Raw genomic sequence first — 144,179 nt, 5'->3', positions numbered from 1 at the left:
GTACACAATTCAAATTTTATGCAGTAGGTTACTTGTAAATTAAGTATCGGAATAACTGTGACGAATATCGGAAAACTAGACACCTCATTATCAAGCTGTGATGTGAAACTGTAAGATACGCAAACATCAATTTTTTGTGCCTTTTACTTTCCTCACAATCGATAGAGAAGTAATATACAGCGAAAAAAACACGCAAAACCGGAAGAGATACTTTTCAATTTTTTAAAGTAAAAGGAGAATCTGTATCGAAAAACTAACTCTGGGAGCCGATGTAACTTTGTTGCATTAACATACAGTATTTTTTACAGCAAGAAAATCGGAATTCTTATTTTTCTTATGTACGTATTTGAATCCGCCGCCGCCGACCAGAGCTTGGAAACAGCGACGACTTCTGTCTTGTTGCGGCCGTGTCGCCGTCTGCCAGGGTGGGAAAAGAAGAGGGGGCAGCGTCGCAGTCACAGCCAACTGTCGCGTCTTGCACAACGTAACTTAACCCGGTTGTAGCTGTGGCAAATGCGGAAAAGCGGGCCAAATATATGTAAAAGTTACATATATATTCCTTGCATTTTCTGCAGTTTACGTATAATATTGTTCATAATATGTATCAAAATATTCTTTGAATGCTTATTCATTAACTATATTTTCTGATTTTACGTTGTTCTAAAAGGTTTTATTGCGAGAAGTGCAATAAATATGGTACCTTCAAATATAACTCAAACGGAAATATTAGGCAATGCCATATGTTCATTTGTCAACGCAACAATTATTCTGCACTCAAACTTTACGAGTTCCACAACTAACGAAATTATAACCCTTCAACTAACCTAGGCTTCAGACAACATCATAGAGAAGTCCATAGATTTTTGGGGGGAGGGTTGCACCAGAACGTAAATTTCTATTCTGAATCCCAGACACAGAAACAGTTTATGAAGTATTATGGGATTTAATTTCACAAATCATAAATTCACACTTCCTATTAACACCAAATAAAATTAGGGGGTTAATATGTTGACATGAGAGTGTAAAACTCAAGGAAAATGAGGCGGCTTCTGTAAGATGTCAATCAATCACTTTTACACAATAATCTTACTCGCATGGATAAAAAGTTCTCTCATATAAGATTCCACATCAAATCTTAATAGAATCCCATGCTTTTGATTACCACCTCCATCACCATTGTCAGGGGCCAAGTCTGTCATAAAATTAATGAGGTTCACACTTATGCCCAGTGGACGCAATGCAGTTGGCTAAATTACATCATGGAAAAATCAAATGCTAAAGCAACACCCTCTGCGTCCATAGGTCACATTTTTGCAAGCTGTCCAGCATAGCTCACAGTGCCATCGCTTGTAATAGGTGGTGAACTATGTGAAGTTTTTCTCTGTAATTTTTCTTTCTGAAGTGCATGCTCCCATGCATTGCTTAATTATACTAATTAATCTGCAATTGTGTGAGAATATTGTGTTATATTCATATATACTGCCTCATGTGCAACATGTGGTCTGATTTTGTATTAGAAAATAGCAAATAAATAAACTGATAACTACATAGCCAGTGTGTGTAGGAGGATGCTCTGAACAGCCGGTGTGGATGTGGGAGAGGAAAGATGAGGACTTTTATTAAGAATAGGAGTTGACAGGTGTGTTCATTGGCCGAGTTGATGTGTAGGTGAAGGATTAGGTGGGCGAGGGCTATGGATTGTTCAGTTTGGAACTGGCATAGGGACTGATGAAAAGAAGGAATTTCTCACTTCCAGCCTTGCCTCTCAATCCTCCTTGAAAAATCTTAATCCTACTCCCAACATCACCACTGCTGAAGCCCAGGCTATCCGTGATCTGAAGGCTGACCGATCCATCATCATTCTCCCGGGGGACAAGGGTTCCAAGACCGTGGTACTTGATCGTCGGGAGTATGTGGCTGAGGGACTGCGTCAGCTTTCAGACAACACTACATACAAAGTTTGGCAAGATAATCCCATTCCTGATGTCCAGGCGGAGCTTCAAGGAATCCTCAGAACCTTGGGCCCCCTACAAAACCTTTCACCTGACTCCATCAATCTCCTGACCCCACCCACACCCCGCAGCCCTACCTTCTACTTACTTCCTAAAATACACAAACCCAATCATCCCGGCCGCCCCATTGTAGCTGGTTACCAAGCCCCCACAGAACGTATCTCTGCCTACCTAGATCAACACCTTCAACCCATTACATGCAGTCTCCCATCCTTCATCAAAGACCCAACCACTTTCTCGAACGACTGGAATCCTTACCCAATCTGTTACCCCCAGAAACCATCCTTGTAACCATTGATGCAACTTCCTTATACACAAATATACCGCACGTCCAGGGCCTCGCTGCGATGGAGCACTTCATTTCACGCCGATCACCTGCCAGCCTACCTAAAACCCCTTTCCTCATTACCTTGGCCAGCTTCATCCTGACTCACAACTTCTTCACTTTCGAAGGCCAGACATACCAACAATTAAAGGGAACAGCCATGGGTACCAGGATGACCTCCTCATACACCAACCTATTTATGGGTCGCTTAGAGGAAGCCTTCTTGGTTACCCAGGCCTGCAAACCCAAAGTTTGGTACAGATTTATTGATGACATCTTCATGATCTGGACTCACAGTGAAGAAGAACTCCAGAATTTCCTCTCCAACCTCAACTCCTTTGGTTCCATCAGATTCACCTGGGCCTACTCCAAATCCCATGCCACTTTCCTTGACGTTGACCTCCATCTGTCCAATGACCAGCTTCACACGTCCGTCCACATCAAACCCACCAACAAGCAACAGTACCTCCATTATGACAGCTGCCACCCATTCCATATCAAACAGTCCCTTTCCTGCAGCCTAGGTCTTTGTGGCAAACGAATCTGCTCCAGTCCTGAATCCCTGAACCATTACATCAACAACCTGAAAACAGCTTTCGCATTCCGCAACTACCCTCCCGACCTGGTACAGAAGTTAATAACCAGAGCCACTTCCTCATCCCCTCAAACCCAGAACCTCCCACAGAAGAACCCCAAAAGTGCCCCACTTGTGACAGGATACTTTCTGGGAGTGCATCAGACTCTGAATGTGGCTCTCCAGCAGGGACACGACTTCCTCAAATCCTGCCCTGAAATGAGATCCATCCTTCGTGAAATCCTCCCCATTCCACCAAGAGTGTCTTTCCGCCGTCCACCTAATCTTCGTAACCTCTTAGTTCATCCCTATGAAATCCCCAAACCACCTTTCCTACCCCCTGGCTCCTACCCTTGTAACCGGCCACGGTGTAAAACCTGTCCCATGCACCCTCCCACCACCACCTACTCCAGTCCTGTAATCTGGAAGGTGTACACGATCAAAGGCAGAGCCACGTGTGAAAGCACCTACGTGATTTACCAAGTAACCTGCCTACACTGTGAAGCTTTCTATGTGGGAATGACCAGTAACAAACTGTCCATCCGCACGAATGAACACAGGCAGACAGTGTTTGTTGGTAATGAGGATCACCCTGTGGCTAAACATGCCTTGGTGCACGGCCAGCACATCTTGCCACAGTGTTACACCGTCCAGGTTATCTGGATACTTCCCACTAACACCAACCTACCAGAACTCCGGAGATGGGAACTTGCTCTTCAATATATCCTCTCTTCCCATTACCCACCAGGCCTCAACCTCCGCTAATTTCAAGTTGCCGCAGCTCATACCTCACCTGTCATTCAACAACATCTTTGCCTCTGTACTTCCGCCTCGACTGACATCTCTGCCCAAACTCTTTGCCTTTACATATGTCTGCTTGTGTCTGTATATGTGCGGATGGATATGTGTGTGCGTGTGCGAGTGTATACCTGTCCTTTTCTCCCCCTAAGGTAAGTCTTTCCGCTCCCGGGATTGGAATGACTCCTTATCCTCTCCCTTAAAACCTGTTATCATTTCGTCTTTCCCTCTCCTTCCCTCTTTCCTGATGAAGCAAACTTAGGTTGCAAAAGCTCGAATTGTGTGTGTGTGTGTGTGTGTGTGTGTGTGTCTATCAACATACGAACACTTTCATTTGGTAAGTTACATCATCTTTATATATATACACACACATCAAAACAAGTGATACATCATCCTTATATATATATACACACACACATCAAAACAAGTGTAGAAGGAAAAATGCCTTCAGCTGATTCCAATATCACAGGGCAGACTAGTATCACAAAGACCATCATACTACACCTAATGACTGCCAGCACCAGTCATTATAAGATGATATCCAAATTTACCTATTAGTGTTGACATTGACAGCTATCAAAACATATAGAGGGTATTTTCTGGAGTGTAGTTCCACAATCAAACAAAGGTATTCCTCTTTTCTGCTCTTATTTTGTACACCTCCATGCTCCAACCCTCCTTCCACCGATCCTTTAATCCGTGTTCTGCTTACATCTTCTCTTGATCATGAATGCTCCAACCCCCCCCCCCCATGACCTGTCTCAACGTTGACCCTTTGCCTCTAGTGATGCAAATGTATTACCGACCGCCACTCACCCTATGGTCAGGTACACTAGATACACTAGAAGGTGCCTCAACAGCAGAGCCTATGGTGAAACAAATGATACCTGAGCTGTTCCAAGCAATGCACCAGTTTTTCCGCCACCACTACACCTGAATGCAGCAGCCTGAAGACAGCTGGCCATAGTTAAAAGCACCTTCAGCCGATCATGAACTGCAGCCAGCTCCTCTTGTGTCCAGCACACACCCTATCCATCCTACCATTTGTAACTTAAGAATTAAACTATGAAAACAAGCAACAAAAGCTAAATATGTGACTTACTACTGTTTGACAGAGGCTGATGGCTTCTCCCCACTCGAATAACATTACATTGAATATATTGTGTGTTCTTACCTAAGTGGTGGAATAATTTAATAACCTGTTTATGCACTTTAAAGAAATTTCACCTTCAACTTATTATATGTATGTGCAACACCTAATAGACTTACAGTAAGCCTCTATTCCCTATTTTAAGTATATTGCTGGATGTCATTTACATAAGCTGAGATTAATTTGGAAGCCTCTCACCATATCCCCCTCGTCCCTTCCCTTCCCTCCGTCTTTTGCCCATACCACCTGTATCAATACTGTACTTTTGTTCCAATGTGATCTTTGCACTCTCAATTGTGATTATTAGTTTTCCTAAAGGAATAAAAAATCATTTAGCACTTCTACAACCAAGTCAATTAGTGGTCAAGGATAGACTGTAGCCATTCATCGAGTTGATCACTTATTTTCATTTCTTTACGAGAATATAACATTCTGTCAATCTATAGCAACAGGAAACAGTTCGTTAGAGAAATAACAGCTAATTATGTGATGGCAGAATACTGTGAGTTGCGAGCTCCGAAGTTATGAAAAGTTATGATGGATAACACTTGGCATGATACTCTGAAGTAACGTTTTTTCTCTGGTATGTTAACTTATTTGCCTATGAATCTAAGTATGCTTAATGTGTAATACATATTTTGTGATGTTTCTGGACAGATATTCTGATGATGGGCACTGTCTGAAATGCAGTACTAATTAGTCGTCAAAAGTGACAAACATATACTGTTGTTTTCTTAACATTTTCTGGTGATTTACCCTTAATTTAATCCTTGCACACTATTTCCTTTTGCATTTATTTTAAAAAATAAAAGTAACTTCCTATACATATATAATGGTACACTGTACATGGAAATTCAATCTTTATTTTTTGTTTCATGGTCCTGCTAGTGTATCAGCTTGTATTTATTTTATTTATTTTTAACTGAATTATTATAAATTTTTTTTCTGTTTTCCGTGTGTTCACTTAAATTATGAATAATTTAAAAGTACATAAAACATGAACCATACATCCTGCTGAAATACTAAGAAGCACTTCCAGAATTTCTGTAGAATGAGTTAACACCATTATTCCGATCACTTTACAGAATACTAACGAAACAATCATTTTAACTCTTTCACTTTACAATTTATTACTGTATTTGGTGGGATGAATTTGTGTAAGATACATTACTTCTTGAAAAGCTGCTGGCAACCAAAACATTTTTATTGAAAATGTATGTACAATATTATGCAAGTGTTTATTTAAGCAAATAGTAATATTATTTAAATAAACTGAAAGTTAGTTGTTTCTGTGCGCTGAAAGATTTTGAAATATATTCCAATTAATTCACACAATTAACTTCCTTTATGCAATTTTCAAGTGCATCTTTACTTGAGTGATACGTACTCATTACTTTCACTTGCCATTTTTTTTCCATCACCTCAGTTAACTACCTTCATTTCATTCTTTTACAAATGTGTGCCAAGTCATCAGGCGTAGCCTATCTATCCCATAACCAGTGTGGTGGGGTCATACGGATGCCAGGGAATTTTGTTTATATTTAGGTTGAATGCTTGTAAAATTGTAGTGCTGTAGGTCTGCATACTTTGCACTCTGAACTGTAAAACCAAGTGGTTGTGTTTAGAGCAGGTAAGTTTGGAGCCAGACTGACCCCACCATACTGCTTGTGGGATTTCTCTAACGAACTGTTTCCTGTTGCTATAGATTGACACAATGTTATATTCCCGTAAAGAAATGAAAATAAGTGATCAACTTGATGAATGGCTACAGTCTATCCTTGACTAAGTACAGCGACACACACTGATTAACCAGAGCATTTTGACCACCTGCCTAATAGCCGGTATGTCTATTTCAGCACGGATAACAGTGATGATGCGTTTTTGCACGGAACCAACGAAGCCTTAATAGGTCGCTGGATGGAGTTGGCAAGACATCTGCACACCCAAGTCACCTAGTTCTTGTAAATTCTGGGGAGTGAGCTCTGATGCCACATTCAAGTTTAATCACATGCCAGTCTGTGTGATGGGCAAAATCTAGTATGTCTGTATGATCACCCTGTGTGAACGAGTTCTTAAATGCGAAATTTAGGACTACTGCCTTCCTTTTGCCCTCTTCTACACGAAGTAACCAGTTACAATGCCGAGTCTGGCCTTTATCCGGATTATATAGCAGCCATGACAGTAATTCAGAGTTAGGTGAAGAAGAAGAAAATGAAAACGAGGTAGAAAATGAAGAGGTGTTGGAAGAGGTCATAATTTTGATCTAGCACTTATCAGGCATTGGTCCTGCATAGGTCTCCAAAATTCTTGTTCTGAATGCAGCATCTGGTCATTCCATGTAATGGGTAATATTTTCAGAGAAATTCTTAGGGCAATGAATGATTTTTTCTTCTTTTTGTGAGTCCATCAGAGGTGGGATATAGGACTGCAGCTGGCTTCAAATTCTTGTGAAAAACCTTGTACCAAACAGCTGTTTTTCTTTTTATAAATCCTTTACTATATGCAACTAGTTTCGGCATCCCATTAATCTTAAGGCTATACATAAACCACCAGATAAATATATAAGCATAGTTGGTCTGCATTGTGCAGGTGCCACCAGTTTTTTTACTAGATTCCACCGACGTCTTCTGACTGACGTTGACACCTCAGTCATAAGACAACTAGTTATATTTCTACAATTATATGCATGGTATCCATTCTTTCAGACATCCAAAAGAACAATCACCGTGCATACAATTGTATCTATACATAGCCTAGCTTGGCACTGGGGAACTTTCTTCTGTTCAGATGCGCTCCTACACTCAGAGCCATTTGCAGGAATATCTCACGGATATGACGAGCGAGGTGGACTGCTGTAATGAGGGTACTACTGCAGTAGTAGTGACATATGGAATTTTGGATCGGATGGGAGGCTTGATGAGGTAATCCACATAGTCGTTATGGGCACTGTGTCTGAGTAGTGAAGTAGTCAGTGCAACTGCCTTGGGAGCAGGAGACACGGGTTCAAATCCTGATCCAGTAAAAAATTTTCTTGTGTCACCATTGATATAGGTCAACGCAGCGAGAAAGCATTTAATAAAATTATTATAAAAAAAACTGCTGGGACCTGCATAATGCAGACCAACTATGTAGACATGTTTATCTGGTGGTTTGCATACAGCCTTAAGATGGCTGCCATTGGGTCACCTAAACTACATGCATGTAATAATGGACTGATCGTAAAAAAAACAGCTGTTTGATACGAGGTTTTTCACAAGAAAAAATTATGAAAAACCAGACTATTTCTCCAACAGAAAATACCTGATTGGTGATATATGTCATGCAATTTAAGGCATCTTGAGATTATTATCCTATTCAGCTTTCTTAAAGTAAAAATGTATTTAAAATGATGCCTACACAAGTTTATCTTATTGTCCATCTTTTCTAAAACTATTGCAAGCTTTATAATAAAATTTATATGAAAAGTTTACTTATCCTGTAACTACAGCTAATTGATGCATAACATAGTGCTATTGTGATGGGTTTACTCACATGTTAATTCAACCAACAGGTTTGGTTCTTAAGGTTTCAAGAAAATATAACATTTCCATATATTATGCACATTTCAATGTAAACATTTAAATTATGGTGAGGAGTATATGATTTTTAACATGCTTCACAAGTTTGATATCAATTGCTTTAACCAAAGAAAAGTAAGTTGAACCTCTTACACAGCCCACTTTTGATTATTATCCCTGAAATGTCACAAAGATGCCAGCAGCCATGGCAGATGACTCTGCTGTGGCTGGTGTTGGCCTCACAGCACTTACCATGTTAAGTAATTAGCAGACATTAACTGAATTATTGGGCAAAAACATTCCATTAGAATTTTGGGTGCACTTTTTAAACAAGACTTCTAGATGCATATACTTCATGCTCGAGGTCTCGAAAAGCTAGTAACACATCAACTGCAGTATTGTCACTGAAAGCCACACACCTAATGCCATATGCCTGGCGACAAAACATCCATCACCAAGCATGTCGTAACCAACATGTTAAATATAGAAAATTAGAACAACAAAGGGAACTGAATAAACAATTTTCAGCTTGTCGAAGCAAATTTTGCTTTTTGACTTCATTCAGTTGTCAACTGGAAAACATTTGTACTGGGGGATTCTGGTGAATACCCATACTTTACCTGTGAAAAATAGCAAAACCATTTGAAATGACTATGTACATTAATGTTATAGTTTAGTAGATATTTCAGTTACATTTTGTTAACTATATGTAATAGGATAAATGAGTCAAAAGAAACACACAAACAGTGACATTTTCGGAAATACGGAAGCCTCTGATCCCACCAGTCTGCTTTGACCCATGACGTCACAAATATGGCGGAAACGACCATAAACCACGATTCCAATATGGCGCATAGAAAGTCGGTACGTACACATTATGAAGACGAAAATACATCGAAAAACGAACACACACACTTTCCACAAAAAGCCTAATGGCACTAACGGGACAAGCGCGGGAAATTGGGTGTTTTTGGGTGGGGACAAACTAAATATAAACAAATTTAGATATCCACCCCCATACAAACCACACAAAACGAAGAAAAAACCGACATCACAAAACTCCCCAAATACCACTAAACACAATATCATCTGGAATCGGACACTTCCCTTGACCTATATAGCTCAACAGCGGCTCCCAATCTCATTAGGATCAGACACTTCCCTTCGCCTATATAGCTCAAAAACATTTCCCGATACCAATATCAACATACACAGCCACACATTGGGATCGAACACTTCCCTTGACCTGCGCACTGTTAATTTTATCCGTCATACCCATCCCCAAACAAAAACAACAACCGATTAATTTTACTAAATTACCATATGATGTACAGCGAACAACACTAAATTAACCTTCACACGAAATCGTTAACTCACCGAAACGAATTCCACTACAAACACTGAGCCCATTACACCACACAAACGAAAACCCTGAACATACCACCAGAGAGCACAACAAAACAACACGACGACATCTACAAGTACGCCACACTCACAAACCAAACTCCGCACAGTCATGACGTCACACACGACAACAGGGGTGAGACCCGACACGTGGGATCGGACGCTTCTGTCGCCCGACATTTTTTTTTTTTTTATTAAGAACACTCGGATTTCCACATCACCCTGAGGTACCGAGTATGATGCGTTACTCATTTTTTTACATGGCGAGTTTCCCCAATAGGCCTATAAACCATGATACACAAACATGCACACACAATTGTAGGACAGTTAATTTAATTCTTAGAGTATGTGTGATCAAAGCCAACATGTACACTCAACACTTCACTGTCAGTAGACTTGGCCACTGTTTCTATGTTTCGATACAGTGTATCGATACGTGGAACTGTTTCAGTGTTTCGGAACGGCTACGGTTCACTGTTTCGAAACAGTGGTGTTTCATTCCACCCCAGTCTCGGATAACTGGACCAGATTCGGTCTCGAGCCAGACACAGAAACTGTTTCAGTCCACCAGTGCTTGGAACGGACTAATTGTATCGAAACAGTGATGTTTCATTCCCCTCTTTGTCGGACGAGATTCGGGCTCGGCACAGGTACTGAAACACATTTAACACACCACTTCATGAAATACTTTCAAGAGTGTCAAAATCTTTTTGACAAGCAATAGCATGAAGCTTAAGATATCCGAAAATAAAGCTTCGTTTCTAGCTGACTGTCATATTCCGAAATGGCGTAACATGTGCTTTATAAACACTAACCAAGCAATAAAACAACGCATACTATTCACATTCAAAATAATAAATATGTGAAAATCATTCAGTTAAATTACACTTTTTGATAACATACGCTTCTCTGCTCATGTACAGTAATCATATTAAGAAACGTAAGTAAGCCTACAACATTTTGAATAAAAAAGGCGTAGAGTGACAGTTATTAGACATATACATAAATTTGATGTAGGTATAATTGCAAGCAATCTGTTTGACATATCACTGATAGTGTAATGGTGAACGGGAAGGACTAGGAAGCATGGTGAATTTATAGTAACGGTTCGAAACATCTTGAAAGACTAAATTTTTTTCTGTTATATTTTGTTATTTATTCGAATTATTTGGCGTTATTTGTGAGTCTATAGTCACTGTGCCTATTATCCTCAATGATTCCCTTTGTGTGCCTGGAAATCAGCAGGATGGGTATATTACCCATACTAACGGAATGTGGGAATCCCAGTAGTTTGCTCCCACCTCCAGTTCCGTTCGTGGTGGCCTTTCTGTCTTCAGCTATGGCTGTCCTCAGCCAATTGAAAAGTATGGAAGTCACACGACACGAAAGCAGCGCATTTGCTGCAGAAATACGAAACTGCCAAGACGCCTAAGTGATAATTTCATACTTTCTGCGATATGATTAGCGCTCTCGCAATTCATTTGTGTTTATGTGGACATACTTATACAGTAGACAGTTAAGATGATAAAATGTGTAGGTTTATTAGATTACAAAACACAAACTGTTTCACTGTTTCGAAACAGCGTATCGAAACATTACATTGTACTGTTTCATTTGTTTCGAAACAGTTCAAATGGTTCAAAATGGTTCAAATGGCTCTGAGCACTATGGGACTCAACTGCTGAGGTCATTAGTCCCCTAGAACTGAGAACTAGTTAAACCTAACTAACCTAAGGACATCACAAACATCCATGCCCGAGGCAGGATTCGAACCTGCGACCGTAGCGGTCTTGCGGTTCCAGACTGCAGCGCCTTTAACCGCACGGCCACTTCGGCCGGCTGTTTCGAAACAGTTACGTGTTTCATTTTGCCCATCTCTAACTGTCAGGTTGCACCAAAGCACTTGCAACATTTGACTTTTCAGCCAGGGTTGGTTTACCAAAGACACTTTTTGGACTGAAGTTCTGTTTCTTAGATGTTCTTTGAATTGGCATCTTCTCATTGCTGGCACAGTGTTGAGCGAGAGTTAACAAGTGACAGCAATTTCTTTCCACTGCTTCAAAATTTGCTCCCTATCTCACGGTATGTCTAAATTGTTCCTTTTGCAAAGAGAAATCTGTTACACATGAAACTGGATTCCAATCTGGGTTCCATGCCTTGAGCGAACGAAAAAAAAAAGTTTCTACACAATTTATGGACAGTAAAAATAAAGTTTATTAATTACCCATTGTGAATTACAACGATTGTGACTTTAATGTCTTCTAAGACTAAGCCGTTAATACAAATAATCCTTTCATGTGAACTGAAAGAAACTTTGCAGTACAACATTGCACCAGATTACTGAATGCACAAAGAATGAAATTCTATAATTTTACCAGAAACATTCCTTCTATTGAATAATAAAAACTAATTATTATGCGGTGTTTCTTACCGTCCATTGACTGGAATACAATCTTTATATCCGCAGTTCGAACCATGTGCTTTTTCTCCACATGTGCTCTCAAATTACCCAATGTATTGAAGGAATAGCTGCAGTCGACTTGTAGACACTTAATCTTACCTTCTGTATTTGGCTCTACATCACGCATTTTCCAGATGTGCGCTTATAAAGTTTTTCGAAGCTGAAATGCTTTATCGCACACAAAACACGTGTTGGAATCTGCCATTATAGACATGGGCCTAGAACACACAACAGTGAAGTACTATAACGAGTTACCCACACAAAGTATCGACGGACAAATGTCCTCGTTTAAAGAACAGCGCGTTTCAGAAAGCAGCAACGATCTGGATTGGCTGGTATGGGAGACGACGTCATGGCACCACGTGGCCAATCAACAAATCCAATTCCTCGACGTCCCCTAGACGCAAGTCTCGATAAGCGCCAGTGGTGCCATTTCTCGAGCTTTGCACGGACTTTTCAAACGCCCCTCGTATTTCATTAAGACCACTGATGTTATTTTATTTCAATAAAGCGAAACACATTTGGCAACAAAAACACACATTTCGTTGGACTTGCAAGGCAGATTTAAAATACCTTCACTGATTTCACAAATACATCTACATCTACATCTACATTTATACTCCGCAAGCCACCCAACGGCTCCTCGGGAGGTATAAGTAGGGGGAAGCAATATATTCGATACCTCATCCAGAAACGCACCCTCTGGAAACCTGGCGAGCAAGCTACACCGCGATGCAGAGCGCCTCTCTTGCAGAATCTGCCACTTGAGTGTATTAAACATCTCCGTAACGCTATCACGGTTACCAAATAACCCTGTGACGAAACGCAACGCTCTTCTTTGGATCTTCTCTATCTCCTCCGTCAACCCGATCTGGTACGGATCCCACACTGATGAGCAATACTCAAGTATAGGTCGAACGAGTGTTTTGTAAGCCACCTCCTTTGTTGATGGACTACATTTTCTAAGCACTCTCCCAATGATCTCAACCTGGTACCCGCCTTACCAACAATTAATTTTATATGATCATTCCACTTCAAATCGTTCCGCACGCATACTCCCAGATATTTTACAGAAGTAACTGCTACCAGTGTTTGTTCCGCTATCATATAATCATACAATAAAGGATCCTTCTTTCTGTGTATTCGCAATACATTACATTTGTCTATGTTAAGGGACAGTTGCCACTCCCTGCACCAAGTGCCTATCCGCTGCAGATCTTCCTGCATTTCGCTACAATTTTCTAATGCTGCAACTTCTCTGTATACTACAGCATCATCCGCGAAAGCCGCATGGAACTTCCGACACTATCTACTAGGTCATTTATATATATTGTGAAAAGCAATGGTCCCATTACACTCCCCTGTGGCACGCCAGAGGTTACTTTAACGTCTGTAGACGTCTCTCCATTGATAACAACATGCTGTGTTCTGTTTGCTAAAAACTCTTCAATCCAGCCACACAGCTGGTCTGATATTCCGCAGGCTCTTACTTCGTTTATCAGGCGACAGTGCGGAACTGTATCGAACGCCTTCCGGAAGTCAAGAAAAATAGCATCTACCTGGGAGCCGGTATCTAATATTTTCTGGGTCTCGTGAACAAATAAAGCGAGTTGGGTCTCACACGATCGCTGTTTATGGAATCCATGTTGATTCCTACAGAGTAGATTCTGGGTTTCCAAAAACGACATGATACTCGAGCAAAAAATATGTTCTAAAATTTTACATCAGATCGACGTCAGAGATATAGGTCTATAGTTTTGCGCATCTGCTCGACGACCCTTCTTGAAGACTGGGACTACCTGTGCTCTTTTCCAATCATTTGGAACCCTCCGTTCCTCTAGACACTTTGTTCTTATTAATGGACCTACTTTATTTTGTGGTGCGAGCTTAAATTTTTCCTTAATGAAAGTTTCTTCTTCCTCCAGTTTGGGTAACGGATGGTTAACTGTAGCTTTCGTTGCTTGCAACAATGCAGGAAGAGCCGGTTTGGAATCCTTTGAAACTCGGGAAATCTTAGCTTACCGTACTATACCTGTTTCTGAAATGATTATTGCTAGTGAGGGTTCCTACCTTTTACCTCACGGGAATTTGTCTTTGTCTTGTCGTAGACGTATGAAGATAAATTCTGATTCTAGCGATCACTTATGGGTGAAGGCGAGTGGTCCTTCTTCTTTGGAAGATTGTCGCATTGTGGGTGATGGTACTTTATATAATCATTGAAAGCAGTTCTCAACAAACGGCCCTTTTAAGGGCCACAAATACTACACATTGATCTTGCCAAAAGCCGAGAAGCGATTCTTCTTGGTGTTTTAGCTCTCTGGGGCACTCTGGGATGCTCTCTGGGGCACTCTGTGATGCTCTCTGGGCTGCTCAATAGATGTCGAGCACAGTTTCTGATTGGTTGTCTTGTTTTTGGCGCGCGATTCAAATTGCGTTGGAGCAATTTTTCTCCGTCTATTATTTTACTTGTCTGTTTGTTGCTGGAAAATTCACTTCCGGTTGCGCAACCTCGCTGATAAGGACTTCCTGTACAGCGTTAGCAGTCATTTCTTAAAATAGACATTACGTAATCCTGTTTTCTGCAGCAACAAGGGACCCCAGAAAGAAGTAAGACTCTTGAAAGAAGTGTATAAAGTGGGGAACAGTTGTGTAAACCAACACTATAGGTGACCGCCAATAAAATGTTAGTTCTATTATGTTCGTTATTGTCGATTATTACCCACTGTGTTACGTCTATTATTTTACAGGTATTACGTTATTTTCCTTCCCAGAAATCAGAAATATATAAGTACATAGTGTACACACAATCAGCGACTGCATCAATTTTCTTTTTCTTATCGTCAATACTAATATACAAACTACTTTCAAAGTGCCAAAATGTAGGTACTAGAATAAATAAAACATCTATTACACGCCGCACTGTGCAACGTACTTGCGGTGAGACAGTCACAATTCCTGAATTATCTGGTCCCATGGAAGGGAGAATGCCCATAACTTTCTCACCCACCTAAATTGCTTACATCCTAAAATCAAGTTAATTATGGAGACCAAGGTAAATGGAAGACTACTATTGGTGGAATTTATGGTCAAGAGAAGAGCAGATAGCACACACCACAACAGTGTTTATTGGAAGGAAACACACACTGCCCTGTATAGTGGAATGGGATGCTCAAAGAGCTCTTATACATATGCACGCCATATCAAATATAGAGGGTCTCCCTGTGGGAAATGGAACACCTCAGAGCAGTATTCTAGGGGGAAAATGTCGCTGATAATGGCAGATTACATGTATTCGTTGCCCCACCCCACGGATCAACTTGTAGAGGTGAACGAAATTTCAAAGAAGCAGCCACGGCCTTTACACTGCATACCTGTGTGATAGTGGAAAAACTTACGACTTTCTCAAGAAGTACTAGCTAAAAACTCTGTCCTGTCTGTCCCAAAAACCACGAACATTACTGAAGATTGTCAAGGACAACCTCGGTTTGCGGAACGCTGGGGTATACCAGATCCTGTGCCAATGTGGCAGGATGTGTATTGAACAAACAGTGCATACTATTGAAGACTAGTGCTGAGAACACCAGCAGACTTTTCAACTAATGTATTCTAACAGGAGCACTGTTTATCTGAGCTTCATGCAATGGAGCACAAACATCAGGATTTGGATCATCAACAGACTTATCAACTGGACCTTTGGCTATAGTCTCATCAAGGGTTTGGTTTCCTTAAGGTTTCTGATATAGAGAAGGCGATTTACACGAACAGTGAGAATGTACTTACTTTATTAGATGACAAATTAGATGCTACTGGTATTTTCTGTGACATATCAAAAGCCTTTGGCTGTGTGAATCACAGCATTCTCTTAAGTAAATTAGAATGTTTTTGTGTCACTGGCAGTGCTGCAAAATGGTTCAAGTTTTGACTAACATGTGGTCTTCCTTAAGGTTCTACCTTGGATCTGTAGCGTTTTTTCGTGTACGTTAATGACCTCTTGTTTGTTACACTGGCAGATGCTAACCTTGTTTTATTTGCAGATGATACAAAGATTGAAATAAACAGCAAGGCAAGTTCAGATTTAGAAATGGCTGGTAATCAAATTTTCACTGACATTAATAATTGGTTTAAAGCTAATTCACCGTAATTTAACTTTGAAAAGATCCACTGTATGCAGTTCAGAGCCTGTAAGAGATTTCCTTCCAGCATGTGTATAACATATGAAGACACAGACAGAAGAGCTTGCCAGCGTTAAATTTCTGGGACTACAACTCGATAATAAATTCAGTTGGGAAGGGCATACCACAGAATTTCTGAACCACCTAAACAACTGTGCATCTGCAATGTGAATGAGGTCATATTCAAGAAATATAAATATGTAAAAAATGGCATATTTTGCTTACTTTCAGTCTATTACAACACAAGGGATCATATACTGTGGTAACTCATCAAACTGAACAAAAGTTTTTAGAGTGCAAAAGCGTTTAGTAAGACTCATTTGTGGAGTAAATTGAACATAATATAGAAACCTGTTCAAGGAACAAGGTATTCTAATCATTGCTTCTCAGTACATTTATTCCTCAATTAAATTTGTTGCAAGTAATATGTCTCTATTTCCAACCAGTAGCTCAATACTTAGCATTAATACTAGGAATAAGAACAATCTATATAAAGACCTAAAATCACCTTACTCCAAAAAGGGCCCAATATTCAGGAACATGTATTTTCAATAAACTGCCAGCAACCATTAAAAACTTGGCTTCAGATAAAGCACAATTTAAACGGTTTGAAAGACTTTCTGGTAGGTATTTCCTTCTGATCTATAGATGAATATGTTAACAGGGATTGTTAGACCAGCTTAAGTAAAGATGTCTGTTAAATTTCAGTTTTGACAGCACTTGATCACAACAGTCAAGATTAGGTATTCTGTGTATGATAAATTTACAGATATGTGGCGGCATTGCGTGTGCAAATGACTAGTGTTCCTGCGAAAAACGAAAATGACGACGGTAATAGTGAAGTGTGTACAAATTATAGGACGGAAATCGTGAAATTAAATGAGTTTATTTCTAGCCTTCAGTTAATCATTAGTGCACTTATTAGTGATATGTAAATACTACGTATTCTGGTGTAACCACAAGCGCAGGAGCGAAGATGAAGAACACAAGATAAGAAAAGGCGGTAAAATAACGTCGGCCAATGGTGCGCTGATTTGGACCACACCATGATAGGAACGGCCTATACAAGAGGAGAATATAAGCGCCACTCCTGCCAGCCTTGGCCGCTCAGTATTTACGAGGATTAGGACAGTAGTCGCTCAGTTGTAGACCGGCGCTCGGAGAACAGTTACTAGCGATCCATATCCATTGCTTATTTGGACTTTGTCTCTAGCTAAGAACATTACTGTTTGCATGTCGCTCATCGCTTGCGACACTTGTTCTAAATACAAATTAAGTATTGTCAATCTTCAATATTTTTAATAAAAACTACTGTGATTTTGCTTTAATTGTTGTATAGCATTCCGAGAATGCAGCATACTTTAGGCACACTGTACGAGACGAGTGGGCGGAACCCCACACTACGAAAAGAAATGAGTGAGCCTTTACACAAACAAAGGTCCCCCTTCTTTTCTGCTTAAAAAATCTAACGAATGGAGTAAAATATAATACAAAAACAAAATTTTTAACACAAAAAAGCCGTCAGAAGGTGAAAACATAAAACAATTGGTGGTTAAAATCAAATTTCAAGGTCTTTTCGTGGGTGAAGAGACTGAACCAATGCCGGTAAGTGGAAATGAACACTCAAATCAATCATTTCGATAGAATGGTGAAACAATGTTGAAAATCAGCAGTAGCAGTGAGAAGCTGTACATACAATCCATTGCACGTAATAATGAAACGAATGTGGAAGAAACTGGTATCAAAAACGTACATCAGAAATATGACAGTAGTAGGTATATATTTTTAACGGCCGTCCACGGCTGAAACGTGACAAAGACTTTTCAAAGAACACAGGAGACGTTGTGCTGCATTACTGTGTAGTAGTGATGGGCTAAACTGCGATTTTCCGATATCAGTGATTTCTGTGAATGCTACTTTTCAGTATCTGTTATTCTTAACTGCGATTTGTCGCAGTTAAGAGTCGCAGTTAAGGAACATAGGTCGTGTATCCCTCCGCCACTGCTATTTCTGCTACTTCGGCGATCTCTGCTACTTCTGCGATTTCTGCTACTTCTGTGACTTCTGCGATTTCTGCTACTTATGCGATTTCTGTGACTTCTGCTACTTCTGCGATTTCTGTGACTCCTGCGATTTCTGCGACTTACTACTGTATGAAAAAGTTACATCTGTCAACACGGAAAATTGCATCGCAACAAACCTGTCATTGGCAAGTATGTTTTACGTTTTTTCTTCCGTTGGCTTTAATTTTGTATTAAAGAAACAACTGTGAAAATATTAATAGTGTAATTAATTGTAAGTAGCCGTACAGTACCGTAATAGTTCGTCTTTAGAAAATGAATTCTAACATATTGTTATGTTCACAGGCACCTGAACTACCATTTCAGTCACTCAGTAAAGTGATAACTCAAAATATCATTGTCAACAGATCTGAAGAAATTGCCACTGCGTCTTTAGACCGTTTTCGTCAGACGAGAGGTTAGTTTCTAAGCGTTTCGATGGACTTAATTACTTCAGTGAGATCGTTCTTGCAAATGTGATATTCATTATAGCAAATATTAGCAATCTACTCTGTCAATTATATTTCTAGTAATTAATGACAGCAAAAATTGTTTAATAATCCTTGTGTTTTTGCAGACACCGTTCTGACTCTGATTACTGGTTGCTGTACGTATCTATCCATATCAAGGCTGTTGGGAGAGACTCGTGAAGATTCAAGACAGCTCTTAGAGGATTTGCAGTTTAAAAGTGAAACAATTGTGAAATAAGTGTGTGAATGATTAAGCTGTGTTTTATTGAAGTTGTTGTGCGATTTTAAAGGAATAATAAATGTCAAATACAGTGAGTGAATAATAAAAATCTCATTTTCCACATGTTAAGCCGTCCTATACCCATAATTTTCCGCCACTTACTTATTGGTAAACACTTGTTGGAGAGCGACATGCCGCCCCCCCCCCCCCCCCCCCCCGCCCCCTTTCTCCCCAATCTTGGTGTGACACTGACCTGTAACATATCCCGAAGTCTACAATATGCATTTTGAGGCTGTTGATATGAAAGTGAGAAGTACAGATTTGCCAGTTAAATCAGGAATAGCTTAAGTGCATTACTTGAAAGTAACACAGGAAAAGCTTACTTATGTAGGTGGTAGTAGTGTCGGCAAAAAGTTCTTGTGTGTGAAGTTGCCATGTAGAACACCAGGTGTAAAACTTTTCTCCCGAGTCTTGAACTGTGTCGGAACAAAAGTGAGGCATTCATATGACTGTTTTCATTTCTCTACACTTATACAGATGTCTGAGTTCTGCTGTGTTAACATTGCAAAGTCCTGTAGGCATGTGGAGTATTAACCAAAACTGTCATATTGGAAGCAGAATCAAACACATTTGTTATGTTACTTGATATTTTCAGGAGAAAATGGCAATGTTGCTTCTTATTAATATAATACATTCAGAGTCACAGCAGTATTTGACCAACCATAACTGATGCTGAATGTGCATGTCGTCATATAATATGAAAGGCTTATTTCAATAGTGGTACAAGTCCATTACCTCCACTTTTCTGTCTATAATGCTTCTAAAATTAGTGATCCAAACAAACATAAATAAAGGTTCATCTCTAGCAAGAAGCCATATGCTTGAATATTTCTGGTATCTCAACTGCAGATTTTTCAGCGCTCATTTAACTTTACGACTCTATATCTCAAAATTAACAAAAATGGACTTGTACCACTATTGAAATAAGCCCTTCATATGCACACACAGCACATCGATCTCGTGAGGCACAAGGCTCTCATAACGAAGTACGTACGTCGGTCAACAGATGACACTAGGAAAAGTATGTTAACTGCGCTTTTCAGTTGCTACTTGCGACTCTTAGTTGCGATTTGTCACAGAAATCGCAGTTTGTCTCGGTAGCGAATAGCGTAGTATGAACTTTGCTCAACAGATGGCAGTGCTAACTGCGCTTTTTAGTTGCTACTTGCGACTTGTCACGGAAATCGCAGTTAGACTCCATAGCGTACCGCAGAGATGGACGTAGTACGAACTTTGGCCTACAGATGGCACTGTTAACCGCGCTTTTTAGTTGCTACTTGCGACTCTTAGTTGCGACTTGTCACGGAAATCGCAGTTAGACTCCATAGCGTACCGCAGAGATGGACGTAGTACGAACTTCGGCCAACAGATGCCACTGTTAACCGCGCTTTTTAGTTGCTACTTGCGACTCTTAGTTGCGACTTGTCACTGAAATCGCAGAAAGCAGTGCTAAATTCGACCAATAGATGGCTCACGTCTTTGAATGTGAAATACTACTTGCGACTGCTAACTGTGACTAAAATCGCAGTTAGACTCTGTAAAGTTGCTACTGTGATATCTGTGACTTCTCAGTCACTGCGATTTCTAACAGATACGCGATTTCCTGCCCACCACTACTGTGTAGCCAGAAGCAACAACGATAAATATTATTGGTGTCAAACAGCATGAGTAAATGTTAACAAAACAAAGATTGTTGTGTGTATAGCAGGTGCAAAGGATGTTTCAAAAACGAAGCAGATAACTGCCTAGCAGAAATAAAGAAGTTTCTAGAATGTAACAATAATAATAATAATAATACAGTCATTGCAACATTACCACACAGATTTGACTAAATAAATAACTCGTGTGTGAACAAAGAAATACGAAAACTAACATTCATATAAAACAGATGTGTTCTTTGTTTGGAAATTGCAGCCTCATCAATATAAGAAAATAGGGCAGGTGCCTGCATACCACGCACGTACTCCAGCCGAATTACGAAGGGAAGAACTTTATATGTAAAATGTCATATTTGTTGTCACCGTTTTTATTCTATAAATGAATACTTAGAACAGTAATCTTGCTATTTATGTTAATTGAAAACATTGAGCAATGGAGTGAAGTAAACTTAAAGTGAAGTAAACTTAACCAATCTTTGCAATATAACACATTATGATAACGTACTATATGTTAATATTTGTAAACAATGTTAACTGATTTTTCCGACATCTGTAACACACTGTGTACCATCAGATCACATGGAATAAATAAATAATTCAATAAATAAACGATAAATGAAATCATTGCAAGCAGAGAGAAGGGAAACAGCGTAATTCCATGGTGTGGGACCGACGTCAACATTGGTAGAAACAGCACAAGAAGCAGCAACAGAATCTAATAAACCAAACAGAACACCTCCTTCGCGGACACCTTCCTATGCAAAAGTGGTTTCTGTGCAGAAATCTGGTGAGAAAAGAGGCACCATCAAGGGGAGCAACAGAAAGCATGCTGCAAAAGAAACCAGGAAGGACAGCAAAAGCGAAGTTTCCTACAATTACTGTAACAACAGTAATGACTCCAACAGCACCATCACCAACAAAGGTTCCAACAACAGCAATGCCACCCAGAGCGTCTCCCACAGTAAGTGCTAGCTGAAAGCCTCGGCGTGGCCTACAACAAAGGAGGATTTTTGCTACATCCCCTAAAAAAAGATCAGACTTAACAACTTCAGTTCAAGTTCAGACATTGATTTATTAGCCTAATCCATTTTCATCCACAGTTGCACAATGTGCAACAGATATTTGGATTTTTATGTTAATGTTAACAATTTTATATTTTTATTGTACCTTTGTACGTTATAGCACACATTAATATATCAATTAATGATGAATACTTAAATAAACGTTGTTACACTATATACAGGGAGATAATATGTGAATGTTCTGTATGAGACTACACCGGGTTAACATAGAAACATTTATTTTTGTAGATATCCATTTAATGTGTAAAAGCAGTGATCAGCCAAGTACAACTTCAATTTAGATTTGAAGTGACCAATGTTCTGTACAAGTTTAATAGTATCTGGTAAGGCATTGTATAGTTTGATACTACGATGGATATGACTATTTGAAATAACTTTGAGCATGTACATCCAATTTTTGTCTTGTATCATAGCTGTGTATTGTGTGATTTTAAGTGATGAGTGGTCTTTTTGTGTGCAAATTCGGTTCTAAATAAGAACATTATATTTTTAAGAATGTATACAGGGTGTTACAAAAAGGTACGCCCAAACTTTCAGGAAACATTCCTCACACACAAATAAAGAAAAGATGTTATGTGGACATGTGTCCAGAAACGCTTAATTTCCATGTTAGAGCTGATTTTAGTTTTGTCAGTATGTACTGTACTTCCTCGATTCACCGCCATGATTTCATACGGGATACTCTACCTGTGCTGCTAGAACATGTGCCTTTACAAGGACGACACAACATGTGGTTCATGCACAATGGAGCTCCTGCACATTTCAGTCGAAGTGTTCGTATGCTTCTCAACAACAGATTCGGTGACTGATGGATTGGTAGAGGTGGACCAATTCCATGGCCTCCACGCTCTCCTGACCTCAACCCTCTTGACTTTCATTAATGGGGGCATTTGAAAGCTCTTGTCTACGCAACCCCGGTACCAAATGTAGAGACTCTTCGTGCTCGTATTGTGGACGGCTATGACACAATACGCCATTCTCCAGGGCTGCATCAGGGATTCCATGCGACGGAGGGTGGATACATGTATCCTCGCTAACGAAGGACATTTTGATCATTTCCTGTAACAAAGTGTTTGAAGTCACGCTGGTATGTTCTGTTGCTGTGTGTTTCCATTCCACGATTAATGTGATTTGAAGAGAAGTAATAAAATGAGCTCTAACGTGGAAAGTAAGCATTTCCGGACACATGTCCACATAACATATTTTCTTTCTTTGTGTGTGAGGAATGTTTCCTGAATGTTTGGCCGTACCTTTTCGTAACACCCTGTATACAAGGAAGAGGCAGGATCATCCTTTTTTGAAACAATGGTCTACGTGATTTGTGATTATCTACCCTTCCATTATTCTTATACATTAGTGTTATAAATAAATCCAAACATCAGTTCGAATTAATGAAACAGTTCCAGAATTTTCTCATAGAAATGCTTTGATTGGTGTGAAACATAACTCAGTCCCAAAAATCCATAATGTACAGGGATTTAAGAGTAAGCTGAATGAGCTAGAACTTTTAACGAATGCCCAAATATGGTGTATGACTGAACACTACCTGAAGTCTCTCGAAATAGAATCAATTGCATTACCACAATTCAAATTAGTGCATCATTTCTCAAGGAAAGTCTTTACAGGTCGAGGAAACTGCATATTTGTAAAAGACAGTGTTGCAGCTTCACCACTGGACATATGGAACTGGTGGTGGTGGTTAGTGTTTAACGTCCCGTCGACAACGAGGTCATTAGAGACGGAGCGCAAGCTCGGGTTAGGGAAGGATTGGGAAGGAAATCGGCCATGCCCTTTGAAAGGAACCATCCCGGCATTTGCCTGAAACGATTTAGGGAAATCACGGAAAACCTAAATCATGATGGCTGGAGACGGGATTGAACCGTCGTCCTCCCGAATGCGAGTCCAGTGTGCTAACCACTGCACCACCTCGCTCGGTCATATGGAACTCTCACTCTATAGAGAAGGACATTGAATTGTCAGGTGTTGAAATCAAAGATATCAGCATGTGTGTAATATCAGTTTATAGCTCTCCTTAGGGCAGCTTGTGCCCCTTTTATAGGAATTTGACACAAGTATTAGAGAAAGTGTTAAAAAGGAAACCTTTAACAATCATAATCTATGGTGACTTCAATACCAGTTTCCTTACAGAAGGTGGTGATCAGTGTAATTTTATCATTTCATGGACTGTTACAACCTTGATATGAAGTATACATCCCCACCTAGGGTAAGCAACCAAAGTGTAAGTGCTGTTGACCAAGTAGTTAGTGCATGGATTGTTCCATTAGGTCTGTAAAGCTAGGATTTTCTGACCATAATGCACTGATTATACAGCCAATCTTTCTGGGAAGTAAACCTCAGTCCAGAAAAATTACAATACCAAGCAGAGATCTTTGTCAAAGCAATGTCCGTAATTTTTTGTACCATATGCAGAGAGAAAAGGGAGACTGTGTATGACTCTCAAACAGTAGATGAAAAATCTGAAACCTTTTTAAACATTTTCTGTTACTATTTCAATTGACATTTACCTTTAAAAACAAAAATATATGTAACAATAGAGTCTCCTCCAACTGTAAAATAACAGGTATTATAACCTCAGCAAAGAGGAAGAGAGAGCTTCTCTCCTTCAGTAAGATTAAGCTTGGCAAAAATGAACAATTTAGGAAGTATTTCACTGCATACAAAAGAACAGTTAGAAATGTGGTGAATGCTGAAAAAATGACACCCTTCTAAAGTCTTCATATAATAAAAGCAAATGCATGTGACAAATAATTAATGCAAAAACAGATAAGATATAGTAACATTAAACTTAAAGTAAATGCAATGCAAGAGGAAGTAGCTCAGGAACTTAACCCATACTTTGTTGAAACTGTAGAAAAACTAACAGAACATCTAAAAAGTAATTGCCCCCTCAACCAGTCCTTAATACCTTCACCAACACAATGTTTTTATCACCAAAATTGGGAACAGATATAGAAAAGTTAATTCATAGTAAAATAAAGAAAAAAAGACCATCAGCAGGAGAAGACATGATCCCTTGCTCCCTTCTCCACCATTGCAGCAAACTTACTAGTAAGCCACTGTCTTGTGTAATAAATGCTTCATTTTCAGATGCAGTATTCCTAGGAAAACTTAAAATAGCAAAAGCCATATCCATACATAAAAAGGGATCTAAAGAAGATCCTAGCAACTACCATCCAGTTGCAGTGCTGTCTTTATTTAGCAAAATATTTGAATATGCAATGGCTGCCAGACTGAAATCATTATTAGAAAAAATAAAATTCTTTGTTCTGTTCAGCATGGTTTCCAAGAAAATAAAACCACTACTGATGAAATACTACTCTACATCTTATTAAGAAATACCCAGCTTTAGAACCTCACAAAGGCTTTTGACATGGTAAATCACAACATACTTTTGCAAAAGGTGGGTTCTTATGGGATAAGGGGAACTACCCATGGCTGGCTCAGCAGCTATATCAAAGACCAAGCACAGTACATCGATATAAATAAAGTCAATTAATCAGGGATCCCAAATGGGGTGCACTCATCTGCGCCAAGTCATAAAACATGGTGTGACACAGGGCTCTGCCCCAGGTCCCGCATTATTTATACTTTATATAAATGACCTCTCTCCCACCCTACCCACTAGCACAAAAAAGACATAATGAGTAACTTTCCACACCATTCAGAACAGAACTCCCCGTATTACAACAGTAACACTAAGTGGTAGCAATGTCGAATTTGTCAATGAATCAAGCCCGCATCTCGTGGTCGTGCGGTAGCGTTCTCGCTTCCCACGCCCGGGTTCCCGGGTTCGATTCCCGGCGGGGTCCGGGATTTTCTCTGCCTCGTGATGGCTGGGTGTTGTGTGCTGTCCTTAGGTTAGTTAGGTTTAAGTAGTTCTAAGTTCTAGGGGACTTATGACCACAGCAGTTGAGTCCCATAGTGCTCAGAGCCATTTTTTTGTCAATGAATCAAAATTCTTAGAGACTTCATCACTGATACATTCACATGGAAAAACCACTTTGACATGATTAGTTCCACACTAAGCAAAGTTTGTTTTATGCTGCACTCAGTGAGGGACGAGCTAAATGCCAGCAAATTGACATGCATGTATTATTCTGTTCTACATTCAGTACTATGTTATGGAATTATTTTTTGGGGTCATAGTGCTGAATCGAGGAAATTATTTATACCGCAAAAAAAGTAATTAGAATAATCCTGTACAAAAAGTAAAGAGAAACATGTAAACCACTCTTTAAAAAATTAAACATACTGCCTCCCTCTATCAAATATATATTTGAACTTATCCAATTTAGTTAACCAAATATCAATAGATCACATGGGCAACTGGACAGTCACCATCAAAAAAAATTTTAAGACTAGCTCACCATTCTACTAAACTGTATAGCAGTAGTGTTAAATACTTTCCTAAAAATCTCCCAATAAACCAAAGTCAACCACTTGCCTTCCCTACCACTCTCCTAACGTGCTCGTTCCATTTCCTATTGCTGTGCAACATCACACCTGGATATTTAATCGATGTATCTCTTCAACCAGCACAACACTAAAACTGCTATTCAAACATTACTGGATTGCTTTTCCTACTTATCTGCATTACCTTCATTTCACACTTAGAACAAGCTGCCAATCATTGCACCTACTAGAAATTTTGTCTAAGTCATCTAGTATTCTCCAACAGTCAGTCAATGACAACAACCTCCCTAACATCCCAGCACCATTAGCAAACAATTGCAGATTGCTGCTCAGCTTGTCCACCAAATCATTTATTTATACAGAGAATAAGAGCAGTCCTATCACACTTCCCTGGGGCACTCCTGACAATACCCTTGTCTCTGAAGAACATTCACCATCAAGGACAACATATTGGGTTATATTACTGAAGAAGTCTTTGGGACACTCTCATATCTGGGAACCTGTTCCACATGATTGTGCTTTTGTTCACAGTCTGCAGTCAGGCACCATGTCAAATGCTTTCCAGAATCTGGGAATATAGAATCTGCCTGTTCACAGGATGTCAAGTGAGAAAAGCAAACTGTGAGTTTTGCACAAGTGCTGCTTTCTATATCCATGCAGATTTATTGACAAAATCTTCCTCATCTCAAGGATATTTCTTGTATTCAAACTGAGAATATATTCAATAATTCTGCAGTAAACTGATTTTTATCTTGTGGGTCCCTTGTGTTAATCTTACAAACTGGAATCGCCTGCATTTTTCAAATCCCTTGGGACTTCGCACTGGGTGAAGAGATTCACAATAAATGCAAGCTAAGGGCCCAGTGCTGCAGAGTACTCTCTGTAAAACCAAACTGGGTTTTCATCTGGACCTGACAACTTCTTTGTTTGCAACTCTTCCATACGCTTCTTCTACTGCAGGAAAGCCTATCACTACTCCCTCCACACGGGAGCCTGTGCAATGGTCGAATGACGGTATACTGGCAATGAACATGTGCCATAACAAATTCAACCACAGTTAAGTTTTCAAATTATATAGTATTAGCGAGAGAAAAATTTGAAATTCAAACTGTTTCAGAGTTAAGTTTCAGTATACTGTTGAATTTATTGGATAACACCAGCTAACTGTTCCTAACAGAGTCACATACATTCATTTTAGAAATCAAAATTCTGTGTTTTTTTGTGGTTAAATCTACTTTCAGTTACATGAGATTGTTAGCTCTCTCAATGGAGGGGTATACAACTAAAAGAAAGCGAAAACTACAGCCATTATTTTTCCCAAGGGCATACAGCTTTACCATATGGTTAACAATGATGGCATCCTCTTGCGTAAAGTATTATGGAGGTAAAATAGTCCTCACTCCAATCCCCAGTGATCAAAAGCATATGTGAAGTTTTCTCAGGAGAAAATTGATATGCATCATTCAGGTTCCAGTTATGTACCGGGTGATCAAAAAGCCAGCATAAATTTGAAAACTTAATAAACCACAGAATAATGTAGATAGAGAGGTAAAAATTGATACACATGCTTGGAATGACATGGGGTTTTATTAGAACAAAAAAACACCCCCCATATTGCTAGACACGTGAAAGATCTCTTGTGTGCGTCGTTTGGTGATGATCGTGTGTTCAGCCGCCGCTTTCGTCATGCTTGGCCTCCTAGGTCCTCAGAACTCAGTCCGTGCGATTATTGGCTTTGGGGTTACCTGAAGTTGCAAGTGTATCGTGATCGACTGACATCTCTAGGGATGCTGAAAGACAACATCCGACGCCAATGCCTCACCATAACTCCGGACATGCTTTACAGTGCTGTTCACAACATTATTCCTCGACTACAGCTATTGTTGAGGAATGGTGGTGGACATATTGAGCATTTCCTGTAAAGAACATCATCTTTGCTTAGTCTTACTTTGTTATGCTAATTATTGCTATTCTGATCAGATGAAGCGGCATCTGTCGAACATTTTTTAAACTTCTGTATTTTTTTGGTTCTAATAAAACCCCATGTCATTCCAAGCATGTGTGTGAATTTGTACCTCTCTATCTACATTATTCCATGATTTATTCAGTTTTCAAATTTATACTGACTTTTTGATCACCCGGTACTTTCTTTAAAGCCCCCTGAAATTGGCACTCAGCCATGCGCCACTGTAGAACACAGTAATACAGGCACTGGTCATCCACATATAGTGTGGTGGTGACCGTGGGTCCCACAGCAGTCACAATACTAATGATTGCACTGCCAGAGTTGCATTGGGAACCGATTCCTGAGGGACCTCAGTTTCCTGAAGATATTTGTTGCTGTAGGTCAGACCTATCAAGACTCAGAATCATTGGAAGGATAGGAAATTATGTATAAAAATGGGTAAAATAGCCCCTGTAAGTCCCATTAACACAGTATAGGCAGGATGTGATGCTGCAAGGCAGCTGGTAGTGTAGGTATATCTTGTGCAGGTCGAAGAACACAGCGATTAGGTGTTGAAAATGCAGAAAAGCAATGCATACTGTGGAGGGGAAAACCCAAAAGTCACTATAAAACTTCATATGTGCTTTCTAGCTCCCAGGCACCAAGACAGTGGCACTTGACCATTCTTTCAAATAACAGCGCCAGCCCATTCATTAGAGAAGTTGGCTGATAACTAGTCAGAATTTTAGGGCCTTTTCCCAGTTTCAGGAGATGAATGATAATATCCTTCCACCACTGGGAGGGGAAACTCACCTTCCCACCAAATATTATTGGAAATCCAAGGATCTGTTTTATGCTGAGTTTGCTAAGGTGTTTAAGCATTTGATTACAGATTTTGTCAGGTCCAGGGGATGTCTCTAGATAGTTGCAAAAGTATTGTGAAACTACTATTCATTAAATGGAACACTGTATGATTCAAAACGTGAAAGAAAGGATGTGGACTTCCACTGTGCCAGGCATTTCTTAGTAAAAAAATTAGGATGGTAGTTACAGCACGTGGACACTTCGTCAAAGTGTGCTGCAAAACACTCAGCAATGAATATGAGATCTCTATACATTTCGCCAGAGGGAGATAGCAGGAACTACTGTGGATGCTGGGTGGTTACAAATGAGGTGGAGTTTAGTCCATACTTGAGACGATGAGGTGGCCAGTCTGGAAGTGATTTTTATGGATTTTCCCCACATCCTGCTTGGTGAATACCAGGCTGATACTCAAATCCTACCTCAGTTATACAGTTCACAAACATTTAGCAAACTTTTGCTCACTTTCACATAAATAACACTGCTCAAGACAGTAGAGGTATGCAAATTCTATCCTGAGGGAAAGGTGGGGGAGTAACGGGGTGGTAGCAGGATGTGCATCCAGGTAGTCCAAGAGCTCAGTGAAAGAAATTTTTATTCCATACTGTCAATAAATTGAAGAATGTAATTTCGAGGAGTTGATTCTGATTAATAGAAAAATAATTTTAAATGAAATCTATAATAGTTCATTGAAAGGTACTGATACTCAGATAATATACCTGGTGGTGATGTGAATTTCCACCCTATTCAAATAAAAATAGAAAAACTCTCCAGCATTAGTGTCAATCAGTGTACTTAAAAGTTGTTAGAAGACAAGCTAGGCAGCAGTTAAAAGAAACAGCTTGTGGAGAGTTAATGAATTATAATCTGACATCAAAACTTTTACTCTTTTTCAGTGAGTGATAAAATTTATTTATCCCCCCCCCCCCCCCCCAAAATCTCATTACTACATTTATTGTATTATCACTTTCTCTACACACTGCTTGCTTTGGAATAGGTAATGATTGCTTTTTCTTATTTCTTCAGTCTTTTACTTGAATTCGCTGATTTAACTGCAAATATATTGTAAGCATGGTTCTGTAATGTAAGCACAAAATTACTAAACATCTGTGTAGTGAGGAGAATTACTACTTTCCAAAGATGGCACACAATCAGGAAATCATTTAAAATTATCGAGTTCCCTGTACACAAGGCATTTTAAATCAACAAAAATGGTTACCTTTACTTTTCTAACTAGAACATTTCAAAATGACATCATCATTTCACCAACTGAAAATTGGATATTTTTATTTTCTTCCTGACATCACAAATGTTAAGGCATTCACTGGTCAGGTAGCAGAACCAGTAAACTGAACTGAATTTGAAGATGTTTTCCTCAGAGGTAGGCACGATTCGTGGATAGTGTCTCTTGCAGGTTATCAAATAAGATATCTGAATACAGTGTGCCCCAAATCTTTATGGCCAAATTATAGGGACAGTAAAAACGACGCTAAATGGAATATTTTAAGGTGCAATCAACAGATGGAAACTAATATTTTGGGTGGTCAAAAGCCTTTAATAAACAAAACATGTGAGTCATGTGTTTATAAACTGTGTACGTTTTGTAGCGAATTGCTGCCTGTCACACTGAAATTGGTGGTGGTACTTTGAAAAATTATGCAGAGTCAACTGCACTGTGTCTACTGCCGCATTTACTGCTGTTTGCAGTTCATGACTTGTTGACAAAATTGAAGCATTATTCACTGTAGGAACTAATATACATATTTAATGTATGACACAGCAGGATACAGTGCTCAGAAAGCTGAACAAACATACAGAATAAAGCTTCACAATAGGTGCTATAGTAATTGAGAGAAACTTATGAGAAACTGGACAATTTGCTTTCTATGAAAGTTGGCTAAGGTTCCTGACAAAGAATTATTCACACAGTGTAACAGTTTTGATTTTGTAGCATAAGAATCAACAGTACATGCTATTTCCTCTTTTAATGCAAGGTTTGAAGAATATTATGTGGACAGTACTAGTGGAAGAGCAACTGTACCCCTGTTTGTAACAATATGTGCGCACAATGGGGCCAAATTATTTTGAATCCAGAATTGTGTTGTGTCACTGAATTATACTGTACAGAAATGTCATGTTGAACTTCTTGTGGTTTGTATTCTCACAGATGGGGCCCCAAATGAGATGTATTATAATTACCACAACAGCTATCCCTGGCGTACAAAAACTCCTAACACTACACTCACCTCAGATCACCAGCAATTATTCCCTATCAACTTGTGTGCTGTAATGATACAAGATCAACTAGTAATACTTTATTTGATGCCCCCTGTTCAGTGGGGTACGTTGCCCAGAGTGTTCATTACAGGTGTACAGCAGTTAGTGGAGACTGTATTTCTTCATGTCCACAGGACGCTGTAGTTTCCAAACAATGGTTTTCCATCTCGCTTCAATATTAAAAGTGATTACAGGTAAGGAAATTTACTAATACTATAAGTTAAAGTAGTTTAAAGTGTAGTTAATAATCTTGAGTGTGTGTAAGATAATTAAAAGTAATTGTGCAACATGGCAAAAAATGTGAGTCAAACACAAGTGTATATGATACATCATATAATCTATGATATTCATTTATTCTTTGCCTTTCATTAGTACTGTGTTGTTCATATTCAGCTGCTGGGACTCAAAAATGTAAAGTTGCAGTCATGGTGTTTACTGTTGTGCATAAAGAAAATCTGTTTAAGTCCGCAACATTTTTGGTGACCCAACACAACACCAGACATTAGCTGATGCCTTGTACTGTACCGCATCATGCATTAAATATGGAACATCTGCGTCAACCACACTACGCATCTTCCATGTATTTCACCACCATAACTTCGTGAACCAAGACCTGTTGCCAACTGCTGACCTGCCTGCAAGTACAGTTATCAACTGCATCATGGCTAAGCCACTGCCATTCTGGCAACAAAACAAAGTTTCATTGTATGCAAAACTGGAGCATCAGTTTGTGTTTGCTCAATGATGACGAAACACCACACAGCTACACTGTACTGCATTAAATCAGCACATTCTAATACCACCGAGCACCAATCATTGCGCAAACATCAAGAACGCCTTGATCAGCAACCTATTGCAGTCTGAGACAAAGTAGCAGGAGAGGTTACTCCATACTGAGGAACTAAGCGATCACTCTCTTCTGCAGCTACTGCGCAGCCTGTTGACTCTAGTAATGTCATTAACGAGGACATCTTGATGAATATCTGGTTGTCACACCTTCCACCCGATGTGCACAAGATATTGGCAATATGCATTGGCAATCTCGATGCACTTGCAGAAGCTACAGATCACATTGCAGAAATGTACCCATCCACGTATATCGAAGTGTTTGTCCACAGCCTCGAGCAAATAATACTCTTGCTGCATTGCAAAGCAGACATTACCAAATTTACTGTACAAGTCACTGCCTGGCAGACAGCATTACAGTCACCAGTCACATCACCACCACTCACCAAGGAAGTGCAATCACTCATCTTCCACTGCAAGTTTATTGGTACTGTCACAGATGGTCCAGTTCATAGGTGCAGAAATGCATTCCCACATGTGAGATGGGAAATGAATCCAGAAGTCAGTAATGATGACAGCTTGCTCCCCAGATGGCAGCCATAGTCTGTTCGTCATGGAACATTATACAAAGCTTCAATTCTTAGTGGACTCTGGTGTTGATGTCTCAGAATATCCATCTACCTGGCTAACCCACCACAACAGCAATGGCTGCTTCCTTTTCACCACTAACATTCCACCCTTCTGATGTATGGTTGTGTCACACTGATAGTGAATCTAGGCCTCCATCACAAGTTCAAGCTGACATTTACCAAAGTGAAGACTTCCATTGCAGAATACTCTGTTAGTGCAAGCAGTTCTGCATGAGCCTTTTGCTTGAATGATTGATGCAACTATCACTGGAATTGGTACCTTACTGCACCAATGATTAGACAAACACCGTCAACCCATGGCATTTTTTAGCCACAAGTTATTGCCATCACAACACACCTGGGCAACCTACAATTATGAATTGTATGTAGCAAATGCCACTATGAAGAAATTCCAGCACATTTGTTTGTGACGTATGCTTTCTGTGTAAGTAACAAAAAAGTGCCACCACACCAACTGTGCCACATTCATTACATAGGATAGCTCTATACTTGCATTATCCACATTGAGGGAGAACTGAATGTTACAGCAGATGCTCTCTCTCTCTCTAGAATACAATTAATCACAGACACAATATATTTTGCAGCATTTGCTTTGGCACAGGTATCCGACACCGATCTGCAGCTCCATCCCATCCAAGTACCGTCGTTGAGCACACTGTTATACTGTGATATAGCTACAGCAAAACATGAGTGTTTGTGACTGGTGACTTTTGTCAACAGCTTACCATACGGCAGCAACTAAGTGAGAACAACACAAGCAATGACAATTAAAAGTATCCCTTCAGTATCATGACTAACAATGGTGGACGAAATTGCTATAATTCATACTCCTGGGTCCTCTGTGTGTGTGTGTGTGTGTGTGTGTGTGTCAAGGAAGACAAAAGCCACAACTGCACTCTTCTATGGCCAACCAATCCGGCTGCCCAGCGAGTTCCTTAGCAACATGCCGATCAACCTCATCAAGGCATCAGACATCGTCCACAAGCTGTGTTTTCAAAAAGGCAGCTATGTCCCGTTGCCTCAAGGGATCAACATGTGCCCGTCCCTTCATTTTTAATGACCTGTGGAAGTTTAATGAAGTCTCTGAATGACACAATGCAGTAGGCAAGTCACTCTAGCCACCATAAGATAGGCGGTATCCAGTTATCAAGGAACATAAGATTTTTAAGGTTGATGATATGGGAACAGCAAACACCCATCTCTGTTGACCGACTCAGACCCACATAGAGCACCTCATACATTGGCACAAACACATCACCAGATAGAATTTCCTCACACTGGACTGACTCATCTGCCATCTGGCACAGACCAACCACAACGGGCATCGGATGCACACACTGGTGACTCAACAACAGCTTGCACAGTGCCTGTTGTTACACCATCCCGACACCATGCCCATTTTAACAAAAGATGCTGTTAGCACTAAGGGGGGATTGGTGAAGTGATCATGCAAAATAATGACAAATGTGAGCCCAGCAGAAAGTCTGTACTCTGCATCATACAATCCTGACATACATATATTCTTTGCTTTTCATTAGTATTCTTTTGTTGTTCATATCTGGTTGCTTGGAAAAATGTCAAGTCACTGTTAGGGTGTTTAATTTTGCAAATAAAGTAAATTTATTTAAACCCACAACATACTAAATAAAGTTCTTTGTTACCTTTTCTTGTTAAGAGCATCAGCCTTGCAAAGATATGACAACAGTATCTTCATACCAGCAGCTGACCCAGTCATCGCAACATCTTACATGAAGGCCAGCAATCCCAAGATCCTGTTGGTCAGTGTTGCAGCATTTTGACTTTATTGCATTAATGAAAGGCTAATATATGCTCATGTTGTATGTTATGTTCAAGTGATTCACTACCCTTTGAATCTTAATTGAGACCAGACACATTGAATTGATTTGAAATTAGTAAATGATGTTGCATTAAGAATATTTGCATATGAATGGCTTTACATCATATTTGAAGATTTATACTGATTTTCATTGAAGAAACAAATTACTAATATTAACCACATTACAGACTGGAGGTAGTGGTACTGAAGTTATCACTGTAATTATTTACTTTCCTTGTATTTGTGTGTTGTACGCTAAATAACTGTAACTAGAAAAAAAATTAATGTGGGAAAGACAGTATTAACGAAATTTATGGTAAATAAAATTTTATTTGAAAGAAATGCAAGAACGACAAAATAAAGGGTGTACATAAATTCCGGGAACACTTTAAATTATTTATTGCACAAGAACTAAACTTTGTACAGATGTCACACATATTGCATTTTGAAGAGAAACGCTGAAAGTTTTTTTTACAAACATTCAATATGCGAACCATGAGTGATGTGGCAGACATCAATACGATAATCGAATTCTTGCCATACCCGTCCCAGCATGGCATCGTCGACTGTGGCAGTCACTTCCCGTATTCTCTCCTCGAGCTGTTACGTCACATGGTAGAGGCGGTACATACACCAGATCTTTAACATGTCTCCACAGAAAAAAAGTCACAAGGAGTGAGATCTGGTGATGGGGAGGTCATTTCATGAAACAGCTATCCCCTTCTGTAGCAAGGCCGATCCGTCAATGCGGCAGCTCTGTGTTCAGGTACCCACGAGCTTCACAATGAAAATGGGGTGAAGCCCCATCCTGCTGAAAGATGAACGGAGAGTCCTACTGCATTTGAGGGATCAGTCATTGTTGCAACATGTCCAAGTAGGAATATCCAGTGACAGTGCTCTCGGCGAGGAAGAATGGCCCGTACAGTTTTCGACGTGACAAAGCACAAAAAACATTTACCTTTGGGGAATCATGCTCAAATTCAATGTATTCATGTGCATGCTTTGTACCCCAGATTCGACAATTATGCCTGTTCACTTTCCCATTAGTGCCGCTAAAAATTAAGCGATCAACAATGCCATCCCCATCCTCATTCTGTTGTTGCAACTGCGAACAAAACTCAAAATGCTTGTCTTTGTCGTCGCCATCAAGCTTCTGCACTATCTCCAATTCGAATGGTTTCATAGACAGTTTCTGTTGCACGACTTTCCACCCTGTCATTGGAGGGGATGCACGACGCACCTATTTCTCTGGACTCCTTATGAACCTCTTCGTATGTGCTCCACATTCACTTGACTCACATTGGGATGTCTGCTTCTCTGTGCAGGGCACAAGCAACCCGTCTTAACGAATTTGTTGTGCCAGTGGTAAATGGCCTTCCTTGTTGGTGGCTTATTACCATTCTTGGTTCTGAAATTCTGTTGAACAGCTGTAGCACACTTGTTTTTGTCGAACTCCAACACACACAAAGCTTGCTCTGCACCTGATGATTGATTGAATAATTGAGAGAGTATGGGACCAAATGGTGAGCTCATCAGTCTTGCAATTCCAAAGTGGGTTACATAAGAAAGAGGGTCTGCTAAAAGTGGATGGATTCAGTCAGAGGAGTCAAATTATAAAAGAATGGACATTAAACACACACAGTAAAAGCATGAAAGGTTAGACCAAATCTAAAAACCGGAAAAAGGGGGGGGGGGGGGGCGTCATGGGATCAGAGACCATGAAGACTGCAAAAGGAGTCCCAACCACAACCAACCCACCCCTGCTCCAAGACTAAAGGAGAACCTTATTTCTGGAAACAAAAACCACTTTCACGGAGGAAACCAAGGACCAAGTCAACCATCCATGGATCGTCTGCTAACACTAAATTTAAGGAAGCAGGAATACTATATTTAGCATGAAGGGTCGAAAGAAGAGGACATGCCACCAATATGTGAGATATTGTAAGTCTGGCACCACAACCACATTGTGGGGGAAGGTCATTACATAAGAGGAAACAATGGGTGAGCCAGGTATGGCCAATGCATACACAGCATAAAACAGTGGACTCCTTCCCAGAGGGGCAGAAAGAAGTGCCCCAAACCTGCAGTAGACTCCTTGATTGTGCGGAGTTTATTACTGTGAGCAGTAGTGCTCCAGATGGCATTCCACTGTTGGGCAAAGAGAGATTTGATGTAGATCAGCATATCCACAGCTGGAATCTTGAAAGGAAAAGGGGGTAAGTATTTGCTTCTCTAGCCAAATGGTTGGCCAATTCATTTCCTGGGATTCCCACATGACTTGGGACTTAGAGGAAGATGAGTGAACAGGTGGTACGCTCAAGAGCAGAGTGAAGGTCATGGATGGCAGAGACCAAGGGGTGATCGATAGCCTGCAGGCTGCTCATGAAGTCGGAACAAATTAAAACACTATGGAGGGGGGTCTGAGAAACAAAAAGGAGGGCCCTGTGAATGGCTAGAAACTCTGCTGTAAGTACACTACGTGATCCTGGCAACAAATGGTGGTCAAAGCTGGTACGAGACGTGAAAGCATGTCTCACCTCATCAGTAGTCTTCGAACCATCAGTGTAAAAGATGGTGGCACCCTGGAACTCAGCAACAAAGACACGTACAAGATGCCGGTAAACAATAGGAGCAACAGAGACCTTAGGACCCTGGAAGAGATTGGTCCTAATCCGTGGTCTAGGTGCTGTCCAACAGGGGGTATGGGAGGAAAGATACGGGGTGCAGTCCAGTGAGTGCAGATGGAGATCCTGGCAGAGGGTAGTGAGACGCATGCCAACCAGCAATCCCACCTGTGGGCATATGTTAGGAGGGAGACATCCCTCATTGGCGAAGAGCACAGGGTACACAATGGTCAGGGAATTGGCGAATGGCGACTGCGTAAGAAACAAGATGTGTAGAGGGGGGAATTCCTGCTTCTGTGAGGAGACTATCAACCGGTCTAGTGCGAAAGGCACCAATAGACAGAAGTACCCCACAATGATTGACAGGGTCAAGGAGTTTCAAAGAGGAAAGAGCTGCTGAGCCATAAACCTGATTACCAAAACTGAGTCTGGACAAGACCAGAGCACGGTAAAGATGGAGACGAGTGGAACGGTCTGCACCCCAAGATGTGTGGGCCAGGAGGCAGAGAGCATTAAGCTTCCGCATGTATGTAGTCTTTAGGTGACGATGTCAGCTTATTATTGAAAATAATGCCCAAGAAACAGGACTTTGCTACTACATCAAGGAACTAGTTGCCTACATAAAGTTCTGTATCAGGGTGTACCGTGGCGAGATGACAAAAATGCGTAACCCGCATTTTGGAGGGGGAAAACTGGAAGCCATGGGCGGTGGTCCATGCAGAGGCCCGTTGCATGACGCCTTGGAGCTGGCGCTCAGCAGACGTCATCGAACGGGAGCTGCACCAGTTGCAAAAAGCATCAACGTACAATGCCGGGGTAACCAGAGGCCCAACAGAGGTCACAAGCCCATTTATGGCAATGAGGAAGAGTGTGACACTTAGCACAGAACCCTGTGAGATACCATTCTCCTGAATCTGAGGGATGCTGAGTGAAGTGTCAACTCGAACCCGGAAGAGCTGGTAAGATAAAAACTCGCAGATAAAAATCTGAAGGGGACCATGGAAGCCCCAATCATGGAGGATAACTAAAATGTGATGGCCCCAAGCCATGTCATATGCCTTATGTAGGTCAATGAAACCTGCGACAAGGTGCCGGCGGTGTGTAAAAGTCTGTCGGATGGTGGATTCCAATTGGAGTAAATGGTCAGTTGGAGATCGCCCTGTCCGGAAGCCACACTGATCCGGTGACAAAAGGCCCTGAGATTTGAGTACCCAACCTAATCTGGAGTTGAAACATCCTTTCGAGCAGTTTACAAAGCACATTCGTAAGGCTAATGGGGCAGTAGCTGTCTAGTGCCCTTTTTTTTTTTTTTTTTTGTTTTTCAGGCTTAAGGACAAGGATAACTATACCGTCTCGTCATTGTAAAGGAAAAGCACCCATGAGGCAGATGTGATTGAAGACCCTGAGAAGCTGTTGCCTCTGGGAATGTCCAAGTGTTGAATCATCTGATTGTGATTGAAGTCAGGCCCTGTGGCTGTGTCTCGTGAAGAGCTAAGAGCCTGCACCAATTCCCATTCAGCGAAAGGTGCATTATAGGGCTCAATGTGGTGCGGGATGAAATGAAGGGGCGGTCTGTTCAACTCTGGCATTTCTACTGGAGAAAGGTAGGAGGGTAGGATGCAGATGACGATGTCATCACAAAGTGTGTCGCAAGGTGTTCCGCAAGGACCAATGGATCAGTGCACAGAGCTCCTTAGAGGTTCAGACCCTGGACATTTAGCTGTTGCTGGTGGCCCAGAACGCTACGGAGCTTTGACCAAACCTGTGAGAAAGAGGCATGCATTCCCAGGGAGAAAGCATAGCACTCCCAGCATTCCTTTTTACTCCGCTTCATAAGGTAATGCGCCTTAGCTCAGAGATGCTTAAAAGTGAAGAGGTTGGTCTGGGAGGGGTGTCACTTAAAACGCTGCAGCGCACGTTGGCAGTCCTGGACAGCGACTGCAACGTCCTTGGTCCACCACGGCAACGGCCGATGACGAGGGCGCCCTGTGGATAGGGGGACAGCAGTGCTAGCACCATGCAGAAGAGTGACAGAGATGTCTTGCACAACTACATCAATGTAATTCGAGGAGGAGGTGTCAAAGCGGACAGCAGACATGGATAAAGGCCAACTGGCTCTGTGGAACGCCCAATGTGGGGGCCTGTTTGTCTGGTGGCGGCAGGGGAACGCAAGTGTCATTGGAAAGTGTTCACTGTCACAAAGGTCATCATAGGATGGCCAACGTAGGGAAGCCACAAGGGCAGGGGAGGAGATCATGAGATCGATAGCAGAGAAGGTGCCATCAGCGGCACTGAGGCGAGTAGGGGAACCATCATTAAGGAGAGACAAATCGAAGTCCGTGATAAGTTGATTGATTAAGATACCCCCACCCGTTGAAATGACACTCCCCCACAGTGGATGGTGGGCACTGAAACCTCGAGGAGAAGCGGGGGCGGGAGTTGCTGTATTAAGGTAGATAGTGCAACGTAAGCAAGTGGCCAACCTGGACGGAGGTAAACATTGCAAAGGGTGATTGCCAGAGTCGTTTGCGCTAACTGCTATCACTTCCAAGGTGGTACATAGGGGGAACCAATCACTAAGGACATCGGAGCAAACCAAAGTGCAGACCTCACCAGATGCTATCCCAGGGCCAGGACGGATCCGATAGAATGCCCGATAACAACGGAAAGTTGGAGAGTGGTCATCACGGAAAGGAGTTTGTTGGAGAACAAGACAGATTGCAGAATAAGAGGAGACAAGACATTGCAGTTCCAGTAGGTGACGATAGTATCCGATGCAGTTCTACTGGATGATCATGTGGTGTGAGTCCAAGGTAGGCATGGAGGAGACAAGGAGGATGTCAGGTCACTTTGTCAGTAGCTGTCACTGACAAGGATGGAGTGACATCCATAAATAAGATGTCAGACTCAGGTTGCGAGAGGGGAGTTGGCACCTCCGGTGGCGCCTTGTCGTGAGATTTATGTTTCTTCCTCTTCTCTTTCTGAGGTGGAGGAGGGCATGACATGGGCAGTACAGGCGTCTAAGATCAGGGACCGAAAGAGAGCGGGCGTCCTTGAGGTGCACAGATGGTGCGCCTCATGGTGGTGAGAGTCTTCTGGCCTGAGAGACGCCGGGGAGTCGGTTCCTAGGAGGAAGCCCGATGCCTGGCAGATGCCGAAGAAGGAGGGGGGGAGCAACTCCCTGACAGGAGTCTATCACCAAATTACCAAACCATGCTGTGGCGGTATAGATGGAGGGGGGGGGGGGGAGGGAGGGAGAGAGGGAGAGAGAGAGAGAGAGAGAGAGAGAGAGAGAGAGAGAGAGAGAGAGAGGGGGGGGGGGGGGGGGAAGAAAGCCTTTCAGGGTTTCTTTTCAAAATGACAAATATGATGTCTGTACAATATTTGGTCTTCTTTTGTGTAAAATTATGCCAACACTTATATTTCAATACTTGTGACATGATAAATAAATACATGTATGCTTGGTTCTTGTGCAATAAATAATTGGAAGTGTTCCTGAACTTTATGTACACCCTGCATCTAAATTATTTTAATAATAAATTATCACAGCGTAAAAGTAGACTGTTGGCTCCACATATACGATAGAGAAACAAATCATTATTCCGTATTTTGATCATAAAGTCGGGGCAGGACCAGCAACTTTGATAAATTCTTTATCATTTCATTAAACAGTTTCAAACTATCAAGTTCATTTTCAAGCCAGGCCTACTGAAGCTACACTAACAGTGCTTGGTTAGGCAGCAGCTCACACACAGGTAATATACACAATAAGCAGTCAAATGGAAGCCAGACCAATTTCACAATATAGGCATATTCATGAAGTGCAATTCAACTAGATTGTGACAGAATTACAATAAATAATTCTTCAGTATTATTAAGATTTACAACAAACTTGCAAAACAATCTATGAAGTTGTTATTCAAGCCAAATATTAAAACACGTTGCTATTGAGAATATAAGTTGAAAAAATATTATAGCTTGGATTCTGAAGGAAGTTAATACTCTGAGTATGGTCATAGCAAAATAAAAATACATCTTCAGAGAACAAGATGATGTGCTGCTTCTGACAATGTAATACCCCTGGATTGAAAAAGACAGTTACATTAAGGGGGTCCACCTGAGCTCAGCGACAGAGGGTCCTGAGATATATTTTATGCTGTGCATTTCCTTTGGACATACTTCAGAGCAGAGTTTGTCCACCCATGTCAAAGTGAGTAGCTGGAGATTATGACAAACCCCAGCCAGATGCAACACAACTTGATAGCAGCAGCCCTGGTTGCAGCTGTTGTCTGGTCCTGGTTCTATGCCACATTTTCTGACACAGAGTAAATCATAAATGTTACCAGGAAGATGAGTACTTAAGTTTTAAGTTTAAAAAACATGCCTAAAACTTTTGTGCAATCCATAAAAGACAATAAAAATTTACAAAAATCCTTAGGAGACAATAATAAAATTTTACATCAAAAAGTGGACAGTGTGTTCATACTGACACAGTAATAAGAATTTGCAACTGAACAATCCGAATGTGCGGTCCACCAATATGAATTCATCTTTAGAGCTTCATATTTTTTGGAACAGTGACAAAGCCTAAATGAAATGAAATGTCGTGTGACGAGGGCCTCCCGTCAGGTAGACCGTTCGCCTGGTGCAAGTCTTTCGATTTGACGCCACTTCGGCGACTTGCGCGTTGATGGGGATGAAATGATGATGATTAGGACAACACAACACCCAGTCCCTGAGTGGAGAAAATCTCCGACCCAGCCGGGAATCGAACCCGGGTCCTTTGGATTGACAGTCTATCGCGGTGACCAGTCAGCTACCGGGGGCGGACAAAGCCTAAATGAAAAGGTACATACAGACAACTAGAAAGCAGGTAGGAACTCTTAAGATTCATATGCATGATGAAATTCCTAAGAGTAATTACATAATTCAAAAAGAGATATGACCAAAATGAACTAGAAAACCAGGAATTTATGAAATCAATTTAAAAAAAAAAGTACTGTCATATGCAATCTGAACAACAGCAAAATTAATAATCAAAATATTTAATGGTGTACTTTTGGGTGTACAAACAAGTTGTGGATTCCATTATAAGAACATTTTGTCAAGTGACCTAATCACCTTCGTCATGCACAGAAAGCTGAATTTACTTGCTGCCTGCACTTCAACCACATTGTATTAGTGTTGCTCTGTTATTTACAGTACAGATGACTATCAACACCAACTTCACTTTGATGCTCAACTATTTCTCAGAACCCACACTATTATTCTGTGAAATGCACATATTTTCAGTATTTTCCAGCTGTGGAGGATGAGAGGGCAGATAGGATCTTAGTAACTGAATGCTGGATCCAAGCATTGTTTTAAGCTGAATTTCTGTCACGGTTTACTATGTTTTACCGATATCTTTATTTTGACAGATACTTTAATTACACTATTGCAAATACTTTGTATTTGCACCACATTACTGCTCTCATCACATTTTATTTCATGATTATATTCCAAGTCGGGCTTAATAATAGTTAATTTGTTTGGTTGTTTCAACACTGTGTGTTGATGTTTCTTGCGTATCTACTAAACTGTCGCAATAGTCTGCCCCCACACGACATGCCACATTTTGTGTGTAGTGCAGTACACATCCAGCTTTCAAAAACCTAGATCAACAGACATTACAAAGAAGACATTATACCTTTTTTTAATGAGAGCAAAATAACCAGGATAGTGTCTTTCTGTATGAATCACCTGGTATTTCAGGTGACACGGCCTACATAAAGCAGATAAGTGATTCACTACTTCCTTTTATCTGGCTCTGTCTCAAGATTATCTTCATTAGTTGTCGATTCTGACTAAAAGATCCGCTCAATTTATTAGCCCAAATACTCCCATTCCTTCATAACATTCTCCATAAGTGTAATTCTTCTGTCACATCTCAGTTTGATTGTCCCTTGGCAAGCTTAATCTCTGAATCTCACTCTGTGGATTTTCCGAAGGGCGTTCCAAGAAATCAGTGAATGAAAACCTATTAGGGATTGAAAAGGAACTAGTTGTTAGGGTCCCAGTTGTCTTTGTTATTGTTAGAAAAACAATGGATATTTGTGAGACAAAAAAATTTTTATGCACTGTCAGGTGTTCAGTGAATCTGGCTAATGTCACCTTCAATGGTTATCATGAGCTTAAGTTGTTGCTACAGGTTGTGTCAAAATTCTAAATACCCATTTCTGATTGTTAATTCCAAATCGCAAGTATCTAGTTCGCTGTCAACTGCGACCCACGTAATCTTGTCTCTAAGGATTTGGGACTCCCAATACTGAATTCAACCAAACACACAATTTTCAAAACAATTTTGGTGTGCCTACTTCTTCTCCTCTTTTTTTACTCTTCATGCTTCTCCCACAGCTACCTAATTTATTATATACAATATGCTATGTTAGTATTAGAAGTCACACCTGGTATTAATGTACAGAGAACATTGCTGCATACAAAACGAAATTCAGCTCCTATGATGGATTTCAGTATCATGAGAACAATATGTACCAACTATAGTTAAGTCTGCAAACTGATGAAAGATAGGGCAAGTCTCCACTCCATCTACTGAACTATGTCAGAAGGAGCAACTAAAGTCTTTCTTTAACATTATACCAACTTTTCCCCAGAGTTTCTTATGAATCACAAAGGAATGCAGCACACACTCGCATGGAGAATGTTTCTTTTGCAATAAATATATGTTAATATTATACAGAATACAGAAGTTATTAACTAACACAAAAACACACACACACACACACACACACACAAACAAACAAACAAACAAAAAGAATCTAAGGATACCACAGCACGCTGCACTGTACTGTACCACTAAAAGGAAAATTGTTTTTCAGTCACCCTGAATGGCAGTTTTAACATTCCTCTGGAAAAGACCCTCTTCTCCACCACAAATGTTGCTTGCCCTTAAATTCAGAGACAGACTGTATACACATAAATAGGTAATGCAATCTGTACTATTTATATCCAAGTGTCATCTACTACATCACAATGTTTTAATACCAAAAAAATAACTCTTTTAAACAGTAACAAAATGGTTGTCTTTTATTTAACATTTACATGGGAAAATTTTCATTTTTTAACATATGTTAATGGCATCAAACAATAATACTCATTCACACAACAGTCATAATAATTACACAGATTTAACAAATTATGCTCTTCACAAAGGAAATATTTCACGGAAGGAAAAAGGATAAAATTGATCACAGTCTCTTTCACAACAATATTGAATGAATGAATTCGTGAATTAAACTGTCTTCTTAACCAATTTTTCATTTGTCACAATACGGTAGCCCATTGCTGCAAGAAGTCAAGAAAATAATGACACAAAACAATTATCAAATTCTTGAAAATAATAACAGCTGATACTACTTACAGGGGAATGTCTTACACAATATTATCTGTGTTGTTACTTCCATCAAGTTAACTAAGGGTGGTTCACCACTATATGTTAGCAAACATCAATCATGGTGCAAAATATGAGAAAGGGAAAAATACAAAACAAAAAATGAAATATGATTAAGAAAACTTATAGTTACTAAGCACTGCTCATCATAATCAGATCTATAACTTGGGCACCATGAGAAGAGTTATGCACTGTTATTAGAGCTGTAAGAAATGTTGCTAGACCAGAGATTCCCAAAATTTTCCTCTGACTGGACACTTTGAGAATCCTAGTACTTTGATGGAACATCCAGTTCTCCCCCCTCCCCCCCCAAAATGTTGGGAAAAATGTCATATTATTAATAGTTTTCCCATGGTACACTGTTTGGGAAACCCTGTGCTAGACTAAGATGTATTTTTTGCACGGTTATAGTCTAATAATAAAACATTGCTCTTCTCATGGGAGTCTCAGTAACCAACTACACATTTATGTTATAAAAATGAACAGTCCTTTTGAAGACAAACAACATGGTGATAAGAAAACAATGAACAGCTTACCAAAGTGTAAAACAGAATTGCACAAACACCACAAAAACCTGTGACCACTTTTTATCAAAATCCTGAACTACATATAATCATCTGTAAGACAACACTGGCAGTACAGAAAAGATGTTTGGGATGCACAGTATATTATAAAAAATGTGAAAATTTGATTATAAAACTCTCATGCTCCATTAAGTTCTTTCACAATACAGATGGACTACGTTTTGCATAGTGAGAGAGTCTGCCTCACTCCTGCAGCTTACACAACGGATTTTCAGATATTGCAACTACTGATGTATGGGGTATGAAGACACTAAAAGTAACACTGTATATAAAGCTATTTATACAATATAATGCAAAAAGTTTGAAAGCTTTTTTCTTTGGTATGAGGATCCATAATAACAAGCAACCTGCCACATGGCAATATTTCTGGGGAGGGGAGGGAGTGAGGAAAAGAGTAATCTGGGAGCACAAACATCAAAAACCAAGTGTTACAACAGACTACAAACATTTATGGTGATTTATCATCAGGCTGATTTGACGAATGAGGTTCATTTTAGCCAGCCTTTAATACTGTAGAATCAGTAAGAAACATTGGATTTGGCAGCTAATGACTAAGTCCATATCATGTCACAATCATTGCAGATTAAGAATAAACTTTATCGGACAAGGAAAGTTTTATTGAAACAACTCAGTATTCACCTGAAAGCAATTAGTAAACAAACACAACTTAAAACAAAATATCCTGACAGTAAGTAAAATACTTCTATCACCAACATAAAGAGAAGCTTGTACACAAACTTGCTTACAACTTTTACAAATATCAAAGGATATATGAGAAATCATTAACATTTCCAGAATCTACAACATAAAGCAATCATGCTTCTGAAATGTAATTAAAAAACATTTCTATTAAGTTTTAAGTTTCCACCCGTGAATACTCTCTCCTTTTTATACAAACTCCTCCCTCTTAAACAAGACAATCAATACATTTCAGAGAAGAAAAAAGGAGAATGAACAAAAATTTTAAACTTACATGATTATAAATAGCCACTTACAGACACTTAAAAGATTATTTAACTTCAGTGATAGCCTGATGGCAACATCATTTTGCCAAATTTCCATTGTTACAATGGTGAACGAAACGAATCAAAATTATATTTTGGAAATTATTTAAAACGTCATTCTAAATTGTCAAAATATTCATAACTTTTTTTTTACCAGTCAAGGCATGTGTTATTTATAAAGAAATCATCAAACATTTAATAAACTCAAATCCATTTCATTAAACATGAACATTTAAGGTGTTACCAGAAAATTGTTACATTTATTAAAACACAAGAGTATAAATTCCATACAGTTCATTTTTCAAATTTAAGTGGCCTAGTAAAATGTAGCAACTGAAAAGATATAATATCAAATAACAATCTTTCCATAAGTTATTTTTGTTAACTGCAGGTAGCTCTCAATTTTGTAGCTGTCATGAAACACATTTAGAAGCATTACTGTCCATGAAGAGCATGTGATTAACACAGTTTCTAAACTTAAGCATTCACTGACTTCTCAGTAACTGATCGGATGACTTATAATAAGCATTACCCGAACCATAGGAACTATGTTTGACCATAAAATCTTTCCTGTTATACATCTGTGCTACTAATTCACAAAAACTCCTTGAAAATATGTTCATGTTTCAGGCTCTTCTGAAAGTAAGATTCATCAACTGTTTATGTTAGTAAGTGTATCTGACATCTAGTACACAATACTAAACCACTCAAGAAGTATTTAGATGTAGTCACTGTAATTCCAGAGAGACGCAGAAAAGTGTATTCTGTGAGTGGATGATGGTAATTTCTTTTGAAGTGCAAACTTGGCTTATTCGGGACCTAATACATTTGCCACTTATTGCATATATGCCCATTTTCATATTATGCACCAGCTAAAATTTATCTCTGTTCTGTTTTACCATAAATTATTGTTGTAATTAAACAGCTCAAAGTGTTTGGTAAGCCACAATTTTTGAATTGTCACTATCACTGCATATAAATATAGCAAACACTAAACACAGTTTTTTTCCCCAGTCATTTATGCTACAATGGTCTCTCCACTGAAGAACAAACCAGAGAAAAGCACAGCATCTAGCACATTTCTGCTGAAATTATTCTCTGCTAAAAGATTTCAAGATCAAAACTTTGATATATAATTGTCATTCAAATAAGTAAAATTAAGTAAAATTAATTAAACATAAAAACTAAATACCTCTGATACGGCAAAATCAGATATAGCAAACACGTCAATGAGTGTCTGTAATGTTCAATATCTCAACACTATTTACATTAAATAAATAAATATTTACAAACACAAACAAATAAATTAAAAGCACAACATTATCAAAATAAAGGATACACTAACTTACGAAGCAAACAAAGTTCCGACCAAAAGCATTTCATATACAATTTATTGTGTTAAACCCTCCATGGAAAAAGTGTACTGTCCACGACATCAACTAAAGGAAAATGTGATTTACTAGTAGTTGAATGTTACAATTATCCTCATTTTTTTGTCATACTTTTCTGAAAATGGAACCTTAATTCTGAATATCAGAGTTGAGATTCCATTTTGGTGTGCCATCAGTCAGAACAAAGTACACAAATAAAAATCTCTGCACTAAAAACTGCACCAGCTTCTCTAGTTCTTGCCTGCTGTGAATGACATATTATCCTGGGTACATCAGTTTATAAGCAATTCAAATACTATTTCAAGACACACAGCTGCTTACTTCTTAAAAGTCCAGTCATAATCGGAAGCGAAGCAAAGCAAAGCTTAAACCAAGCATGCACAGTATTTACTATGATCTGTAAGCTCAGATAAAATACTTTTAAATAAGTAACAAAGTACAATACATAAAATAACAAATCAATTCTACAAATGTTACTACAGCCTTCTATCAGCTATAAAAGCCACACTGCATATATTAAGAGCTACCTAAGTTAAATGTGGTCTACATTTATTCATAAAGTAAAAACAAAATAAAAAAGAAAAACGTAAGTAGCTAAACTCATTACAGGGGAATCTCAAAATTGACATCTAGTTTCGCCGATCTCGCAAGGCTGACAATGTTGGACAGTTTCACAGCAAGTCTTGCAGCTTCCTCTAAATTATCACAAGCCAAGATCTTCAATCCCGATGCTGCTATCAGAACTTTTGCATCATCTACATTTGTACCCTGAAAAAATTATGCAGCATAAAATACCGATACTGGAATACTAACAAATATAAGAACATATTATTAAGTTAACTGCTACCATTTATGGACTCAGCCAAAATTATCTTCAATGGTTAGAGTACTTTTACTCTTGCAGTGATACTAACAACTTAATCAGAACATTGCTACACAGCAAACAAATGTTAAGAAGGCTGTGATGAAAATATTGATATTATTAACTGGATTGATATTGATATTATTAACTGGATGCTATGGTAACATGCATGCTAGTTTTTTAAAATTTCTTGACAAAGCCAAGACACCACACAGATGTATGCATTATTGCACTCCAAACTGGCTTTTATCTTCTCGAGTTGAAAGTGTTCCTGCTATTTTGTTTACAAAATACACTTTGTCTTGTAATAGGGAAACAGTTTCTTGTTATGTTCCCAGAGGATTCCACCTGCTGAGTATCTCTCTCCAATAGAGATTTAGAGCTGCAAAGAGCAAGTCCACTGTAGTTCACATGCAAGTATGTACAAAAATAAGTATGATTTGCAGCGCGTTGGCAGAGTTAAAGATAAATGATAGTTTATATGCAGATGATCAAAAACAGAAGAAAATATGACCGATAAGTGAGGTGTGTGCTGTATTCAGTTGTCTGTCAAGCTAGTACACTCATGTTTATAAATTAAGGATAATGCTGATACATGGCGAAACAAGTGGAACAATGCTCTGGTGGGCGGTTTGCGGGTTTAAATCACCTCGGGGTATGACCATGCAGTGCATTTCACCTGCGGTCGTCACACGGTGGCTCTGGCAGCAGTCCACATACACAGATGTGTGTCGGTGCATGTCAGAGTACGGTGTAGTAAGTAAATGTGCAGACGTTTTCAAACATGCTAATGGTGACTGTTTGTTGAAACTGGCCCAGAGAACACACATGGATAACATTATTAGGTGTAGAATACTAGGGCAACTGGAGGCTGGTCAAACATAGCAGGTCATAGCACGGGCACTCTGTTGTTGTTGTTGTTGTTGTTGTTGTTGTGGTCTTCAGTCCTGAGACTGGTTTGATGCAGCTCTCCATGCACGGGCACTCTGAGTACCACAATCTCAAGATTATGGCAACGATTCCAGCGCAACATGTCCAGGCGCTACAGAATGGGACGTCCACAGTGTACAACACCACAAGAAGACCGATATCTCACCATCAGTGCCCACAGACAGCCACGGAGTACTACAGGTAGCCTTGCTTGGGACCTTACCACAGCCTCTGGAACAGTTGTCTCCAGACACACAATCTACAGATGATTGAACAGACATGGTTTATTCGCCCGGAGACCTGCATGGTGCATTCCTCTGACTCCTGGTCACAGGAGAGCGCATAAGGCCTGGTGTCAGGAACACAGTACATCGTCATTGGAACAGTAGTCCCAGGTTATGTTTACGGACGAGTCCAGGTATAGTCTGAACAGTGATTCTCACCGGGTTTTCATCTGGCATGAACCAGGAACCCAGTACTAACCCCTTAATGTCCTTGAAAGGGAACTGTATGGAGGTCGTGATTTGATGGTGTGGGGTGGGATTATGACTGGTGCATGTACACCCCTGCATGTCTGACAGAGGAACTGAAACAGGTCAGGTGTACTGGGACATCATTTTGCACCAGTATGTCCACCTTTCCAGGGGTACAGCGAGTCCCACCTTCCTACTGACTGATGATAATGCACGGCCCCACCGAGCTGCCATTGTGGAGGAGTACCTTGAAACAGAAGTTATCAGGCGAATGGAGTGGCCTGCCTGTTCTCCAGACCTAAACCCCATCGAGCACATCTGGGATGCTCTCGGTCAACATATTGCTGCATGTCTTCAAACCCCTAGGACACTTCAGGAGCTCAGACAGGCACTGGTGCAAGAATGGGAGGCTATACCCCAGCAGCTGCTCAATCACCTGATCCAGAGTATGCCAACCCGTTGTGCAGCCTACGTACATGTGCTTGGTGATCATATGCCATATTGATGTCGGGGCACATGCGCAGAAAACAGTGGCTTGTTGTAGCATATGTGTTTCGGGACAGTTTTCTCAACTTATCACCAATACTGTGGACTTGCAGCTCTGTGTCATGTGTGTTCCCTACGTGCCTTTGCTATTGGCGCCAGTAATGTGTAGTGCCACGTTGTGTGGCACCACGTTCTGCAATTATCCTTAATTTATGAGCATGAGTGTAGTTTAGTGCCACATCGTATATTGTGAGCAATGCTCACCACAGTGTATCTGTTTTTGTCTTCCAACTAGTGACACAAGTAAACCTTCTCTATGCAGATGATGGTACAGACCTTTAGTCAGTATTTGCAGTACCTAATAATCCTACTACTTCTAACGGAAGTGTGATAATCAAGAGTAAGATCAGTCACACATGCCAATGTTCCAGGAACAAATGGGCATATTCTCAAATTTCCCCAATGGCAGAGAGCAGTTTGTTATTTTACTCATTTCTTTGATGACTGTACAATCCAAGACATTAAAAGTGAAAGTCACTGGTACACTTTTAATACAACTGCATTAACTAAATATTAAGACACTCTATAATGAGCTCCGTCAAGTAAGTGGTCTGCAGAGAAGTTTCAAAAAATTGACTTTTTCAGTTTTTCTTTCATGTGTATGTCCTCCAACTGTGAAAACTGTGTTTATTTATCAAGAGGTCTGTTTTTAGAAGCAAGGTTTTTGTGTGAATTTTTGAGTCAGACCGATTTTGTGCCACATTGTCCATGTTACATTTTGATGAAACTGTTACATCTGAACGACTGTTACAAATGTTGTCAAAAGGAAAAGCATGACCTGATTCATAAAATGCAGCCATTACCTGATTTCAATGCCAACAAATGTCAAAGCAGTTTTCATTGAGAGATTAACATTACAACATATAAGGAATGTGTCTTATGTGGTAGGGTTTGGTTTAGTGTGTGTATGAGAAACAAATTTAATGAATATTACAGCAAGTGTTATCCTATCGGCAATTCAGCAACAAGAAGCATGCTAAAATGTGGAGTGTACACAGTTCTGCAGGGGATGTTGAAATATAGTGTTCAGTACCTTGTACAGAAAAATTTTGCAAAGCGTTTTATTTATGTAAGTACTAACTTCAACCCAACTCTTTTGGACATGTTGAGGCATTTAAGCTACATGTGAAGTGGGAACAGTAACGAGAAAACAAGAAAGGTTTGCAGTTTCCGTTCAAGAAATGTATCTCTGGTAGATTACACTGTTGACAAGAAACTGGCTGAAAAGGGAGAAGGTTTTTTTTCTACAACAAGCTTCTTCATCCATACAAATTGACAAGACATTTCTACATCACTCTCCAGAGAGAGTTCCACCTACTGTAAACAATATCAACACAACCTGCTTTTGCAAAGTTTCTTCAGACAGAGGGGGAAAAATAAATGGTAAGTCCATCAAGAGGGAGAACAGATGATGGTGAAAGGACTGCAATGTTGATCTCCGGTACACAGATTGTTCTGAGGTTAACTATATCAAAATTAATTACAATCAAATCATAGAAAACATTCTAAATTTCATGTGCCTTCTTTTCATCATTCCCTTACTGTTTCTGTGAATGCAGACAAGTAACTATACAACTCAACTGCTAGGGCACTTAAAATTCTTTTCTTTACCATTTTCATGTTCTTTTATGCTATTATGGTAAATATTTGAACCGTATCTACTTATATGAAGGTATATTCTTTTAATGCATTATTTTTCCCTTTTCAATGGTGCAATTTCTACATTTTGCAATGCCATTTAACAGCAACCCATAATTAAAGGAGTCCAGAGGCAAGTACTTAGTGTAAATAGGGCAGTGTTAATCAAAAAAGATTACTAAAAAACGCAAAGCAGAGCTTTCTCTATTCCATTTATTGAAGCAGTTTTTCTGTTACTGACAGTTAACTTCTCTTGTGGTTTCATTTACAATGATTTTAACAAACAGTTACAGAGCTCTTGGAATAATTAAAAATTCCTGATGTAACAATATCAGAGAATACTAACAGCAAGTTAATTTTGTATTCCATTTTAAAATTAATCACTGATCAAATAATAATAAATTTTCACAATTCATCATGTGGCAATAGCCATCCAAGTACAAAAGGCGATTATCACTGCCTTTCTTCCTGCAAATAAGTGCCACTATGGGAACACTGAGCTACTCAGTGATTTGTCACTCAATATGAAACTTCGTGGCAGATCAAAACTGCATGCTGGACCAGAACTCAATCCTGGGACCTTTGTGTTTCGCAGGCAAGTGCTCCTCCAACTGAGCTACCTGAGGATGACTCATGACCTGTCCTCACAGCTTTACTTCCACCAGTACCTCTATCCTATCTTCCAAACTTCACAAGGTTTTCACTCTGTAGCAGAGTGTGCACTGACATGAAACTTCCTGGCAGATTAAAACTGTGTGCCAAATCGAGACTTGGGCAAGTGGTCTACGGGCTGAGCTACCCAAGCATGACTCACGCCCCGTCCTTGCAGGAGAGCTTCTGTGAAGTTTGGAAGCTAGGAGACAAGGTACTGGCAGAACTAAAGCTGTGAGGACGGGGCGTGAGTTGTGCTTGGGTAGCTCAGATGGTAGAGCACTTGCCCGCGAAAGGCAAAGGTCCCCGAGTTCAAGTCTCAATCCGGCACACAGTTTTAATCTGCCAGGAAGTTTCTCTTGTGCTATTTGTGGGACTAGCACTTCCGGAAGAAAGGATGTTGTTGGGACATGGCTTAGCCATAACGTGGAATATGTTTCCAGAATGATGCACTTGCTTGTGAAAGGCAAAATCCAGGGTTCAAGTTACAGTCTGGGACACAGTTTTAAACAGCCAGGACATTTCATATTGGCACTCACTCCTCTGCAGAGTGAAAATTCATTCTGTATTTGACGCATACTTCCAAAACACTTTAACAATAATGGTAACACATGCCTGCATGGATGTTCATTCAAGATTTTAAAACTTAACTCTTCAGAAATCAAAATCACATTCCATTAAACTCTACGTCTAACAATATTAATGTGTGCGTATCTTGTAGATATTAATTTTGAATTAACAAATGTTCATTAAAATTCACTTTCATATTAAAAAGTTTGTGTCATTGCTTTTGCTTCTTAGGTGCTTACTGGCAAATTTATTTTGTCTTAAAAGTGTAATACCCAGTATCTTAAACAAAATGTTGAAGATCAGCAATTTGTCTAAAGTTAACACTGCTAATGTTGAATTGACTATTACAACTGTTGGAGAGTGATATAAAAGAAACCACAAAGGAATTACCCAAACAGGACAGAAATTGGTACATGTGATGTATATGTAAAAAAATATTTTTTTTTTACAATTTCTGAAAAACTGGACAATTTATTTAAGAGAAAGAGCTTCACAGACTAAACAAGTTAGTAAAGCACTGGTCCACCTAACACCCTTATGTAACTGTTATTCGGTTTAACACTGATAAGTTTTGTTGGATGTACTACTGAGGGATATTGTGTTAAATTCTGTCAAACTGACACATTAGATCGTCAAAATCGTGAGTTGGTTGGAGGGCCCTGCTCATAATGCTCCAAACATTCTCATTTGGGGAGAAATCTGACAACCTTGTCGGCCAAGGCAGTGTTTGGCAAGCATGAAGACTACCAGTAGGTACTCTCCTCATGTGGGTGTGGGCATTACTTTGCTGAAATGTAAGTCCACCATAGCTTGCCATAAAGGGCTACAAAATGGGTTAGAATATCATCAAAATACTGCTTGCTGTAAGAGGTCATGCTATGAAAAGAAATCCAAGACCATCTATCACTCCTGGTTGTCAGGCGGTATGGCGGGCAACAATCAGGTTGGTATCCTACCGCTTTCCGGAGTGCTGCTGTTGCATGTGATCTGCACCCTAGAAGATGTTGCTGTCTGTATTTCACTGTTGCTCTAGCATAGCACTATGGAACATTGTAGGGGGAACAGTGACCGAGCTTGGCTGGAAGAGAGAACTACGATGATTTTGTGTGTGTGTGTGTGTGTGTGTGTTTGTTTGGGGGGGGGGGGGGTGAGCAAGCAGCAAATTTCATCATGCCGCCAACCCTGGGAATCTGCCCTGTGTACTTTGCCTTTTTATGAACATCTAACAAATTTCAACTACAGTTTGCCTGCAGCCATTTGTACTCAGAATCAAACTGACTTTAAAATTGGACAAATACTCAACAATGTCACACTTTTCTGCAGGAGATGGTGAAAGTCTGAATTGGAGCTAGTGACGTACTTGTGTGTTTTTTGCAGCGAAGTCGTCAATTCTTATTGTGAGGTTCGATAGGAAAAATAGGGGTGTGTGTCAGCTGCTGGTTCTACATGGCCAATGACAGAGTGGCAGGCAGACAATAAGTTTGGAAGCAAGAGACATAACAACATTCTCATGTCAGTATAGAAACAAAATCCGCTATTTAATCAGAAGGTGGGGGGGGTTTGTGTTCCCAGGTCCCACCGTAACCACAACCTCACAAATCACAACATATTCAAATGAAACAGCAAAAAATTGTAACAATGAAGATATAAGTTTCACAGCCTCCACGTTAGGATGATGATGATGATGATGATGATGATGATGATGATTATAAACAGTGATACCACAGTTAACAGGCTAACCTAACAAAGAAAGGTAAAGAAGATAAAAATTAATGTAAACATTTTCTTTTTGTTTATTTCTCCTTGTATTATCAAAATACAGACAATCAATAAATGGCATAAGTTTAGAATACGTGTAAATTTAGTTTTTTAGACACATCCCTTATGTCAATAAAAGTGTAATTTGATTACTCAGAATATGTTAAAACAATAAATTTTACTCGAGGGACTTAAAAAAAAAAGTTGTCTTATACTTGAGTAAACACGCTATTAAATGTAAGAGTGTTCAAATGCATCATTATCTCTCTCCTCATGATAATCAAGGCAATGGAAAGTCCTTGATGGAATATACATAATGAAGCACTAACAGTAAAAACTCACTTGAATAATCAGCAGGCACAACAAGACAGAGAATGTTGCTAGCTTTTGGATGAATCCTCTCACCGAGGTATAGTGGGCGCTAGCATGCAGATGACACAGGTTGAGAAGCAGCCACTGGCATTACACATTTTGTGCTGAGGAGAGTGTTCTGACAACATTGTTCACCACAGTTTGGCAGTGGCCGCACATTTAGATGGACAGGAGGTTTTAGATCATGCACACACAAAATGCTGTGCAAAGTTAAAGCACTGTTGGTATATCATATGTCTGCTTTCACTAGGTGGCCATGCCTGTAATAAGGTAACTCTGTGATGGGACTGGAGGATGTGTTGGACAGGTGCATGGGGAAGTTCTTATACCCAGGTCTCCCACAAAGCTAAGATCCACTGGCAAAAGTTTGGAAGTAAATGTGGTGTAAGGATGTACTTGGGTGTTTCATAGCTTTGGTTGGGCAATAGAATACCCCTTAGGGAAGAGTGAGAAGATTGTGGGTAAAATGTTGCTCATAATCTGACATGAAAATACACTATGTGATCAAAAGTATCTGAACACCCCCAAAAACTTAGGTTTTTCATATTAGATGCATTGTGTTGCCACCTACTGCCAGGTACTCCATATCAACGACCTTAGTAGTCATTAGACATCTTGAGAGAGCAGAATGGGGCTGTCTGTGGAACTTCAAACGTGGTCAGATGATTGGGTGTCACTTACGTCATACATCTGTATGTGAGATTTCCACACTTGTAAACATTCCAAGGCCCACTGTTTTTTATGTGATAGTGAATCAGAAACATGAAGGGACGCGTACAGCGCAAAAGCGTACAGGCCAACCTCGTCTGTTGACTGACAAGGACCGCTGACAGTTGAAGAGGGTATAATGTGTAATAGGCAGACATCTACCCAGACTATCACACAAGAATTCCAAACTGCATCAGGATCCACTGCAAGTACTATGACAGACAGGTGGAAGGTGAGAAAACTTCGACTTCCTGGTTGAGCGGCTGCTTATGAGCCACACATCATGCCGGTAAATGCCAAATGACGCCTCAGTTCGTGTAAGGAGCACAAACATTGGACGATTGAAAAGTGGAAAAACGTTGTGTGGAATGATGAATCACGGTACACAATGTGGCGATGTAATGGTAGGGTGTGGGTATGGCGAATGCCCAGTGAATTTCATCTGTCAGCGCATGTAGTGCCAACAGTAAAATACAGGGGCAGTGATGTTATATTGTGGTCATGTTTTTCATGGAGGGGGCTTGCATCCCTTGCTGTTTTGCGTGGCACTGTCACAGCACAGGCCTACACTGATGTTTTAAACACCTTCTTGCTTCCCACTGTTGAAGAGCAATTTGGGGACGACGACTGTATCTTTCAGCACAATCGAGCACCTGTCCATAATGCACAGCCTGTGGCAGAGTGGTTACATGACAATAACATTTATGTAATGGACTGGCCTGCACAGAGTCCTGGCTTGAATCTTATAGAACATCTTTGGGATGTTTTGGAACGCTTTCATGCCAGCCCTCACCGACTGACACTGACACCTCTCCTCAGTGCAGCACTCCATGAAGAATGGGCTGCCATTCCCCAAGAAACCTTCCAGCACCTGATTGAACGTATGCCTGTGAGAGTGGAAGCTGTTATCAAGGCTAAGGGTGGGCCAACACCATACTGAATTCCAGCATTACCAATGGAGGGCGCCACAGACTTTTAAGTCATTTTCAGCCAGGTGATGACGACGATCGGTTTGTGGGACACTCAATTGTGTGGTCTCCAGCACCCGTACAGAGTCCAGCACCCGTACAGAGTCCAGCACCCGTACAGAGTCCAGCACCCGTACAGAGTCCAGCACCCGTACAGAGTCCAGCACCCGTACAGAGTCCAGCACCCGTACAGAGTCCAGCACCCGTACAGAGTCCAGCACCCGTACAGAGTCCCAATTCTTTACACAGTCCAATTCTTTACACAGTCCAATTCTTTACACAGTCCAATTCTTTACACAGTCCAATTCTTTACACAGTCCAATTCTTTACACAGTCCAATTCTTTACACAGTCCAATTCTTTACACAGTCCAATTCTTTACACAGTCCAATTCTTTACACAGTCCAATTCTTTACACAGTCCAATTCTTTACACAGTCCAATTCTTTACACAGTCCAATTCTTTACACAGTCCAATTCTTTACACAGTCCAATAGAGCCACTGTCACGAATGATGATCATGATGATGAAATGATAAGGACAATACAAACACCAAGTCCCTGGGCAGAGATAATCCCCAACCCAGCCGAGTTCAGCAAGGTGTCTGGATACTTTTGATCACATACTGTAGCAGTTAATAACCAGGTGAAGAATATGGTCAAGTTGCTCCAATCTGGGTTGATACTGGTTGTTAAGAGGGTGCTCCTCTGTAAGTGGTTCATGGGTGTGATCAGACAATTAGGGATGTGTGCATATGGCATGGGAAATTGTTTGCAGATTATATATATAGTGAAGGAAATTTCTCTTGTTGCTTAATAGAGGAAAACGAAGAAGAAGAAGAAGAAGAAGAAGAAGAAGAAGAAGAAAAAAAAAACACTGATGATACTGTAACTTCAGTGAAATGTGTCTGGATAAAAGAAGACAAAATTCTGTACACTCAAGGTGGATCCCATATGGAAACAAATTTACTGTAAGGAAATAGTTTGTCAGGCTTATAAGGAATGAGAATGTGGTTCTGGAGTCAGCAGGACACTGGGAGAGGTAATATTTGTTAGTGGCAAATCCACAAACCTGGAGAATTTGGTATACAGAGAACTGGCATGAACAGTGATAAGTCAGGATTCAGGTGGTAGCAGGGTGGAGACGAGAGACTGAAAACAAATTATCTATGTATATAATTTGGCTGCAGTGAATGGGTGGCAGGTGTCTGTCAAAAAGAGCTGAAATTCTTTGTGGGAGTCAAAATGGGTAGCCATGACTGTGGTGGATGCAAAATCATCAGGAAGGAGGGAACTGGAAGCCCTTGATCTTAACGAGGGGAGTGATTGGGGATAGGATATGTACTGGTGGGCAGTGGTACTCCAAGGCAGGAGCAGGATGTCAGACAGTTGATGAAATTTTGTGGGGTGTGCATGGAGTGCTCTTCCAAATGATGGAGGGCAAGTGTTTTTCAATTTGGGAAATAGGGTATAGGTAGTTGGCAATATCATGCAGAGGGGTGGTGGTGGAGGAGGAATGGAGATTTGTTTCTCTAGTGTTAAGTTACTGAGGGACATGAATTGGTGGAATGCTGACAATTTAAAGTTCATTGTGAAAGGAATGTTGACATCAACAGATGAGGAATTATTATGGTTCAGGCCTTGGGGGTGGATAGTAGGAGAGGAATTCAATGGGTTAGGCAGGGTTTAAGGAACAAACAGGATGTGGGACTGGGATTCAACCAGGGATAGAAGAATGATATTCTAGACTGGTAAGACAGATGGAGTAGGGACCCATTTCGGATGATATATCAATACAGGGGGAGAAAGTGGAATGTAAATTACATTGGGGAGAGATAAGTATTGGTATACATTGTAGTGAAATACTGGAGGTAAAACAAGGTGGTAAATGCTGGAGGGAGCAGTAATATTAAGGGAAAGAAAACGTAAGGAAAGATGCAGATGTATAATAAGGGAAATGATGTGCAACACGATGAATGGACATCACCAGGATACAATAGAAAGAAGCCATTTTGGTAAATAAATGAGGCAACAAAAAGTTGGTGGTGCAATATAAATGGAGGAAGATGTAAAAGTAACAATTCATCATACAGTTGAAGTGTTGAGCCATAGATAGCCCATAAACAAGTCTGAAAATGTAGCTCTACATTTTCAACACATCTGTTTTCTGAGCTGGAAACCCCCCCCCCCCCACACACACACAACCCCCCCCCCCCAATTATAACACTACATATACATCGACTAAATGCTTCCCTATATATAGAAACTTAATGATCCTGGACACTCCACTGAAGCTGATTCTTGCATTCCCACAGAAAGCTCTTGGTTCTTGTTGACCAATACCTTCAAGCCCATGGCCTAGCTTTGCATATCAAAGACTTGAACACCACTTCTTTCACTGCCTCACAACCATCATCATCACATTACTGCATAGAAAAACTTACACCTCACATGCTACATCTTTTTGCACAGTTATTTTTCCTTTAGAGGTGAAGATACTCAACACAAACCCATGGTTTGGCCATAGACACACTCATATGACCCATCCACGTCAACTTGCTTGTGGGCCATCTACAAGAAACCATTCTAACCATACAAAATGCCCAACTTTTTTCAGTTTAAGTTCACTGATCATATCTTCATGATATGGAAGCAGCCAAGATACCATATCCTCATTTCTCCAGAACATAAAAGCTTGCTCTCTCATCCACTTCAGCTTGTTCTCCTCAGCCTCTTTTATGCAAACCTGTCCATGTCATGTTCACCAATGATCCACAGTACTTGCATTTGAATAGCTGCCATCCTCTTTGCCCTCTGAAGTCTCTCCCACAGTCTGGCCATCCCATGGGCAATGCACATGCAGCAATGAACAATCGTTTGCCTAGTATGCTGAAGGTTTTACTACGGCCTCCTCAGACAGGAATTACACCCCCCCCCCCCCCTTCCAAACAAACACACACACACACACACACACACACACACACACACACACACACACACAGAAAGCGAAAGACAGAGAGAGAGAGAGAGAGAGAGAGAGAGAGAGAGAGAGAGAGAGAGAGTTAGTTGCAATTCACTCTCCCTTTCTTAGCATTTCTTTGTTAACTTTTATCTCTATTAGTCTCTCACATTTTGTAACTTTTTTTTCCCCTTCTTTGCTCTCTTGTTTCAGTGTAACCTTGACAAATAGTGTGTGTAGATCAGCTTGTTCCATACCTGTAGCCTGCAGATGATAGGAAGTCGAAGATTAAGCTCTTTAGCAGCAGCTATAATACCTTCTGCTATGACATCGCACCTCATTATTCCACCAAAGATGTTGACCAAGATGGCATGAACCTAGAATTAAAATTTTAATCCATCACATCTCACACAATTTTGCACTAACAGAATACATAAAAAGTCAAAAGATCTATCATACTTCTCGAGTTAAAGAAAGAGGAGGGGGGGGGGGGGCGGCATCTTCTTACCAATCGCTGAGACAATTATTGGGTCAATGATGACAAGTGGGAATCAAATTACAATTGTTTGATCTCAAGTTTTCATAAATTTAAATCATTGCAATTTCAAGGGAAAGAGAAATATAGGAAACTGCAAGGAACTGCAAATCCACACAATAGACAGGCGATAAACCATGTACAGGAAAGAAACCTCAAGTAGCACTATTTAAAACTTTTTGAAGCTAGAGATGAAATAAGCATTTAAATTTTTGTCACACCTGCAGTTTACTTGAACTTTGTCAATATCAAGGCTTTAAAGGTGGAACACATGCTCAGTTTGAAGATAACTGGGTTAAATAAAAGAAACCAACTAGAGAGTTACCAGGAGAGAGACATGAAACCAAAGATAACATTAAAACATCTTTGCTAGGTATGGATATGAAACCTATTCTTCCAATAAACAATACTCTTTTACAGTTTGGTTAGAACAGGCATCGCCTGTAGGGGAACAACAATCTTAAGCACATAGTTTCCTTTTCTTGCCAGTTTCAATAGTTGGGTGCAAGAATGATCAGAACTGTGGGAAATAACAATATGTTACAGCAACATCAATTGAAATAAAAGCACAGATTCAATTTACAACACAGTAAGTCACACTTTTGGTGGCCACTGGACACATGTTACATATGTACAACACCAACATCCAATATAAAATGGAGCAAGTTGGCTGTGTGACAGTTAGCATAACCTCTATGGTCAAGTACATTCAAAGATAAACCAGGAAGACATCATTCCTTATTGGATGAGCATAAGAGCCCTAATAAACATACACATTGGTGGGAAGCTACCTCACAGATTGTTGCAATGAAAAACAACCATTTCAGCATAGAAAGGTGGGGAACAAGCAGTACTTTTACGAACATTAACACATCTGAAATACCCAACCAGTTATTTAATAAACCAATGAGGAAGAAAGATGTTTATGATACTGTCAGTGCCATTATGACTGTTCTTAGTACTTGCACTCTTGCTTAAATATGAATAATTTGGTGCATTTTTATACCCATAATATGGAAGTCAACAGATACATTGCAACTAGATGACGCACAAACACAGTACCATACAATGTTGTCACTTGAGGTCATTCCAGTTTATACAGTCACGAGTACACTACAATACTCTTCCATCAAAACAGTCATTGTGTAAGTTATTTAAAATCATTTTACAGTATGTTCAAATTTAGAACCTAGGCACAATCATTACCAAATATATGTGTAGCTACCTACATTTCTATAGATTATACCCTAATGAGCCATAAAATCAAGAGGAATCAAGTCACTACCTATGATTGGCACATTTAACTATGCTTAGTGGACTGATTATACATTAAGTCAAATGGTATTAACAATATAAGTCAAATGGGATTAATAATATGTTGTTAGCACAACATATGTAAATTAATGTCTGTAAAAGTAGCAGGTGAGTAATTTTTCACAACAGGAGCAGGCACGTGGCACACTTCGTAAACATGTAAAGAATAGCTGTCTATATATTACCAAGGTAAACAGGTACATGCAAAATCACAGTTCAATTTAACTAAACAACAATAAAATAAACTTTCATTATATCACTCTGTTGCCACAGACAGGTGTTACTCCACAGCAGTGACCCGGTCAGAGCATTAAACAGTGCAGTTGCATCAGATCAAAGCCAACCAATCATTCATTCAATTACTAATTACCTCTTAGGCAACTGCCTCATTGTGGGACTGTGGTGCTAGCTCGTAATCTTGGTCATTTTCTTGCATGGATCATAAAATTTTCCTCACCTACGTTACTGTTTATTTTATATTACTGCTGCTCACTTGGATGTATGACAACACAATTTATCAATGTTTTAGCTAAAGCAAAGCAATAATGAAGAATAGGTATGGGCTCACAACTGTGAAACAACAATGTCACAGTACAAAACTTATTTGCGTTGCCGCACTTTACACATAGGTTTGCCTGCTCAAGGGTTAAACATATTTTAGTACCTAGTTAAGAATGTCAGCCATACAGTATGTGTATTAACACGCATAAAAGTGGCAGTTGTTTCCCACAGTTTAATTACTCAACTTTTTTGTATTGCATCAATCTCAACTCTGTAGTTTCCAAACAATGTGTGCACCAATAATGCTCTTGCCGTCCTGGTTTATCTTTGAATGTACTTGGCCATTGAGTTAACTGTAACTTTTAACACAGCCAGCTTGCTGCATTTGATGTGTGACATTGGAGCTGTACATACACATTTACATTTAATGTGAGGGCAGTGGCTATTAAGAGTGAGGGTTAATGTGTTGTAAGTTAACTCTTTATTGTATTTTACGCTGTTTTAACACACTGTCATTTGCCACAGTTCTGAAGACATTCTTATCTGATGAGGGTATCTGGTCATAAATGGGAAGTGTACGCGACCTGTGGCTGCTCCACAATTTTATTTGAACAGCACACTGTCAGCCAATTAGTCATCTCACTCAGCCAGTTGTTTTTATCTCACTAATTTTAAATAGAAGTGACTCTTCAGGTATGCTGCACTATTAATTATACCAATTTATTCAGAATGGTATCTATGTGCAATGACCTGAGGATGTCGGTAAGGAGAGCTATGGCCATCTCATATGCAGAAAGCTTGGCAAGGAAGCTAGGTTTTGGTTTTGTTTTGCTTTAGGGCACAAAAAACAACTGGGGTCATACGCGCCCAAGTCAAAACTAGAGAACACGAAGAGAGAGAGGAGTTAAAAACGACCCTACATTAGTCCCTATCGACATAATAGAAGACAGCTAAGAACAGGCATGTGGAAAAAGGGCTAAAAAAGACACCAAACAGGAACGGAGGTCCAAAACTAGAAATTAAATGACCTTTGGTTCAAATGGCTCTGAGCACTATGGGACTTAACATCTAAGGTCATCAGTCCCCTAGAACTTAGAACTACTTAAACCTAACTAACCTAAGGACATCACACACATCCATGCCCGAGGCAGGATTTGAACCTGCGAATGTTGCAGTCGCGCGGTTCCAGATTGAAGCACCTAGAACCAATCAGCCACTCCGGCCAGCTAAATGGCCTTTGCCATATTGCTTTGGTGGATAAAAAAGTAAAACACAGTAGACGGCTTGCGCATCATTTGCTAAAACGGCGATAAATAAAGACGGCAAACCCAAGCGGGAACGTAAATGGTTAGAAAATGGGCATTCCATCATGAAGTGGCAGACAGTTAAACCTTGGGCGCAATGTGTACACAGTGGTGGGGGAGTACCACTTATCAAAGGTGACAATGGCTAAAAAGGCAGTGCCCAATATGCAGCCTAATTAAAATGACCTCCTGGCGGCAAGGCGGAGAGGGGGTCGTCCAAGCCGCTGGGAGAGGCTTAATAAGCCGGAGCTTATTCCAGTGAAGGGAGGACCATTGACGATGCCAAAGGGACACCATCTGACAGACAGTGACACAGAGATCATCGGAGGGAATATAGGTACTCGTGGGCTCAGGTACGAGGACAGCAGCCTTGACAGCAGTGTCAGCAGTATTGTTTTCTGGTAGACAGACATGACCAGGAACCCATAGAAGCATCACACTGGCTCCACCAAGAGTGAGCAAGTGACAGTTTTCCTGGACCTGCTGCTCTAAGGGATGGGTGGTGTACAGCACACACAGACTTTGAAGGGCGCTGAGCGAGTCTGAGCAGAGGACGCAATTGAAAAGGCTGTGTCGCCGCATCTGCTCCGTGGCCTGTTACAAGGCGAAGAGCTCGGCTGTAAATACCGAGTATTGTACTAAAAGCTGATAGCAAACGACATGGGCGCCATCAGTGTATAAGAAAGCAATATCGCGAAGTTCCATGCGAATGTCATGAAACTGAAGGCAATAGAGTTAGGCTGGTGGAGTGTCCTTAGGAAGTGAATGAAGGCCAAGGTTAACATGGGCCGCCTCACAAAGTCAAGGTGGTGAAGGGTTCACACCCATCGGGAAAGTTGACGGTAGTGGGAAAGTTGCAGGTAGTGTGAAGTTAAGCCTCTGTATCAAGTGCCGAAGGCAGACTACAGGAGGTACCAGAGAAGAGGGAAGTGCCCCATACTGAAGATCAAAGGAGTCATCAAAGGAGGTGGCATAGGATAGGTGGCCACGCACGGCAGACAAATGGCGTGCATACCCGCTGAGGAGAAAGTCACGGCAGTAGGACAGTGGTAGTTCAGTGGCTTCAGCATACAGGCTCTCAGCGGGGCTAGTGTAAAAGGCGTCTGTGGCCAAACAATGCCACGATGGCAGATAGTGTTGACATGGTGTAGGGTGGATGTGCAGACGCATAAACAAAGCACCCATAGTAGAGTTTTGAATGGACGAGGGACCGGTACAAATGGAGCAGGGTTGTTCAATTGGAACCCCAGGAAGTACCATTAAGGGCATGTAGGATACTGAGGAACTGTGTACAGCAGGCCGACAGGTAAGAGACATGGGAGGACTAAGAGTATTTCCCATTGAGCATCAGCCCCAGGAATTTTGTAGTTTCAATGAACGGAAGGGCAACAGGCCCAAGATGTAAAGATGGTGGGAGAAACCATTTTCTCCACCAGAAATTCATACAGGCAGTTTTGTCTGTGGAAAAACAAAAGCCATTGTCGATGCTCCAGGAGTAAAGACAAACAAGGCATCGCTGAAGACACCACTCAGTGAGACGGGTCCATGGGGAGAACTGCAATAGATGGCAAAATTGTCAACAAAACAGGAGCCGGCGATGCCCAGCGGGAGACAGGCCATTGTAGGGTTAATGGTGATAGCAAAGAGGACAACACTCACGACAGAACCCTGAGGCACACTGTTTTCCCAGATAAAGTTGTCCAACAAAGCAAAACCCGCATGCACCTTGAAAACTCAATTCCTGAAGGAAACAGGGCAGGAGGCGCCACAGAAGACCCACGTGTAAAGAGTACGGAGGATACCAGTTCTCCAGCAGGTGTCTTAGGCCTTCTCCAAATCGAAAAACATGGCCACAGTCTGGGATTTTCACAGAAAACCATTCACAACATGGGTGGACAAAGCAACGAAATGGTCAACTGCTGAATGCCAAGCTCCAAATTCACATTGTGCATTTGTCAGTAAATTGTGAGACTCAAGCCACCATACCAACCAGACATGAATCAAACATTCCATCACCTTGCATATTTAGCTGGTATGAGATGGGGCGGTAGCTGGAAGGAAGGTTTTTGTCCTTACCGGGCTTAGGTATGGGGATGACTGTGGCTTATGCCAGCACTCGGGAAATGTACCCTCTGCCCAGACGTGGTTGTACGTGTTAAGCAGAAAGTGCTTGCCCGCAAGAGAAAGGTGCTGCAACATCTGAATGTGGATGGTGTCTGGCCCTGGGGTGGAGGATCAGGATGAACTGAGAGCATGATCTAGCTCACTCATAGTAATGGCAGTATTGTAGCACTCACGATTTGGAGAAGAGAAGGGTATCGCCCGAGCCTCCTCCACTTGTTTCCAATGGAGGAATGCAGGGTGATAGTGGGAAGAGCTTGAAACTTCCGCAAAATGGTGGCCCAAGGTGTTGGAGATAGCAATAGGGCCCACAATGACACCATCTGCTACTGTCAGGCCAGAGATTGGGGAATGGATCTTGGTCCTAGAGAGCCATCTGAGGTTGGCCCACACAACGGAGGAAGGGGTGTAACTGTTAAAAGGACTAGTGAATGAAATCCAGCTAACTATTTTGCTATCACAAAGAACGTGACAACACTCTGCACACATCTGTTTATAATGAATGCAGTTCACCACCACCACAGGATGACATTAAAAACGCGGAGAGCACGTCTCTGTGCGCGAATTGCTTTGCGGCATGCCCCAGTCCACCAAGGGACTGGGACATGATGTGGTAAAGAGGCAAGTGCAAAGAATGGAACGCTCTGCAGCAGTAAGGATAATGTTTTTGAGATATTCCACCTGGGCATCACAACTGGGGAAATCTTGTTCTTCGAAGGTCACCAGGGAGGAGTAAAGCTGCCAGTCAGCCTTAGTAAGCTGCCATTTTGGCATTCATGTTGATGGGGTAGGAGTCAGCAAAAGGATAAAACACGGGAAATGGTTGCTTGAGTAGGTGTCAGAAAGAATGGACCACCCAAGACAATGGGAAAGCTGGGCAGTGCAGAAGGATAGGTCCAAAGGGGAATAGGTGTGGGAGGAGTCAGAATGGAAAGTGGGTGCTCCAGTGTTGGTTAAGGTCAGCCAAGAGGGCTCCTCTCTGACAGGGAGAACCCCAAAAGGCAATGATGTGCATTAACGTCACCGAGTAGCAAAAATGGGGGAGGTAGTGGCCCAATAAGCTGAAGGAAGTCTGCCCTGGTGACACTGAATGACAGAGGGACATAAATGGTATAGAGGAAAAAAGTGAGGTGGGGAAGGAAAAGGACAACTGCAACAGCTCGAAGATGGGTAGTCCAGGAGATGGGTTGACTATGAATGTCATCTCATATGAGAAGCACCACGCCCCCAAGAGATGGAATGCCGACCTCAGGGGGAAGGGGAAGGGGGGAAAATCGATAAGTAATGTGGAAGCTCAAAGCGATTGTGAGGGTGCAATTTCATTTCCTGAAGGCAGAGTAGAAGGGGATGGTGTGATGCTAAAAGCAGCCATAAATCCTCTTTGTGGGACCGAAGGCCGAGAACATTACATTAGAGGACAGTCATGGTGAAGAAGAGATGTAGGGTTGTTAACTCAGCTGCTGCTGAGCGACAGCCGGTGGAAAGTTGCAACTGCTGGGCACAGAAGCAGGGGAGGATCCTGCTCCATGGGTTCCACAGAAGCATCAGCTTGCTTGTGCAGTCTGTCCGTGGAGTCCAAAGCTGAAAAACAGTGGGTGGTGCACATCAGCTATACAGAGGCCGTACGGGCTAAAGTACCACGTGGCGACACTGTCTAAGAGGATCTTTGAGTTGGCGAAGGAGATGACCGTTTGCCTTTGGTGGACTACTTTGAGCCTTTCTGGTTAGAGGAAGACTCAGGTGTTGTTTGGCTGGAAGAACGGAGGAAGTCTGCATGGGAGTACTCCTCCTGTCCCTTCCGTCCCACCGGTAGTGTAGCTGGTGGCTTTGCCCCTTGAGGCGAGAGTTTGACAGTCTGTTGCATATCTGGACAGGGGGCGGGGGCGGGGTGGGGTGGGGGATTGGTATGGCGATGCTATCTTGACAGTGGGCGATTTCACAACCTCAGAACTTAATTTGAGGTCGCGTGTCTGCGTGGCCATGTCCTTCATTGAGCGAAGGGTAACAAGAACAGAACTATAGGTGCCAGATGGGAGAACACAGGGTTTGCGACTAGCCAGTAACTTGAGAGCTACTGGGTAAGGCACATTTTCCTTTATCCAGATCTCTTTGACAGCCCGCTCAACTCGATACATGGGACAATGTCGAAAGGAGCTGGCATGGCCGCCATTGCAATTGATACAGTGGGGAGAAGGAGGTGTACAACCACCTCCATGTGCTTCCCTACCACAGGTTACACATTTGGTTGGTTGGTTGATTGGGGTTGAAGGGACCAAACAGCAAGATCATTAGTCCTTTGTTTTGAAGGTGGTCCATTCGGACAGATGTATATCTCAGAGGAGTCATAATAATAAAAGGTAAAAGGCTAAAAATCCTAAAAGTGCAGTCATGTTGTCAATGGTAAAAACAAAAGGAGGGAAGTCCGTAAGTGGGCAACCCCAAGGAGGGAAATATCCCACCTCTGATGCAGTACAGGCAAGACCACCAGCTATTCAAAAGCGTTCAACCGCTAGAGTGTAAAAGGGCGTATTGTGAAAGGAGACTAATCAAATCTAAAAAGCGATAAAAACAGAGTACAAGGGAGAACAAGAGGATCCTGGCCAGGGAGGGGAGTCAGGGATCTCCAAACACAGCTTACAGTGTGAGACACCCCAAACCTCACCACCCTGCCCCTACTCCAAACGGAGATTAAAAACTTTACAACTGAAAATAAAAACCACTTTCACGGAGGAAACTCTGAGCCAGTTCAACCATCCGGGAATCATCCGCCAATATTGAAGGTAAAGTGCAGGGAATTCTGCACTTAGAAAGTACAGCCAAAAGAAGGGGGCATTTCACCAAAATTGACTGTCTAAGTAGGATTTGATATGAAGCCGTAAATCCGCCACAGGAGGGTTTACAGGGAAGGGGGGTGGGGGGGGGGTAAGTGACTGCTCCCCCAACCAAATGATCAGCATGCTCATTACCTGGGATACCCACATGGCCAGGGACCCAAAGGAAGTCAACAGAACAAGCAGCACGAAGATCAGCGAGATGGTCATGGATGGCCGAGAACAAGGGATGGCGGGAAAAACAACAGTCAAGAGCCTGAAGGCCACTCACTGAGTCCGTACATGACAAAACGCGGTTAAGTTGGGACTGTTTAATAAAGGTAAGGGCCTGGGAAATTGCCATCAATTCCACAGTAAACACCCCACATGCAGTTGGCAAGAGATGATTTTCCATGTCAACAGAGGATGTGAAGGCATACCCCACGCGATCAGCAGATTTAGAGCCTTTGGTGTAAAACACAACAACATCCCAAAACTCCCATAAAATGCGGAGGAAAAAACAACGGAACACCATCGGGGTTTACGAGAACATCCTATCTTCAGAAGTCTGATATGAGGCAGCCAAGAGAGCTTGTTGTCGAAAAGAAGACCTAGGACACGAAACTGTGGGACCACAGGTAAATGTTATGCATTGAGACAGAGCTCCGGATCGGGGTGGACCGTAGTATGGCGACAGAAGTGGACCATCCATGATTTGAAAGGAGAGAATTTAAATCCGTGTGAGAGGGTCCACGCAGAGGAATGTCGTATAGCACCCTGGAGGTCCCGTCATCGAAGAGAAAATAACCCAAATGCAGAAATCATCCACATCCAGGGGTGACCAAAGGACCGACAGAGGCCACAAGTCCATTTATAGCAATGAGGAAAAGAAGCACACTCAAGACAAAACCCTGTGGGATGCCATTCTCCTGGGTCCATGGGGAACCAAAAAGCGTACCAAACCGAACCCTGAACGACCGATGAAACAAGAACTGGCAAATAAAAACCGGGAGTGGGCCCCGAACACTCCACTCATGAAGTGTAAGTAAGATATGATGGCACCAAGCTGTGTCATAGGCCTTGCGAAGGTCGAAAAATACTGCAACCAAATGGCAGTGCTGGGAAAAAGCCTGCCGAACTGCAGATTCCAAGCGAAGTAAGCGATCGATCGGATGCCACGGGAAGGGGACAATAGATCAAGAGATCCGAGGACCCAACTGAGTCGACAGGCTACCATTCATTCAAGTAATTTGCAAATGTTTGCCAGACTAACTGGCTGATAGCTTTCAACGAACAGGGGGTTCTTACCAGGCTTAAGGACAGGAACCACAACGTTATCCCTCCACTGAGAAGGGAAGTCACCCTGGAGCCAAATACGGTTAAACAGCCAGAGAAGATGTTGCTGTTGTGGAGCACTGAGATGTTGAAGCAGTTGGTTATGAATGGAGTCTGGGCCAGGGGCCGTATCATGAGAAGAAGACAGTATGGAAAGAAGTTCCCATTCAGTAAAAGGTTTGTTATAAGATTCTGACTGACGAGGGTTAAAACATAAGGCGGAAGCTTCGGCCCGCTGTTTTTGGTGAAGGAAAGCAGCCTGATAGGAGGCTGATGCTGTTGCAAAATGGGTCACAAGATGTTCCGCGAGAATCAACGGGTCTGTGCAAAGGCCATCCGGGAGGTGAAGGCCCAGAAGGATAGACTCCTGATAGCAATCTCGGAGAGAACGAAGTGTAGCCCATACCCGTGACATAGGGACAGTATAACCAAGGGTAGAAACAAAGCATTCCAACACATCTGTTTGCTCCAGTTGATTAAGTAAAGAGCTTTAGCGCGAAGGCGTTTAAAGGTAATAAAGTTGGCAACGGATGGGTTCCTCTTAAGGTGTTGCAAAGCTCAACGGCGATCACGGAGGGCAATGGCGATGGCCGTACTCCACCACGGGACTTGCCAGCAGCAAAATGGTCCAGATGAGCGCAGGGTAGCAAGGCTAGCAGCGTGAACAATCGCATCAGACACGCCACGTAGGACGTCATCAATACAACCCGACAAAAAGGGAGAAAAACCGACCTGTGCAGTATATGGAGGCCAATCAATGCATTGGAAAGACCAAAGAGGTAACCTGTCCATCAGGGAGCGAGAGAATCAATGGGAAATGGTCACTATCGCAAAGATCGTTGTGCGGCGACCAGTGTAATGAAGGGAAGGAGAAGAAAGAAAAAGATCAATGGCAGAAAAGGTACCATGACCGGCAATGACATGAGTGGGGGAGCCATTATCAAGAAGGCACAAGTCTTGGTATGCAAGAAACTAAACTATGAGAAGACCTGACTAGATCGAAATGCACTGCCCCACAAGGGAAGATGAGCATTAAAATCCCCGAGGAGGAGGAAGGGAGGGAGGGGGAAGTTGCTGAAGAAGGGCAGTTAAGGCAGCAGGTGTAAGATTCCTGTCAGGAGGGAGATAAATATTGCATATTGTGACCCCAGAGTCCAGGTGGACCCTAACATCAACTGCTTCCAATTCTGTACGGACCAATGTACAAACTCCACCAGAGGCCCGCAGGGGGCCAATCCGATTTCAATAGAAAGCACGGAACCCACGTAGGGTCGGTGAGTGATCATCAGTAAAATGAGATTCCTGCAGAACCACACAAGCTGCAGAGTAAAACGAAATAAGGGATGTCAACTCCGGAAGGTGACAGTAATATCCATTACAATTCCATTGGATAACCACAGAACTATGATTCAAATTGGGGGTGAACAGGCTAAAGCCAGTCATGCCGCCGGGTCACAATCCGTCACTGACAAGGAGAGGGCGACATCCATGAACAGCAGGTCAGAGTCAGGTTGCGAAGGTGGGGGACGGGACCTCTGGTGACACCAGAGGCTCCTTGTCCTGGGACTTATGTTTCTTCTTCTTTTCTGTTTGAGATTGAGGAGGGCTGTGCTGCAAAAAGGAGCCAGCTGCAGATCTGGAATGGAAAGAGAGTGGGCGACCTGGGGGCCCACAGACCGTGGTTCTCATAGTCGCCTTGTGGCAGCAGACCTTTGGCCTGAAAGGTGCTGGGAAGGGGGGGTCCCAGCAGGGGTGCCCTTGACAGGCAGACACCGAAGAAGTGGGACACTTCTCCGGCTGGGGAGGGGGAGCGGCACCTGGAGGGGAGGGTGTGGGAACCGCAGGGGAGGGAAGAGGTTCCGGACTGGGGTAAGGAAGCGGGAGGAAGGGGTGAGGATGTAACTAAAGCATAGCTTGACGTCATTGACACAGGATGAAGATGTGCATACTTCTTACAAGCCTCAGTGTAGGTTAGACGATCGCGGGACTTATACACCTGTATCATCTTTTCTTTCTTATAAGCCGGGCAATCCGGTGAACATGGAGAATGATTGCCATGACAATTAACACACACAACAGGGGGAACACAGGAACTCCCCTCATGGAGGGGACGTCCAAAGTCAGCACAGAGAGGGGTCTGTGAACAACGGGAAGACATGTATCCAAAACGAAGGCACTTAAAACATTTCATAGGTGGTGGGCTGTACAGCTTCACATCACATCGATAAACCATAATCTTGACCTCTTCAGGGAGGGTATCCCCTTCAAAGGCCAGGATAAAGGCAGCAGTATCAATGTGATTGTTCTCTGGGCCCTTTTGAACACGCTGAACAAAGTGAATACCCCGCCGTCCTAGATTGTCCCTTAGTTCCTCATCAGTTTGAAAGATGAGGTCCCTGTGAAAAATTACACCTTGAACCACATTCAAAAATTGGTGGGGGGTAATGGACACAAGAATTGTGCCAAGATGGTCACAGGCATGGAGGGCCGCAGACTGGGCAGCCGAAGCACTTTTCATCAACAACAAACCCGACCACATCTTGCTCAGACAGTCCACTTCGCCAAACTTTTCCTCAATGTGTCCCACAAAAAATAAAGGTTTGGTATTGGTGAAAATCTCTCCCATCAGTCCTGGTGCAAACCAGATAGCGGGGGAAAGGTTTCGCCCCTAGCCAACGAGCCTGACCCTCCTCCCAAGGGGGTAGCCATGGAAGGGAACACCGAAGGGGCAGAAGAAGCAGCATGAAAAGAATCTTTTTCATTCAAAGAGATGGCTGTAGGAGAACAGTCAGAGTTCTGGACCCGTGTGCATTTCATTTGCATAGCGTCCGCCCTGATACCACCCACTCCAATCAGGAGCTCTCCTCACGGATGCCACTCGGCCACAGCAAGGGCCATTTGGCACGACGGCCAGTGCCGAGAGTTCCGATGCTCCAAGATGACAAGCAACCACTCCTAGGCTTACATGAGGTGGTCACAGCTCAGGTATCAGAAGTGTGATCCCTGTGTGTTCAGGGAGCTCAACCAAAAGGGTACATAGCGACCCCACCACATGGGCTGGCTACTGTGCTGGCTATGGACCCTAGCATCAAACAATGACATGAAGGAAAAGATGGAAGGAAAGAGGAGGGCACACGCCGGAGACACTACGTAAGGTGCTCTTCCCCAAATGGCTCGCACTATGGAATAGAAATTTAGTAAAGTATGTCAAACCTCAGAGGGGGACCAGAGAATGCTAAAAGGATGAGGTAATTATGCAACAAAACCAAATTGCAAAGCCAACATAACCAGGAGGATAGCAGGGCCAACATAAACAAGGACACCAAGAGTGGGAGAGGAGAGGGTGGAGGGGAAGGAGCAAGGACAGGACAGGAAAGGAAAGGAAAGGAAAGGAAAGGAAAGGAAAGGAAAGGAAAGGAAAGGAGGGGAAGGGACAGGAAATGCAGCCTGAGAAAGAAGGAAGGCTGCAATAGCTCAGGGCCCCATCCTCACCACACACGGACTCTCAAAAGGACCGTGAGCCCCCTGAGGGGGGGGGGGGGGATACTTTTAGGTGGGTGCCGACAAGATGTTCTAGTGTGGTTGAAACAATGACACTGGTAGCAGCGCATCGAGTTCGGAATGTACGTCCGACCGTGATAATTTCATAGTCTGCTTTGATCTTGGATGGAAGCACCACTCTATCAAAGGTGAGGAAAAGAGTGTCAGTGGGCCCTAAGAAGAAATCTACCTTTTTCATTACACAATGGACGGCAATGACACCCTGTTCAGACAGGTAAGACTGGATTTCGGCCTCAGTTAGACCATCTAGCAGCCTGGTGTAAATTACGCTACAGGAAGAATTCAAAGTTCTATGGGCCTTGACACGAACAGGGTAGCCATGGAGAAGTGAGACAGCAAGCAGTCTCCAAAAGCAAAGTGCCATTCCGTAAACGAGAGCAGGATTTCACAGGGCCGGCAATTGCATCAATACCATTCTGAATAATAAATGGATTGAGTGTGGCAAAGGACTGTCAGTCTTCAGTACATGAGACCATGAGGAACCATGGTGGAGCGGGAAGGGTCTTTGAATCATTAGCCTCATTACGTTTAAGGTTCACAGACATGGATTGGGAAGATGAGTGACTCATTGTGAGAAAATCCCACACGATTGCAAGTATCTCTGATGGCACGATACTTCCAACTGGCGGCTCCCTTCACAAGGAGGCACATCTGCCATAGGTGATTGTTCACACCTCCCGAACACCTGACGGAGGGACCTATCGGCAATTTGGGAAGGTTACAGCTCAGGCAATCACCCCTCCCTAGGCCTGGCCTGTACTAGGGGGTATGTGTGAATCCTACCTGTCGACCCGGAGCTGGGAATTAAGCATTACCAAGTCACCTGTTATGCATCATACGCGTGGGTCAGCCTTCAGGAGTGCATAGGGAGAAATAACAAAAAGAGGAACCTCAAACACTGAAGCAGAGGAATGTGAAGAGACGGGACACAAAGAAAGGAAAAAAGAGAGCAAAAAACAAAGGTGTGACTGTTCTTACATCAGCGACAGACAATGCGAACATTCCCAATAACATCCTAGACATGTTCCCCAAGGGAGGGGAAAAAAAAAAAAAGAGGATAGACATGCAGCACGGAAGGGAAAAAAATACTGCAAAGGCTGGGGCCCAGTGGTAGCCCAGCACGAACCCGCCAGTGTTGCGTGCCCCGGGGGAGGGTGAGGTCACAGGAGCTAGAATACTTTAATTTTGTATTCAAACAGAATGGCTAAAATGAGAAATGAATCTATTGTGCCTTGTAGTTTGGACCTTTGCTGAAATAAGTAGAAGATGTAAGAAGATCAGCTGCTTTCCTACCACATGCTGAGAACCAAATATAGAAAGTATTTTAAAAAGGTAAGATATCATATTTAGAACACATCTAGTTTCACAAGGTGCTTTATGTGAAACCAATATGAAACTGTTTGTTATGAGAGTACTTGCATGCCTTTATAGGATGAGAAACATCAATGGGTGCCTGTGACAGAGAGGTGCCAAATATCTTGGACATCACGAGAAGCTGCTGTGCCCTCTCAGTGAACAGTGGCCACATGCCATTACTTGCTTATAACCTTAGAAACCTCATGTTTGATATACCTACATCGGCCACAACTTTCAGTTTCCTGTGCTGCTTACCTTCATGCACAACCCAAGAGGCTTGTGTTAACTTATGGAACTTTACAGCTATGATGAGCATAGTCGCCCCCCCCCCCCCCCCCGAATGCAGACTTTTATTTTACACCATGCTGAATGTTGCTATAAAGTGAGGCTACCTAGAGAATGTAGAATAGCTTATCTCTCAGTAGCAAAATTTGTGTTACACACTAAATCAGTATAAACAAGAAAAGTTAAGAAAAAATTAACTATGTGTCTGAAATTGTCAATGGATGTAGTTTGACGAGTGAACATAAGATTTTTTGAACTGTGTAAAAATTTCCATTAGATTTTCTTACGTCTAGAAGAGTTATTGCCATTTGAAGAGGACTTTCATATCCAAACAGAAGAGAACTACCGACCTTTGGATCTGCAGTGATGATTTTGAATGCTTCCTTGACTTGCTGTGCTGTTGCCCCCCCTCCAACATCTAGAAAATTTGCTGGTTCACCACCATGTAGTTTAATGATATCCATTGTAGCCATAGCTAATCCAGCACCATTCACCAAACAACCAATATCCCCTGTAAAATAAGATTAAAATTATATATGTCATACATCGTACAATTTATCAAAATGTTTTTGAACTTACAATACTGCTCTTACAAAATCAACACCAAATTTTTCTATCTCTGTGATTCATTGTGAAATGTTAATTTACATTATTTTAATACACAGCTTCTTGCAGAGGTGTACTTCTTTAGTTATATGATACAGCTTTACTCACTTTGAAACAATCTAGTATGTAACAAAAAGTGACTAGAAACATAATTTGACAAGTAATTTGCAGAATGAACTACGCACTTTATTACTGGTAACTTTCATCGATTTAATTTTATTTACAAGACAACAAGGCTGTGAATAGTATCTGGTCCCTTCAGAGAGCTATTTGACTGAATATTATGCTTGATGTTAAATTACAAAATAAAGTGATAAAAATAAAATAGTCTTTAATTCAAAGATCGAAATCTGCTGGTTAAAAGAACCTAGAGTAATTTCAAGATGCAGATATCACAGAAGAAAACATAATAAATTGTCTAGCCTTTACATACTACAAACTAAACAGCGATGTGCGGAGAAGCCTAAATAGAAAACTGACAAGAGATATTCTAAACCACATATGAAAAAAACAGCGATTTCAGAGAGATTTTGTGAGGATAAGAAGAAAGGTATCATAAAACTTACTACAAAGTTTATCCTCACTCCATAAGTGGGTAAAAAGAAGAAGAAGAAGAAGAAAATAAACCTTGTTATATTGTCAGCAAGTGGAAACTGACGCAAACAAATTCCAAGAATCTACTTTGATAACAAAATCTAAGCAACTCTGACAGAACAGCGGCATTACACGTCTCCTGTACAATCATGAGCAAAGAGTATCATGATTTGTATCGTCCTTAAACAATCTCAGCACCATATTTTTTCAAGCCTTATTTATTGCAATAACATTTCTTCTCGTTAGTTAATTTGGTATATAACTAATTTTATTGCTCTTTCTTTCTATTGCTCTGAAATTTCTATTTTTACTGACTGAAAACAAAATTACCTTAGTTGCGTAATGGAAAACAACATCTTTGACTTTCTCCCTACTTATTTGGAGCCTGTTTAATTTTACTTTTATTTAGATAGCTTATTTTATCATACTGTGTATGGCAACAACTCTGTCCCAAACTTTGCCCTTTATTTGAAAGGGTCAACAGAAGAAAGTGGTAACCTAGAAGACTATGTTTTGAGTTACTTTTTGTAATATGTGTGGCTAAATTCAAAGAAATAACAAACACAATAAGATGTGTGCAATAAACAGGATGATCAGATTGGTCCTTACTAAATTAAGCATTAACATTTTCTTCCACTTCATATGGAATGTTACTCTGTATGTCCTGTACTGCATATAGATTAGACTTCGAACTATCTGGCCTCCTTAATATCATAATACTTCTCTCTGAAAATTCATTTATTGTACGTAGCGTACTTTACCAAAGCTTTAGCAACATGGCACTGGCTACAATGCTGTGTGGCCTTTAAATATGTTTTTTGCATCTTTTGTCATCCTGGCAGTCACATTTATAAGGTCCATACTGAACTGTTAATATTGAAATTCTGAGAAACATTCTTCAACAAATGATACTCAGGTGCCCTCTTCCAGCACTCACAAACAACAATGAACACATGTAGATAGCAGCTCTGTTGGCAGCCCTGTGTTCTTTCTTTCTTCAATTGCAATGCCAGACATCCAAAGTGGGTACGTTGTTCAATTGTTGTCTTGTGTGATCCTTTGTGTTTTAATTAAATAGTCCAAAATGAATGATAAAAGAAAGGAAAAAATACCTATTCTGGCTATGGATCCAGAAATTATGTGCTGTAATGCATCTGGATACAGTGGTAGGAGTCAAAGTACTGTGGTTGATTAATGGGGTAGGAAAAGTACTGTAGGAGACTGGAAGAAAAATCAAGCAGAAATTGAAAAATGGAATGTCACCCAAGCTAGTGGAAATGGAATAAAAGGAAGGAAGACAATGCTGAAAAGTAAGCATAAACACGTCGTCGAAGCTTTGTATGTATATAATCATGAACATTTTAAGAGAAAAAGGTTTGCCCATTACTAGGGTGATACTGCAGGAAAAGTATTGCAATTTCAGTGGCAAATGGATAGAGAAAATTAATAATTTACTGACAGTGATTTATGGTGGAAAAAACTATTTGGTATTTGCCAGATTATCAATAGTGGAGAGGCTTCATTTGTTGACAAACAGTCTGTGCTATTGTTTGAACACTACCTTTCAAAGTTAATTGATGAGAACAGAATTTCTGGTGAACAGTTACACAACTGCAATGAGAGTGGTTTAAATTACAACATGCCCCCTATGAAAATGTTTGCTTAAAAAAAAAAGGGGGGGCGGGGGGGAGCTGCTGCACACGAGTACAAGAAAAGCAAGGAATGAGTTACCATATTGCCTTGCAACAATGCAACTGGCAATCACAAGTTTAGGCCTCCCATACACTACACTCACCAAAAGAAAACACAGAAATTCAGAAATCTTTAATGTGTGGTTCCAAAATGAATTCGTATCAGCTGTAGAGAAATATTTGAAAGACAATTTACTGAGGAAAGCTCAGCCACTTCTTGACAATGTGTCTTCACATCCTGCTAGTGACAACCTCACCGATAAAATCATTATTTTTACCATCAAACTGACTGCTCTGTCAGCTGATAGACCAGGGCATCCTTGAAAAGCTAAAGACGAAGTACCACTGCCATCTTCTCAGTGTGTTGATATCGCCAATTCATAATAATGGAGACTGCTAACCATTCTGAAGCATCTGAAGAGATTCTGAACATATAATTTTGAAGGGTTCTGAAAATTCTTTTATACCATGAAGGTGGGCATTTTGACTTTGAAGCTGTGTGTGAAACTGATGTCATAGATGGAAAGGATAATACTGTGTCATTGCTCAAAAATGTACTGGGACATGAGGATGTCAATGCACTGTACATCACAGAATGGATGGCAAATGATGAAGTTGATGAACTAACTGACAACAATACTGTGGAAATGGTTTGGCAGGGGAAGTAACACAAGAGGGAGTGGCAAACTTAGATAGCAGGAGAAATTTCACCCCCCCCCCCCCCCCTACGGAATGGTTCAAGATGACCGAGACAGCACTGTAGTACATTAGTGAGCAGGAGGAAGTAATGCAAGCTGATGCCATCTATTTGCATAAGTGGGGGAATATTGCAGCATGGTAGGGGACTAAGGGAGGGAAACAGTTATCTATCAGAGACTTTTTAAAAACCTCATAGCTGTATGTATCATCTTCTTTGTTGGGTCTGGCTTTTCACATGTGTAATCACACATTCATACTTTACACTGCACATCATTTTATATTTCCTGTAATAATTTTATGAAGAATGTAGCATTTACTTAAACACATATAATTAGGATGTATTGTTTAAGAAGTAAGAAAATGTTAACAAAACTGCATTAGGTATAAAAAAAGGGTGTTTTAAACGGTAGAGCTGAGGCCAGAAGAGAATTTATAGAACTCCTGTCTATCTGGCTTTTGCTATCCAATTTCAACTTCCACAACATTAGTCTGGAGTCTACTCCTTTACCATAGACCTAAATACTTCAGTGTGCCTTCAAAACTCTAATCATAGCTGAATAACACATTTAAATAAGACCCATGACGGCTGTAAATATGCAGTACTTTTAAGCTGTAATTGAAGACACTTCATTCCTGATCAATATTACTAAGGAATATAAAAGCCAGTTTAATATTTCTTTTTTTCCCTTTCACCACTGCAGAGTAAGTCTAGAACAAGCAGTTCACCAAACCCGCCTGCATTAGTTATCCAAACATGCACACAAACTTTTCCAGAGTATTAGATCAACTGGATGTTGAACTTTTAACACTACGATCACACTGAAATAAACAATCAATATCACTATTATGAAAATAGCTGTAAGCGCCGAGTTTCTTGTAAAAAGATGCAGAATAATATCTCCTGAGCCCAGAGCCGTAATTCTTCCAATTAGATCAGCACCTATTTAAGTTCCACTACAACAAAGAAGTCCCTGTGGGAGCCCTTGATTAGCGAAGGTTGTCCTTGTCATTCTCCCTTTGCGGTGGTTTAGCTGAGAGGTCAATGGAAATATTAGATGGTGCGCATCTATCTGGTTCCTCCATGGTGGGTGATATCCTAGACAGTAAAATCACCATCAGCAAAGATTAAACTGCCACTTTCTTTGATTTCAAACAATGTTCGGGTCACATTTTCCTAACTTATGGGAGGAGTTGCTTGCAAAGGTAAAGAGGACAGCTTCGTGGGCTTCTGATGGTGTGCACTGATATGTGACTGAGGATCCAAGACTTTTGCTGATGGCTTCCAAATGATTTTGGGATCAAGTATAGCTTTACCCCCCACTAGTACATCGACTAGTGTACATACTCGTGCTTTAATCTGCGGCCTGGGGTTGTGTGGAGACATCACAATTAGTGACTGGCTTCTTAAGGGCCAACACAAAAAAAGTAGCGAACACTGGAAATTGCAAAAGCTTTTTTAGCTTCATCACAGGGTATGTGTCTTGTGACTTTCAACGCCTTATAGTTTTCTGTCCCATTACAAACCATAGTGGTACGACCAAATCTGACACCTGAAGCATCACATTCTGTGGGGAACAAACAGTCTAACCTTATGATGGATACAGGCTGAAAGAATAGGTTCAGGTAATTCTGGAATGTTGAACATTAGTTATAATGTTGTAATTTTTTCAAATGTGCCACTGATTCTCCTCCCACATTTCTACACTTCCATGACACCCGTACTTTTCCATTCTTCTGGCAAATCCTCAGGTTTCACCCCCATTATATCGGGGCAGGTAAACATGCCTCTACAGAAGTTAAGGGTATTCTGCAACTCAGCCACAACAGGGTAGTCATCTAAGGTCTAGCATCCCAGAAGCTTAGATCCACAATATGATGAGGGAGGTTCAACTAGAAATGTTGCAGTATGAAGTCATTTAAATCTTTTTAAGGACCCAGCAATAAGCTCTAATGCCTTGTGAATATAAAAAGGTAAAACCTTCCCAAAGTTACCATCTGCCCTCTTAATTATGAAGGAAGTACTATAATTCTAGGACTACTTCTCAGGCGGACTGGCCAACCGAGCTCGTTCTGTTGGGTGGTTATAGGTACTACCTGACAGTACACCCATCCCATCAGGAGTAGACATGAACTTAAGTAATTCCATAGGGATCCCACAAGCCATTATGGAAACAAATGTCAACCCAGCTCTGTGCACCTGAGCATGCCTTATACAACAGGAGGGCAGCTGGTGCCCCAGAGGTTGCCTGCTAGAGACCGTTTCACTTCTAACAACCATTCCCCTCATCAGCACATAGCACATCCCAAAGGTTGAGGAAGCTGCCCCCCTTTTTTTTTAGGAGTGTACCTTCTTCGCAGTACGGGTTGTGAAATAAAAGGCCCCATGCCCAAAACACAGACAATTCCACTGCCACACCCAACAATGGTCCTTGAAGAATGCCCAGAGTTTACTGTAAAAGAGGTCTTGTGGCACTGGCCAGCCCCAGCAGAGAAACCCAGGTCGCAATATCTGTATGCAACCACTGCTGGCGGAGCTCCCTGCAGATGGGAGGGGGGTGGGGTGGGGTGGGGGGGGGTGGGGGGACGACCCAACCACAGACCTTCCTTTCCTGGATACTCTTTGTCAGACCCCTCTGCTGAGGTCTGTCAGGCCTGATTGGCCATGCCAGCAGCTATATTATCACAACCATAGCCCTCAGCATCACTGAGGTAATGCAAACCCTCCTGCCCTGTATTAAAGGTGTCAGTCAAGCTGGCTTGTGTAACATGAAGGGCATCAGTCTGGCATGGATCGCAGGGCCCCAATGTACTCTGGCAAGCCCGCTAGGCTCTGCTCCCACCATCCTGGCACAGCTCGCACACTGCAGTGCAGGCTGAACTCGCGAAACAAGTGGATAGGCTACAGTGCCACTCAACATGTCATCCCTAAAATTTACACTGGCTAGCAGTGTCAATGACTCTGAAAACAATGAGAAGGAATACAAATCGTTAATCATTGGAAATCAAGTGTTTTCTGAGGTTTTCTTACAGTAAACTGTTGTCATATACTTTTCTGCAGTTCTGTATCAGAAAGAAATTGTTGTGATCCAAAGAGTAAATCATTTTCTCTCTTAAGTCTAGTATTTGCACCATGCACAATGTGCGATTATCTGGTACATATTGTTGTTAACAATATGTAATTGTTTGAAAAATAAAGTAATAGTTGTTGTTAACATTTTTGCTTGGCAAGCGACCAGTTTCGGATGGCACACAAGACAAGGAGAACACTTTGGGTTTCTGATATGAAACTACTACATGGACGTGGATGGCAGTGAAGTCCTTCAATGATCAGCCAGGAAGTTGTGAAAATGGTTTGCTTTGAGGTACAGTACATCCACAGAGGTTTTACCTGTCTCAGATGAAGAATCTAGCTGACAAACAATATGACAACTATCATTACAATTTTATGAAGTGCCACTGAACAAGGGGAACCGATGTCCACTGCATTCTTTTAATTTTTACAATTTAAGCATGTGTGGTTTAATGTGGATGTAATCTGGCAAGAGCTACTGCAATCACCTACTGGTAATGAGCAAACTCTGAAAATGCTTCTATCTCAGAATAATAGAAAGCTACTGCATCTATCTTAATAAGTCAACATGTGAACATCTCTAATATGGAAATGGAGAAGGACTCTGAGGAAACACACAAAAGAAAAGATTTTTGAATGAAATGTTTGTTCTTTGTTAAATTTGGGCTTCTGAGAATGAAACACTTGAAAAAATTTTCGTGTGTTTTGAAGATAAGATGATACTATCCAACAACAGGCCAGAATGACAACAATGACCCAAATAACTTGCCTTACTACTGGAAATTGTGGCATAACTACTTCCAAACTTTTGTATGATGGCATGTAAAATTTATGCCATTCCTGCTGCTAGTTTATTTTGAGAAATTAGTTAAGTAGCCCACACCAAGTGTAAATGATGACGAAAACATACTATACCTCTTAGTGACAAACAATCCTGAGCAAATGGAGAGCATCTTGACAGCTATAAGAATCGGTAACCAAAAGATGCTTGTTGCGAGACTGATATGTACCATCCAAATTCACAAAAAACAAATGGAAAATATATATTTAAAACAGCAGACAAAAATTGTCTTGGAGCATCCTAAGACAGTCTCCATTCCTTCCATATTAATTATGAAAGTGTCAACTAGTTAATTCAAAATAGTACTGGTGGTAACAGTGTTTTATACGAAGTAAATACACATACGCACCAAACCCCCATGGTACACACACACACACACACACACACACACACACACACACACACAAAAATAGCGTCACCCCGGTTCCAAGATAGACGATGACAGTGGATATTGTATCACAGACACAGTCCCTTTGACTGTTCAGAGGTGTCGCTAAATCCGCCTAAAGATGCAAACAACCATGCATAAGCAGCACCTATTAAACGAACGGGGTCCGACAGCCGATCAGTTCCAGTCATTCCATCAGGATGGAGGTACACAGCTCGCGTTGTCTATATTTCAACCATGCCTAGATGGTCAATACCACAGTTCGATAGCGTCCGCATTGTTACTTTGTGGCAGGAAGACCTCTCAACAGGAGAAGTGTCCATGCGTCTCTGAGTGAACCAAAGTGACGATGTTCGAATATGCCTCGCTCAGGCTGCCGAAGGGCTACTACTGCAGTGGATGACCGCTACCTAACAATTATGGCTCAGAGGAACCCTGACAAAACCACCACAATGTTGAACAATGCTTTTTGTGTAGCCACAGGACGTCGTGTTACAACTCAAAATGTGCGCAATAAGCTGCATGATGCGCAACTTCACTCCCGATGTCCATGGCGAGGTCCATCTCTGCAACCACGACACCATGCAGCGCGGTACAGATGGGCCCACCAACATGCCGAATGGACCGCTCAGGATTGGCATCACGTTCTCTTCACTGATGAGTGTCACATATGCCTTCAACCAGGCAATCGTCGGAGACGTGTTTGGAGGCAACCTGGTCAGGCTGAACGCTGTAGACACACTGTCCAGCGAGTGCAGCAAGGTGGAGGTTCCCTGCTGTTTTTGGGTGGCATTATGTGGGGCCGACGTACGCCGCTGGTGGTCATGTAAAGTGCTGTAACGACTATACGAAACGTGAATGCCATCCTCTGACTGATAGTGCAACAATATTGGCAGCAATTTGGCGAGGTTTTTGTCTTCATGGATGACAGTTCGTGCCCCCATCATGCACATCGTATGAATGGCTTCCTTCAGGATAACAACATCGCTTGATTACAGGGGTTAGCATGTTCTCCAAACACGAACCCTACCGAATATGTCTGGGATAGATTGAAAAGAGCTGCTTATGGACGATGTGACACACCAATCACTCTGAGGGACCTATGTGCCGAATCGTCATTGAGGAGTGGGACAATCTGGACCAACAGTGCCTTGATGAACTTGTGAATAGTGTGCCACGATGAATACAGGCATGTATCAATGCAAGAGGACATGCTACTGGGAATTAGAGGTACCAGTGTGTACAGCAATCTGGACCACCACCTCTGAATATCTCACTGTAAGGTGGTACAACATGCAATGTGTGGTTTTCATGAGCAAAAAAAAAGGGCAGAAATTATGTTTATGTTGACCTCTTTTCCAATTTTCTGTACAGGTTCCGAAACTCTCGGAACCAAGCTGATGCAAAACTCTTTTTGATGTGTGTACATCAGAACACTGTTGCAGAAGCAGCAAAAAAGCATGTTAGATTTGGAAGAATGTAAAATCTGGAAGATAGGCAACAGTTTCTGGATGCTCTAAACTTTGTGCGGACTTCAATGGGAGATGTTTTTAATAGGTTCCACAACAAAACTGTCTTGAAATATGGCAGAAAATCCAGAAAGATTCTGGTTGTACGCAAAGTGTAGCAGTGGCAAGGCACAATCGATGCCTTCACTGTGTGACAATAGAAGTGCTGTAACTGACAAAAGCGCAAGTAAAGCAGGGTTACTAAACACAGTTTTCCAAAATGCCATCATGAAAGATGATGCACAAGTACCTCAATATTCCAACCAAGAACAGCTGCCAACATGAGTAATTCAGAAGTAGATACCCTTTATGTAATGAAGCAACTTCAGTCACTCAATAAACACAAGTCTCTTGCAACAGATTATAAAGCAGTTAGGTTACGTTCAGAGTATACAGATGAAATACCTGCATTTTTAGCACTCATACACACCCCGCCACTCGATGAAAAAGCCACATTTAAGGACTGGAATGTTACAGGGATGCTACCAATACACAAGAAAGGAAATAGAAGTAATCCATTGAATTACAGACCCCTCTCATTGACGCTGATTTGTAGCAGGATTTTGGAACACATACTCTGTTTCAACTTAACGAAACATCTTTCAGAAAATGTAATGCTGACACACAACCAGCATGTCTCTTCACTCATGCGAAGTAATGATGCTATGGACAAGAGATCTCAAGGTGATTCCTCATTTCTAGATTTCCAGAAGGCATTTCTTCACAAGTGGCTTCAATCAAACTTCGTGTCTCAATCATCATCTCAGTAATACATTTGGATTTGTGTTTTCCTGTCACAATAGTATTTGTGTTTTCCTGTCACAATAGTCACATTACACAGTAACTGATAGGCTGTAGATTCACTGAACACTAAGGGATTACAGCCACTAATGCCACAAATTGTAATCATTGCAAAAAAATATCGTGGGGAAAGTGAACCAAAGACTTTTGGCAAAACACTGATAAGGTGTAAGAAAATTACTAGAGAGACCACCAACACTATGCTTGACCATCCTCTTCTGGAGCAATACTGTGCAGTATGGGATCGTTACCCAATTTGATAAGACAGAGGGGATCAAAATGGGGCAGCTCATTTTGTGTGATCATGAAGTAAGGAAGAAACTATCACGGATATGATAAGCGAGGTGGGGTGGCAATCATTAAAACAAAGTCTTTTCTTGTTGTGACTTAATCTTTTCACAAAATTCCAATCCTCCCCTTTTTCTTCAGAATGGCAAAATGTTTTGTTGACTCCCAACCACACAGGAAGAAATGACCACTGCAGTAAGAGATGTCAGAGGTCTCAGAGAAAGATTTAGGTGTTCTGTTTTCCCATGTGCTAGTCAAGAGTAGAGAAGGTCAAGAAATAGTCAGTGTTGTTCTATGAACCTTCTGTGAAACACGTAAGTGGTAACTGCAGAGTAATAGTGTAGGTGCAGATTTAACACCATGGCAGAATGTAATTTCAGCCACACAGGACTTATCATATCAGGCAAAAGCAGTAAAATAAGTTCTCAAAATGTGAAAGGCATTCTATTTTTCTACAATTACTTGTTGAGGCTATCACCAAAATTTTTACTGTAAAATTGCAATGCCCTTTCATGTAAACACAGGATGAATATTTTTTTATTTTTATTTTCAAGTTTTTTGTGATGCATAAAGTTTACAAGAAAAAAATTCTGTCTGCTTATTGAGTTGTTGCCTAGATGAAGTTTTTATGGCAGCTGAATTTATAGTGGGATTATTTTTTAATTATATTTTGTTAAATCTCTTGTGTGGAAATATAGAAGTACATGTGACTGCTTATGCTGTGGTGAAACACCTCTAAGCTTTAGCTCATGCTACACGCTTTGGTAGATTAACTGAAACTGTATGAGCCTTCAAGATATGGATGAGATGCAGCTAACCGAGTGAGTGTTGTAGCCTTGGCCTGGCCGGGGCTCATTATTTGTGGGGTGGACAGTCCACTCTGTTGTGACAGGCCAGCCCTCCGTGACACGATAGCAGTCTGCAGTCATCACTCTGGTCACTATCCATCTCCTTATGCAGATAACAGCATTGGGATTTTAAGCCTCACAACTGCTGAGCAATGTGAATGGTGCCCTCCGACTCTATCCATCTGGAGACAATCACACTCCAACTGAATGTTGAAAATCTTACATTGGACAAACACAGTGCTCTGTTTGCCTATGTTGTACAGAACATATTGACAATGTAAGGCTAAGACAGAAAAATAAATCTGCAGTGGCCGAGCATAGCTTAATGAAAAAGTATGTGCTTGATTTTGAAGAGACAACTGTCATCTCCTCAGCTAAGGGTTTCTGGGCCAGCATTATGAAGAAGTCAACTGAGATACAAGTGATGATGAACCCCACTAATCGAGACGAAGGCTTTGCCCTCAGTACAGCTCAGCAAACAACCTTTGAACCAAGATGATGGAACGGGCTGCAGTCGGCATTATGTAGGGTAATGCTGGATGGTAGACATCACATGCCAACTACATAATCTATTGGGTCATTATTAAAATGCTGTCAAGTCGTGTTTGCAAATTTTAAATGCTTGTCATTGGTACCTATTCAAGGAGACAGTCTGTGACAGGTCAATACCTCTCCATAAGATGGAAAGGGAGAGTAGCCTTTCCAGAAAGTTGCACTCAGACTATGAACTTATTTGGCAAGAAATCCATGACGATTTTATTGTTTAACAATTTTATTACTCTCTAAAGATGTGAGAATTTGTGTATTGATGTACTTTTACTCTCTATCCTCCATTTACAAACATCTTAAACAACAACCTGGCAAAGTGAACAGCCCTTAACAGTTTGTCCTACATTGCAAAAGCAAATACTAGGATCTGAGCACTACCCACCAAAAATTTAAACAAATTAAAGAACTTTTCAATGCAGAGCTTTTGGATACTTAGCAATGAAACTACAGCATTTGCAAAATATAGAGTGAGTCCACTTTTCCTGAAAGAAGTTTCCATGGCCAGCCGTAAGAACTTGTATTTTAACTCATACTGCAATGAATGTTCTCTTTCATAAATGTCATTTAAGAACAGAGAGCACATTTGGAAATCAAGATAAGCAGTTCATTCAACATTCTGATCATGTGTATGATATGGTTGACTGCAGGGGTGGTTAACTCTTTCTCTATTAAAATACCAGTTATGGGTCAATCCATACAAAGTGGTCCGAGAAAAAAGTAACTGGTTGCTTAACCATCTCAGAAAAATTTGCTGGGTAAATTCATCGATGTTTAGTAGCCACAAAAATATTTTTTAAAAAATTTATTGTTTATTATTTTGAAATGGCGGCCACATTTGTTCCAGGCCACATGCGTTTTTTCATACTTGCGAGCATCTACATTTTTTACAATTACTCAGTAGTGGATTGTCCTAAGCCTTTCAGACAAAATGTATTTAGTTCAACACACTCTGGGCAACAAATTAACATTATTATCACTTAGCTGAATGTATTCTTTAATATATTTTTAATAGTTCAAAGTTATCAGCCACAAATTAAAAAACTCAATTTTTGAACAGTAGTTTTCCAAAGAAAGATTAATTTCTCAGCTTTAATATTTTTTCTGCTATTACATTGTATAGTATAGTTACTTTTTATAAAGTATCAATGGTGAGCAGCTTACACTTAAAAAAATACACTATTTTTAAAAATGGATTTTTTTTAATTTTTCCGTTTTGTGACCAGCAATATCTTTGTTAGGGGACCAGCTAAAAATCTGAAAATTTCACAATTAATAGACCTTCATGATATCAAACTTAAGCATAAATTTCAACTTTGTGATTCAATTGGAAGTTATGGGAAAAAAATTACAAACACGAGTCAAAAATACATTTAACATATGCGATATCTAGGCTTATGGAATAAAATATACCAGTAACAGTATAAAATTTAATCATATCTATGATTACTTACTTTTTTTATTGAAAATAAGCCTACTAATTACATTATATTGTTCTCTTGTTATTTCTTTATAGTAAATCGCTCATTGGACATTTGAGAAATTTGTCCACTCAGTTTGGGTGTTAGATTATAAGTTTGCCCAGTCACAGTTGTAAATTCCATGGGAGACAGCTTCCTTAGTACATTTTTAAGTGACATTCAAACTTGATCCTTCTCAATTTTTTCAAAAGATGTCCTTGGTCCTGGAGGGTGATAAAATACAACATGAACATGTTGTATTTCCTCACATTGTACAAAAATGTAGGTAATTCCTTTGATTTGTTTTTTTTACAGAATTCAAACATATCTTGAGACGTTATGATATGATTGTCATCAGTCCGCTGCAGACTTGCTTTTTTCGATAGCTTGTTTTGTTGTAACCCCAAAAGCATTCTTCCCATGTCACGAAGCAAAAAAGTGCCATTCTACATCAAACCCAAAATCTTCTTTATGAAATATGTTAATATGGGTGTTTATTTTTCTTTTTTTTTTTTTTATTGACTTGCTGCCCCATCCGAAAAGTAAATCGGATTTTGTATGGAAGGGTGGTGCTATTTAATGTAGTTTGTTAATTTTCGTTGAAAAATGTGCACTGCTGTAGTGTTGAGTTCAAGGTAGTCACTTATGACACAAAAGCTGTGGCTCATTAGTTTATTTTCATCTTCGTAATAGAATACAAATGAATGAACTGTGGCCTGTTTGTTTACCCAGTGGTGCCCTTGTGCTTCATCTTTAACAACAAAGGAATAACTTTCCGAAAAGTCAGCAAGAACTAAGCATTCATCAGCTGCCAAGGTTTGCTTTTTGTCTTTCAAAAATTTACTTTGAGCTTTTGCATTAAAATGATGCATTTTAAGATTTTCAAGGTTAGCCACCAACACTTGCATACCATAACTTCCAAAAGGCCTTTATAATCGACTGTAAGACTGGCCCCATCTATCATCAACTTTACGTTCTGATGATACAAACAAACAAAAACATTTTGGGTGCCAGATGCCCCTGCAACAATACACCATCTTAGTCTCAATTCACAAAACTTTGATCTTCCAATTTTAATGTCAGGATTTTCTTTTTGAAATTCAGTGAATAGTTCATTCAAATTACACAATATTAACCCTTGTTGTCTTTGAATCTTAGAAACATTTTCTTTCACAGAAACACAGTCTTTTTTGCCAGAGATCAAACGGCTGTTATTGTCATCATCATAATACTTTATAACTTTATTGACTGTGTTTTCATCTACCAAATTAGATGCACTTTTCTTTTGTAATGTTGGTAAAATTACCTGTTCTTTTGCTAATTGCCTTGTTAACTTAACAAGACTTTCTGGCACATTAAATTCATCACTAACTTTTGCTCAACTCCAAGAATTTGGCAGTAAACTGATAATTTTATCCTCTTTGTTTGAAGTACTGCATTTAGTTTTTAGTTTTTCTATCAAATTATCACATTCGGTTGGTGAAGTTTTAGAACTTCCATTTGTTTTAGCACAAATTGTATTTTGAAATGAAACTTTCAAATTATTTTTGACTGTAGCTGCCACTTTCTCAATTTTTGTATTCAAGGCACTTAGTCTTTTATCTTGACTTAGTTTTCTAATTTTACTAGCAGTCGATATACCCAGGATTTCACAAGCTGTATCTACTTTTATAATGGTTACTGGTAAGTCACAAAATTTTGTATCTGAGGTTTCACTATCCTTTCTGTTGTGAATTACAAGTATCTTAGACTAACATGTTGGACACAATGATTTTCCTGGTATGAGATTGACAAAAGGGCTTTTATTTTTAGAATAATAATCAAATGTTATTTTTCGCAGACCTTTTGTTATAGGTTTCTTATGTTTCTCAAAAGGGTCCATGCAAGACCAACCAAAAAGGTCATGACATTTTTCTAAAAGTATTTCATTTCATGGTACTTGCATGTTGATTGTGACCTCTGTGCGGACTCTTAAGTAAAACAACACTTTTCCTTCTTCACTGTAATCATCGATTAAAGTAATATCTTTAGAATACACTCCATACACACTTTTATGACATGCTTCATTAATAATACCAATGGAACACTGAGACACCATTTTTCAACTGACACTTCAAGAACTTCTAACTAAATAAGTGTGAGTAGACAATTGTTGGTGTAAGAGAGAAGACAACAATCAGACTTTTATACACTTGCAGATGCAATTGTTAGCCTGCTGAAACAATTACTACAGCATTGTTTCGACAAATAATCATTAGCTAGTGTAATGTGGTGTGTTACATTATGCAATTGGTATACTTTATTTGATTAGCCTACCAGATATCGCATATGTTAAAAAATGTATTTTTGACTCGTGTTTGTAATTTTTTTCCCATAACTTCCAATTGAATTTCAAAGTTGAAATTTATACTTAAGTTTGATATCATAAAGGTCTATTAATTGTGAAATTTTCAGATTTTTATTTGGTTCCCCAAAAAAGATATTGCTGGACACAAAAAGTAAAAATTAAAAAATCCATTTTTTTTTTAAATAGTGTAGTTTTTAAGTGTAAGCTGCCCACCACTGATACTCTATAAAAAGTAACTATACTATACAGTGTAATAGCAGAAAAACTATTAAAGCTGAGAAATTAATCTTTCTTTGGAAAACTACTGTTCAAAAATTGAGTTTTCTTAATTTGTGGCTGATAACTGAACTATTAAAAATATATTAAAGAATACGTTCAGCTATGTGATAATGATGTTAATTTGTAGCCCAGAGTGTGCTGAACTAAATGCATTTTATCTAAATGGCTTAGGACAATCCACTGCTGAATAACTGTGAAAAATGAACATGCTTGCAAATACGAAAAACACAAGTGACCTGGAACAAATATGGCCACCATTTCAAAATAATAAATAATAATTTTTTTAAAAAAATATTTTTGTGACTACTAAAAATTGGGGACTTCTCCAAGCAAATATAAAATTTTTCTGAGATTGTCAAGCAACCAGTGCTGGACCACTTGGTATGGATTGACCCTTATGCGATAACAGGAAACTACAATGGATAAGCAAATTGTAACAATGCAGAATGACTACACTAAACAATAGAACTATCAAATCTGTGAATTCAAACAGAAATCATGTGTTCATGACACTGAATACAAAAATTTTGTAAGGTTGAGTTTTAAGGGAAGTTGGTTTTTACCATCAAGTGCTATGTAGTTTAAGGAATGCTTTGCAGCTTCTACTTCCTTTTCATCCTCTTGTGTCCAGTCTCTAAGAGCGAACAATTCTTTCTGCCTGAAATTGGCATTGTCATCAAACCTCATTTTTGCATCCAGGCAATAAACTGAAACAAAGAGGTGTTTTAAGGTGTATCAGTGTCCTGTAGACAATGGTGGAACAAATAACATTATTTATTTATTTATTTAACCTGGCAAGATTAGGGCCATCAGGCCCTCTCTTACATCTAACCAGGCATTCTACTTATTTTACATTCATATGTTTTAGTAGGCATGTTAAACTACATCTAGTACAAAAAGTGAAATAAACAATTTGAAAGGTACACCTGGAAAAATACATACATATAGAGTTTATATTCTTAGATCACAAGTACTGTTATAATTAGACATTATTGAACAGACAGATTTGAGATAGGAGTGCTGGCAGCAGGGAGTATGAGGGAGACTCATGGTGAAGGGAGGAGAAGAATAGAGAGACATGATGAAACATAATTAAGGAAATATAAAGGAAAAGAATATTGCATGGCTAATAGAGATAGATGAAGAGGAAGGCATCTCAGGAGCAACATAGGAGACGCTAGCTTTGCTATTTGACAGATGAGGGGATTGTCCTTGTACATTAATTTTGTGGAGAACTTTATAAGGATGATAGTAGGAAATGCTTCAACTTCTTCTTAAAAGCAGCAGGAGATTGAATTTTGCGCAAGGTAAGGGGCAGTTTGTTCCAGAGGCGGACAGCGGCAACTGAGAAGGAGTTTGCAAAAGTTTTTGTTTTGTGAGTGGGCACAGTTAGGATACCAAATAAGAGTGACATTAAGCAACATGAATACTTGAATATACCACAGAAACACTTTCTTCCAGGTTGTGTTGCATTACACAATTTCAATTAGTTTTAAGTAAGAAACAACAAAGATAAAATAGAAATCAAAGAGCATGAAAGGTCAATAGTGTCTAACCTTCTTTCTGACTAACACACAGTATTAATAGTGTGTTTAGTTTCTGCTAAAGCACATTACTTTCATTAAATAAGTGAGACCTATTTTATTGCAGAGATAAAGCAATTCTTTTTTAAAAAAATAATTTAGTTACTACTGTCATGATGACATCAAATCAATAACACAAATTTCAGCAGTACAGATATGTAAATGGATTGTGACAAGAGATGAAGTTCTTACTGATTAATAAAATGTGGCTAAATTAACTACAAAATACTGAAATCAATGGTATAGGGAGTCCAGTGTGTAGCCTAGTGGTTAAGTGGGGAAGACCCTTACAACAAATTGTGAGGATTCAATGAATGCTTGTTTACATTTATCATTACTAAGCAAAGTATTTGCACACAGCATAAAATGAGTTAGTCTGATAAGCACAATAGTTATGGAAATAAAAGTTTACAATATGTAACATGAACTAACAAGCATTACAAATTGATTTTCATCTTGTGAGAGCAATTTTGTGCGACAGATCCAACAAGGCAGGAAATCCAGAGCATGCAAAATGAAACTGCTCCTTAGTTCATGATAAGAGCAAACTCTACAGTCTTAGGGAAAGGATAGATTACTACTCATTCTAAAGATGACATGTTTAGTTGTGGACAGCCACAATGAAAAAACTGTTACATATATATAGCTTTTGGCCAAAGACTTTTTCAGAAAAGGAAACAGACACATTCACACACACAACCACCATCTCCAGCAGCTACGACTAGAATTCAACTGTCACATCGAACGAAAGTAGCAATCTAGAGTGGGGTAGGGATAGCAGGTTACAGGTGTGTGTGTGTGTGTGTGTGTGTGTGTGGGGGGGGGGGGGGGTAGGAGCACTTACTGGCAGAGTGTGCAGGGATTAGCAGGGAAGGATATATATATATATATATATATATATATATATATATATATATATATATATATATATATATATATGGAAACATTCCACGTGGGAAAAATATATGTAAAAACAAAGATGATGTGACTTATCGAACGAAAGCGCTGGCAGGTCGATAGACACACAAACAAACACAAACACACACACAAAATTCAAGCTTTCGCAACAAACTGTTGCCTCATCAGGAAACAGGGAAGGAGAGGGAAAGACGAAAGGATGTGGGTTTTAAGGGAGAGGGTAAGGAGTCATTCCAATCCCGGGAGCAGAAAGACTTACCTTAGGGGGAAAAAAGGACGGGTATACACTCTCACACACACACACATATCCATCCACACATATACAGACACAAGCAGACATATTTAAAGACAGAGAGTTTGCGCTCTGTAAAAATGTCTGCTTGTGTCTGTGTATATGCGGATGGATGTGTGTGTGTGTGTGTGTGTGCGCGCGCGAGTGTATACCCGTCCTTTTTTCCCCCTAAGGTAAGTCTTTCCGCTCCCGGGATTGGAATGACTCCTTACCCTCTCCCTTAAAACCCACTTCCTTTCATCTTTCCCTTTCCTTCCCTCTTTCCTGACGAAGCAACCGTTTGTTGCGAAAGCTAGAATTTTGTGTGTATGTTTGTGTGTCTATCGACCTGCCAGCGCTTTTGTTTGGTATATATTTGGGTGGGGGGCGGGGAATGGGATGTGGAAAAGGAAAAGGAAAGGACAAGGGAAAGTGAAAGACAGGTGGGTGCATTGGCAGAGGGCGACACATAATGAGGGTGAGGGGATGTGAATATGGAGGAGGTGATACGACAGAGGGGGTGGTTACTGTCAGGTCAATGGTAGGCTGCCATAGGCTGAGGCAGAGACAATTTCACGAGTGGAGAATGTGTTATAAGGATAGCTCCCATCTCTGCAGTTCAGACAAGATGGTGGTGGAGGATCCAGATGGCCTGGGCTGGGGAACAGTGACTGAAATCATGCAGGTTGTGTTCTACTGTAATTCATACCACAGGATGGTCTACATCGTTCTTGGTGACAGTTGTGGTCACCATTAATCATGGTTGACAGCTGGTTGGTAGTTGTATCAATATAAAATGCCATGCAGTGGTTGCACCAAAGCTGGTATATGACAAGGCTGTTTTCACAGGGAGCCTGGCCTGTGATGACTGGAATAGGAAGTGCTGGGTGGATGGACTGGGCATGTCTTGCATCTGGGTCTTCCAGAAGGATATGATCCCTGTGGCACAGGGACAGATTAGGATGTTGCTGGGTTGGGTGGGCAATGGAACACCATTTTAGGAGGTTTTGTTGCATCTGTTTGCAGACCATGTCTGGGGGATAGTGACCGTCCGTGAAGGCCTTGGTGAAGCCTTCAGCTTACTGGGTAAGGGAGTTCTTGTCACTGTAGATACTTGTACGCCATCCCCAGGTAGCCAGGCTGAATGGGAAGAATGTTTTAGTATTGAAGAGATGGCAGCTGTCAAAATGCAGGTTCTGTTGGTGATTGGTGGGTTTAATGTGGAGAGAGACTGTAATGATAAAAAGTAAAAAGGGGACCTGATTGTAGATTAATGTTGTCCCTCAGTAGATGCACCACTGATAAATCAGCTGAAAATGTTCATGATAGAACTGTACCTCTCAAAAGAAGAAGAAGAAGAAGAAGAAGAAGAAGAAGAAGAGAGAAGTCCAGTATAGTTCTTTTCAAATGTGCACACAAAATCACTTCACATATATATGTACAAAATCTGATTCACATCACCAAAGACCAGGCCTCATTACAGACCAAAAATGTTTACCCAGGTCTCCTTGTACTCATATTTGATGGATAAATTTAAATTACACTTCGTCAAAAGGATGTGAATAATGAATTAATTGGCATGCAAAGAAATTTTCCTATAGCAGATCAACAAACTGTCTACAAGGTATGTGAAATGATGATAGTTCATTAAGGTATAGTGGCATGTTTATGAATGTTACTTGTTAAGTCTCTCACTGACTGTAATAGTCACTGTTTATATTCTCAAATAATCCCGAGGATAGTTCAAACAACGACACGAGTACACACTGTACAGAATACAGAAATTGCAGGGAAAGATACATATTGACTACATCTTAACTCCAAGAAAAACTGGAAGCTTAATGACAGAATTGAGCGCCTTTCGTGATTTTGGTTATTTGATTATTATTAGAAATTTCCATAGATCAAATTACACAATTTTAAATAGACGTAGTAATTACAGTTAGACTTCGTTTATCAAATTACCAATTTGAGCAATAGCTATTAAAATATATAGAACCAAGTTATGCTTACACTATGGGAATTCCAGACTTTTAGGTATGGCATCCATATTGATTATCAAAATTTGGTTAAAAAATTACACAACTCTTAATTATGGCAATTACATATTTGTTATTGGGGTCACTGGGTTCAGAAAATTTAGCCCATCAGTAGTATGTTAACGTATTCTGGAAATTTATGCAGTTTTATCATAATATGAGCTGAAAGTTTGGGCTGGTTGAAATCTTTAATTAATTATATCTCCTGAGTTAATTATGCCTGAGCCAAAATAAAAATGTCTTTGAAATGAGAAAAAAATTGGCCTACAGTTTAGAGATAATCTACTTTTCTGAGTCTATTTATTAGTCACGAGATTTTTATGACTGTCTCCTAGATCAAAAACTTTGAAATACAACAACTTTTGAAATACATCATTTCCAGGAAAAGTAATTAACACAAAACGTTCAGAATAGTGAATTGTATAATCTGAATAAGCAGATTTCAGAGGGTAAATTAATTTATGTTAGTTTGTAAATTCATGTAATGTGTGGTCAGATAACTGATTCTATCATTAAAATTTTTAGGAAAAATAACAGCAAGAAGAGGGAAAAACTAGTATATATCGTAGCTATTGTAATCAGCAGTATAAAGGACAAAGTAGGATGGTGGAGGCCAAACCTGCTTCATCACAAGGTGTGTATATATCCATAACAGATGAGGTGACATCCAGGAAGGTGTCATGCTGCATTAAGGAGGACCAGTTGAAGCGGATGGGTGAGAAGGTGTTGAAGTTGAGAAGGAATGAGGATAGGGTGTCTTGGCCACGAGTCCAAATTGTGAAGATATCATCAATGAATCTTAACTAGACCAGGGGTTTGAGAGGCTAGGTAGGTTTCCTCCAGATGGCCCGCATACAGGTTGTTGTAGGAGGGTGCCATGCCGGACTCCGTGACTGTGCCAAGGATTTGTTCGAATGCCTTCCCTTCAAAAGAGAAATAGCTGTATGTCAGGATAAAGTTAGTAAGGAATATGAGGAATCAGATAGTGGGTTTGGAGTCTGAAGGATGTTGAGAAACGGTGTTCAACAGTGGCAAGACCATAGGCACGAGACATGTTGGTGCAGAGTGAAGTGTCATCAAAAGTGACAAGTAGGGATCCAGGAGGTAAACGGTTGGGGATGGTGGAGAGTCAGTGAAGGAAGTGGTTGGTATCTTTGATGCAGGAGGGCAGATTTTGGGCAATTGGTTTGAGGGGTTGGTCAATGAGGGCCACAATTCTTTTTGGGAGCACAATAATCTTCTACAATGAGGCATTCAGGAGTGTTGGGTTTGTGGATTTTGGGGAGTATGTAGAAGGTCGATGTGCGAGGTGTCAGAGGTGAGGAGGGAAATGGATTTAGGGGATAGGTTTTGGGGAGGGCCTAAGGCTTTAAGCAGGGACTGATGGTTATGTGGCACTTCTGGGCTAGTATCACTCTAGCAGAGTTAACACATGGAGGAGTCAGATAATTTGCAGACACCTTCCACCAGGTAGTCACAGCAATGCATAACAACAGTGGTGGAGCCCTTGTCTGCAGTTAGGATGATTAAGTCAGGATTTGTTTCAAGATTGTATATGATTATTCTTTCTTCTACTGAAAGGTTGGTGTTCTGAGGAAGGATGCTGAAGCTAAGTTGGAGCTGAATAATTCCTGGAAGGTAATCAGCAGGTGGTTAGGTGGCATGGGACGGGGGGGGGGGGGGGGGGGGGGGGAGATCATAGTGGGATTGTGGTACGAACTGGAACAGGCAGGGAATTCAGATTAGGTTGACTTTGGCTGGAGGGATTGGTAGCAAAGAGTGTTTCCGTTGAAAGGATCAGAAGAAGAATAATAATATATGTCTTTGACAAGTCTGGCATGGTTAAATGTGGGTGTAGAACTAAAAATGAGACCATTTTGATAGGACTGAAATTTACCTAGGGCTGGGGGTATTGGTGGAAAGGTTAACAACAGTGTTTTGTGTATGCCTAAGTTCAGGATTTTGCGGAGTGTTGGTAGGGAGTTTTGGGGGATGTGGGAAGTTGAAAAGGTTAACTAGGCAGGGTTCAGGTGCTATGAAGAGTTGACAAGCAGGAACCCTGTTGGTAGAATTTGGGTTGGATAGTGGTGCCCCAAGAGGGCAGTACGACATCAGCGGATTGGATAACTTACGGAGGTGGTGCCTGGAATGCTCCTTTAGGTACTGAAGAGCATGGATTCAATCTCAGTGATGTGCTGCATGTAGTAGGGATTGCACAGTAGCAATAGCTTGCTGAGGGAGCAAACGTGGTTCTGGGATGCCTTTGCCATGAAGTTGTGTTTCTGCAGTATTAGGTTTGTGAGGGCCAGGGACTGGTAGAATATGAAAAATTGAAGGTCATTATGAAAGGAGGGGTGGGATACAGGGAAAAGAATTTTTATGGATAGGCTGTTGTGGGGTGATTACATGGTTTAAAGCAGTACTTCAGAAACAGGATGTGAGACTGGGTTTTAGGCAGGGGCAGGAATACTTTTCTGAGTTGGTGCAGAAAGATGTAACACTGATACATTGTGTCAGGGATGGTGTTGGGGAAACAGAAATACATGGAAATGGGCAAATGGAGGTGTTAGGTGGCTGTGAGAGGAGCTGGATAACAGAAAACACATGTAAAAATACATACAGACACGTCTCCCAATGTTGCACCTAGCTGTCTCATCGTGTCTCCATCTAAACCCTGCACACTCCATCACACAGCACTCTTCTCCCCCCCCCCCCTCCCACACACACACACACACACACTGCTCTCTCTTGCCCTTCCCCACCCTCCTCCAGATGGGCTGCTTTCATTCAATGCGACAGCAGTACTCTGGTCCAAGATGCTGGACGAGATTGCGGTCATGTGTGTGTGAGGTGTTCTTTTTTGTGTGAATGTGAGTACATTTTCTTTTCTCTTGAAGCTCTGGCCAAAAGCTAAATGTGTAACAGTTCTTGTTGTGCCTGTCTGCAACTCAACATGTCATCTTTATAGTGAGAAGCAATCTATCCTTTTCTTAACATAGTTGATACTGATACACATATAATAGCAGTCAGTGAAGTGAAAAGGAAAGAAAAGGATGTCTGAAGAGACAAATATAGGATAGCATCAAAAGCATAAAATGGTATGACAGGTGAAGGATTCATTATGAATATGAAGGCAGGGCAAAGAATGAGGTACTATGAACAGTTCAGTTTTAGGGTTATTCTCATTAGAATCAACAGTAAAACAACAGCAGCCAACTACAATAGTTCAGGTCCACATGCCAATGACATAGAAATTACAAGAGCCAGAGAAACTATGAGGGGGCACTGAGTAGGTAACTCAGTACATGAAGGCAGATGAAAATCTAATAATCATGGGGGTTGGAACTACTACGGAGGTGGAGAAAGGTGATTGCTTGCTACTTTTACATACATTTGTACAACATACAAGTGATGAACACTTGAGCATTCAGTGTTTCAACAGTCCAATCATATAGATCATCATTTATAATCTACTGGTTGCCGCCATCTGGCACAAACGGTGCACAGTCTAAATAACTTAATGCAGTGAGCCCATTTCATCTCAGATGCTGATAACCTGCAAATGGAAATGGAACATCTACAACCTGTGTTCCTAACAACAGATATTTGTCTCAGCAAGTACCAGAGATCACTAGACATACAAATGACAGAATAAGGAAGAGGATGAGGCCTAAACTGACTATCTACCTTATATCCAAAATTTTCAGCAAAAATAGGGGGACTATTACAAAGCCGTAAAGTTAAAGTAAGCTTTCGTTGTCCTTTAAAAATCTCAGAATTGGAATCAGTTAACGACGACAAAGTTGCACAGGGCAAGTGTTAACAGGATTCCATACAACTGTGGCAAATCTTGTTTAAGGCATATGAAGAACACTACAGAACAGCAGCAGCATAATTGTTTTGTCCAAGCCCGTAAGTCCACTATTGCCACATACTGGACTTCCAGTGACCTGTTAATGAAATACAATAAACAAAAATTATGGCAGATCAGACTGTCAAACTCCCGTTACTGAGAAGACAGTGTCCAATTAAATTCCGCATGGCATCCTGTCTTAGAAAAATTTCGTACTTTGTGAAGCCAGTGTCACCCTGTAATTTTGCCATATGAAGACAATCACTTTGGTATCTGTGAGGTGAGCTTTCACTATGGAAGGCACAGGGCACAGCACTCAGGCTTGCAGCAGAAGCGTGTGGTCATGGGTTTTAAACTATGTTAGCTTAGTGCATTTTTGTCAGTATTCACTTGTAGATGGCCACAACACTGTGCTGAAATATTGTGGCAGCAAGTTGCAGGCAGCCAGGAGATCGTCCGAAATTTTATGGAACAATACTTCATTTGACTGACAATGAAAGAAATAAAAAAAAGTTAAGAAAAAGAAAGTAATATAACAAAAGAAGTCACTTGGGAATGAAATCAATAAGAAGTGCAAAGAAGCTAAAGCAAAATGGGTGCAGGAAAAATGTCGAGAAATTGAAAAGGAAATGGTTGTCTAAAGGACAGATTCAGAATACAGAAAAAAGTCCAAACAACTTCAATTAAATTACAATCATGGGCAGCAACATTAGAAATGAAAAAGGAGTTCCATTGTTAAATGCACAGGAGAGAGTGGATATATGAAAATAGTTTAGAAAGTGCGTAAGGCAAAGGTGCAGTCTTTTTGCCCTACTGTTCAATCTGTACATCAAAGAAACAATGACGGAAACAAAAGGAAGGTTCAAGATTGGAATTAAAATTCAAAGTGAAGTGATATGAATCTACAACACAAATTGCTGCTGACATTGCTATCCTCAGTTAAAGTGAGAAATAATTACACGACCTGTTGAATGGAGTGGACAGCTTAATGAGCACAGAATATGGATCAAGAGCAAGCCAAGAAAAAGTAATGAAAACTATTACAAATTAGGGTAGTGATAAAGTCACCATCATAACTGGGGACCATGAAGCAGATGAAGCAAAGGAATTTTGATACCTTGGAAACAAAACAATATGTGACAGTTGGAGCAAAGAATATATAAAGAGCACACCTGCAAAGGCAAAGAGAGCATTCCTCATTGAAAGAAATCTACTACTATGAAACAAAGGTCTTGATTAGGGGAAAAAATTTTTCCAAGAACATACATTTGGAGCACAGTATTGTTTGAAAATAAATAATGGAGTATGGTAAAAAAACCAGAAAAGAAGAGAATCAAATTACTGAGATGTGGTGTTACTGAAGGAAGGATGAAAATTAAGTGTACCAATAAGAAATGAGGTAGTCTCACACAGAATCTGTGAGGAAAGGAATAAATGGAAAAGCCCAACTAGAAGGAAGAATAAGATGACAGGAAGTAATCTGCAAGGTATAAGTTGACCACAATATCATTGCACCTGGGAGTGAGGGCACTTGTGGTTAGAATAATGTGAGTCAGCGCATAATTGAAGTTGATAGTATATGCAGGAGAAAGAAAACTGGCGTTCTATGGATCGGAGTGTGGAATGTCAGATCCCTTAATCGGGCAGGTAGGTTAGAAAATTTAAAAAGGGAAATGGATAGGTTGAAGTTAGATATAGTGGGAATTAGTGAAGTTCGGTGGCAGGAGGAACAAGACTTTTGGTCAGAAGAATACAGGGTTATAAATACAAAATCAATAAAAAAAATTGGAGTGCGGGTAAGCTACTACCAACAGCATAGTGAACACATTATTGTGGCCAAGATAGACACGAAGCCCACGCCTACTACAGTAGTACAAGTTTATATGCCAACTAGCTCTGCAGACGAAGAAATTGATGAAATGTATGATGAGATAAAAGAAATTATTCAGGTAGTGAAGGGAGACGAAAATTTAATAGTCATGGGTGACTGGAATTCGAGAGTAGGAAAAGGGAGAGAAGGAAACATAGTACGTGAATATGGACTGGGGATAAGAAATGAAAGAGGAAGCCGTCTGGTAGAATTTTGCACAGAGCATAACTTAATCATAGGTAACACTTGGTTCAAGAATCATGGAAGAAGGTTACATACATGGAAGAATCCTGGAGATATTAGAAGGTATCAGATAGATTATATAATGGTAAGACAGATTTAGGAACCAGGTTTTAAATTGTAAGACATTTCCAGGGGCAGATGTCGACTCTGACCACAATCTATTGGTTATGAACTGTAGATTAAAACTGAAGAAATTGCAAAAAGGTGGGAATTTAAGGAGAAGGGACCTGGATAAACTGACTAAACCAGAGGTTGTACAGAGTTTCAGGGAGAGCATAAGGGAACAATTGACAGGAATGGGGGAAAGAAATACAGTAGAAGAAGAATGGGTAGCTCTGAGGGATGAAGTAGTGAAGGCAGCACAGGATGAAGTAGGTAAAAAGACGAGGGCTAGTAGAAATCCTTGGATAACAGAAGAATTATTGAATTTAATTGATGAAAGGAGAAAATATAAAAATGCAGTAAATGAAGCAGGCAAAAAGGAATACAAACGTCTCAAAAACGAGATCCACAGGAAGTGCAAAATGGCTAAGCAGGGATGGCTAGAGGACAAATGTAAGGATGTAGAGGCTTATCTCACTAGGGGTAAGATAGATACTTCCTACAGGAAAATTAAAGAGACCTTTGGAGAAAAGAGAACCACTTGTATGAATATCAAGAGCTCAGATGGAAACCCAGTTCTAAGCAAAGAAGGGAAAGCAGAAAGGTGGAAGGAGTATATAAAGGTTCTATACAGGGTGATGTACTTGAGGACAATATTATGGAAATGGAAGAGGATGTAGATGAAGACGAAATGGGAGATAAGATACTGCGTGAAGAGTTTGACAGAGCACTGAAAGACCTGAGTCGAAACAAGGCCCCGGGAGTAGACAACATTCCATTAGAACTACTGAAGGCCTTGGGAGAGCCAGTCCTGACAAAACTCTACCATCTGGTAAGAAAGATGTATGAGACAGGCGAAATACCCTCAGACTTCAAGAAGAATATAATAATTCCAATCCCAAAGAAAGCAGGTGTTGACAGATGTGAAAATCACCGAACTATCAGTTTAATAAGTCACAGCTGCAAAATACTAACGCGAATTCTTTACAGACGAATGGAAAAACTGATAGACGCAGACCTCGGGGAAGATCAGTTTGGATTCCGTAGAAATGTTGGAACACGTGAGTCAATGCTAACCTTACGACTTATCTTAGAAGAAAGATTAAGAAAAGGCACACCTACGTTTCTAGCATTTGTAGACTTAGAGAAAGCTTTTGATAATGTTGACTGGAATACTCTCTTTCAAATTCTGAAGGTGGCAGGGGTAAAATACAGGGAGCGAAAGGCTATTTACAATTTGTACAGAAACCAGATGGCAGTTATAAGAGTCGAGGGGTATGAAAGGGAAGCAGTGGTTAGGAAGAGAGTGAGACAGGGTTGTAGCCTCTCCCCGATGTTATTCAATCTGTATATTGAGCAATCAGTAAAGGAAACAAAAGAAAAATTCGGAGTAAGTATTAAAATCCATGGAGAAGAAATAAAAACTTTGAGGTTCGCAGATGACACTGTAATTCTGTCAGAGACAGCAAAGGACTTGGAAGAGCAGTTGAACGGAATGGACAGTGTCTTGAAAGGAGGATATAAGATGAACATCAACAAAAGCAAAACGAGGATAATGGAATGTAGTCGAATTAAGTCGGGTGATGCTGAGGGAATTAGATTATGAAATGAGACATTTAAAGTAGGAAAGGAGTTTTGCTATTTGGGGAGCAAAATAACTGATGATGGTCAAAGTAGAGAGGATACAAAATGTAGACTGGCAATGGCAAGGAAAGCATTTCTGAAGAAGAGAAATTTGTTAACATCGAGTACAGATTTAAGTGTCAGGAAGTCGTTTTTGGAAGTATTTGTATGGAGTGTAGCCATGTATGGAAGTGAAACATGGACAATAAACTGTTTGGACAAGAAGAGAATAGAAGCTTTCGAAATGTGGTGCTACAGAAGAATACTGAAGATTAGATGGGTAGATCACGTAACTAACGAGGAGATATTGAATAGAATTGTGGAGAAGAGAAGTTTGTGGCACAACTTGACCAGAAGAAGGGATCGGTTGGTAGGACATGTTCTGAGGCATCAAGGGATCACAAATTTAGCATTGGAGGGCTGCGTGGAGGGTAAAAATCGTAGAGAGAGACCAAGAGATGAATACACTAAGCAGATTCAGAAGGATTTAGGTTGCAGTAAGTACTGGGAGATGAAGAAGCTTGCACAGGATAGAGTATCATGGAGAGCTGCATCAAGCCAGTCTCAGGACTGAAGATCACCACAACAACAACAACAACAACAACAACAGTATATGCATAACCGATGTGAAAGCACTGACAGTGTGATGTGTTTTCCTTAGTCAGACTTGTTTACTGTTGATGTCATTGCTTTTTATAACAGCCACGTGCAATAATATCAAGACTGATTTTTACTAGGACAGGCTGTTCCACTACTGCACCATCAGGGAAGGGCACCCCTCAGGTTGCTTGGGGCAGATGCAACTAGTATAGGCAATGCACCAGGCGGACTTACTGCACGCATTCTACACGTGTGCAAACCACTTGGCCACCCCTGCCCAGAGACGCTTGGCCTGGGTGGTACAATCGCAAGACTTTAGCCCTGCCATTTGAATTCCCAAAACTTAGCTGTTAGAACACCTTTGTCCATTTGTGCCTGTGGGCACAGCTGCATACCACCCGGCACTCGAGCTGGGATAATGTGTACTAGGAGCCACCGTGTGCAGAAACTGCAGGGAAAGACAGGTATATACTCAACAAAGAATCAAGGAAACTAGGTGCATGTGCTACTCCGAGACTCAGATGAAGATATTGGCACAGGAGAGGAAGTCATGGCAGATTGTATCAAACCGCTCAGAATGATGGGAACTGAGGGAGGAAACATGGGAGAGGGGCAAAAGGAAAGAAAGGTGAAGATGAAGAGCGAGAAATGGAAGGGGGAGAGAAGGGCAAGGGGCTGAGAAGGAGGAAGAGGATGAGCGATAGGAGAATGTCTGCATGGGGAGGGGTGGGGGAGGAAGAGTGTTGGGAGAAGATAGTATGATCTAAACTGAGAAGGAATGGTATGGACAGAAGAGAGAAGGGAAAAGACAAGGCGAGGCAGTGGGAACAGGTGAGTGGAGGTTATGGCTTGCATAGTGTAGCAGCTATTTCAGTCGATTGTGTGTGGTGTGGTGTGGTGTCAAGTTTGTGGTCAGCCAAAGTTTGGCGGTGGCCATTTGACAAGTGGACAGTTAGTTACTTGTCACGTCCACACAGAATGCTGCAAAGTAATTGCAGCATAGCTGACATATAACATGGCTGCTTTCACACATGGCCTTTTATATGGTAGGACACGCAGTAGGAGGTGGTGGATGGGTGGGCAGGTGGGTGGGACAGTTTTACAACTGGGCCAACCACAAGGAACGACCCATGGGTGTAGGATTGAAATAGGGATGGAGTACGATCTTCTGTAGGTTGAGTGGGCAGCAGAACACTACTATGTGGGAAGTCGGTAGGTTGTCACTGTTCTCAGGACATGACAAGAGGTAATTGAAGCCCTGTTGGTGGATATGGTTTAGCTTTTCAAGAGCATGGTGATACTGGGTGATCAGAGGAATGCTGGTTGGTGACTGTATAACAGGTTTACTAGTGTCAGAGGAGCAGATGGCACAGGAGACTTGTCTATGTGTGAGTTGGATAGGACATATATATCAGTAAATGCACTGGTAAAATTATCATTATTTTTCGACAACTCCCACTTTCCACAACAGATACTGCATCCACGAATGGAGAGGCTGTAGGGAAGAGACTTTCTGACATGGGGTGGGTGACAGCTGTCAACATAGCAAAGTACTGTTGGTGGTGGGTGCACTTGACAAGGAGAGACATATTTATGGAGCTATCTATGGAGGTGGACAATGACATCCAGGAATGTAGCTCGACGAGTTGAGGAGGACAAGGTGAAGCTGACTTGGAACAGTTGTTTAGGTTATGGAGGGAAGAGCAAAGGTTGTCCTTGCAGTGAGTCCAGATCATAAACATGTCATCAATTAATCTGAATGTGACTACAGATTTTTTGGTGTGGACCAAATAGGAAGGATTTCTCCAAATTGCCCGTAAATAAGTTGACATAGAATTCTTGGCAGTACCACAGATCTGTCTGTAGATTTGCCCTTCAAAAGTGAAATAATTGTGGATCAGAATGTGGCTGGCTCAGGGGATTAGGAAACAGGTTTGTTATCAGGATGATGTTGGGATAGGTACTGGTCCTCAGCTAAAAGGGTATGGGCATGGGGAACACTGCTGCAGAAGGATGTCACATCCACAATGGCCTATACGAAGTCTGGTGGTAACAGGATAGAAACTGTGGAGAGGTGCTGAAATCATTGAGCAGCATCTTGAATGTAGGATAGGAGGTTACAGACAATAGTCTGGTTGTGCTGCTCAATAGTTTGGATGTGTTGGTCAATAAAGGCAGATATTCATTCTGTGGGAGCATTGTACCCAACCACAGTAGGACAACTAGTAGGGAGACCTGTGGGGTTGGGTTTGGTTTGGTTTGGTTTGGTTTGTGGAGGTTGGGGAAGAAGTAAAAGTGTGTGTGTGTGGGGGGGATTGCTGGTATGAGGAGTGAGATCGAGTCAAAGATCAGGTTTTTGGATGGACCTAAGGCCTTCAAAAGCTGCCAGAGGTCATGCTGGACTGCCGGGATGGGTTCATGGTCGTAAGGTTTGTACATTCGGGTGTTGCAAGGTTGATGGAGACCCTCAGCCACAGATTCACTACAATTAATAACCACTGTGGCAGAGCCCTTGCCTGCAGGAAGAATGATAAAATCTGGATTGTTTTTCAGGTTATTGATAGCACAGGGTGTCTACGTGGACAAGAAAAATTCCCGGATTTTTCCCAGATTTCCCAGTTAAAATCACAATTTCTCCCGGATGAAATTACGTATAAAGCGGGTGAAAATACATCCGTGTTAAGTAACAGTATACTTTCCCTCGGAGCTGTAAAACCTATCAGTCCTTTGAATCGTAAAGGTCTTATACCGGCGGAGGACGTCCCAGCACTTTAGGAAACGAAATCCAGGAAAAACAATGCGTTTGGAAAGTTGTTTTGATGCGAGACAATATGCACAGAGTTTATTTTCATATTGCTAAAGTATATACACAAATTCCACAAATTACAGCACAGTAGCTTCCGAAACTCTAAAAGAGAGATTGCGTTGAGCGATGCACTTTTGTCAGCCAGTCATAGCTTATGTCACGTGATCTCGCTAGCGGATGACGGCAGTTATTCAGAGCACGAGGCCTACGAGAAAGACAGGCCGCGGCGCGTACGTTATGAAGGTAGGCCGAGCTCGCTCAACTCAGCAAAGTGCGTTTCTACACCAGTTAACTCTTAAGTAGATGTGTATGTACGAACGAGAATTGCATCGTCGATTGGCATCCACTGTTATTAGTCCTACAATGATAGGAAGTCCGTAGGCCTACTAACAGGCTCTAATTTGGCAATTAAAATCGTGCCAAAATGATTATCAGTTGCTTAGAAAAGTCGAAGTGTTCTGGCATGAAGAGACTTGTGACATTGCTCAGTAACACATTATGCACATTTTTTGAAGGTCAATTAAACTTTTTGCCATCAATTGCATAATTTTTAATCTATGAAAGAACAACATTAAATATGAAAACTAACTAGAAGCTCGGTCTTTTTTTAGCGTGTGTTACACGTTAAGTCATATCAAATACAAATGTGCTAGTAAAATTTTAAATAGTGGCATAAATAACTTATCTTCTGGGCCCAACATTTTTCAAATGGCTGATCCTCAAAGTGTTATGTTTTGAATGAGAGTTGTAACGCCCTGTGATTTAAGAAATGCACTGCACATTCTCACACGTAACATAAATCATCTTGCGTGGAAATTTACTTTGAAAGTAATGCATCTCAAGCCACTATTCGTAATATTTTCTGGTGATCTGTTAGAAATGTAAACAATTGTGACGTCACACACATCGAATGCATGTTAGTTGTTACGGACGTACTGCATAAGCTTCGACCTAAAGCCTTTGACACTATTTACCCATTTTCTATGCAACTAAACTTTTATTTTGGTGTTATTCTCTGATTTATGTTTCATTGCTGCAGTATTATTCAGCAGTAGTGGACTAAAGTTCTTTGTCAGCGTATCAGATCTTACACGTCAAACCTACAAAACTTTAACTGAAATCTAAAACAACGAAAAATCCCGGAATTCTAAAAAATTCCTGGGTTTTTCCCGGATTTGTCCCGGATGAAATAATTCCCAGGTTTTTTCCGGATGTCCCGGGCCGTATACACCCTGTAGCAGTAAGTTCCATAGAAGTGATGATCTACTCACCAGAGAGGGACATATAAACGGGAGGTGGAGGCATGTTAGGAGTGAGAAATTCCTGAAAGATTACCAGGGCATGACCCTGTGGAAGGGGAGGAGGATCACAGTTAGAGGGAAGCTGGAACTGCTGTGAACGACGTTCTATATGGGGTTTAGGGTGGCTGTTGCCAGTGGAGTGAGTGGCAAAGAAAAGTTTCCATAGCCACGAATGAGTAAAGGAAATAAGTTCCTTTAAAAGTCCAGAAAGGTTGAAATTAGGTTTGAGGTTAAAGGCGAGGCCTTCAGAAAGTACTGAGACTTCTGCAGGGGTCGTACTTAGGCAGAAAGATTGATAACAGTGTTATAGGATGGGACTTCAGGAGAAGTGTGTTTCAAGGATGGTGGAGGAAGTTTTTGGGCATGTGGAAGGCAGAGTAAGTCAGCAAGGCATGGTCAGGGATCTATGAGGGGTTGCGGGGGAGGGGGGAGACTGGATCAGAGTGGTAGCCTTTTTCTTGGCTGAAGTTAGCCTATTGTGGGCACAAGACAGGAGTAGCTGGGAATGGTGTTCCAAATGCTGAAGGGCAAGGGTTTCTGTTACAGTGATGGCAATCAGGAAATTGGGGTCACTAAATGGTTTTGTGAAAGGAGTAGAGGCTGTCAAGTATGGTAGTATGATTATGAAGGATGAGATTGGCGAGGGTTAGTGCGAGGGACTGATGGAATTGGAAAAGATGAAGGTTCTTCCATAAGATTGGCGACAGACAGAGATGCCAACTTTAATGGTAAGGCCATTATGTGGGTACCATGTGCCAGACAAGATGTTAGAAAGAGAATGTGTGACTGGAGTTTTGCAAGGGCAAAAAACATCTTAAAAAAGGTGGAAAATAAGATTGTGAAAATTCAGTCAGTGTTCTAACAGAAATAAGCAGTAGGTATTATTTACAGAGCTATGGAGGAAGTTCATAAAGTTTTTAAAAAGTGCAGGAAGTAGTTGGGAAAACCGCTAAATAAATAAATTTGACTGCAAATTGATAAACATGACTGTAAAAAATTCCAGATTGTACAATGAGATTATAAATAAATGCTAAACTCACACAATGTTCTACCAGTCAAGTTGGGCAACATTTGTTGTTTAAGGAGAATGCATTGAAAACCACACTGAAATTCAATGTTTGAAAATGAGGTGTTCCCTCACAAGCAGGGAGTTGTGGCACAGCTCTATTTAATGTGGAGGGCCATTACAACAGTAGGTGCTCAAATTGCGTGTGGCTGGTGTGTGTTTTGAAGGCAGGTACTGTAAAGGAGAAGGGATTAAAGAAATATTAAGGAACAAAGAATGGATAATAAAGTGTAGCTAAGTACAAGGGGTACAACTTTGCTTCCACCGTTTTTCCCCAACATTTGAGGCTTTAATGAAACAAAATTGTTACACATGTATCATTTAAAGTATTTTCCATTGCTGTCCACTACTTTCTCCCTCTTTCGGGCAGTGTACGAATCCCGCGCCGAAAAAATTGTTCATCTTTTGAAGCGATCCACGAATCGATCCAATCTGTGACTTCTTCATGAGATCTGAAGTTAAGATCAGCCAGGCCATGCGCCAGTGCTCTAAACAGGTGATAGAGGGAGCAATGTCTGGAGAATATGGTGGGTGGGGTAGGCCTTCCCATTTTAATGTTTCCAAGTACATTTTTAACTCTTTTGCAACATGGGGTCGAGCGTTGTGCAGCAAAATCACTTTATCGTGCCTCTCACTGTATTGCGGCCATTTGTCTTTCAATGCTCTGCTGAAACGCATTAATTGCGTTCGATAATGAGCACCTGTGATGTGATTGTTTCATTTGGTTTTAACACCTCGTACTACATGACGCCGAGCTGGTCCCACCAACTGCAGAGTATGATCTTGGAGCCGTGAATATTGGGTTTGGCTGTCGACATGGAAGCATGGCCACGATATCCCCATGATCTTTTGCGTTTAGGATTATAATGAACCCATTTTTCGTTCCCATTCACAACACGATGCAGAAATCCCTTCAATTTTTGCCTCTGAAGCAACCGTTCACATACACACAAACGCCAGTCAATGACTCTTGGTTTCAGCTCACATTGGACCCCAAGTTCCTTCTTTCTGAATCGTGCCCATAGCCTTGAGACATTTTGAAATGGCTTGCTGTGTCATTCCCACTAATCGTGCCAATTCCTCTTGAGTTCGATGTGAGTCTTTACTCAGCAGTGTCTCCAATTCTGCAATGAAAAACATTCTCTATTCCACCACAATGCTGGTCTACGACATTAAAATCACCGCTCTTGAAGCGTTGAAACCACTCGCAACATGTTCTTTCACTATTAGCGTCCTTAACATACCTACTTGAGAGCATTCGATGAGACTCAGCCACTGGTTTCTTCATACTGAAACGAAACAATAACACCTCCCACAAATGATGAGAATTAGGCTCGTAAACTGACATTTTCAATCAAGAACAACTTTATGATGCAGAGAAAAATCGACTAATGCTTGAATGAGGTTATATTGACCGAGGTCCAAGCTAACTGCCTGACATCTGTAATCTGTTTCTTTCGACCGCTACTTACCGTTGTTGCCACGTATCGGTAAATGGCGGAAGCAAAGTTTTACACCTTGTAACAAGACTTTAACAAAGGTAAAGGATACACAATATAAAAATCACAGAGAGCTACCGTTTATAGGTCTGTCATTTCTCAGAATTATTTGGATGTAAAGAGACACAAAAAATGCAAGGGTTGAGATTTCAATCTCCCTTCAGTCCTAGGAGATATTTGCTGTGCTATCATTTATATTTCCTCCCATAATGATTTCTATGTGTGGAACATGTCTAGTTGCAACTTGGTTCCAAATACACATAAAACTATAGATCCCTTTATAAATGACTGGATAGAATAATTCATCAAAGACCTGTGGATTGGCAAGAACATAACACCTACAACTGAACCAACCTCAAAGTGTTGAGCTGTCAAAAACAACCTTTGGTTTTGAGCATGTCTTTACCTACGGGAGTCAAGTAGCAAATTCTGAAACAAAAGTTACATAATTATTGGACATGGTCTCTACATCTGTGGTGTTCTGTCTCTCTCACCCTGCTGTCTTTTTATGTTCTCAAAGCGCTGAGCCTTCTCCATTACATTGAAATTCACACACCCAACTCTTCACTAACAGAATGTTTTTGATAAATCTCAACACAGTACAGTGTTACGATTTAATGCAAATAAACACTACAAATCATCCAAGTGCTGGAAAACTGCTACACTTCCATTAAGCACTGCTCAGTTTTTGTAGACTGACCACTCAGTAACTTCATACATATTATAATTGAGAACATAGTGTTTCAAATGAATTTTAGAGGTGTTTACATCCATGTGAAATATTTTATCCCAAACTAAAGTCTTTCTCTGTCTTGAATTACAAGCTAGAGTCCTGAGCCATCGGTTTGGTGATCAACAACCTGAAAAATTTATTTACATAATTATTGGCTCAAAATTTCGTAAAGAACAATTACACATTGTATTGCATGTGGGAACTTTTACAGCAGAATTATCTTTTTTTCCGTTACAGTTATGTAGATGGCCTTGTTCCAATTATTTATGACTAATGAAGTATGACAGCATATGACTGCAATGTGATTGAGTCACCTTGAATGTAAAAGTCAATAAGATTCTGTTCATTTTGTCTTTTGCTGTGATATTGCTGCATTGTGAGTAAATCAGCATTATGGATCAGACCTGCAAAAGAACTCTTACTCATTTAAAGCGTTTTACAAGATTTGTTCACTTTGCTGTTCGATGTCTTTAGATATAATATTTTGAAAAGGATAATTTTATACGATTTTTAGGTTTTGTGTGATTATGTAATGGTGAGTCAGGGCCACAACCAGACCAGATATTAGCTTGTTTGTATTCAATACTATGTTTTGGGGTGAGAAATTACATGTATGTCACTGCGTCACAATAATCATAATTTTCAACATGCAAGTAGTGACAATAGCTCACTATATTTTATTTTTGGGACAGGTTAGCATTACTTTAGCCTTTATTTGTTAGGATAACTGTACACTGCAACAGAAGTCTCAAAATTAAGCTGTATAATGTTTTATATATCATCTGAGAGATCAGTGTGGTTAGGTATCAGAAAGCACACATCACACTGCACACATAGGCAGCAAACTATGATGATGCGAAGTGCGCGCGCGCCTTTGTGTGCATGAATGCGCACACGCGTGCAGAACAAGATTATCGTTGTGGGTGGGAGGAGAGGGGGGGGGAGGGGGGGGGGACGAATGAATTGATGTTAGGAGAGAATTAGCTTGATATTCCTTTGAATATAATGCCTCAGAGGTGAATACTAGTTTCCAAATTAAATTAGGGTGAACAAGCATAATTATTGAGTATTGATGTGTGTGAGGCCTTGTGCAGTAGAAATTAATTAAGCAAAACACCGAAGAGAAAAGCAGTTACTTTTTTCAAAAAGTTACCAACTACTCTTTAAGATTTCTCACCACACACACACACACACACACACACACACACACACACACACACACACACACACACACACACACACACACACAGACAGACAGACAGACATTGCCAGCATCAGTTCTTTTCAAGGTCTCAGTGACATATGTTACTCAACAGTACAGCAAACGCTATGTTTAGATTTCCTCCACTGTTGTATGCAGCCTAAACTCTCACCACACAGTATATTTAGCTTCCCACTTATCACATTTATTCTGTTGTGGTCATCCTTATTTCTGGTGTAAAAACACACACAGATTCAGTTCATATTGCCAATTAAAATGTATGTTCTTTGCATAAACTGCTACATTTTACCTTCCTTGTCTGTGCACTGTATGAGCTGTGAAGTGACAAGCTGTACATGTTTTGAAGACCAGAAGGCATGTGTGTGAATGAACGCTTCGCATTTTATCGGCAGCATTGATTTAACATCAGATGTACTTTTCAAGCATGGTTGCAGACTTACCTTTAGTTCCATGCAACAAAGCAGCAGGGTGGGTAGGGGAGGGATTAATGTGTTTAGACACTATGCGTAATTCCATGTACTAGATGTGTGCTAGAAGGAATGTGTAAATTGACTAAGGAGCAAGGAATGGGTTCCTTACCACTAGCCCAAGTCATTATAGTCAATCCCTCATTTATATTTCTAGTGGCTGTGATACTGTCATGTCACAGCGCTAATATTTTGTGGTTAACGCTATAAATTTAAGTTCATCTCATCAGAACTATGCTACTAATTAAAGATTGTAGCATTTTTCTTTACTGAATCTTTAAATTCTTCTCAAAACAGAACAGGTGAATTTGTCAATAACTGAAGTACACACACAGTCCACTAGGAAGTGAGCAATAAAAAACAGCATAAATTATATTTAATTTTGTTTTCTTTTGAGAATTTGTAATTCTTAATGAAGCTTGTGCATACAAAAGCATGTCAAATTAATTCATGTGCAATTAATTTTCTGTTAAATTTCAAAATGCTTTTGTTCTTAACAAATGTAGTAGCAACAGTGTTGCAAAACAGTTCAATCAGAAAGAAACTGACATTACAATTTACTTGTTAAGAACCAATGACGGTGGTTTCTTGGCAAAATTCCTCCAATTATTTTTTTGCAGGATATCAGCTTTGCAAGATAGACACTTTACACTGATGTTTCAGGGACCTAAACACCACTGATATTCAGATGGTCCAGTTACTGGGCCTGCAGCCACTGTAGTCGCATGAGGTGGGCCAATGCATGCATTAGGAGGGTGGTGCTCCAGATGATATGGGATGGAGGTGTTTGAGGGTATGTAGTGACATACCAACCACATTGAGTGTACGAGGGAGGTTCGAAAAGTTCTCAGTGCAGAATAGAAAAAAAGTACTTACAACAGTGAAACTTTTTTATTTTTTAATGTTGTCTCCTTGCGGATTAATGCTCTTGGTCCAACAATGTTCCATTGCCTTGATCCCATCTCGAAAATGAGTTTCCTCCAGGCCTGCAAAATAGTTGTACACTACGGCTATAAATTCTTCGTTTTAAGTGACTCTTCGTCCACAAAGAAAAATTTTCAGTTTTGAAGGGATGGAAGTCTGACGGAGCCATATCAGATGAGTAAGGCAGGTGTGGCAACAATTCATACCTTAGTTAGTGTAATTTTGCCATGGCAACGACACGTGTGCGGGTGTACACTGTCTTGATGAAAGATGACTCTCTTCCTTGCTAAACCTGGCCTTTTTCCGCATATCTTTCGTTGCAATTTGTCCAGGAGGTTAGCATAGTATTCTCCAACAATTGCTTGCCCAGTAGGGAGATAATCTACAAACAGAATCCACTTGGCATCCGAGAACGCTAATCACTGATACCATGACCTTTCCCACAAAAGGAATTGTCTTTGCTTTCCTTGGTGGCAGAGAATCATTAAGCTCTTCCGACCAAATTGAAATTAATTTGTCCACTTGGCAACAGTTGAATATGAAGCAGCAGAGTCCCACAGTGTATTCTGGAAATCTGCATAACTGTCCTTTGCTTTCATACCTTTCTTTACGAAATCTATTTTTTTTCATCTTCACAAATCACTACACAGAAAGAACAGAGCCACATCACTGCCACAGCTCTCTTCCAAGAGCACTGGCGTGGCACATGTCTACAGGCACCAGTACAATGAATATCACGTGAACAACTCGTTGTGCTAGCACTGACCTCTCGACGTAATTCTGAGAACTTTTCACACCACCCTCGTACATCATTGTGAATTTGAACAAAATAGCATAGACCCAACAGTACTCTGCACAACAACGCATGGAGTACTCAATGCAAGCGTGTGTGTGCAATATATCGACAAGTCGAGGAGGCAGATCACAGTATCAATGGCCATACATCTGCCTTTCAAGACAAAAAGGAGATATCACACCAAAGGATTCTGGGACTATCATCAAGGACACTACAGAAATAAGATTGCACACAGGAGTATTAAATCAGGATGGTGGCTTCTGACTAAGACCCATCCCGAATCACAGAATGTCACAGGCAGGTCACAATGCTCCTTAACTGATCAAAGAAAGGATGGAAGAAAGTCAGGAAGGAAGATTAGGATTCAGCATTGCATCAATGATGAAATCATTAAAGATTGAACACAAGCTCTAGTTTGGGAAGGACATCATCTGTGCTTTTTCAATGCAACCGTCCTGGCATCTGCTATAGGCAGTCACAATAATGCAAAAAATCTAAATCTGAATAGCAGACAAGGAACTGAACAGCTACCCCATAGCTTACAAGTCCAGTGACTTACCACTACAGCACACCAGTTGGTCTATGCTTCTTGAGTCACCCAAATATGTATTATTTTTCACTGTTATGGATGCGAAGTTTCTTGCTCTGGTGACAGGTGTACTTAATCCTCAGTTACTAAACCCTCATAAAATGTATATTTGCAGCTGGTAACAAATCGTGGTTCCTGCCAATCTCATATTATCAGTATATGGTGTGAAACATGGCATTTTGTACTTGTTTTGTATTTGACATACCATCGTAGACCTTTTAATTTTGATTAATGAGTGCATAAACTATAAATTATGACTTTCTTTGAATAAAATGATGTTTTGGTAACATTTAACATTCTCCTCATTTAGTGTGTTAGGGTTAATAGTATTTATTGCTTCATTTAATTCAGTTTATTTATTTATTTATTTATTTATTTTTCAAATTTCAACTCCTCACTTTTACTGACGAAAAGATGGCAGTGTCTTGTTTGTATTGCTAATTTTAATTAACACAAATATAATATAGAGGTGGCATACCCGAACTGCTCAATATTTGGAAAGCAATACAAACAATATAGAAATTATTCTTCACAGAGTTGATTTTATTGCACACAAAGCTTGTGATAAAAGCAAGTAACCTATAGAACAATGCAGTTGGGTAATTTCACCAAGATGTTTAGTGATTCTCTGAACATGCCTCATTTTGCAGTGGGATGAAACTGACAATGGAGATCTGTGAAGGTATTTAATCAGTTGTTAATAATAGTTAATTCAATAGTCTAATGACTTCATTCCCAACTGTCCATTTATTGTAATTTCCACATTAACTCCTTAATGCCGGAATAACTTTCTAGATGAAAGATAAAAATAAAAAATTGTGGTGCTTCAGAGGTAAAACACTCAGAAAAATGCAGCACCTGTCTGAAATGTTTGCAGTTTCATGAAGAATCAGCATCTATCAGCACTGGCATTAACAAACAGTTAACCTCATTATTAGCACAGCATTGGTATGATGCAAATTTTCTACTTTCACAATTAAAGGATTAATAGTGAAAGAAATGTAATAACATAAAATACTCTGAAGCAACTGCAGCATCTGATTATAGTAAATTAAGAATTGGAAGAACACCTATCCAAACTTACAAGATCAATGAACAATTTCAGTTGGTGGAATAGGCTGGAGACTCTTGCCATTCAGTGTAATAACTAAAATACTTACAATTACCACTGGCATCCTCAGCATAAGGATTTACTTCAATCAGTACTGCATCTTTGCTTATAAATAGCTTGTAGAGGCGCAGCAAAATCTCAGCTGTTTCTTCTTTCTTATCCCCCAAACCAACACTCTCTGCTATTCTTTCAGCTTGTTCCTTCGATAATCCTGAAAAAGAATGAAACCATGAAGAATGCTTATCACAATCATTTATTCTTAAGCCCAGTACACACTACACTTGCAATGCACCTCCAATACAGTTTCAGCACCTACTTATTGTCACTGTCTCGCAAAATGTTGCAAACATGTATCTAAAAATTTCAGTTGTGCTATCTGTGGCACAGGCAGTACAGATCAAGGGAAAAAATTGAATGTTCCTGGCTAGATACTGCACATCACTGCTGCATGGCACTGTTTTATGTTTATACTTCGAATTGTGATACTGTCTGCAAATATTATGCTTGTTTCATTAGCAGTCCGATAATGGAGTGGACAATGTGGGAGATTGTAAAGTTGACTGTGTTATATAAAGCAGAGAAGTGCCAATGGAAAGTATGAAGGAAGGACTGTAAGAATAACAAAAAAAACATGACACTTTGTAGAAAACTGTTGTCATGTCCAGCACCAACAGCAAAAGAATAAAGAATAAAGAAGATTCAGTCACTTTTAGTGCAATACTAATGGAGAAGAGGAGGTTGCGGAGGAGCAAGAGCACAGGCAGTGGCATGGTCGCTATAAAAGCTTACATGGTTTGGTTTTCAGTGCTACTGGTTTCTGGGTAACCTAATGAAGCAAAAGACACTGGACAAAGTAGTACACAAACTCATATTTGTTTGCCTTTAATTTTTATTTTATACTTCACAGAAACATTCATCCACAATTATTTTGCTATAGTGAACTTCCTCGCAAGCTCAAAAAATAATTTGCAAACTATTCTGGAATTTGTCTTCGATGCATCTTCTGGTGCACAGTAAAAAACAGATGCCTTGTCATCTTGTCTCCATGTGCCTCAGATCATCTCACATTTAAGCAGCTCATATAAATCAAAGCTTCCTTCTGGTGTACATTGGCTGCTTGCTTCTGCACTTCTAAGAAATTAGGAAGAGACCGTTGTACAGGCAATTGTTCTTGCCAACTCACGTTTAAATAACGGCTTTTTGGAAGAGACCGAAAACCAAAGCCATAACACTAAATGTATTTCCTGCACCCATTCGAGCCCTAGACAATTATGGTTTTGTTGTGGTCTTCATCCAAAAACTACTTTGATGCAGCTCTCCATGCTTATCTATCAAGTGGAACTGGACCTTCTTACTGTATTCAACCTTCTGTCCTCCCCCCCCCCTCCCCCCACAGACAGACAGACAGACAGACAGACAGACAGACTTTCCTCAATTATCAAATTGATTTCTTCATGTTTCAGGATGTGCCCCATCAACCAATTCCTTCTTTTAGTCCAGCTGAGCCAAAAATGACAACTTGTACCAAATTAGTTTCAATAGCTCCTCACTACTAATTCGATCTACCAATCAGCAAATCTCTGTACAACATCCCCTCTCAAAAGCTTTTATTCTTTTCTTGTCTGATTTGTTTACCATTCATATTTCAATTTCGTGTAACACTGCACTCCTGACACCTTCACAAAAAACTTCCTAATACTTAAACTGATACACAATATTAACAAATTCCTCTTTTCCAGAAACACTTTTCTTGCTATTGTCAGTCTGCGTTCCATATTCTCTAATTCAGCCATCACAATTATTTTGCTGCCCAAATAGCAAAACTAGTCTACTACCTCTAATGTCATTTCCTATCCTAATTCCCTTATCATTACTTGCTACAATTCTATTATATTCCATTATACTTGTTTTAATTTTGTTGCTGTTCCTCTTCTTATCTCTTTCCAAGACAACATCCATTCCAATCATTCGCTCTTCCAAGTTGTTTGTTGTTTGGTGGAATTACAATGTTACTGGGAACCCTTGAAGTTTTTATTTCTTCTTCTGAACTTCAGTTCCCTGTCAACATTTCTCCTTGGTTCCGTCACAGCTTGCTTAATGTACTGACAGAGTAACTTCTGGGATACACTACAAGCCCACGTCACTTCCTCCTCAACTACAGCTTTCACTTTGATATCCTTCACTCTTAACTGCTGTATGGTTTCTACACAGTTTGTAAACAACCTTTCGCTCCCTGTTACCTTCAAGATTTTGAAGACTGAAGTCTTGGGAAAACCATCAAAATCTCTCTGTAAATTTACAAAAGCTATGTTTTGCTGTCTTCAACTAATGTTGTCTGAGAGTTTGTATTGGCTCAAATGTTCCTAAACTCACCTGGAACCCAAACTGATTTCCCCCGAGGTCACCTATCAGTTTTTCCATTCTTCAGCACAAAAAAACCTCGTCAATATTCTGCAACCATTACTTATTAAACAGATTCGGCAGTATTCACATCTCACATTAAATAAATTTTTTGACATTCAGTTACTGTTACATAATCCTTCAGGACTCCCATAACTAATCCACAAACTTCAGGTACTATACAAGACACTGCTTTCTTCGAAACGCGAAAAATATCTAAGGCTGTGTAATGAATTTCCCATTGCCCAAAACAAAGGAGACAGACAGCAAGTCTCGGAATGACGAACTGCTTTCCTAAAATTTGTTTATTTTCTTTTAAACAAATTATGCTCCATTTTGTCAGAATTTCACAATTTAAGGATGACTTTTAGCAAAGTTACAAAAATCAATGCCGTCTTTCATACTTACTTATTGTAACAAGTTATTCCGCTACTTCTACAGTATGTTTCCATCCACCAAAGCTGTCACTGTTCTCTTCAGCTGCTTGAACCTTTGAGCATTAATAGATCTGTACCACATATGAACACACTGTCATTGCCACTAGACATAATGTGGCAGACAATGTGAATACACTATGAGAAAGCTTATTGCCAGTAAGCATAAACACCTAAACAAGAAAAAAAACTGGAAACATGTTCACAACAAAAACATCTTTAAGTGGCAGTGTGTATACAGCTTTACATTAGCTAACGACTTACAGAATTTGTGCCACCAATTTACAGTAACACACAACAGAAGGATGATAAAGGAAAATTAGGATGTAATGTTCTTTCAACAGAGCAATAACAGAGCATAAGCTTGGATTGAGAAATACCTGCATCCTTTTTAAAGGAATTTTCCAGTATTTTCTTTATGTAATTTAGATAAACTACGGAATCCCCAAATAGGGAATTTGAACTCAGATCCTCCTAAACGCTAGTGTTCAGCAAACAGTGATCTGCCTACAAACACTTAAAAGAACAGAACCACAACCCACAGTCAGCTAAGGTCCGTTCTTGGTACAATTATGCAATGTTGGTTGAGTGCCATCAAACACTACCATGTAAAACAGTGTTTCAAGAAGGTAATATGTACCATTTTCATCAGATGTTGGGAGGTGACACTGTACCTTCCATACTATCCAGCCATCTGTTAATATGTTTTATGTAGAGACAGTGTAGCAGAAGGGCCAGTAACCTCATCTGCTCTCTTGGCACAATACAGCAATGGGATTATATTAAAATAAATCCTGTTCCTTTTATGTTAGTACATGTTGCATAATAATTTGCACAGTACGATCCATGTCAGACTAATGCAATACAACTCAAAATCCAAGGTATAAAAATTTTTGAATTCATTTACTAAGAATAGGATTCACCACTTCATACATTGAATGGAATGAGTTTTCAAATTCTTCATGGCATAGAGAAATTATCTTGCATTTCTTGATCACAGCCTTCTGGATATTCTCAACCAAGTGTGTGTGTGTGTGTGTGTGTGTGTGTGTGTGTGTGTGTGTGTTTGTGGGGGGGGGGGGTCAGTACTTTCCAACAGATTCACATAATTTACTGTTTTACCAGAAGACACGATTTTTTTGCGAACGACACCACTGTTAATGGTACTGTGCACTGTTGTGCATAGGCTGATTATATTCCAAAGAGTCACATACAAAAATGCGGTTTTTCAGGGGGTTGTATCTTGGGTACTATTCATCACAGAGGTAGGAGGATCATGTGTTTTGGATAGCCTTTCATCTAATTACCATTTGTATACCTACCTGAAGAACAGGCATATTGTAGTTATCTCACAGCAAAAGATCAAAATTTAAACATTACACAGGTTGGTTCTTTCACATTAGGTGTGGTCTAGGGTGCACCTTAAGAAGCTTATAAAAGCTGCATTTGTTCAACAAGGTTCCTGAGAAAACTGAAAAACCATGATATTTGGGTACAAAAAGTACACAGTGTGGAGATTGCCAGTTTCTAATCGTAGCAGATCATTGAAATTTTTACCGTATCATTACACGTTACTGAGATCCAGTGGTTCAGAGTTCCCGGACTTATGCATGTAATACCCAATCCGAGAAGTAAACATAGTTCTAATTGATGTTGTGAATGCACGGCAAGGGTTCTAGGGCAATCTTAGTGTTTCTGAGGTTACCAAACTATGTTTACAGTCAACATTTTTTTCACCAATAGAACTTTATGATGCACTATCTCTGCATAATGGGCAGATCATACCTACACAAATATGTCTAAAGTGGTACTACAGTGACAAAAAAATGAGCTAGGAAGGGTATTAACAAGCCTGAAAAGAACTTAAAATGATTGTCAAAAATTATGTAAAACTGGAAATACTGCAAACTCCATACATTTTTTCTAAAAACATTTTTACTCTTAAGATACAAATTGTAAGCCAGGTGTTTTCGAAGAATTGCAACTAATGAGCAAAGTACGCAGAAAAATGTAAAGCAAACAATTGTATGTTAATCTTACATTATGCATACTAATTTGTTGTTTAGGCTAGCCTATATGTGTCAAAAGTACATAATAGTGTCGTACTATATCAATTAACTGCCAAAACTCTACTGACCTATATAATTTGTTTCATATGAGCAGCACACCTACTTGCAGCAGGGAAAAGAAGGGATTAGGGGCATTTCTACCATTAGACAAGACAGGCAGCTGCCCAGGGCAGCATAATTTTAGGGGCTGCAAAAATTAATTTCAACAAACAGCAAAAATCTGAGCAAATGAGGAGAAAAAAATGAAATATAGGAACAATTAAAACAGCAAATTGTTTTCAGAAGTATACATAACAGTTACTTAATAAGTCTTTACTTAATCTGCAGAAAGTAAATATATTGCCTCTACCTACCTCAAATCTAAAACAGCCATTATTGAGTAAGAAACAGAAACAAACATGACCTTGATTCATCTCTGTCGAGTGCTGGAGCAGAGTACGTGCACTGCTTGCGATGATGTTGCGACTTTATACAATACCTCCCTCAGTACCTCTTTACATTTTTGTCTCTGTAGATCATACGTGAAGCGTTAGTTTTACTGAGTCATACTGTTTATGTTTTTTGTTCTACTATTATTGCCTGTGAATAATCAATCATGTATTCACAAATTAGGTTTTGTACTTCTCTTTGAACATATCTAAAAGGAGTAAAAAGTGAGTGCAGTTCATCATATCCACATATAAAAATGACTTGGTGTCTTCCCGTAAGTGTATCTGAATGTCAGACTCTCAGGACGAGAAAAGAACTGCACTGGCTTTTCTCGAACAAATTAACTGCTGTTTTCTTAAAATCTGACTTACACATAAATAATAAGCGAGAAGAGAGTAATAACTTGTTTATTAATGAGCCTATGGTAGAAATTGTGTGTCTTGTGCTTGCAAGCTGCACTTCACTGATGGTTGCATTTACACAAGTAACATACTAAATTATTTTTTCTGGTTTAGAGCTTTCGCTTTGTATCCAGTCAGACCTTGACTGTTTCCACTAATGTTACTGGCTTCTTACATTGTTCTGTAATAATGTTAATAATGTGCTTAACAAAAGTTTTTTCTTCTTTCTTTTTACTTAGTGTTCAAAAGCTGTCCTGAACAACTGAATAGGGCATAAGCAGTCATCCATTGTAGGATTCCTCCCAACAAGGGGTAAAACATATGCCTGCTGTTTCTGGAGGGTGAAGGCAGCTCAATAGGAGGCTGATACTGATTCAGACACAAACAGGGTCGCGTGGTATTCTGCGAGAACTGACGGTTCTGTACAAAGGCCACCTGAAAGGGCACTACTCGAAAGGGAAGACTGCTGCTGACAACCTTGTAGAGTATGGTGTAGCTCTCGCCCGTCATAAAGGGACAGAACAACCTAGAGTGGAGAAAGCATTCACATCACACCCATTTGCTCCATTTGATTAAGTAACGGGCTTTCGCATAAATATGTTTAAAGGTAATAAGACTGTCAGAGGATGTGTGTCGCTTAAGATGCTGCAAGGTGCTCCACCACAGATCTGGCCGACTGTGAATGGGGCCAGTCAAGGTAACAGAAATGACAACAGTGCAGATTATATTTTAGGACTGATCACACATGATTTCACCATTACAACCTGACAAAGAAGGTGGAAAAATAATGTGGGAGGTATATAGTGGCCAATCAGCATGATGGAAAGCCCAGCGGGGAAACCTGGCCATTGGGAGGTGGGAAGGCAAAGAAAATCAATAGGAAGGGGTCACTATCACAGAGGTCATCATGTGGCAACCAGTGTAAGGAAGGAAAAAGGGGAGGGGAAGAGAGTGAAAGATCAATGGCAGAGAAACTGGCCACACTGAAATGTGGGGCACCTATTTAAGAGACAGAGGTCAAGTTTGGACAGTAAATTTTCGACATATCTGCCTCAGCCTCTGCCTCACGATGCCACCCCACAAGGGGTTATGAGCATTAAAATCTCCCACAACCAGGAAAGGTTTAGGGAGTTGACCAATCACTGCATCCAATGCGATCAGGGGGTACTGCACCATCTGGAGGAAGATACATGTTGCATTTTCTGTGTCGTCCTTATCCTGACAGCCACAGCTTTAAGAGCAGTTTGAAGGGGCACTGGTTCACTGCATATTGAGTTCAAGACAGACACAAACTCCACCTGACACATTATTATAGTCACTGCGGTTCTTGTAATATTCCCTATAGCCACGGAGGGCAGGGGCCCATATTTCCGGGAACCATGTTTCCTGAAGGGCAATGCAGAAAGCAGGTGTAAAGCTTAAGAGTTGCCGTAGCTCACTCAGGTGGTGGAAAAAACTGCCACAATTCCACTGGAGGATGTCGTTATCGTGAGGCTGGGAGGGCATGAAGCACACAAGGAGGCAGGTTATGCCTCGGAGCCACCTGCTGCCACCGATTGTGTACTTGTAGCCATTTCTACAGTGAATGAGGCATCAGGGAGATCCAGGTCCGCAAGGGACACCAAGATCTCCACCACATCCCCATATGCAGAATTGATAGGGAATGATGGTGTTGGGGCCACCAGAGGGTCCTGTTTCTTAGCAGACTACTACTTAGTTTGCTTGCTCTCTCGCTTCTCTTTAGGGGCTTGCTGGGAAGATTTCTCTAAAGCAGCTTCAAGCACAGGGGGGAAGACTGAAGCTCTTCATCCAGCAGCTTTTGGCTCCGCCGTGGCATTAGTGGAGACCTTGGGAGAGAGGGCCCCAAGGGACCCCTTCTGCTCGAGAGGAGCTGGAGGAAGCTGTTGCTTCTCCGGCAGGGGGGAGGGGACCGATGTCCCCTGTGTTTGGGGGGGGCCTTGCTCCCAAAGTAGGTGCTTTGGGAGCAATGGAGGGAGATTTGCCCCCTACCACCAAGGAGGCAGATTTATTCTGGTGGCCCTGAGCGCCCACTGTTCGTGGCACAGAGTGAGGCACCACTGGCACTTAGGACGGCGATGGTGAAGAAGCTGCAGATGGGGTGTAATCTTTCACATTTACGTGTAGCCCGTGTAAGTCAACTGGTCTAGGGTCTTGTACTTCATGATTTTCTGCCTGTTTTGGAGTACTGGACAGTCTGGAGAGAAGGGGAGTGGTGCTCTCCACAGTTGATTGAAGTGGCAGGAGGTGCACATGGAGTATCTGGACGTCTCCAGCTTGACATGTGATGCTGGAAGTGCAGCGGGAAGACATGTGCCGGAACTTCCAGCACTTAAAGCATCGCACAGGGGGAGGGACATATGGTTTAACGTCACAGTGGTAAACCATCACCTTGAACTTTTCAGGCAATGAAAGATGCAGGCACCGGTAGCAACACTGTTGTCTTTGGGTCTCCTGTAAATGCGCCAAATGAAATGAACACCCCGCCATTCACCCAGCTTGTCACAGGTGAGTAATGCTCAGGATTGAGCTGGGGATGTTGTCTCAATCAAGACTGTGCCGTTTCATATCTTTGACAGCACTGTCACTTCCCCAAACTTATTCTCAAGGTCTTCAACAAAAAACTGAGGCTTCATTGGTAGAAAGGAGTCCCCATCAGTTCTGCTACAGACTAAAAACCAAGGTGAATATGGCTCTCTCCATTCTGTAGTCCTACATCGCTCCCATGGTGCAGCGAGGGAGGGAAACGATTTAGGGTCATATCTGTCGGCATTGTATTCAATCTTGCCCTTCTTAGAGACCGCTGGTGCCATATGGTCACCAGCAAGAGATGACTTAGTCCGCTTCGATGCGGGTCATCCACCCTGATGTCACCCACTCTGATCAGGGGCTCTCCCCACAGGTGCCAGCCAGCCACAGCAAAGGCCAACTGGCATGATGGCTGTTGCCAGGAGTCCTGATACCCCAGGAAGACAGGCATCTACTCTTTGGCATACCTGGAGAGTTTACAGCGCAGGTATCAGCAGTGCGATCCCTGTGTTGTCTGGGGGCTACCACCACAATGGACTGGCTACCAAGATGGATATTGGGTGCAGAGAAATCCAATATTGTCATGGGAGCAAAAAGAGGACAGGAGACAACGGATGAAGATAACATACCCCGGAAAGTGTCTTCACCCAAATAATTGAATCGCAGGTGGAGATGCAAAGCCATGACAAGAGATTTAGGAGATCGAATGTAAGGGCATTACGGATAACTCGCGCACCATGTAAGGCGTCCTTCCCCGTGTGGCCCGCACTTCTGTAGTATTTTGAAAGTGGCAGGTCAAACCATAGTATGGGACCTGAACTCTTAGGGCAAAAAAGTTTAAGACTCCTTTTAGTCACCTGTTACAACAGGCAGGAATACCTCGGGCCTATTCTAACCCCCGGACCTGCAGGGGGCCACCCTTAGGACAGACCAGGTAGCTGGGAAAGTGTTTCACTTCCAGCCAGCAAGCCTGGCAATGGCCAGATATTTGGAGCTTGACATGCTTCATGCCCGGAGCATCCACCCTGATACCACCCACTCTGATCAGGGACTTTCCCCATGGATGCCACCCAGTTACAGCAAGGGCCGTCTGGCATAGCAGCTGTTGCTGGGAGTTCCAATGCTCCAGAATGAGAAGCAACCACTCCTAGGCATACACAGTGAGGCAACAGTTCAGGTATCAGAAGTGTGATCCCTGTGTTGTCAAGGGGCTCAGCCACATATGTGCATAACAGTCTTCCTACACAGACTGGCTACATGTGCTGATGACCTTGTGGGGCAGAGGGGGTCTAGCGGCAGGGAAGGAAGAGCAGAAGGAAGGGAGGAGATGAATCCACGCCGTAGACACTAGGGAGGGAGATCACCCCCAAATGGTTCACATGATAGAAAATTTAGAAGTGGGGGAACCAAAAGTGCCAAAAATGATGCAAGAGAAGAGCCATGGGAAACAAAACCACATGGAATACAGGAAACTAGAAGGTGGATAGCCAGGTTGACATAGTAAGAACACCAGGGGGGGGTGGGACAGGAAGGAGTGAGGATGGGGAGGAGGGGGCGGGCAGGAAGGGGCAAGAATGGGGAGGGAGGGACACGGGCAAGGAAAAGCACCTCAGAAGGAAGAATGGGCTGCATTAGCTGGGGGCCCCACAGTGGGCGCCACACACATACAGAAAAACCATGAGCCCTGAGATGGGAAGGGGGGGGGGGCGAAGACAGATAATTGTTCATTTTTTCCCAAGCATCAAATGCACAAAAAACAAAAATCTGGTTTAAGCTAGTATTCCAAAGACTTATACCATAGCTGTAAAAGTCTTCATAAGTGCACTCAATAAAATGGTGAATGTGCACTTACAGTGTGTGCAGATTCTGCATAGCATGCGGCAGATGATCACTATTTGTGTGATGAAAGATGGGAAGTGAAGATGACGAATGATGACTGATTATACAAGATGGCAGACACAATGAGAAAACTGTGTTCAATAAACGTAATTACGACGTGGAATGTGTGAAATTATATGGCAGCTTAATCAAATATACTGTGCAGAATGTTGCTGTTGTGGCATTCAGTCTGAAGACTGGTTTGATGCAGCTCTCCACACTGCTCTTTCCTGTGTTAGTCCCTTCATAGAGCTGCATGCCCTCAGAAAAACTAACAGCTCTGGTTTCCCCCTGCTTTCAGCTGTCCACAGTACCAGCACAGTTAGGCCATGTGTGTTATGTTACAAAGCCAGATCAATCATCCAGACTACTGCCACTGTAACTACTAAAAAAGCTGCAGCCCCTATTCAAGAACCACATTTGTCTGGCCTCTCAACAGAAACCCACTTCTGTGGTTGCACCTACAATTTGGCTGTCTCTATCATTGAGGCACGAAAGCCTTCCCACCATGGCACAGGGGCAGGGAGTGTTGTCATATAAAACAGAATATTCCATATTCTGTAGTCTTAGGTTCCTGCATAATCACAACCTTTGAAATCTGAACATTTCAAAAATATACCACAAAGTTTTCAAAACTTTAACTGAGCTACACTACACGAACATCTGCCACCAGAGCAAGTTTTCCTCCAGCCCATCTGTTGGCTTTGCCAACTCAAAATCAAATTATAACATTGGAACACGGAAAAATGTCTGAAGAAATCCTGTTATACTCTGAGAAACATACAATACAACAAATACATACTAAAACCAGTAACCAACTTTATAATACATAATATCCAGGTCTGTGATCATCAATATCGCACTTCCAATTTCGAAAACAAAAGCAACGGATTCACGTGTTCAGCTGTACAGCAAGTTATTAGATTTAGCAATTCTCATTGGATGCTGAATATCACTCAACTGGCTATGACCAACGGACATGAATTGCCAAAGTCAGCACACAGCAAACGACGTGCTAACTCCAAAGTGCACTGTAATCCAATAAAAGTGCATCACAAATGAATGTGAAGGTTTAGTTCTAGTCCAAGTAATTGGAAAACCTGTAATAAGATATCTACTCTATGTGATAAATACACTGGAAGCATCAAGTTCATGAAGTAGCACACTTGACATGTCTGACTTGCAGCAAATGATTATAGTTTGTGTGCATACTTCATTCAACTGAATAAACAGGAGTAACCTGCAGCCTCTTTTTTTTTTTTTTCAATTTGTTGCTAATTGAAACTCAATGTTCGTAGAGGTTTATAAGGAATACCAGTTAAAATTGTTAACAAGTGAGGTCTAATTAACTGTTGCTATACTAATGTCAAAAATGTTGCATGTGAAGAATGTCCCAAGAATATAATCACAACTTTAGCTATTGAGAATGCATTCAATGTAGTATTAAATGAGTCCCAAATGGAAATGTGGAAAGCAGCTGGAGGCAAGTGCAGCAGCAAAAACAACAAATTAAATGCGAAAATGCTGGGTAAACAGCGTGTGCTATGTATGCTGAATGATGATCAAAAGAAAAAACTACAGTCTTATTTTCAGTGCAGCTGATTGTGTGTCCTGGCTTGTAACAATGGACAAGGCTGTCCCTCTCCATACTGGAGGAAGAAAAACAAACACACACACACACACACACACACACACACACACACACACAAGTTTCTGTGTATAGATCTCCAGTTGACAAATGTTTAATGATTTTTCTGTCTCAACGCCCCCTCCTCCCGCCCCCCCCCCCCCGCACCTGTTATGTTAATGTTTACTTTGGTGTGTCCTAACTCATTTAAGTGTCTCTTTCATGATATTCATGTACATGACAAATTAATGGCTGCCTGGCTGGCTGGATAGCACCTACAATCACAGTGCAGTAGGAGCCTTAGGTATCACACCATGGAGAGGAGTACATGTGTGAACTTCACTAAAAGTAAAGACAGACAATGTATCCCAATCTTGAAGCAATTAAATGAAGCAGAAGTTCAGATCTGACAAGGACAGGCAAAGAAATTGTGTACTGTATCGTAACTAACTCAAACTCTATTTGAATGAGAAGGTTCATCAGAATGCACACTGTCAGTATACTCTGACTACTTTGTGATTGTTGACAGACTGCAGTGGTGGTGGTTGTTGGAGGAGGAGGGGGGGGGAGGGGGACAGTGTTTCTGGCGTACAGCCAGCCACACAAACAAGGCTCTGCATGCATTGCCAATACAGAGAGCACAGCACACACATGGTGCTTGAGTAAGAAGAAATATCAAGGTTATTTACTAGCATCGGTGTTACTGAAGAAAACTTAACTACTAAACACGGTCAACTCTTGTCTCTTAAAATAAAGGACAATGAACTGTACTTTTTTTGAAAAAAGAGACAGCATTGGTCGTATATTTTTTACTATTGCAAAATCGATTTTCTGTCACTGAGTGACCATCTTGCTATGTGATTGCCATAAGCTTAGTGACAACAGTGCATCCCAATTTAAGTTATACAATATAGCACTGAAGATGGTCACTCAGTGACAGAAAATCGATTTTGCAATAGTAAAAAATATACGACCAATGCTGTCTCTTTTTTCAAGTATACCTGTTATCTGGTCGTAGTGCACAAGACCACATGGAGTCGCCAATCAATAGAACTGTGCTTTTCAAACAGAAACCAACCTACCATTAGCAAGGAAACATTCCCACAAATCAATATTATCATTTATAAAGTGGACTGAAGAAAGAATTATGGTAATTTATGTATAATTTTTGATAAAATTTTCTGGTAGTGTTGACACATACAAGTACTTTACAAAGTATAGAACATCAAATTTCAATGTACTGTCTTTCATACTGCATTACAAAGATACAAATGTAGCTCACTTTTCAGAATGATCTTACTTTCCACAGACATTAGGCCTATACAACAAAGTCTTTGAATAAAGCATTTTACCTTTAACAATGCTTATTGGCTCATATAAAATAGCTTCAGGATTTTCTGCTGCTACCTCTTCAATGTTGACTCCACCCTGGGATGAAGCTATTAAAACTGGGCCCTGCAATAATTTAAAAGTATCCATATCACCTCTAGAAATGTATCACAATTCACTTTAGGTAAAAGTTACACTCACAGAAAATGCTCGCTCCATCATAATGGCAAAATAATATTCTTTTCTTGGAAATTTACGTTCGGTAACCATTACTGCATTACATATTCGACCCTTTTCTCCAGTCTGTTTCGTTACCAGGTAATCGCCTATCATCTTCCCAGCAATATCTTCTGCTTCCTCTGGTCTGTAACAATTTTGGGCACACGTTAACAACTTATGATAGTTGTAAGGCGATTTTAGATGCAAAAGAATGTGAAACTTAAAACTTCTGTCCTCACGTGTACACCATTCTGACGCCTCCTTTAAGGCCGCCTTTGAATGACCCTTTACCTCTGCCACCTGCCAGAACTTGGGCTTTCAAAACAATGTCCTTCACGTTTAGCTGTTTCGCTATCTTAGCCGCTTCTTCCTTATTCTTTGCCAACCCGAAATTTGGGACAGGTATCCCTGCATCTTTGAGGAGAGTGTAACTTATATGTTCATGTACATTCAAATTCCTTTTTTGCTGCTTCTGAAGAACTGGTGTAGCGCCACCCAAGAACTGTAAAATATAAATATATAATCATAATACAACTATGAAGTTGCTCGTAGAGGCATATTAAACATTCATAACGAATGACATATTAATAATCAACGAAAATTAAGCAATCACTTTCTGGAACGGTCACAGGAAAAAAAACACTTAATTAATTAAAACCATAGACTTCCTGTTCGTTTTCATACTAGGCGAGAGCGAAATACTCTGTACCCCGTACTGTAGTGTTTACGATGCATAACGAACCTTAGGGGCAGTTTTACGAGAAATTGCTTCTAAGACAGCACAACCCTGGCGTAACATAGTCGCCATCTCCCACTGTAATAAAGCCCGATAGTCACCTTTCAGCCAAAGGTCGAGCAAGAAAATATAATCGGGCAATGGTCAGAGAGATAACGCATTAGATGTGAAACCGATCCATAGACCTTAGATAACAAAGGTCTCTGAACCGATTCCTGACGAGTGAACAATGAAACAAAGTTCTAAAGGTCAATAACATAGTTTCGTTCTGCAGAAACAGCGTCGAAAGTATCCTTGTCCTATGGAAGTAGCTTAAGCGAGCTTATTAGTTACCATAATTGTTTCCATCTTCTGTGGATCATAAATGCGACATAGCGTTATGATACTGAAGTAGACAATTTCGCAATTAACCCATCTTCTCGGTGAAAAATAAGGCAACATGATGACCATTTACATGCTTCCGTAAGTTTATTTTTTCATGCATAGACATTCAGTGTTTTGTACTCTCTCTCTCTCTCTCTCTCTCTCACACACACACACACACACACACACACACATACAGAAATTCTATGGAGTAAGAGTTGTCAAGCAGACATAATTTCCGACTGTGTTTAAATTTGTTATCCATTAAATTCTTTACAGCGTCTGGTAGGCGATCAAAGACTTTTGTAGCTGAATACTTCATTCCTCTCTGTGCCACACTAAGCCTGATTGATAAGTAGTGTAGCTAAATTATTTTTTTCTTATAGTTTTATATTTATGAACTTTATTGTTCTTTTCAAACTGTTAGTCATTGTTGACCAGGAACTTCATGTAAATATTCTGTGAGGCTGTTGTCAGTTAAGTCCATCCGCTTAAGGATTTAGGTGTAACGACAGCACCTATTATCTTAATTACGCGCTTCTGTGCAAGAAACACTTTTTCTCCTTATTCTAATTCAATTTGAACTTGTAAATTATAGATTGGACCATATGAGCAACAGAGTGTCTACACCTGCGTCTTATAGCACATTATATTTTTTATTATATCTGTAGTACCAACACCAGCTGGAAGCATGTAGGTGGCGCTGATAGTACTCGGTTTTAACCGGGACGTATTTCCTTACCGGCGCTTCAAAACTCAAAGTTACTACCTTGTGAGAGAATGAAGGAAACATTTTTTATATAATCAGCGAAACAAGTTGGTCATTACTATATTTATAATACAGATATTTTCATTCTTCAAGTTAGTGTTCCTTTACGGATTATACGCGACGTGAATCGGCATAAAATATCGACTGAAATAATAAAAAAGATCGGTAAGTGTTGACAATATAACGTCGATTCATACCTGACGGAACGAAACGTCCAAATATTCCATAAAAATTCACTAAAAGGCAGCATTCACAAAGGCCGTTAACGGTAACGGGACGTTAACGTTTCATGGGAACAAAGTTTTGACGCTGGTGGCGGGATTGTGGTACAGTATACTAAAGTGGGAAGTTAACCTCTATCATCGTGATTGTACGTCTTCTTAGTCCTTACTTTATCGTTTGAGTTGTTTTCTGCAAATATTTCATGACTACCGGTACTTGAATAGTTTTTCCACGAGCGATCTTCCGTGGGGCACGTGATCTCGGTGACATCGGAGCCTAAAGCCTAGTTTACATGGCGACACTCGGATGCACCCAACTGCACTACCGTCCAATGGGCATGTGCGGCGCGCGTTTACGCGACTCGTTGGTAAAACTGAACATTCTAAGCTTGTTCCAACTTCGGTGACACTTGTTTCACGAGTCTAGAGATTATGTTTGTCGACAGTTGTAAACAAACTGAAGTATGAAGTGGGAAACGGAGAAAATTGTTCGCTTATTGGATATCTGTGCTAGGTATAGGTATTCGCGGGATTTAAATGCTGTTGACTATAATAACAAGCAGCTGCGTTGCTGTCCATGAGACAGTCATACGTGATTTGAGCATGATGGGTTCCCAGCTAGCACTCAAGCTTATTTCACGGTGGATATTGAGTTTAGGTTCAGTTGAAAATTCAAGATTGAAAAATCAACCTGTTACACAGCTTATTTCAAGGTGGATATTGAGTTTAGGTTCAGTTGAAAATTCATGATTGAAAAATCAACCTGTTACTCAGTTTACATCAAGCTGTAAAAATTTAGCTTGAATTAAAATAATTTTCCCAAGCTTGAAATAAACTGTAATTTCCCTGGAAGGCTGTACAGCAGATGCGCGCGCAGTATAGCTTCCATAGATGTCCACGGGAAGCGCCACAAGCGTTTATAAGCCTTGCACTGACTCTGCTAGGTTTACGGCCATTTTACTTTTGTGACGCGCGTTAATGATTGTTGACTGTTGTGAAGTTTGTTTTATACTGGAAAATAGTTCGGAAAGTGTGTGGCGTCCCCTGCCTTACTGCTACACTGGGTCTGAAGAAGATATATAGTGTATTACAGGCACGTTGGTGCATTTTTCTCTAGTGGTACATTAATATTACAAATGTTAAATATTATTACGTAACGTAAAGAAATATCATATTCTTTTACGTAGAAAAATTGAGCCTGGATGAAAGTGAAATGGATTACCAGCTAAGAATACATATTACAAGTTGTTCAGCACCAATAAATTAAAACTTAATGTTATTTTACCTTTTTAAAATCTCGCCTTTTTATATATATCGCCCTATTACATTTGTTTACTTGTAGGTACTCACGTGTGTCACACAATGAATGAATAATCGTGAAGTGCGAAAATTGTCTTTGCGAATACAAATAGTAATGACATGGTGAGCGGGAAAAAGTGCTCAAGAACCAGTCACTACATAGGTGTCAGTCTTTTTTATTTACGTAGCTTTGACTGCTCTTCATCTGCTCTTAATTTTGTTGTTCCCTAGGTGAAATAATACTGCGAGGCCTACAGGTACTTTTTAATTTTATTGTTATTTGTAATGTGGCTGAAATCTAAAAAAAGGCAATATTAAAATATGACAAGGAGAACATTTTTTGTTATTTTACATATCAGTTCCACTGAACTGGTAATTTCTTAAATTCATTTCGATTTCATCTTTTATTTCATTTTGATTCAGTTTTACTCACCAAAAAATAATTGTGGATAGAATAAAATGTCTACATTTTTCTAAGCCGTAGTTTCCTTATAAGCTTACAGTATGAGGTGTATATGATTTCAAGTAATTGTTTCTTTATAATTCAGTTTAAATGGCCCTGAAACTGTTAGAAATAGTGACGTGTGGCTTCTTCATGAAGTCATCGCAAAATTACCCAAATATCATCTTTACTTTAAAAATTTCAAACAAAAAGTTATTTCAAATAACTTTAAAAACTCTTTGGAATGAAGTCACCAGAAGCAGCTGCTTACTCAGTGACGTTTATACTAGTTAATGATTTTTACTGCATCAGTGACTTTGAAGTTATTTTGCTAATCTGGGGCATAAATTATATTTAGGTTGATCAGTTTAAACTTTTTACATTTTTTATGTTTAGGTATGGCTAACATTTTCTTTTATCTTTTACAGGATCATTATACTGGCAGAAGTCAGCGATATTTGATCCTGCTCTGGTCTGTGTGCTGGGGCCGAAGGGGCTTCAGAATAATTAAATTTTAAAATAAAACAATTTTAAACACTTTGAAAATAAAAAAATTAAACATACATGTCTTGATAATTTTTTTCACACCATTTCCATTCTGGTATTTATTTAATTAATTAGGTTCAATAAATTCAGATTAATAATTATGTAACTTAAAACAAGCTGTAAATACCAGGCTGTATTCCACGTGTGTAGATACAGCTGGAGCCAAACTTGATAAGTCAAGCTTGAAATATAGCTTGAACTCTGCCAACTTTGATGTTTGTTTCAAGCTTGAATCCAACTAACAGGCCTGAATATTCCAGCTTTGATCAAGCTTATATACTTGAACTTTACATCTGGAAACAAGTTTGAAACCGGCTTACTGTGCTATCTGGGTTGAAACTGTCTGAGCTATAGCGCAAAATTCTTTCAATTAGGAGTACGTATAAAAATGAATTAAGAAAAATACCGGCATGCAAAATACTAGGCTATGGAATAGCTTGCTTCTACAAAACTAAAACCCCTTGGTTTGAGTTGACCAATTCTCTTTTAACGAAAATTTTTAACAGGAGGAAAAGCTATCGAATCTGAAAATTTGAATTCTTTATTCAATATTTATTTGTTTAAAAGCCACAATAGTGCTTCCTCATTCAGAAATTGATGTGACTGAACTTCGAAATGTTACTACAGCACAGATTAGTCTTCAAGAAAGTAGTTTTCAAACCATTCTCTCCTTGATGTGGCCTGCTTCGAATAATATTGCAGCTTTGTATTTATGCTCCTCCTCGTTCCTGACTGGTAAACCCCATTATAGACATTCTCCTGGTCTTTTAGCTGTGGTTGTACATACTGTTGGGGAGCTATTTTTCTCTAAGGAACTCGTCCAGGTAGCAGTGACAATATTGTCAACTATTTCTAGTCCTAATGGTATTGGCTTATCCTGCAAGCGAAATTAGGAAACCATAATTCCGAATGCATTTTTCACAACACAGCGAGCTATATCCTTTCTTTGAAACTCAGTGGACCTTATGTTAAAATGGAAAAATACTTTGTTCATGTATCTAGAACACTCCCACTTGAACATATGTTTTTCAGATACTGAACGCATAATGGGTTAGACCATAATGTTTCGCCACCTTTTGAAACTTGTTCTTGTTGAGAGGCTCAGATTTCACACTGGTGACATTTTTGGTGGAAAGTTTAATAGGTCTGGTATTATCATAAAATATCACAGTTAGTTTTAGTTTTGTAAAAGATTGTATTTCGCCCATCAGTGTCCTGATCCACCGAGCTTCTTGGATAGTGGAGGATAAGGTCAAATATTTAGCTTCCATGGTGCTCAAAGCAACTGTCCTCTGTCGCTTACCTGACCACGATATCATTCTGCCCATTAGTTTAAAGCGACTTCCAGTGATGGAATGTCTGCTTTCCAGCTCCCTTTCCCAGTCTGCATCACTGTACTCTTCTAAATTTACATTTCACGTTTTAGAATACTTGAGCTTATAACCAGTAGTTTCCTTTAAATATCTGCATATTCTCTTGGATGTCATCCAATATTTTTCTCTTAGATCACTTCAAAACTTGCTTCAGCTTTTGAACAAGTGTAATGTCTGGTCTGGAAGTCTGTGCTGAGTATAGCAGACTTCCTACAGCTCCCAAGCAGGCCATACTTTCCTTACATTTCTTGTCCCCATTCGTTATTAACAGTTTTGAGTTATTTTACATTGGGGTAGAAATAGGCCAACAATTTTCCATACTGAACTTTTCTAAGATTTTTCTTAGGTACAGAGATTGATCAATCCATAATTCTTCTCAGTTGGTACTTCTTTGAATCTTCATGCCTAAGTATTGATTAACTTCCTCTAAGTGATGCATATTAAAGTCTGACCATAATTTTTTTTAATAAAGGTCTATTTTATTTTCAGTATTGGTCAAAATGAAAAAAAATCATCTAATCATATGGCCATGATCGTAATTTCTTCCTTAATTCTTTCACACGTAGGCGGTGGGCGCGAAGACTTCTGACACCAAATCTGTAGGTGCCCTGGTGGTCCCGGTCACCTACGGTGGACTGGAGGCCGAGTGGTGACCTCTCCAGTTGTCAGGATACTAGGAAATGACTGTGGACGCGTCAGAAACGCCAAAGAAACATTATTAATTCATGACACCTTTACTCCTGCCGAGTACAATGTGGCCCGCATAGCACAGGCTGGCTGAGCTTGGTGATATCAACGACCTTCCCCGAGTCCTCGCTGACTCGGAGCGATGACACCAGCTCCGGGCCGCTCCAGTCTTGCTAGCGCAGCGCCGCGTGCTGTGACGTAGCGGAGGAATGCCCTTACTTCGGCCGCGCCTGTCTGGCGGCGCCCGGCTGGTCGGCCGGCTCGGCGGCAGAAAGCAAGCCGCCGCGCGTAGGATGCTCCAGGTTGGAGTCTCGGCGCTGTCGACACGAGAAACGTTCTCGTAGTGTGGAGTGTATTCTGTCCCACCCCGTCTTCTTCCCTGCACCTCCTGGTGGCTCGTCCGCAATGGACGGGTGGAACGGGCTGCAATCCCCCAGCGTCGTCGGCTCACCTGGTTGTGATGCACAGTGCCTAGGCCCCACACGATCTCGACGACGGCTCACTGATGTGGTCAGTATTGGCGGCGAGCGAGTCTGCCGCGATGTCTGCTAATCCTGGGTTGATGATTGACAGCGGCAGCAGAGAGGACCAAAGCTGGTACTGTCGCCTCACATCTGCTGTTGGATGGGCCGCCCTTACTGCAACATCTCCTTAATAAAGATTAACATGTCGATCACCGAGCTGAGCACTACACAGCAACCCAGTGCACTTCTAACTGCAAGTCTAACTCCGAGAGACTTGTTGCTATCAAAGCTGGCGCATTTAAAGGAAGCACAAGTGACCTCCTGACGTCATGCTTGTTTGTAATGAACGCATTTGTTCCACTTATACTGCTGACTTATCTGTCGTACTCGCCCCTTAGGTGTTCTTGTGACAGAGTTACGTGTTGTTACGACAGACTTACGCGAAGCTGTGAAATGCAGTACAGCTGACGCTATACCTCTGTCTTACACTCTACGAAAGTCTCCATCTAACTCAAACCCGCATGCAACGCAACTCTCTCTCGCCTGCTGTGTGTAACCAGGCCATTACCCCTGCGTGACGACACATTCCGATACATGTGCAATCTTCTCACCTCTTGGCTAACCTTTCCACGTTTCCAACTCTTTACTATTCCACGACACTACACATCCCCCTCCTTTAAGAAAATTCGTCCGTTGTGCACGCCATACTTCCTTATACTCGACAGGTATCTTACAATTATTCCTTCAACACTGTCAAACTTTTCTTATCCGCTAATAATCTATTTACACTTAATACTGATTCCAATCTTATCATTGGTTAGCTATTTATATTACGTTCCACTGTTTCCAATCCATCCCATAGGTATTTGATGTACGGTTGTTATTTCAGAACGAGACATCATTTTCCATATACAAAAGTAAGCTGCACAAATAAACACTAGAACTAAGATTATGCTAGTCGTTGACACGCCAAATATAATTGTGTTTTGCTTACGTTTCTCCCGATATTGCTGCACATGCTGCAGTAGTCGATTAACTGAGATCTGCTCTTTTTCTGAGATAATCAGGCTATCTAAAGATTGTAGCAATGTGGGATCCAAGGACTCGTTAATAAACGTTAGATTCTGGCGAGGCAATATGTGTGGTGGTTCCTCTGGATAATACAAGATAGGCTGTGTCACGTTAATCATTGTTGTACCCATGCAAGTAGCTGGTAGGTGAAAATGCTTCCCCACTATTTCCCATCCAGTGCCATTAATCAATAACCCACTGCCCTGCAATTGAAGATTCGATATATCTGTCAATCTACCATTTCTGTAACAAGTGTCAAGTACGGTCTCTAGTTCAAACACAGAGTAAATCCAATGTTCCCCAACTTTCTGAAATTTTGGTCCCAGAAGTAACACCTTCTTTTCGCATTCTAAGGTTCCCATATTCCCCAAGAACAACTGCATCTCACACGAATTATTGTGGGTTGCCACCTCCTTTGCTGGAAAAATAGAAACACTTCCCCTGAAACAGTCTGTCAAATCTTCCGTAGACATTACCACATGAGCACTCCTCCGTCTTGACACTAACAACACTTCCCGAATTTGCACTTGCATCCACTTCCCAAGTGCACCCCCATCTAATTGGATACAGGTGTACTGTATAACACTGGTACCGCGAATTGATACCCATCACTGGTATTTGCAATTCTACGTGTATACTCGCCTGATCCGTGATTACTTTCACTTTAGACATGCGATAGAATAACGGTAAATTCCGCTTCGCCAGAGGCATGACATGACGCACCCCTTCCAAGAATTCTTTCTGCGCTTTCAGCAACGCCTTCAGCATCTGATCTGGACCTAACAAAGTGGCACTCAATTGTCCATGCACTGCGTGATGCATAGCTTCATATAACGTTTCCAATTCGACATGCGCATCATCCACCCTGTCTGCTAATGCCCTCAATAAAGCTGCTGCTTGTATTTTCCCGTCTATTCAGCTCAATCTCGCCTGTATAGCCTCTATATCCCCATTCAACACTTTTCTGGTATTTTCTGCATACCGTTCCAGGTCTGATGTCAACTACCGCACTGTTCTAGTGACATTCAATATCCCCTGCTCCATGTTACCTATACGTGTCGTGTGCCAATCCACTTTCGACTTTGTCTCCTCCACCAACTCCTGCACCTCCCCCACCATAGTATTTAAGCTCCTTATATCTTCCTCGTGCGCTGTTCCAAACACTGTTTTCAGCAATTTTCCTCTTGCGAACGAGCGTTCGCGGGACCACTTATGTTACTTGTTGCAGCTGCCTTCTCAGCTTTTCGTATGAGAGCTTCAATTCCTGATACTCGTTCTGTATGTCTTGAAACAACCCCTCCTTCTCCGTGGCCGCCTGTAGCGCTGTAAAGGTATCCTGTAGTGTCCATACATCATTCCTCACTCCCCATATATTATACGTGAACACAATTGTCCACCTGCGGCTTGACAATACCACATCTAATTGTCTTGCAAACAAAATTCCCTTGTCTAGTGATTGCACCAGCACCACCTCTCCTCTGCAACAGTGTAGCAGTACCAGACTGACGAAAAGTTTCCCGGCCCACATCCTGGCACGGCACCTGAAGGAAAAGGAAGCCATGTCAATCGATCCCTTCCATACCATATCTAACACACACAAATGACAAGCAAAAACTACACATACCCTATTACCTAATAACAATAAATACGACATGTTCCTCCCCGAGGACACTTAATCTACTTATCCCTTGACCTAAGTTCGTAAGGAACTTTCCTCTGCTGTTCTTTTAGCTTCGGTACCCTCACACCCTTTGTTACTGCTGGAGGAATCTGCGATAACGCATCCACTGTGCCCTTAAACGGCTTAATCCTACTCACATGAACTACTGACGACTTTTTTGGTAACTGCAACTTTACGTTCACTGGAGACACTATTTCATTTACCTGGTACGGTCCAGAATATTTCGTCAAAAACTTCTTCGTTTTACTCTTCGGAACATAAGGATTAGCCAACAATACTCATTAACCAATTCTGTATTGCGGCAGTTTATCTGTTCTTTGCCCAATACTCTCCTGTTTCTCCAAAGCTTTAGTATTAGCACGCCGTACTCTTTGCCAAATCTCTCTCAATTTCTTGGCGAAATTCTTGACTGACTCATCCTGTGAACCTACCTGAGGTTTGAGCACATCAAATGGTGATGGCATTTTACGACCATAAATTACCTCATACGGAGAGAGCCCCATTCCTGTATGAACTTTCGCGTTATATCTGCTTGTCAACAGATTTGAATACACGTCCCAATCCGTGTGTTCTGAATTTACGTAATGACTAATCATCTTAACTAACGTCCTATGAACCCGTTCTGTTCGTCCATTCGACTGAGGATGAAATGGGCTTGTCCGCAATTTCTTAACTTTCAATAAACGGCATAACTGCTTCATCAGCTCCGACATAAAGTTACTACCCTGATCTGTAATTATAGTATCAGGCACACCATACTTCAGCAACCAGTTATTTACTAAGGCTTGCGCAACAGTGCTTGCCTTCTGATCTGGAATAGCTACCATTACCAGGTATCGGGAAAAATGATCTAATATTGTTAATACGTATCGATTACCCGCTTGGGTCTTGTTAAATGCTCCGATTACGTCTAATCCGGTGAATGCGAATGGACGATCCGCTTCAGGTAGTCTCTGTAACTGAATTTTCTGATGACTTAAATCTGCTCTCTGCGAACACGGTATACAATTTTGCACATACTGCTCCACATCATTGCGACGTGTCTTCCACCAAAACCTTTCAGCTACCCATCTATCAGTCGTTCTTTTACCACCATGACCCGACAATACATGGTCGTGTGCTTGTTTCAACACTTCTTCCCTCAGCGACTCCGGTACTACGACGCGTAGTCTGCGCTTCGTCTTCCTGCAAAGTGACCCATCCTGCATTTCAAACTGCTGTTGCGTTCGGAACAATTGACACTCTCTGTCAGTGAGTTGCGCCTTTATCCACTCCTTCTCACTTATGCCCACAACTTGTACAGCTGCTGTTTTTCTACTAAGTGCATCTGCATTCGTATGTTTTACCCCTGGTTTTTGAATTACCTCGTAGTGAAATTCACTTAGTTTCAGTGCCCATCTCGTTAAACGACTCGAAGGATCTTTCAACCCCAACAACCACTTCAATGCTGCGTGATCTGTAATCACCTTGAACTTACGCCCATATAAATAACAGCGAAAATACGAGATACCGTAAATCACTGCTAACATTTCTTTCTCTGTAGTTGAATAATTCTTCTCTGCCTTATTCAGTTGCCTGGAAGCATAAGCCACTGGATGTTCCTGTCCATTAACCCTCTGAGAAAGAATACAACCTACAGCAATATTACTAGCATCACAAGATAGTATGAACTCTTGTTCGAAATCAGGAAGTATCAACACTGGGTCTGATGTTAGTATCTGTTTGAGCTTCTCGAATGCCTCCTGACACTGTGCTGTCCATTCAAACTTTACACCTTTCTTTTACAATCCCGTTAATGGATGTGCAATTTCCGCGAACCCCTTTACATATAGTCTGCAGTAATTACGTAAACCGACATATTGCTGAACTTGTTTAGTGGTCTGTGGTACTGGAAAACCACGCACAGCCGACGTTAGACGAGGATCCGTTCTTACCCCATCCTGACTGATAATATGCCCAAGATAAGTCACTTGCGTCTGAGCAGACTGACATTTCTCGACATTTAGCGTAAGATTTGCCGCTCTTAGCCTACTAAATACTTCGTTCAGTCGTTCCACATGCTCTTCTATATTACGCGAAAAAGTAACAACATCATCGAGGTATACCATAGCAATCTTCGGTTTCAGTCCCCAAAGCACACCATCTAACAGACGCTGGAAAGTAGCAGGAGCGTTTTTCAACCCAAATGGCATTTTGCGATACTGAAAGTGACCAAGGCTTGTTGTAAAGGCCGTCTTCGGTCTATCCTCGAGACTTACTTCTATCTGATGGTACCCACTCTTTAGATCTAGTGTCGAAAAATATTTACACCGACCTAGGTTGTTCAATGTTTCCGTGATGTTCGGTATTGGATACGCATCTGTTACAGTTCGTGCGTTCAAAAAACGACAGTCACAACAAAACCTATACCTTTTAGTACCGTCCAATGACTTCTTAGGAACTACCACTATGTTGGCGCCGGCCGAAGTGGCCGTGCGGTTAAAGGCGCTGCAGTCTGGAACCACAAGACCGCTACGGTCGCAGGTTCGAATCCTGCCTCGGTCATGGATGTTTGTGATGTCCTTAGGTTAGTTAGGTTTAACTAGTTCTAAGTTCTAGGGGACTAATGACCTCAGCAGTTGAGTCCCATAGTGCTCAGAGCCATTTTTGAACTATGTTGGCAGACCACGGGCTTTCACTGTTCTCTCTAATACCGTCCCTTAGCTGCTGATTAATAAATTCTTCCACTAGTGGTTGAAGGTGTTTCGCTATCCTGTATGGTTTTCTATAGACCAGCAGACTATCGCCAGTCGGTATATGGTGCTGTGTAATAGGATTTGCTGGTAATGGACCTTCTGAATTAAAAAAATCTAAATACTGTAATAACAAAGCTTCCATAGCTTTCCGATCACCATTGTCCAAATGACAAATCTTATCACGTAGTACAGATGCCTTGACGGTTTGCTTGACGTTATACGAGGTGTGGCTAGAAAAAAACCGGACTAGTACTGGTGAAACAATAAAACGAATTCAATAAGGTTGAAAGTCGCGTGGCCTGTCACGTGACCCTCGCTCCGCCTACTGCTCGAGTTTCATCTGCCTCCTGCACTCAGTCTGCCTGTGGCGTCTGTTTTAAGTAGTTGACGTTTTGTCTGTGCGTCGGAAGATGTTGAGTGTACAGAAAGAACAGCGTGTTAACATCAAATTTTGTTTCAAACTAGGAAAATCTGCAAGTGAAACGTTTGTAATGTTACAACAAGTGTACGGCGATGATTGTTTATCGCGAACACAAGTGTTTGAGTGGTTTAAACGATTTAAAGATGGCCGCGAAGACACCAGTGATGACACTCGCACTGGCAGACATTGAAAAAATCGGTAAACTTGTTCGACAAGATCGCCGTTTAACAATCAGAGCAGTGTCTGAGTTAACAGGAGTTGACAAGGAAAGTGTTAGGCAGATTCTTCATGAAAGTTTCAACATGAACAAAGTGTGTTCAAAAATGGTTCCAAAGTGTCTCACAATTGAACAGAAGGAACGCCGAAGAATGATTTGTTCTGACATCCTGGAAAACATTGAAAGTGATCCCACCTTCTTACAAAATGTTATTACTTGCGATGAATCGTGGTTTTTTACTTACGATCCCGAAACTAAACGCCAATCGATGCATTGGAAAACTCCTGGTTCTCCACGACAAAAAAAAGCACGAATGTCAAAATCGAAATTCAAGGCAATGATGATTGTTTTTTTTTACATCAAAGGGATTGTGCACATTGATTGGGTACCAGAGGGACAAACAGTGAATCAGCATTACTACATTAGCGTCCTGGCTACCCTACGCGAGCGAGTACGGAGAAAACGGAACGATTTGTGGAGAAAAAAGTCATGGATCCTTCACCAAGACAATGCCCCAGCTCACAGTGCGTTGTCAGTGAAGACGTTTTTGGCAAAACACAACATTCCCATCTTAGATCATCCACCCTACTCACCTGATTTCGCCCCCTGTGACTTTTTTCTTTTCCCTAAAGTCAAGTCAGCTTTGAAAGGAACTAGATTTGAGACTGTTGAAGCAGTAAAAGAAAAAGCGACGGAAGTAATGTATGGACTTACCGAAAATGATCTGTAGCATTGCTATGAACAGTGGAAAATTCGTATGGAGCGGTGTAGAGACCGAGGAGGAGAGTACATTGAAGGAGATAACATGAAATTGTAAATAATTGTAAATAAATGTTTTT

At 40.7% G+C, this 144,179-nt stretch overlaps 1 protein-coding gene and 1 non-coding gene across 2 annotated transcripts; both read right to left on the bottom strand.

The window, feature by feature from the left end:
• Positions 1-23,862: 23,862 nt before the first annotated feature.
• Trnaa-cgc (transfer RNA alanine (anticodon CGC)) lies at positions 23,863-23,935 on the bottom strand. The gene has a single exon. It is a non-coding gene; the product is annotated as a tRNA-Ala (tRNA).
• Positions 23,936-44,397: 20,462 nt separating this feature from the next.
• Positions 44,398-131,211, bottom strand: LOC126236589 (succinate--CoA ligase [ADP-forming] subunit beta, mitochondrial). Its single transcript, XM_049946009.1, has 9 exons — positions 131,058-131,211; positions 130,555-130,817; positions 130,298-130,460; positions 130,120-130,222; positions 117,032-117,193; positions 91,930-92,073; positions 75,751-75,911; positions 60,536-60,655; positions 44,398-48,614 (listed from the first exon to the last, which is right to left on the bottom strand). The coding sequence occupies exons 1-9, from the start codon at positions 131,121-131,123 to the stop codon at positions 48,450-48,452; spliced, it is 1,347 nt and encodes a 448-aa protein (XP_049801966.1). The 5' UTR covers positions 131,124-131,211; the 3' UTR covers positions 44,398-48,449.
• Positions 131,212-144,179: the final 12,968 nt, after the last annotated feature.

Source organism: Schistocerca nitens, chromosome 2 (assembly GCF_023898315.1).
Source record: "Schistocerca nitens isolate TAMUIC-IGC-003100 chromosome 2, iqSchNite1.1, whole genome shotgun sequence".
Classification (NCBI taxonomy): domain Eukaryota; kingdom Metazoa; phylum Arthropoda; class Insecta; order Orthoptera; family Acrididae; genus Schistocerca; species Schistocerca nitens.
The sequence above is the reverse complement of the archived record's forward strand: the minus strand, read 5'-3'. Positions and strand labels throughout refer to the sequence as shown.

Coding starts and splice junctions, on each gene's coding strand:
- LOC126236589 (XM_049946009.1), bottom strand. CDS start 131,123: ATGGCGACTATGTTACGCCAGGGTTGTGCTGTCTTAGAAGCAATTTCT. Junction 75,912..91,929: donor AAACTACATAGCACTTGATG/GTAAAAACCAAC, acceptor CTTATTTTACAG/GGGATATTGGTTGTTTGGTG. Junction 60,656..75,750: donor TCATCACTGCAGATCCAAAG/GTCGGTAGTTCT, acceptor TTTTAATTCTAG/GTTCATGCCATCTTGGTCAA.